The following is a 144179-nucleotide window of genomic DNA, read 5'->3' on the forward strand; positions in this document are numbered from 1 at the left end:
TGGAGATTAGTACTAAGAAAGGGTTACCTACTAATTGTGTGTATTTCTGTGTGTGTGTAATTTACTTTTAAAAATTATTTCCATCGTTCCTTTGCTTTGAATACATAGACAACGACAAATACATTCACAAATCTACATATTTTATTCCACAGGTGCTGATGGTCAAACACCAGGTTATACTCTATCAGTCCAGAGTTTAGTGTCAGTGACATCAGGTCTCTGTGTGGAAATTCCCTGCAAATTTACCTTTGACACTAGAACTTTATCTACAAATGTCACAGGGATTTGGCATAAAAAAATGACTCAAGACATCGTTGCAGCCTCTACAGATGCCTCTATAGTTTCTGAAAGAACAAAAGGTAGATTCAGATTGACTGGAAAACTACATGAAGGAGACTGCTCATTCTCTATCAGTAACGTACAAAAAGGAGATCAAGGGAAATATGAATTCCGATTTGAAGATGGAGGCCATAAATATTCCTATCGGTGGAACATGCTTTATGTGATTGTGACAAGTAAGTAAGAGAAAACCAGTGTATATTGCAGGTGGGATGTACAGTGTGTAACGTGGTGTCCTGTGCCCCCTTTCTGGGATACTTATCAGAGTAACACACACACCATAGTCCCCTTCTTTTTGGGGAACCTGTGCCACACTCTAGCTCTGAATGAACAGGAGGTCCACACTCACTTGCAATGAATTAATTTATTGTCAGCCACCAGTGATGCAGGAAAATTTTCAAAACCATATTCTCCTCACACACTCTCACTTAGGGTTTCCAGACCACTAGGCCCCAGCCTCCTGCCCACTTCCCTGTTCCTACAAACCTCCAGGGACGCTGCTCCTAGTTACAGACTTTCTGCAGAGAAGTCAACCTTGCAGTTGAGACAAGCAAGGCCCTATCACCCCTAGTCCCTTCTCCATTATTTCCCTAACTGGATGAGTCCCGCCAGGACACTGGTCTCTCACTTCCTCCTCGTTGGAGGCTCAGCTGCTTCTCTCTCTCTACTCAAACACTACCCATCTCCACTTGCAGTGAGCGCCAACCAAATTGACCCTGTTACTATCTTACCTACTCACTCCTACCATTTCCTTCTATGGTCACCTACCTCAGACACCCTGACATCATGTACTGTCCCTTTCCTTATCAGTCAAAGAGGAATTAGCGCTCTGTGCGTCCCCTTATATAGCTTCTCCTGAGACATCCCTTTCCCAACAGTGCCACCTGGTAGCTGAACCAGACATAACCTTAATTACAATAAAAAACATATTCCCACTCCTTAGAAGTGTTTCTAATATGGACAATATGTCATTATACTGATGTCAGATGGAAAGATTTTTCTAATAAATATATATAAATATATCCCCAATTACTTTACCTTCCCCTCATAGATTATGTCCAAGGGGACCTTAAGTCTAAGAAGGGAGTAATGTCATGGGTCAAAATATGACACCTAGTGATCCCATGTTTGGCTGCCAAGTGTCACTGTGTTATAATATATAATGCTGTTGTCAGGAGAAAGAAAGAGGCTGCTCTGATGTTCTTCCAGTCTGACCACCAAGTAGTCAAGGAAGTTGTCAGGAGAAAGAAAGAGGCTGCTCTGATGTTCTCACATCTTTCCTAAACAGAAAAACATCAGAGCAGCCTCTTTCTTTCTCCTGACAACTTCCTTGACTACTTGGTGGTCAGACTGGAAGAACATCAGAGCAGCCTCTTTCTTTCTCCTGACAACTTCCTTGACTACTTGGTGGTCAGACTGGTGGGAAAATGACCAGCAGGTGGCGCTGTTGCAACAAAATTCATTCATATTAACAGTACATGTATCCCTTAATATCTTGCAATAAAAAGAAAATAAATAATGAATGTAAATTACAAAAGTGCTTAGAATAGCTCCCTCATCCATTTTACATTCACATATTTTAAAGGTTTACTTATCCTTTAAGGTCTCATCCGGAGCACATTATTGGGGTAAAGCAATCAGTTAGAGTAACAGGGCCACTCAATTTACTGTAGCCTTGCATATTACGAAGTGTTTTTGAAAAGCACAATATAAAACACAATAGTTTGTTTCACTGGCAGCTATTATCTCAGAGTGGGTCACTTTTCATAGGATCCTCCATGGTCATTGCTGATTGAATGCTAAAGGTTCTGGTTTGATACCCAAGCTAAAAAATTCCTGGTTTGATTTTTTTCTTGGCTAAGAAATATCAGCATGTTTAGTACATTAAAGTTTAGTTTCACAAAATATCCTTCCAAACACAAACTATTGTAATCATCAAAAGTTTCTTTACGACTGTTAATAAGCTGATGTCTGCCATTGTTTTTCAATAGTCAGAACCTAATGAAGAAAAGAGACATAATACCACCTTAGTAGCATTTTTCAGCTGACATGAAAGGATCATAGGGCTCATTCATAAACACTGGGCAAATTTGCACCTGGGCAGTAACGCTTGGAAACCAATCAAATATTTGCTTTTATTGTTTGACCTGCAGCTGAGCAAAGTTGGCAAGTGTTTACACAAAAGCCCAACTTGTTGCTATTTAGTTGTTATAGAGTAAAGGAGAATGGAGGCTACTGAAGCAGTTTATTGCCAATAGATTAGCCACAGTAGTGCAATCTATAACACTATATTTATTCTGTAGAATAAATATTACTACAGCACTAGAAGATCTCTCTATTTGTTTAGGATAGCATCTGCCTTATTAGCTTGGTGTGACATCACTTCCTGGCTGAGTCTCTTCCTGCTCACTCATAGCTCTGAGCTCAGATTACAGCAGGGAGGGGAGGAGGGAGGGGGAAAAGGAGTGGAAGAGGGAGAGAGGAGAAAACTGAGCATGCTCAAGCCCAAGCCCTGGAGGTTTAAGTAGAAAACAGGAAGTCTGATACAGAAGCCCATGAGTACACAATAGAAGGAAAGAAATCTGATGTATCTTTTGACAGAGGACTCAGAGCAGCATTAATTTGAAGGTTTACTGGTATATTTATATAGAACTTTCTGATGGAGCTTACTTGATTTTAAGCTTTCCTTCTCTTTCAACGGGGAACACTACCTGAACAATTACTTTCACGCATTGGAGTAACTATAGAGGAAGCAGACTCCATGGTTACTGGGGGGCCTGGGGTCTTCTCCCTCAATAGCTGTAAGGAATTCCTCCTCCCCAGCCGCTGTTTTACTTACCCAATGTGAGCAGCTGTGGAGCTGGGGACACCAGTTGGCAGGTGGGTTGAGGGAGAGCCGGGTAGGTACGTGCCACGTACGTGTGCCTTTGCCACTGCTTTAATCTAAGGGTGATCGATTATACCTTTAAAATGGGATGGCCATAAAATATTGTAAAAACATTCTAAATGTACATTATGCAAGTTAGAAAGTTATGATGTCCAAGAAGAAACAAAATTAATTAAATGACATCTTTCATTTATAGCAGAAACCAACGCTCTTTTCCCTAATTAAATGTATGGCCAGTGCCCTGTGCACTTCAACATCTTCTCATCTGTTTCTCCCAATTTTGTTTCAGATCTACGAGGACCTACTATATCCCCTGTAGGGAAGCTGATCGCTGGGAAGCAAATAACACTGACTTGTCAGTCCCTTCCAGCATCTCAAGGGTGCAAGGGAAACATCACATGGGAAGGAACCATAAACATACAGACTACTTCTAATTCTGAGATAATGGATAGGTCTGGTAAAGTCACCTCCAATTCAGTAATTAGATTTACTCCATCCCAGAGAGATCACAAGAGCTCACTAACATGTACAGTGACTTACAGTGGGGTCTCCACTTACAGCAGCATCAGCCTGAATGTTGAGTGTAAGTTTTCTCTCTTCCTCACTGACATCAAATATCTTATGCACATTGGTTTTATTTCCCCCTGAATTTCCTCATTCACAGGATTTTTACTTTTTGTGTTTCCATGGTTGCTCTGCATTGCCAAAAACATGTTATTAAAGTCACACATTACAATGTAAGTCTGATACTTGGGCCGGCTGGTTCTTATAAGGAAATACAGACTGCACTGATTTCTTTGATTCTGGGGAATCAGGTATCTAATGTATCAGCCCGTCTGAAAAAAAAACATTTATATCTATTCACTTTTTTTTTTCTACATACCCCAACTAAATGAGTTTATTTCAAAAAGGGGGAGGCAGTATATTTTCCTTAAAACAATATTAAATGCATCCAAGTAAAATGAATTTGCTACCCCAATTAACAACAATTTATTTTATGTATGGACACTTAAGGGGTTATTTATCAATGGTCGAATTTCGAATTTATGTTAGTTTTTTTTTACTCTAAAAAAATTTGCTCACAACTCGAATGGGAGGTTATTTATGAAAAAACTTGAACATCTAATATTTGATAAAATGCGAACGACCGAAAATTCTCATCAAATTCTAAACAAGTTTTCCTCCGTCTAAAAAACCCGAATGTCAGGAAGGCTATAAACATATTCAATTGGGTCAAGGGACCTCTGCCATTGACTTGTACATGAACTCAGCAGGTTTTAGGTGGCGAATATTCAAATTAGAACTGTTTCAAGGGTCGAGTGTGTGATAAAGCTCACATTCGAATTTACATTCAAATTAGTGCTTTTAAATGAAAATTTGTGAGTTTTGACACAAAAAATTGGAATTTTTCATTCAAACCTTAAAGGGATATTGTCATGTGAATTTTTTTTTTTTATCAAAATGAATCAGTTACTAGTGCTGCTCCAGCAGAATTCTGAACTGAAATCCATTTCTCAAAAGAGCAAACAGATTTACTTATATTCAATTTTGAAATCTGACATGAGGATAGACATATTGTCAATTTCCCAGCTGCCCCCGGTCATGTGACTTGTGCCTGCACTTTAGGAGAGAAATGCTTTCTGGCAGGCTGCTGTTTTTCCTTCTCAATGTAACTGAATGTGTCTCAGTGGGACCTGGATTTTACTATTGAGTGCTGTTCTTAGATCTACCAGGCAGCTGTTATCTTGTGTTAGGGAGCTGCTATCTGGTTACCTTCCCATTGTTCTTTTGTTTGGCTGCTGGCGGGGGGGAGGGAGGGGGTGATATCACTCCAACTTGCAGTACAGCAGTAAAGAGTGATTGAAGTTTATCAGAGCACAAGTCACGACTTGGGGCAGCTGGGAAATTGACAATATGTCTAGCCCCATGTCAAATTTCAAAATTGAATATAAAAAAATCTGTTTGCTCTTTTGAGAAATGGATTTCAGTGCAGAATTCTGCTGGAGCAGCACTATTAACTGATTCATTTTGAAAAAAATGTTTTTTCCCATGACAGTATCCCTTTAATATATCTGCCCCTTGATGGTTCTCTGTCATCTCTTTGATAAAGATCTGAGAGAGGGTGGATACACTGGTCAGTATCCTGTATTGGTGATTTATAATAAACATCAGTCTCAGATAATAAAATGGTGATGAGAGAATCTGTGACGTTTTGCTTTGCCAAAAAACTAGCCAAACGGCAAAAAGTTACAGTACCTGTTGGATTATTTTTTTCTTGCTGAAACCTGGTGAAAAATTTCACTCACCCACTAAATTGTTAAATTCTTTGGAGTAAGCTAAAATTATCTTAAAATTAAACTTTAATATGATCTCGACTGCAAGACAATTGCCTATGGGTCTCTCTCTAGCCGTGTTTTTTGTAGAATGTAGAATGTGCATAACAATTATGCAATTGGGACCTGTGTTCCAGAGTTAGTACAAATATTAATATAAATTATTTTTAGTGGTTATCTGTCCTTGACTGAACCTTTTCTATTACAGCATATCTGTAAGAAGTGCCAAATGCATAAACCAAAGGATAAAATACTGTAGGTTATTTTTTAAGTCAACCTGGAATTCCATTGCCTATTTAAACACAGCAGAGAGAGCAGCCTTCATTCTTCCCTATGGTCATGGTACTCCTCAGTGACTTCTAATATCCTTATCATTTACAGTAGGGGGTACATTATCCCTTATAATACATGAGTGATACTCAGAGTTCCCTGTATAACTCAGCCTGCAGCCTTGTGCCTTTATATGGTCACAGAACAACCCCTCAGTGACTTCTAATATCCTTATCATTTACAGTAGGGGGTACATTATCCCTTATAATACATGAGTGATACTCAGAGTTCCCTGTAGAACTCAGCCTGCAGCCTTGTGTCTTTATATGGTCACAGAACAACCCCTCAGTGACTTCTAATATCCTTATCATTTACAGTAGGGGGTACATTATCCCTTATAATACATGAGTGATACTCAGAGTTCCCTGTATAACTCAGCCTGCAGCCTTGTGCCTTTATATGGTCACAGAACAACCCCTCAGTGACTTCTAATATCCTTATCATTTACAGTAGGGGGTACATTATCCCTTATAATACATGAGTGATACTCAGAGTTCCCTATATAACTCAGCCTGCAGCCTTGTGCCTTTATATGGTCACAGAACAACCCCTCAGTGACTTCTAATATCCTTATCATTTACAGTAGGGGGTACATTATCCCTTATAATACTTGACTGATACTCAGAGTTCTTATAACTCAGCCTGCAGCCTTGTGCCTTTATATGGTCACAGAACAACCCTTCAGTGACTTCTAATATCCTTATCATTTACAGCAGGGGGTACATTATCCCTTATAATACATGAGTGATACTCAGAGTTCCCTGTATAACTCAGCCTGCAGCCTTGTGCCTTTATATGGTCACAGAACCCCTCAGTGACTTCTAATATCCTTATCATTTACAGTAGGGGGTACATTATCCCTTATAATACATGAGTGATACTCAGAGTTCCCTGTATAACTCAGCCTGCAGCCTTGTGCCTTTATATGGTCACAGAACAACCCCTCAGTGACTTCTAATATCCTTATCATTTACAGTAGGGGGTACATTATCCCTTATAATACATGAGTGATACTCAGAGTTCCCTGTAGAACTCAGCCTGCAGCCTTGTGTCTTTATATGGTCACAGAACAACCCCTCAGTGACTTCTAATATCCTTATCATTTACAGTAGGGGGTACATTATCCCTTATAATACATGAGTGATACTCAGAGTTCCCTGTATAACTCAGCCTGCAGCCTTGTGCCTTTATATGGTCACAGAACAACCCCTCAGTGACTTCTAATATCCTTATCATTTACAGTAGGGGGTACATTATCCCTTATAATACATGAGTGATACTCAGAGTTCCCTATATAACTCAGCCTGCAGCCTTGTGCCTTTATATGGTCACAGAACAACCCCTCAGTGACTTCTAATATCCTTATCATTTACAGTAGGGGGTACATTATCCCTTATAATACTTGACTGATACTCAGAGTTCTTATAACTCAGCCTGCAGCCTTGTGCCTTTATATGGTCACAGAACAACCCTTCAGTGACTTCTAATATCCTTATCATTTACAGCAGGGGGTACATTATCCCTTATAATACATGAGTGATACTCAGAGTTCCCTGTATAACTCAGCCTGCAGCCTTGTGCCTTTATATGGTCACAGAACCCCTCAGTGACTTCTAATATCCTTATCATTTACAGTAGGGGGTACATTATCCCTTATAATACATGAGTGATACTCAGAGTTCCCTGTATAACGCAGCCTGCAGCCTTGTGCCTTTATATGGTCACAGAACAACCCCTCAGTGACTTCTAATATCCTTATCATTTACAGTAGGGGGTACATTATCCCTTATAATACATGAGTGATACTCAGAGTTCCCTGTATAACGCAGCCTGCAGCCTTGTGCCTTTATATGGTCACAGAACAACCCCTCAGTGACTTCTAATATCCTTATCATTTACAGTAGGGGGTACATTATCCCTTATAATACATGAGTGATACTCAGAGTTCCCTGTATAACTCAGCCTGCAGCCTTGTGCCTTTATATGGTCACAGAACACTTTGTGACCTTGCCATAAATCCGGGTCTGGATGGGAGACCGGGGTGGGAACTGAAAATCAGGTAACTCAGATTGACAGGTCTGCACCCTTATTGTACATAGATGGGTATATTTATTAAAGTTCGAATGCCAAAAACTCAAAAAAATCGAGTTTCTTTTACTATTAAATCCGAATTTTTAGTGGAAAAAAAAACTTCAAATTTTTCGTGATTTATTATACCCCGAGGATGGAAAAAGTCAGAATCTGATAATCCGGCATCTCAGACCTGCCAAGGTTATATATAAAATATATATAAGTCAATGGGTGAAGTCCCGACGATATCCTCATCTACGCTGGGTTTTGTGCATAAATCTAATGATTTTGTGGGTTTTGGGAAAAAATTATACGATTCAAATTGCTGGAAGATTTTAATGATTTTTTTTTAGGGAAAATGCATTGATAAATAAGGGGAAATAACCTGTGCGGATTTGGTCGGAGTATATTTCAGAAAATAATGAGATAGGTATTTTCAGATTTGGATAAATAAACCCCAAAGTGCCAATGAAAGCCAAGGAGTTTGTTTTGTCATGTTACATGGGAATATATCAATACGATGTTGAGATATAAAAGAAAATAAACTGTCCATTTATTCTCTGTCATTCTAATTTCAGATGCACCAAGAAGTCCATCTATTTTGAACTGCACATCAGCAGGTAATAATCAACTATTGATAATAATTTCTAACATGTTTCATTCAGTTCATCCTTACATTTCGGTTCTTTGAGTTAATAGAAATTTTAAAACTTATGTTAAATTTTTTTTTTTTTTATTCTAAACATTTTTTTAAATGTCTACTAAAACCTTCAAAGAGACTGAGAATTACATAGTAGTATATCTGAGACAATGCTAATAAGTAAAAACCAATAAGTATGCCAGTACCTGTTATCCAGGGACCTGTTATTCAGAATGTTCCAGCCTGGGGTTTTCCAAGTATTCCATACTTTAAATCTACTAAAAAAATAATTTAAACATTACGGGGCAGATTTATCAAGGGTCAAAGTGAATTCGAGGGAATTTTCTAAGTTAAAAAATTCGAAATTCGAAGTAATTTTTGGATACTTCGACCATCGAATAGACTACTACGACTTTGACCTTTGATTCAAAGTGAAATCGTTCGACTATTCGACCATTCGATAATCGAAGTACTGTCTCTTTAAAAAAACTTCGACTTCAATACTTCGCCAACTTAAACCTGCCGAAGTGCTATGTTAGCCTATGGGGCATATTTCTAAGTTTTTTGTATTCGAAGGGAAATCGTACGATAAAATCGTTAGAATCGTACGACTCAAAGAATGATCGGAGTACGATCGTACGATTGTACTACGATCGGAATACGATCGCACGATGCAAAAAGTCCTACGAATCCGACTTCGAATTTCGTAGTATATAATTCAACGGTCGAATTTCGAAGTATTTTCCACTTCGAAATTGGACCCTTGATAAATCTGCCCCTGCATGTATTGTTTTGCCTCCAATTTGGATTAATTGGGGGAAAAGTAATAACATTTGCAAAGAGAACACATTTGTGTACAAATAAGAATAAAAATTCCCGTTGCAATATAAGATTCTTCATTAGGCTTTTACTAAAGTTTTTTTACATACACAGCACGCTATCACAAACTATAAAATTCTCAATCCTACTGTTGCGTGAGGGGTGTTCGTAAAGGCAAACCTGTTCACTTTGTGAACATTTATTTGCATAGGAAACTATTTTTGCACTAGCGAATTAAGAAATTAAATTCCCTCAATTATATCTTAGTTGGGAAACAAGAACATGTACGTAATGTATGTGTATCAATTTACATATAAATTCAACTTATAAACAAACCTACAGACCCTATCTCGTACGTAATCCGGGACTACCAGTACTCAGGACCTGGGGTTTTCAGGAAAATGGATTTCCGCAATTTGGATCTTCATACCTTTAAAGGAGAAGGAAAGGTTAAAATTAAGTAAACTTTATCAGAAAGATCTATATAAATACACCAGTAACCCCTCAAAGTAATGCTGCTCTGAGTCCTCTGTCAAAAGAAACACCACATTTCTTTCCTTCTATTGTGTACTTATGGGCTTCTGTATCAGACTTCCGGTTTTCAGCTTAAACCTCCAGGGCTAGGGCTTGAGCATGCTCAGTTTGCTGCTCCCCTCCCCTCCCTTCTCTGCTGTAATCTGAGCCCAGAGCTATGAGTGAGCAGGGAAAGACTCAGGCAAGAAGTGATGTCAACACCAAGCTAATATGGCAGCTACTATCATAAACAAACAGAGCTTCTAGAGCTGTTTACTCAGGTATGTTAAAGCATTCTGCACAATAAATATAGTGTTATAGTTTGTACTATTTTGGCTAATCTATGGCAATAATCTGCCATGATAACTTTCCTTCTCCTTTAACCTACTAAAAATCATTTAAACATTAAATAAACCCAATAGGCTGGTTTTGCTTCCAATAAGGTTTAATTATATCTTAGTTTAGATCAAATACAAGCTACTGTCTTATTATTCCATAAAAAAAATGAATATTTCTGGATAATGGGTTTCCAGATAACAGATCCTATCCCTGTGCAATGCTACTGGGGGAGAGAGAGCAGATTTATTAAGGGTCGAATTTCGAATGTTAAAAAAGTTTTGCTATTTGACCCTCGAATTGAAATCCCTCGACTTCGAATATCGAAGTTGAGGGATTTTTACTGTATTCGATCGATCGAATAGAAATCGTTGGATCGTTCGATTAAATAGTTCGATTTTATCGATTCAAACTATTTTTAGCGATCAATCAAAGGATTTTTATTCGAACAAAAAAAACGTAGAAAAGTGCTCTGGAAGGTCCCCATAGGCTAATATTGCACTTCGGTAGCTTTAATTTGGCGAAGTATGAAGTCAAAGTTTTTTTTAAAGAGACAGTACTTTGATTATCGAATGGTCAAATAGTCGAACGATTTTTACTTTGAATCGTTCCATTCAAAGTCGAATGGTGGAATATAGCCTATTCGATAGTCGAAGTACCCAAAAATTTACTTCAAAACTCGAACTTTTTGCAATTCAAACCATTCACTCGAGCTTAGTAAATCAGCCCCTAAATATTGATTTCAACTTTTGATAAGTAAATACAGTCCCCAGATAAGCAAGAGGGAGTTCGGGGAAAGACACAGTAGGTCCAGTATGTACAAAAGTTTAACTTGTCATTAACTGCAGCTGAAGAAATATAAGAAGGAGAAAGAATTAGGGAAATAATTGCACATTTGTAAATGAAATGCATCTCGTCTTCGATATTTTATTTCAAAAGGTTTGGTAATATTATAAGTCGAAATCTGGGGGTTAAAAATGGATATAGAAAGGAACTTTATTAAATGCAGAGCGTTGTGTGTCCTACAGTTGGTCTGACAAAAACGTAATTTTCATGTGCTTTTCTCTGTAGGTTGTCTGGTTGAAGTCATAGATGGAACCTCTCTGTCCCTGCTCTGCTCGGCTGAAAGTCACCCTCCTGCCAATCTGTCCTGGGCCAAAAAGAGTCACAACAACATTATTCCCCTAAATTCCTCAAGTGGGAGATTAGATGTTTCTCATGTAACAATTGATAATGGGGGAGATTACATGTGCCAGGCAACGAATACACATGGAAATTCAACAGCTTTAATCAGAGTTGTTATCATTTGTGAGTTACTCAACCATACTCCTAGGGGCAGATTTATCAAGGGTCGAATTTCGAAGTAAAAAATACTTCGAAATTCAACCATCGAATTAAAATACTTTGAATTCGAACTTTTTTCATTGAATTTGTGTATTCTGCGGTCGAAGTAAAATCGCTCGATCGATTTTAATGTACCATCGAACAATTTTTCTTTGACTTCAAAAAACGTAGAAAAATGGTGTAGAAGGTCCCCATAGGCTAACATAGCACTTTGGCAGGTTTAATTTAGCGAAGTATTGAAGTCGAAGTTTTTTTAAAGAGACCGTACTTCGATTATCGAATGGTCGGATATCCGAACTATTTTACTTTGAATCGAATTCGTAGTATCCTATTCGATGATCGAAGTATCCAAAAAATTACTTTGAATTTCGAATTTTTTTACTTAGAAAATTCCCTCGAATTCACTTCGACCCTTGATAAATCTGCCCCTTAGAGTTTCATTACTATTACATTTTTTGTTGAATGATAATTGCTTCACCCAATAAAACATTGTACATATTACCACCTATGCTGTTCTCATTAGAACAACAAGTATATAAGGGCAGCTCTGTTCAAGTTTCATGGTTTGAAAACAAAAGAACATACAATTGAAAAGGGATTTATTCTATACAGTAAGAAAGATAAATAAAAACAAATAGTTGGGTAGTTATGAGCCAGACAGACAAAGAGAATAGCAAGCCAAGAGTTTAAGTGATTTACAACAGAAGATGCAGGTTATCATGACTTAAAGGGATACTGTCATGGGAAAAAAAAAATTTTTTCAAAATGAATCAGTTAATAGTGCTGCTCCAGCAGAATTCTGCACTGAAATCCATTTCTCAAAAGAGCAAACAGATTTTTTTATATTCAATTTTAAAATCTGACATGGGGCTAGACATATTGTCAATTTCCTAGCTGCCCCAAGTCATGTGACTTGTACTCTGATAAACTTCAATCACTCTTTACTGCTGTACTGCAAGTTGGAGTGATATCACCCCCTTCCTTCCCCCCCCCCCCAGCAGGTAACCAGATAACAGCTCCCTAACACAAGATAACAGCTGCCTGGTAGATCTAAGAACAGCACTCAATAGTAAAAACCCATGTTTCACTGAGGCACATTCAGTTACATTGAGAAGGAAAAACAGCAGCCTGCCAGAAAGCAAGTCACATGACCAGGGGCAGCTGGGAAATTGACAAAATGTCTAGCCCCATGTCAGATTTCAAAATTGAATATAAAAAAATCTGTTTGCTCTTTTGAGAAATGGATTTCAGTGCAGAATTCTGCTGGAGTAGCATTATTAACTGATGTGTTTTTAAAATGAATCAGCTGATTTTACCTTCTTCATAAAGGGAACAGAACATATGTGGTCATGAGGCTCCTGGGTAGATTCTAACCCCGATATTATTATTATTATTATTTATTATTAACATGTATTAATAAAGCGCCAACATATTGCGCAGCACTGGTAATATAAGGCATTATGTTTGCCCAGGAGCAGTTACCCATGGTAACCAATAAGAGACTTCAATTTAAACAGGATACTGGTAAACTCTACCTGCTGATTGGTTGCTATAGGTTATTGCCCCTGGCCTGGTGCAAACATTTGTGTTTTATTACTTAACCCCATAATATCCTTATCATAACAGGGAATACTATAAATAATTACTGCTCATGTCTGAATTAACTCCTTCTTCTAATGATGCACAGTATATTCATTTATTTATTTTTAGCTCTCAAACATCACACGATCAATCTTAATGGATTAATGTTTGGTGGAATTTTTATCTTACTCCTCGCTGCTGTTGCACTTTTAGCACTTTTGGCCGTGAAATACAAGAAAAACAAGTAAGTCTACCTTTTCAACCTTTGACAAAATAAATATGATTTTCTCCAGCTTTACTGAACATTGTATGTTGTGAAATAAAACTGAATGTAACGGAACCTCTTGCAGCTTGAATAAAATTTGAATCCTATTTTATTTTTCAAGAGATGTTGACCTTTAAAGAAGCAATACCCTAAGTTTGGTTATAGTATATGCTGAAAAGTCTGGAATAGGGAAACACAATTAAAGTGCTTTAAAGAAATGCTCTGCATTGGTAAAACTGGTGTGTTTTCTTCAGAAACTTTATTATAGTTCATATAAACAAACTGCTGTGTAGCCATGGGGGCAGCCATTCAAAGTTGAAAAAGGAGAAAAGGCACAGGATACACAGCAGATAAGCTCTGCAGTATACAATGGGATTCTTAAGAACTTATCGGTTATCTACTGTGTATCCTGTGCTTGAATGGCCGTCCCCATGGCTACACAGCAGCTTGTTTATATAAACTATAGTAGTACTTATCTGCTATCTACTGTGTATCCTGTGCTTGAATGGCTGCCCCATGACTACACAGCAGCTTGTTTATATAAACTATAGTAGTACTTACCTGTTATCTACTGTGTATCCTGTGCTTGAATGGCTGTCCCATGGCTACACAACAGCTTGTGTATATAAACTATAGTAGTACTTATCTGTTATCTACTGTGTATCCTGTGCTTGAATCGCTGCCCCCATGGCTACACAGCAGCTTGTTTATATAAACTATAGTAGTACTTATCTGTTATCTACTGTGTATCCTGTTCTTGAATGGCTGCCCCCATGGCTACACAGCAGTTTGTTTATATAAACTATAGTAGTACTTATCTGTTATCTACTGTGTATCCTGTGCTTGAATGGCTGCCCCATGGCTACACAGCAGCTTGTTTATATAAACTATAGTAGTACTTATCTGTTATCTACTGTGTATCCTGTGCTTGAATGGCTGCCCCCAGTGGCTACACAGCAGCTTGTTTATATAAACTATAGTAGTACTTATCTGTTATCTACTGTGTATCCTGTGCTTGAATGGCTGCCCCCAGTGGCTACACAGCAGCTTGTTTATATAAACTATAGTAGTACTTATCTGTTATCTACTGTGTATCCTGTGCTTGAATGGCTGCCCCCATGGCTACACAGCAGCTTGTTTATATAAACTATAGTAGTACTTATCTGTTATCTACTGTGTATCCTGTGCTTGAATGGCTGCCCCCATGGCTACACAGCAGCTTGTTTATATAAACTATAGTAGTACTTATCTGTTATCTACTGTGTATCCTGTGCTTGAATGGCTGCCCCCAGTGGCTACACAGCAGCTTGTTTATATAAACTATAGTAGAGTTTCTGAAGCAAACACACCAGTTTTACCAGTGCAGGTCAACACTACATTATATTGTCATTCCTTCAAAACACTTTTCTTTTACTGTTCCTGTAAGGTTTTAAAATATAATTTACATGTTTTTAATACTGAATAATTATAATAAATAATTTTTCTGCTCTTAATTTGTTTTGCCAGGAGAAGTCCTCCAGAGCCGGTTGAAGAAAGTAAAAGTTTATCACCAAATAATTATGAAGTGGTTTACTTTAACATAAACAGAAAAACATCTGATGTAAGAATATGTTATTGTTCTTATTATTTTTTTTATAATTAATTCTTTTTTTAATGAATTTTGTTACAACAGCACCACCTGCTGGTCAGTTTCCCACCAGTCTGACCACCAAGTAGTCAAGGAAGTTGTCAGGAGAAAGAAAGAGGCTGCTCTGATGTTCTTCTGCTTAGGAATAAAATTATAAACATTTGTCAAATCTTTCCTAAGCAGAAGAACATCAGCCTCTTTCTTACTCCTGACAACTTCCTTGACTACTTGCTGGTCAGACTGGTGGGAAACTGACCAGCAGGTGGCGCTGTTGTAACAAAATTCATTCATATTAACAGTACATGTATCCCTTAATATCTTGGAATAAAAACAAAATAAATAATGAATTCAAATGACAAAAGTGCTTAGAATAGCCCCTTCATCAATTTTACATTCACTTATTTAAAACGTTTACTTATCCTTTAACATGATCATGGTCTTAGGTCTAGTGAGCCAATTGGGCCCTGCGCCCCTGGGGGCCCCACATGAGGGGGCAGCATGGATAAGAATTGCCCTACCTCATAAAGCTGCCCAGCCCACCCCCAACTCTGATAAGCCCGTTCCACCTCAATCTCCACATGCCCAGCCCACCCTCAACCCCGATTGACTCTTTCTATCTCCTTCACGGTGTGCCCCTATTTAGTCTCTCTCTCCTGTGCCCCTATTTCCTCCCCCCCCCTCTCTCTCTCCTTTTCCTGTGTATACCTTAATATTTTACAGCAAAAAGTATACATTTCTCCAGATGCACACAACAGAAACTGTACACCATGGCACAACACTTCATCTAGGGGGCCCCGCCATATAGGTCCCAATTTGGCCCCCCATTTGATAAGACTGGCCCAGTTCAGGATTAGTTAAACCATACAATATAGATTTGGAGTGCTGAGAGCGTTGCACTTGTTTTGTGCTCACTTGGTAGTATTATCCGGAAACAGGATATACAGAAAGCACCCAATTATGGAATAACTATCTCCTATAAGCTCAATTTTATACAAATAATACAGATTTTTAAAAAAACAATTCAGTTTTCTCTTTAATAATAAAACAGTACCTTGTACTTGATCCCAACTAAGATATAATTAATCCTTATTGGAAGCAGAGCCAGCCTATTGGGTTTATTTAATGTTTACATTACTTCATAGTATAATTAAGATACGAAGATCCATATTACGGAAAGATCTATTATCCGGAAAACACCAGGTCCCGAGCATTCTGGATAAAAGGTCCCATACCTGTACAACAAAACAGCTTTCCTGGACAAATGTTTTATTTTCTTCATCCCACGTTATTTAATAGTTAATATATGATTTTACATTCCAGGATGAACCCTACATGGATGTCAGCTCTCCAAATGAATGTAAAATTCCTGATGAAGACCTGCAATATGTGACCCTTGATATCTCAAAGTTAAAACCAAAAAGGTCTCCAGAACCAGAAGACACTTTATATTCAGAAGTCAAAAGGAACTAAGATGAGGAATGGGTGGTATTAGAGAAGAGGCTCAACAGTAGCAACAATGATACTTCTGGGGTTTCATGTATAATAGCAATTGTTACTAGAATGGGCCACTGATCAGATCATTTACAGTCAGTGATAATTAGAAACACACTGATCATGGCTGAGATAGTTGAATGGAAAAAAACCTCTATAATAAACTATTACGCATAGGTAAAGGGATATTTCTTTGGAGCGCCACTAATATAGATATAAACTGTACCTCAGTATATTAATGCATATGCATTAAAAACATTTATATTTCTGCAAAAAAAAAAACTATTGCTCTCCCCCGTTCATCTTAATGTGGGGGTCCCTCAGGATTCTGTACTTGGTCCTCTCTTGTTCTCCTTGTACACTCTCTCTTTAGGAGACCTTATATCTTCCTTTGGTCTTAAATACCACCTGTAAGCAGACTGCTTAGTAGCTATCTTTTCCTGGGTGAACCAACGCCACTTCAAGCTCAACTTGGCCAAGACTGAGCTCATGGTCTTTCCACCCAAACTGAGCCCATCTCTTCCTTTCACCATTACTTTTGATGACATGACCATTAACCCGGTTAACTAAGCATGCTGCTTGGGGGTCTTCTTTGACCTGTCCCTCTCTAATTAAATTAATAATACTGCCAAAACTTGTCAAGACAAGATACTTCTGTTTCTTACACATACAACAGCCAAAAGACTAATCCATGCACTTTTCTTATTCCGTTTAGACTTTTGCAATGTCCTACTAACCAATCTTCCTGACTCTCATCTCTCTTCCCTCCAATCAATCTTAAACTCTGCTACCAGGATCCTTCTGCTCTCTCCTAAAAGGGAACCTGCTCAACCCCAACTAAAATACTTATCATGGATGCCTGTTAAGAAAAAGATAGAATATAAAACCCTTCTACTGACATTAAAAGTCTCACTCCTCTGCTCTTCACTACATTTCTTTTCTTGTCTCACTGTATGTTCCTGGTCATCTTCTCCTCTCAGAGCCACCGTCTCTTCACACCATCCACATCCACTGCAACCTCTCGTCTCAAACCCTTCTATCTTGCTGCTCCTTACCTCTGGAATTCCATCCCTAAATTCCTCTGTAAGGAATCCTCTATCAAGCTTTTCAAGAAAAAACTAAGATCCTACCTTTTGGGGCACTAGAACATTAGCCTAGTCCTGTGCCTACTGACTATGCCTTACCTTGTGCACTTTTTCATCTCCAATTTGTGCCTGTATGTTAGCCTCCCATCCACTTAGACTGTAAGCTCTACAGGGCAGGGACCTCCTTCCCACTCTGTCTCTTACCACATAGCACTTAATTTCTTTGTCCTGATATGGATTCTGTATATATTTAATTTGTGATTTGTCTTCCCTGTGTATATATATATATATATATATATATATATATATATATATATATATATATATATATATATATATATATATTATATATATATGTATACAGTATATATTGTACGTTTATGCATTGTACAGCAAAGCGGCTCCTTAACAGTCATTTACAAATAAAGTTATACATACATTTTCAGGCTGTTCAAAATCATTTTCAAGGTCTCGTTTTTGTGGAGTCATTCTAGGAGCACGTCTAAAGCTAGGATAGCAATTCGGTCCTGCCTCTTCTAAAGAATGGTGCCCAACTGCACCTACTGATGCTGGAAAACCCCATAGCTGCCACCAACCTGGAATTGGTCATGACTCCAAGGTTCTTACAGAACTAATAGATGTGCCGGATTTGTGTCCAGTAAATCAGATTGGAACACTGTTTTGTACTAGTGCTTTGGAAGTGAAATAATCCTCACTCAATTTGCATCATAAGCAAGCATAGTTCTCATTTATCTCCATATTAACTTAGTAAATTATTCTCATTAGTCTGTTAGCAATGTCAGTCCAATTATTCCCATGCACTTTTTATAGTATTTCATTATAGGGCAACACTAAAACCCAATATAAGATTATTGGATACAGTTGTAACATGCAAAGTCAAAAACCATATGTCTATATATTGTTGCATGAAAATCACAATCCATAAAAAGGAGATGGAACGTTTTTTACTACTCTTTCTTAAAGTGAATGCCTGTTATTTTAGGATTTCAGCACCAGGATTATTGGATTGAACTCTTCTGCATTTGGTGTTAAATATCCATGTGAAAGCAGAGTTGGACTTCGAACCCCCCACCCCCCTCCCCTGGGTCCCCGTCACATTGGCGAATACAGAGATACCTCAGGCTCCCATCCCGCCCCAGCCACGACCCCCCCACTCCTCCTACAGGAGGTCGGGAGGTGCAGCTAACAGAGGAGCTGGGCCGGCAGGGCCCACAAGAGCCGGGGGCCTACCGAGTTTTTTCCCGATGACCCGCTCAGTCCACCCTGTGTGAAAGTCTATGAGAGAATGCACATTTCACTTGCTTTAGATGATCATTTTCAATTGTGCTAAAAATCCAGTTGGCAATTAGTTCCAAAATATCTATAGCAAAATGTAGATACTGCCATGTATGGGGCACCTGTAGCATTACATCATCATTATGATGTCCTGATTTCAGGCCTTCAGTTGACATTTCACAACAGCGATCATTAATCGATAATTAAAAGATAATTTCCCATAAGCCTAACTTTAGTGCCATAAAAAAAGATTTGGGACAACCTAATGCTAAAGAATGAGCTGGTACAATGCAAAGTGCCTGTTTCTGAAGTAACAGTGTTATGTTACTGTGTAAGGATTGACAGACAGGAGCTGATGTGCTGTATAACTTTAAGTTTTAATATGGAAAAATGTGCACAAACCTCTGCAGAGAGATATAACAGGGCAGCAAAAAAACAAGTCCAGGTTCAGGCCAAAGGTCAAGGGCAGGCGGCAGACAAACGTATCAAGGACAGGCCAAAGTTCAGGACAGGCAGAGTACATGCAGAGTCAGAAAACAAGCCAAGGTCAATATCGGGAGATCAATATCAAAGGGAAGAAGAAGCAGACATAAACAGGACAGGGACAAGACAAGATTACCAGATCAGATTCAGGGACAGGAACAGGAACAAGAGCAGAAACAGAAACATGTATCACAAAACATGGCTTGGAGATGACAGGAAGGCCAATAATACAGCAATGGGGTGCCTAGGAATCAGGCTTAAATAGCCATCAAACATGCAATTGCCCTCAGCTGAAGTGTGTACTAGACTGACACAGAAGCAGCAAAACTAAAGGCATCCTATTAGAGCGAGGCTGCCACTAACTACCCTGCCTCCTGCGGCTCAAGCAGGAGGAGCAGTACCTGGATGCACAACCGGTCCCTGGTTCGAAACCAGGGAGTTCCTGACATAATGTTCAATGATGCAGCCAAACAGAGGGAAAAAATTCCCTTTCAACGTGAATTATTTTCTATTGTGCTTTGAGCTTGATAATCTTAGGAGGAGAGAAACTGAGTTAGTTACAGCCACAGAAATCCACCGAAATCATGAACAATAGGAATGGGCGAATCTGACCTGTTTAGTTTCACCCAAAATTTTTTGACGCGCGTCTATGGGCCTCATTTCCGTGGCGAAACAAGGCGAAAAAATTCGTCCATCCCCAATGAACAATTTATGTTCTTTGTTATTTCTTAAGCTAAATGGGCTAAATGGAGAGATTAAAGCTCCTCCGTGTTTGGTACTTTTCAGGCAAATAGATTATCAGTGCACAGATTGGCCATCTCAATAGTGGACTCCTGTCTATGTGTGCACTAGGCGCCTCATTATCTACCTTATAATACACAAAAGCCATAAATATCCTGTAAATTATATCCTTATAAACGGTGAGTTCTGATGTCATCAGTTATAAACGGTGAGTTCTGATGTCATTTTGGTCACATGACTCATTGAAACTTCTGTATTATAATAAATAAAGTACCCCCAGTTGTAAAATATGAGGATATTAGAAGTTACCTTGCAGTTCCATGACCTCTATAAAAACACTCGACCTTCGGCCTCGTGTTTTTATATGATCATGAAACTCCTAGATTACTTATAATATCCTTATATTTTACAAGAGGGGGTACTTTAGTCACTATATAAAGACCAAACGTAGAGTCACTTCAGTCTCCCTGTTTTTCTATTATCTCAAGAAATAACAAAACAAAACTCCATACATTTTTATGCATAGATTGGCACAAGCCCTCTCCTGTTGAATAAGAAGGTAGACTACCCCTTTAATGCAGCTGAGATGCTGAGAGTTACAAGTCGCCCTTCTTATGTAGCAAAGCCCAGGAACAGCCTTCTTACGACAATAAGACATAAAAAAAATCTCCGCATAACTACAGTGGCTACTGGCTAAAGACACTTAAAAACTTAATTCTCTGTTATTTCCTTGTGGCCCTGAGCACCTCAAGTGGGACACATTAAGAGCCAAGGACTTATTGTGCCTGAATAACACAAAGCAGTTTAAAATGCTTTTTATGAGTTAATATGAGAAGGAGAAGGAATCTGTAAGAGGCAATTGTGAAAAGAGGAAGCACACAGAAATAATTTCTATTCACATGGGTAAGAGGCACCCATTGTCTGCAAGTCTATGCATGTATTTCTTTGAAAAAACTTTTTGTGCATTGTTTTAATCACGAAAAATCGATGTTTTTTGTTATTTCTTAGGGTGAACGGAGATTAAATCTGCACCATGTTTGGTCATTGCAAAATAGTTAATTAGATTCCCTCTGCACAGATACTACCCCTGCATTATGGGCTCCTGCTTACAAAACAGTCACAGCAAAGGGTAATCTGGTAATTATCTACCGCAAAAACGATCAAACATGGAGTAGCTTCAATTCCCTAGTAGCTCCAGCAATAACAGAAAACACAGATTTTTGGGTGACTAAAACAAGATATAAAAAGTATGTTCAGCACAAGCCTCATTCATGGCACTCCTGTTGAATAAGAGGGGATACTGCCCATTTAAGACAACTTTCTGATATTGCAAGAGCACCCAGTTGCCTATTTTTTGTGACCACGTGAGAGCAGCAGGCGCCCCACTCCTTTCGTTCGTTTGTCAGCACATTGTACAGTCTGTGGGATTCAAGTTCCTCCTTTAATTCCGGTGCAGAGATCAGTTCAGATATGCAGAAACCATTTTTCTTAAGAACAATTTATAACCAAGAATCACAGTTTCAGAATTACTGGAACTGAAACTCAGGGCCTCCCCCTCTCGTCCTTTTTTTAACTATTAACCCCCCCCCCATGTAAGTGTGGGGAGGAACTTTAGTAGAGTTTAGTAAAGAAATCGAATGACAAAGCAGGTGCTGTACATTTCATTAAATGGATTTCCTTATCTTTACATGTTACTTTACTTAGTAGATATACTGTATATTGTATAGCCAACAGTATCTGGAAACAATACATGGTCAAGAGTTTTAAAGGGCATATAAAGTCTAAAATAGAATAAGGCTGGAAATGCTGTATTTTGTATACTAAACATAAACATGAACTTACTGCACCACAAGCCTAATCAAACAAATAATTTATGCTTCCAAAGTTGGCCACAGGGGGTCACCATCTTGTAACTGTGTTAAACATCTTTGCAAGACCAAGACTGTGCACATGCTCAGTGTGGTCTGGGCGCTTAGGGATCATCATAAACAAAGCTGTTTGAGTTCTGCATGGCAGGGAAGTAAGGGGGGGCTCCCCCTGCTGTTCATAAGTATGATTGTTTCCCTGCAGAGCAGTTAGGGACCGTCTGACAATTCCTATCCACAGCAGTAAATGAAGCGAGAATTTCACTGCATACAGTCAGGTTTCTAATAAAAACTGTACACATTTTTTAATTAAAGTATATTGGAGATAGGTTTATTTTTCATTAAAGAAAGTAAAAATAGGATTTTATTTTTTTGCCTTAAATGCCTTAAATGAGCTTTATTGGCAGGATCAAGTACATTTAGCATTGCCAAGGCAGGTAGAGGGGTGAAATGGGTGGGGTTAGGAGGGCAAGTTTATGGGAATAGGGGAAAGTCCGGTCTCTCTCAGTCTATGACTAGTGATGGTCGAATCTCTCCCGTTTTAAGGATGTTTTATTTGTTTAATTTCCCATTTAGTTTTGTTTTCATTTTTTCCATGCATGGCAGGATATTGTATTTTAGGTGGTTACGGAAACACTAAGCTCTTTAATAATCATCACTGCACTTTGTGCTTTTAAATATTTGATGGTTCTGGCCCCACAATTGCGAAGTTGCACGGCTACAAACGGCTATAAGCTCAGTAATGGACCGACATGGCCTGCAAATCAAGTATTTTAAGGGGTGCTTGAAATGCATTAGCACAACTAGTTAGTGGCCACCAAATCTTTTAGGCCAATTAATAGTGATGGGCGAATTTATTCGCCAGGCGCAAATTCGCAATGAATTTGCATGATTCACTGCCAGCGAATAAATTCGCGAAACGCCTGCGAAATTTTGCGACAAAAACGGGCATCAAAAAACGCAAATTCGCCCATCATTACCAATTAAAGCTCTGATAGGTAAATCTGTATTACAAATATGTGGTGAAGTTGCAGTCAGCCATAGCACCCTCATCTACTTTTATGTAGGATATTAAAGTGCACTTTTATTGTAGTATTTCTATTTATAAGATCTTTCAAGACAAACAGATCTCTTCCCAATATGGCCACCTAGGTGGCAGTTTAAACTGGTCTGACCAAATAGTCTACAAAATATATTCATGATCACACATTTTTAAACTTGTGGTTTAGCCCACTATTTGCCCTAGTGCTGTTACTAACCCACACATACCTGAAGTGATAAGTGTAACAAGTATGTCATTCAATTTAAACTTGCACTGGTGTATCATGTGCCAGTTGTAGTTGTCAATTTCCCTGTAATTCTTGGAAAAAATACTGCATTGTAGGTGAAAAACATGGTGGTTTTCATCCAGAATATGCACTTTTTTGTATGTTATTAAGTAAGGGTTCAGATTGTCTCCCATGGAAAGGTTGATTAAATAAATGTTTAAAATGCTCTATATTTAATTGGGGAACTAGATTGTAACAGGGGAGACCGTCTTTTCGTGCCACACTGTGTACCCTCAATGTATCACCGACCTGTAGGATGGGGAGAAGGTCATTCAGTAACGACACACTGCAGCATAATCAAACACTTCTTTCTTTATTCATCGGCGCATACATCGGCACAGCAGCTCAACAACAGGACTCTATCCCCCGGTGCTTCAGCTTTACCTCTCACTGGGACTGCACACTGTCAGGGGGGCTCACAGACACACCTCCTTGGTCCTGATCGGCTCTGGAAGCCAAACCTCTCCTCTTAGCCCCTGACTGGCGGGTTTCCCACTGGACATACTGTGCCCACTATCTCCTCGTAGGGGCCACAGCTGCCCATGCTCGTCCCTGGCCCATGCTAGTCCCTTGCACCCACTAGAGCATACTAGTTACCACCAGCTTCCTCACTAACTAAATTCAATAGCTCTTCCAGAAAATGACTCAACTGTCAGAGAGTCTATTGCTCTCTTTCCTTCCCATGATGCATCTCAATATTCCTAACTGCAACCTTCCTTTCCTTCACCCAATTGAGAATTTCCCTAGCAACAGTTACCCTCTAGTTTCCCCTAGTGGTTCACCTGGAAACACAATGGTGCTCTTGTTCCCTTTGGCGCTGCCTCCAAGACCATAACATGGTTGTGACATCAGAGCAAAGGCACGAAGATTCAAAATAAATACAGGTAGATGTCGAAGACCAGGGTTCGATGCCCGAGTATAGGTCTTTCTTGTAAAGTTCTAAGTTGTGTCTAAATTCATTGGTTCCTGACTCTCTCCTTGTTCCTGACTTCCATCCTTTGCCACATACCTTGACATTCTGCCTGGATACGACTACTAGCTTCTTTAATTCCTTTTGGTACTGCGAATTGGACTTCTCCGCTCCCTGCTTCCTACTTGGTCCAGACTTCACCAGATTATGGCACTGGGTGAGATTTTTTTAAAGAGTTTCTTTTTTTAACGAATGCACATCGTTGAGAGGGGGGGGGCAATGCCAGAAAGTTAGAGGGGGTTAGTTCTCCTTTAAAAGCAGTATAAAGTAGGATTTGTATGAAATCAGGCAGTTCTTCAAAAAAAAGGCATCACGGCCCACAGTTATACAATACAGTAAATCTCCAGAGAAATGCTATTATTTCTGTGAATTTGTTTTGTATAAAGGTAACTCAAGCCACCAGGAAACAGATTGAATCCCTTTTTTCTGAAAAAAAGATCCAGTAAATATAAAGGCAATTTGACACTCGGCCAATAGGGTCTAAACAACAATGATATTTCTATTTAACAGCCCAGCACATTCTACAAAAAAAAAACCCTAAATCTTCTGATTCGAGGTAGGACTCCTATTATGGATTGAAAGAATACGTAATAACTTCTGTTTTTTTTAAGCTTTGCAAATTAGTGTTGCCCAACTTACAGAGAAGCAGAAGAGAAGAGGAAGGCACAGTGAGCAGATATGGGGCTATGAGAAGAGATAAATATAAAGAAGGAAATGATGTGAATAGAGAAGAAGCTCTGAGCTGTAGGGAGACTATAAATGAAGCTACAACTACATGGAATAAAAGTAAGGTAAGGAGATGAACATCTAATATGGACCTTTGTACTGAGGAATCCTGCTTGTCAATTGGCCAACTGTCAGATCCAGGCTCTACTAAAATACTAACAGTCACCAGGCTAGAACAGACTGTAAAAATAACCCCTCTCTTACTTACATCTGACTCAATTAATTCTAATTATAGTGTTTTTATAGGTTTTTGAAACCACGACTATGAAATCACGTTCTCTAAAACCATGGAATTGATTAAAAGATCCGAAATTAAAAAGTACGAATGAAAAAAAAGCACCTCTCAGAATTTGAGTTTTGTTTTTGGACAATTACTAGCGTAAAAAAATCGGAAAACTTCTTAATTGATTAAGAATGATCCAATAGGATCAGCTTCCACTAACTTCTATAGGACCTATAAGAGAATTTACTTATGTGGTTTTTACACTTAATATATCTTGACTTTTTAGAGCTTTTCAGAAACATATAAAAAACACACGTTTTTAGAGATTTGTGGATAAAAAAATTAATATTGTTGGTAAATTTGCCCAATAGAGTTATATATGTGGCGATGTAAGTGAGCTCTAGCAGGGCATTTGCAAATATATATAAGCCCTGAGTAATATAGCTTGTTTATATCAACTATAATAGTACTTATCTGTTATCTACTGTGTATCCTGTGCTTGAATGGCTGCCCCCATGGCTACACAGCAGCTTGTTTATATAAACTATAGTAGTACTTATCTGTTATCTACTGTGTATCCTGTGCTTGAATGGCTGCCCCATAGCTACACAGAAACTTGTTTATATAAACTATAGTAGTACTTATCTGTTATCTACTGTGTATCCTGTGCTTGAATGGCTGCCCCCATGGCTACACAGCAGCTTGTTTATATAAACTATAGTAGTACTTATCTGTTATCTACTGTGTATCCTGTGCTTGAATGGCTGCCCCCATGGCTACACAGCAGCTTGTTTATATAAACTATAGTAGTACTTATCTGTTATCTACTGTGTATCCTGTGCTTGAATGGCTGCCCCATGGCTACACAGCAGCTTGTTTATATAAACTATAGTAGTACTTATCTGTTATCTACTGTGTATCCTGTGCTTGAATGGCTGCCCCCATGGCTACACAGCAGCTTGTTGATATAAACTATAGTAGTACTTATCTGTTATCTACTGTGTATCCTGTGCTTGAATGGCTGCCCCCATTGCTACACAGCAGTTTATTTATAAAAACTATAGTAGTGTTTCTGAAGCAAACACATCAGTTTTACTCACTATAACTTGGCCAGTTGGCCAATTTACAAGTTTAAGGCAGACTTGCACATAACCACAGGTGAGATGCTCCTGGTATATATATGTATATAGCATCAGCACACTCTATAAATATTAATACTTTATGCTGATGATGTTGCAATAAATGAATTAAAAAGGCTTTTATGTATGATATATTTTAGTCTCTGGTGGAGTGGAGGCTTATAGAACACACCTCTTGTAGCAACACAAATTTCATCTTTATAGATACACTATATAATATTATAATATACACTTATCTTCACACAGGTAGAAATAAGTTAAACCAGTATTGGGGAGTTGGCTCCAATCATGAGCACTGTTAGGGCTGAGCAATAAAATCTATTAGCAAAGAAAATCCATGCATATCAATAAATAGTTTATTTGTGATTCAATTAAATCAATAATAGCTTATCTGCGATAGAGTCCAATCAGAAGGACCCGTGCTCGACCCAGAACCGCTGACCCCTAATCCAACCCACCCAATCCATCCCCCTAACAGACCCTACACAGTTAAACTTCCCTTCTGACCATATTCTTTTTTTAGGGTTTATCTTTCTTCTATTTATGGCTGTCATTTGTTGTTATGTTGAAAACAATTAACCACTTCCTTTATTTCTCATTTCCGCTTGCCGTATATTCAATTTCACATATTTTATTGTTATTATTTGGGGAAAGCCCTTATAAATGTTTGCGACTGAACAGAAGTATTGTAAGTATCGCATAGAATATCAGTTCTGTTATATTAGGGAGGAACAAATGGCAGTAGAATTGCAGTTAATGCCAATCTTTGCCTCTTCTGCTACTCTTACTTTTACCTTCAGAATCGAGATCAATGATTTTTTTTTTTTACCAGCAAAACTTAAGATTCAATGGGGCAGATTCACTAAAGGGCGAATTGTCACCAGCGCTCGCTTTGCACACTTCGCACCACTTCACCAGGTGAAAATTCGTTATTTCTAAGCTAATTCACTAAAATGCGAAGTTGAGTCCTGGGTGCTGAACGCCGGTGACTTTTCACTAGCGTTACTTCGGCAGTGCGAGCATTTCAAAGCAAAATTTCGCTAACGATCGTGAAACGTCATTGTCCTTCTATGCTTGGGCCAATTTTATTAGGTCAAGTACATTAGGGTCGGACTGGCCCAGCGGGACACCGGGAAAAAACCTGGTGGGCCCTGACCCCTTCTGCCGATATTGTGATTATACAAAAAAATTTCCTCTTTCAGCCGGTTGCGCATGAGCACCAAGCGTTGCCTTCGGGTATGCTCCCTGAGCCTTGCCTAAATAAATGCGTGTGGAGCCTCACAGTAGGGGGGCGGGGCCGGAGGCGGGCCCTGGATGGCAGCCCCGGTGGGCCCCGAGCCCCCCAGTCCGACCCTGAGGTATGTCTTTATTAGAAATGTTGGTACAAATGCTTTAAGTGGCCACTAATTATTACACATGTCCAAGGGACCTGAATAAAGACAAAAGAGATGGTATAATGCCCTACACATGAGCCCAACCTAAAATGAATGTTCCATGGCCCTCAAATGTCTGGGGGAAAATGTTAACCCAAAAAAGTTTGCTAGGACTTTTGCAGGCAATCCTACTTTAAAAAAAGAAAAGTCGCCAGCGTTTTTTAATGCATTTCCGGCACACAGGATATGATGTAAGTGACATAAGATTGAGGAAGATGTGGCTTCATTTTAGCACTTCGTCTGGTCTGAGGTGGTGAAGTCAACTCTGGCGAAAGAGGTAACTGAATTTGCGCAGTAACGAACATTCGCCAGAGTGAAAAGGCACCTGATAGGGTGCGAATGAACGCTAGCGACCGTCCCCGTTCGCTAGCGTATTGGCGCCTTCACCTGTTAGTAAATTGGCAATGTCCCTGCAATGTCCCTGTTAGTAAATTGGCAATGTCCGTTAGCCACTTCACCCTTTAGTAAATCTGCCTCAATGAGTATCAATGAAAATCATGTAAATGACATATATAAGAAGGTGAATAATTTTATGCAAACGTTTTTTAACACCCTATAACTTTAACGGGGGTGTATGGATTAATTATTACTCACCAATTTTTATGCAGTCTTCAAAGATTACCTTAATTGATTTGCAGCAATTTTAATGAATTTAGTAAAGTTTACTTTTTAACAGTTAATCAGTTATTTACAATCTTCTATAATGAATGGATTTTAATGTGTGATATATAATAATGAATTAACTTTAATCTCACCTGGGTCAATTTAATCCTGGTTATTTAAATTAACTTCTTAATTTCATTTGAAGCACTAGCACTTTATAGCACAATATTAATTAATCCTGTTACATGATTTTTAATTGCTAATGAATTATTAGCACCTAGCACATAGCACTTTATTGGGTAACCCAGCAATGGCTGCCCAATAATTGAAGCAACACTGGGTTAGTAACTGTTAATAAACTCTGACACTGCTGCACTAATATTTGAATTTTCTTTAATTGGTGGTCAATTGAATAGAGAGGGGTTTTACTTCTTTTCATTTCTATAACATATTATTTTGGTAATCACACCTCTTTCGTTCGGAAAACGTATTGCTTTTTTAGGAAGGTACACTGAACAATTCTTTCTTTATATATAAGAAGGTGACCAATGAGGCAAGTCAGGCTTAATTAGCTTAGCAGAGGACATGAGTACAGAGTACACAGCACTGATGGAAGGGAGATAGCAGAGGAGGCCATCTTGAATGAAATGGTTGATATAGATGTAATGGGAAATGGCAGAGATGTATTGGGGTGCTCAGATAGCATTATACAGAGGATGGCAATGTTGATGAAACTGGAGAAAATATTATGTTGAACCAATCACAAAACCTTTCTTTTTTATACACTGTCAAACAAATAGCAAAGATAGGAGCGGAAGGAGGCACAACTCATATTAGGGCAGTTGGTAAGTAGAGAGCAGCAACCTCAGAGGCCCCCATTTGCTACCAAATGAACACTATGGGGTTTTAAATGCCCCCTCTTCTCAATCTAATCAAATTACCTTCTATGAGGAGATAAGCAGAAACCTAGACTCTGGGATGGCAGTGGATGTGACTTTGCTAAAGCACTTTAGTGTGAGAGAGTGCAATTGTGCTCTTTTGCTAGCATTCTGGACCCCCTCCAGTGGCATTATGGCCCCCTTGGACCCCATGTAGCAAAAAAAGTTGAGCCTGGGGGAGGGGGATGGGGAGGCAGCAGCAAGCCGCTTCTGGTGGCAGAGGGACCAGGATCGCCCCTGAGCCCAGTAATTAATGTCTGATGCCCTTATGCCCACTGGCATAATGAACAATACAGCAAACCCCACTGCATTGGGCCCCGGCACCCAATACGCTGCTGCTTGTGCCTGCTGATGTTCTATAATTTGTGTGTCTGAATGGCATGCAACTTAGGGACAGGACTAGGGAATACCTACACCCTGCTTATAACTCACATATATATACTGTATATCCGCAAGGAGGAGCACTCACATAGCATCGTGTCCAGGTAAATGTTTATGGAACATCCGAACAGAGTAATGCAGTGCTGGGAAGCTCCGCCAGTGCTGCATATGGCTGTTCTGCTGTGCAGTACTTTGATCTCAAGTTGTGCAATACAAATAGAAATAAACATACATTGGGATGGTCAGTCAGTTTTGTGAGTCCAAGCACAAGAGCTGCACAAGCTAAAGCCAAAGTGCTCCAATTTTTCACATTTTGCACCTGTACAGGTATGATAAATGAGGCCTTGTATTGGCTAATCTAATAGCCAAATTATGGAGGACAACTGTAGTCCTGTGTGAATTTGCACCTCCATAAATTGTATCAAACATACTTAACCATCTCTTTCCATCAATATGTTTTTGATCTTATCTCTTCTAGGTAAAGAAGCCATTATATAACCACAGGCCAATCTATACTGGTTATATATGAGGATGGGGGTCAGAAGATATTGGTCTTACTGGGAATACCTTATTATTCTACTGTCCCTTTTGTCATTGCAATGGAAGGGTGAGTATAGTTGACTTTTTATCAATAACAATTTTCACTGAGGAGTAAAAGGAGTAATAGCAACCCCAACCTTGTCAGTCTCCCCTCATAATTTAAGTCTTCCCTCCCTCTAACCAGTTTAGTTGCACTTAGTCTCTGCACTCTCTCCAGCTCATTTATATCCCTCTTAAGGACTGGAGTCCAAAACTGCCCCCATACTCCAGATGAGGCCTCACCAGGGACCTATAAAGAGACAGAATTATGTTTTCATCCCTTGAGTTAATGCCCTTTTTTATACAAGACTAGTGATGGGTGAATTTATTCGCCAGGCGCGAATTTGCGCGATTCGCCGCCAGCGAATAAATTCGCAAAACGCCCGCGAAAATTCGCGGCAAAAATTCGCCGGCGTCAAAAAAAAGATTTTTCTAAAAAATGGACGTCGCCGTCAAAAACGGGCACCGGCGTCAAAAAACGGGCACCGGAGTCAAAAACGGGCGCCGGCGACTATTCATAGGCGCCGGCGACAGTTTTTGTGCTTGACCCGAGTATAAGCCGAGGTAGACTTTTTCAGCACATTTGGAGTGCTGAAAAACTCTGCTTATACTCGAGTATATACGGTATGTTCCAGGCCAATATTCCTTAATTGAACCATTTGGCTGCCGTTGCAGAGTTCAGGTCCCTGCTCACCTCCTCGTAAAAGGCACTTGAATTAGTCTGGCAAGATCTATTACGCATAAAATCAGACTTATATGGGCTATATTTATCAGAGTGAAGTGAAAGATTGCCACAGTCTGCTAGAGTGAAATTCCGTCAGTCCTCTAGATTGAAAATCCGCCACTCTCCATTCATTTCTATGGGATTTTGAAAGGCATATTTATCAAAGGATGAACTTTCACTCACCCATTGATACATACTCTTTTAAAAATCCCATGGAAATGAATGGAGAGTGGCGGAATCTCACTCTATTTCTAACGTCACTCTTTGATGAATATACCCCAATGTATTATGATCTGCAATGAAGTCCAGTATCTTACCCCTGTAATACCTCTTCGAAAAGCTTTCCTACCACTGATGTCAGACTAACCGGCCTATAATTATCAGGCTGAGCATGTGATCCATTTTTGAATAGCGGCACCACATTAGCAATTCGCCAGTCTCTTGGCACCATGCCAGAACTCAATGAATCTTGAAAAATTAAGCAAAGAGGTGAATTGTTTTGTGGTGAAAGGCTCCAAGAACACAAATATTAAAAGTGATCAAGCCAACCTCTTACACATAAACATCTTGCTTTTGCATGCCCTAGAACTAGAACGTTATGCTTTCCGCAACAAGGAAACGTTTAACTTCATGCAGCCCTGTCATTTTCTTGTAGTCTGTACTAGTGATGGGCGAATTTGTGCCGTTTCGCTTCGCCGAAAAATTCGCGAATTTCGCGCGAAATTCGTGAAACGGCGAAAAATTCGCGAAACGGCGCCGGCGTCTCGTTTTTGACGCTAGCGCCCGTTTTCTACGCCGGCGCCCTTTTTTTGACGCCGGCACCCGTTTTTTGCGCCGGCGTCCATTTTTTCGAAAAAAAAATTTTGACGCCGGCGAATTTTTGCGGGAGTTTCGCGAATTTATTCTCTGGCGGCGAATCGCGCAAATTCGCCGCAAATTCGCGCCTGGCGAATAAATTCGCCCATCACTAGTCTGTACTCACGGTGGTGCAGGTAAGCACTGAATGTAGGGCGAATTCAGTCGGAATCTTGGTTAATGTGACAATCTTGCTAGTTTGTTCTCTGACAAAATGTCATGTATAATAAACAAAGCACATATGTATCAAATATAATATCATGTTATCTCTCTCACAGGCAGGAATTGTCAGGAACAGACTGAGGCTCTACCAGGGTTTAAAATCGAGGCACCAGCAGAGGTGACAGTGCAGAGGGGACTCTGTGTGCTCATCCCCTGTAACTTTACTGTTCATCGCAATTATACCTTAACCAAAGATGCCATTGGAATCTGGTATAAAGGATATAAAGGACATTCCAGTGACGCAGTTGCAGCTTCTACCGACTCCACTCGGTTCCCTGATACAACAAACGGCCGCTTTATATTCACTGGTAATGTGAGTGCAGGAGACTGTTCCTTCTCTATCAGTGATGCACAATCAGGAGATGCAGCAAAGTATCGGTTCAGACTTGAGGATAGATCTCCATTAAAATTTAATTTTCTTCATATCCAACCATCTGTATCTGTGACAGGTGAGTGAACATAAAAACAAAATGATTACAATTGCAGGCTGCCATTTTCTTCACAAAGAACCAAACAGATCTGGGACAGAGTAAAGTACAGGGTGTTAAGCGGCAGCAGTGATACAAATATCTGCCAGAAAAAACAACCGTGTCTATTGTTTTCTTTTTAGATGTTCCCCATGTCTGCAAGGCTTAGGCTGAGGCGGAAGGATTTTTGCGGTAGAGAAAGATTCCACCCCTAAATGAACTAATTGTAGTGATGGGCGAATTTATTCGCCAGCCATGGATTTTGCCTTTCACGGGCCGCAAATGTTTTTGCAGAACTGCTGCAAAAATTCACCACCAAAAAAACGGCAGCGCATAAAAATTATTTAGACGCCCGTTGACTTTAATGCATTTGGACAAAATAGTCATTGACGGGACAGATTTGCCCATCACTAATGATGCACCATTTTACTCGGCTGAAAAATTTGCTAAATGGCCAAATATGGTCAAAACTTTATTGTAAATACCTACATAATTCTACATTTTACCCACTGATAAATACAATTCTAAAAATCCCATAGGAATGAATAGAAAGTGTATGAGTTTTTGATACATCTCATATTTTAATATATCTGCCCCTAAAAGTTAATGGGTATTTTTTTTTGTGCCAAATGCATTGGAGGCAATGGTGTATTTCTTTGCGTTTTTTTTCCCTGGTGAAACAAAATGCACAGCAAAATCCTAGGACGCATTCACAAATATTCTAGCACTAGTACAATGTGAATTTCACAACTAGTGATGGGCGAATAAATTCTCCTGGCACGAATGTGCGGCGAATTTCCTTGTTTCTCCGCTGGCGAATAAATCTGTGAACCTTCCGTGAAAATTTGTCGGCTAAAATTCACCGGCGTCAATTTCTGATTTTCACGATTTTTTCGGAATGCTTGATTTTTCCGTGAAAAGGTTCGGGAAAACGCTCTAATTGCTCGACTTTTTTGTGAAAACGTTCAAATTGCTCAATTTTTTCCGTGAAAATGTTCGATCTTCACAAATTTTTCGTGAACTTTCCAATTTCACGATTTTTCGCCCATCACTATTCACAGCAATTCTGTATCAGGTGAAAATATGTGCACCAATAATTTGTAACTAAAACAAGAATTTACTTCTAAAGGCTCATTTGCTAACACCGTGCAATGTGCAAAATTTTTACCAACAATGCAACATATTCACAAAATTCCAGCTCACTTATTCACAGCAGTTCCATATGATGCACCAATATAAATACAATAGGGCAAATTCACTAAAGGGTGATTTTTCACCTGCGAAGGCTCCACCACACTTTGCACCACTTGACATAAATTCACTATCAGTACACTAATTTACTAAAAGTTGCTTCTCAGCAGCCAAACGATGGTGAAGTTTCCCCAGCGTTAATTCGTCAGAGCAATCATTTCATAGCAAAATTTTTACCTAGTGAAACTTCATTAGTACGCTTACGCTTTGGTCAATTTGAATAGGGCAGGCACATATAGATCATATATACGTCTTTATTAGAGATGTTGGTGCAAATACTTGAAGTGGCCACTTATTATTACACATGTCCAAGGAAGCAAAATAAAGACAAAAGAGATCCTCTACATAAGCCCACCCTAAAACAAATATGGCATGACCTTCAAATTGGTTGAAAAAATTGTTAACACAAAAATCTATAGTTAGAACTTTTAAAGGCAATCCCTCTGTAAAATATGAAAAAACACCAGCTTTTTTTAGAACTTTTATGACTTTTCGCATACAGGATATGATGTCACTGACATAAGATAGAGAAGGGTGTAGCTTCATCTTATCAGTTCACCAGGTCTAAGCTGGCGATGGAAACTCTGACGAAAGAGGTAACGTTCTGTAATGTTCTGTCCTCTACACCTCTTAGTAAACTGACAATGTACCTGTGGATGGGATTTCTAGCGAATTGACACAACCCTCCAAAGGGACCCTGGAATTAGTAGTTGGTCCAGTCTGGTAGTGATTGCTTCAGTGCATGCACATGCCCATAATTCATCAGATCAGTCTAACTTAAAGTCAGCAGGTATGGGTGTAGGTAGCTTTTTAACTATTAATGTACTCTCAGTTTTGCATTTATTGCATTCAATGCCCTTTCATAAAATGAGCCTCCTTGTCTCATCTTGTAGACCTGAAAGAACCTGAAATTTCTCCCACCAAGGATCTGATTGCTGGTGAAGAAGTGACTGTGACTTGCACGGCTCCTACAAACCCTCCTACAAACTGCCCTGGACTCTATCCAAACTTCACATGGGAGGGAAGTGTAAATACAAAAAATACACAGAATAATACATTGAGGAACCAAGATGGGACCATCAGCTACCGGTCAAATATCACTTTCACTCCATCACCGAGACACCATAATTCCTCCTTAACCTGCACAGTGACTTATAAACATGTATCTGCTAAGAAAAGCATCACCTTGAATGTTGAATGTGAGTCTTCCTTTTATTTTTTACTATTAATGAGTGCTTGTACAGTCAATAAATGACCAGCCAATGCTATTAGGCATTTTTTAATACATGCATTTAAAAAGAAAAGAGGAATGCTTTAACTTTAAATACAATAAAATACTAGTCTACTCGTTAATCAACTCTGACTTAGACTATTCCAACCTTCTCATCACTAGCCAACACTCACCCACTTTTCCTGTCTAAAACCTATTTACAGTACATAGCTATTTTTGCTATACCTCTCTGCAAACCCTGCACTGGCTGCCTATATATTCTTGCATCACATTTAAACCCCTTACCCTCACCTACAAAGCTCTCAATAACTCAACCTTATATTTCAAGCCTCATCTCCAGGTACTCTCCAAATAGACCACTTCACTCTACTAATCATATAATAATCTCTATAATGCTTTATTTACCAATAGGTCTTTGCAACTGACACAAGGTCACCCATTCTGATTAGAAGAAATGAGGTTCTGGCAAACTATTTGGAAGGGGTTTGTTACAGTGAGAGCTGTGAAGATGCGGAATTGTCTCCCTTAATCAGTGGTACAGGCTGATGCATTAGATAGCTTTAAGGGGTTTGATGGCTTTTTAGCAAAGGAGGGAATACAGGGTTATGGAAGTGTAACCCCATCTTGGCCACTTTCTTAGCATATACAGGTCCTGATTTCCATTTACTAAGTGAAATGGTACTGGGAATTACTTCTCATGGCAGTGCCTCCACCTAATGGGATCTGGGAATACACCTGCAGATGGCTCCATTAGGAAGAAAAAATTAAAGGGATACTGTCATGGGAATTTTTTTTTTTTCAAAATGAATCAGTTAATAGTGCTGCTCCAGCAGAATTCTGCACTGAAATCCATTTCTCAAAAGAGCAAACAGATTTTCTTATTTTCAATTTTGAAATCTGACAAACAGGGGATTTCCCACCATGAGGTACTTTTAGGATCATATGGGAAATTAACCTAATGGATCCCTACAGAAGATAGTTCATAGTACAAGTTGATCCAGGAACTGGTCCAATTGACATTGTAAGGAAGGAATGTTTCCTCTCTGAGGCAAATAGGAAAGGCTTCAAATGTTTTTTTTTGCCTTCTTCTGGATCAGCTAGCAGGCAGGTTTAAATAGAGTTAATCTATACTAACTATAGAGTTTAGTATCACAATAGCCTTTGATATTATGTCTGTCCAAGAAATCATCCAAGTCCCTCTTATAGTCATTAACTGAATCAGCATCACAACATCACCCGGCAGTGCATTCCCCAACCTCACTGTCCTCACTGTAAAGAACCACCAATCTTTACTTCACCAACTGATGCACTGGGACCACCTCTTTCTCCAATGGCATCAAACTTCTACTCCCTGCACAATCATGGGGCATGAGACTCTGTAATTTCCCAACATTTACAGTCATTAAAGCCTCCACCCTACACACTGGGTGCCTGGATAATGACGTTCAATGAACAACTCCAGCTTTTACTCTTCTATTGCCTTATATTCATAAATCTTAGTTTGGAGCTAATAAAATGTTACAGGCTGTAAATTAACTATAATTTCTTCAAAGTATGTTTCTATTTCTTTCCCGAGGGTGTTTTTCTAATTAAACCAGGCTCCTTGTCAGTGTTAGCTTCATCTGCGACTAAACTCTGCTTAACTGCAGGCTGGACTGTGTATAAACCTTTAAGCCTATCACACACATTACATTTCTCTGCTGGTGTAAATACATTCTACATGTATGAAGTTTTAATATCTCTAATCTATTTGTGTTGCAGATACACCTATTCTGAATATCACTCTTCCAGGTAATATTGCATGCACAGATGCTATTGCATATTAATGCCGTTATTAAGGGTTTTTTTCCCCATTTTTTAATAAAAACAAACTTGAATATTTCAGGTTGATTGAAAAAAAATGGTGCGTCTTTTACAAATTGCTACATTACAAACTCAAATTTATCAAGTCTGAGTTTTGAGCAAAAACCAGCTTCAAAGACCTGAAAATGGCAAAAAAACATCATCAAATGGTTAAAGGGAACTCTGACTTTTACATGACTTTAATTCGTTTTAGATTATTTTCAGATTTGGACTTTTAGCGGCATTAGGGGATAATAAACCTTGACAAATTCAAGGCTTTTTCCTCTAAAAATTTGAGAGTTTTAGAATTTTTAGAGAAAAAAAAATGACTTTTAATAAGTAACCCCCTTTAGGTTAGTCAAGGAGCACAGACCTTTGGCAACGATTGAGGAAAATAAGGCTTTACATTATAACTAGTGATCTCTTGAGCAGACTAATTCTGATTGGCTTCTTTAGAGCCAGATGTTATGTTACACATCCAGTCACTCCAGCCTTTATACATTACATTTTTGGCTAACTAACTATATTAGAAACATGTTTTATTTTGCACAGCCTATCTATTCACCCAGTTATTATTTTCACACTGAACTGTTCCTGTTAAGATCATACCCTGCTTCATAAGGATCATAATCTTGGACATGTCCAATAACTGGGGTTTTTCTGGGGCTTTCCTGGACAAACAATCCAGTTAGGAGGTGCCCAATAATCAGGAAATTTCCTAAGAAAGGGTAAGATCCACCGATTTGGCAAGGTCAACGAAGGATCTCTGCCTAATGTGGCCACCCACACACTGACCTGCAGCAACAAGTTGGACAGGATTTTCAACCCTGCGTAATAGATATCTGGTATTCCTAATGGTGTCATAATAAATCTGATAAGCTGCTAATGAGGCAACGTTGGCAGGTACTGTAGGTCTTATCCAGTGACATATAATCACTGCTGGACCCAAAGCAGCAGTTAGGGTGGGGGTTGGCAAGGTGACATATCAGGGTGAGGCTTGGAGTCATTTCATTTTATTGTTGTCTTTGCTATGTACTTAAATTAACCTGATCCTGGAGATGGAAACAGAGGGGGATACATACGATGACGAAGTTCAAGACAAAGTGGAAGAGGTGCAGAGAATGGAGTATATGTCAGCAATACATGACAACAAAATGCCCATGTACGATAAAGTATGGACGAACTGGGTGTACCACTTTCCTAATATTCTCACAGTGGCATAAAAGAATCCATGATCTGGAGCTTTATCCTTAACAAGTAGCTCTACAAAGAGGGAGAATAGAAAGCTGAACACTAGCGGGCACATTTACATAGGGCTGAATAACGAGGGTTAATTAACCCTCGATATTCGACCTTCAAAGTAAAATCCTTCGAATATCGAAGTCAAAGGATTTACCACATTTCCTACGATCGAACGATCGAAGGAAAAATCCTTCGAATAGAACGATTCGAAGGATTTTAATCCATCAATCGAACGATTTTCCTTCAATCAGAAAATTGTTAGGAGGCCTATGGGGTTTTAGGTGGCGAATTAGGGAGTCGAAGTTTTTTTTTAAAGAGACAGTACTTCGACTATCGAATGGTCGAATAGTCGAACGATTTTCAGTTCGAATCATTCGATTCAAAGTCGTAGTCGAAGGTCGAAGTAGCCAATTCGATGGTCGAAGTAGCCAAAAAAAATCATTCGAAATTCAACGTTTTTTTATTCAATTCCTTCACTCGAGCTAAGTAAATGTGTTCCTAGATTATATGACATGGCTAAGACCCCAAAATGTACAAGCCCTTATTAAAGGAGAAGGAAAGCTACGGAGACATTTTATTGCCAATAGATTAGCTGCAATAGTGCAAGCTAGAATGCTAAATTTATTCTGTAGAATGTTTTACCATACCTGAGTAAAAAGCTCTAGAAGCTCTCTGTTTGTTTAGGATAGGAACTGCGGTATTAATGTGGTGTGACATCACTTCCTGCCTGAGTCTCTCCCTGCTCTGGGCTCAGATTACAGTAGAGAAGGGAGGGGGGAGAAAGAGGATCAAACTGAGCATGCTCTTGCCCAGGGCAATGAGGTTTATGCTGAAAACAGGAAGTCTGATACAGAAGCCCATGAGTACACAATGGAAAGAAATGCAGTGTTTCTTTTGACAGCAGCATTACTTTGGGGGTTACTGGTATATTTATATGGACCTTTCTGATAAGGCTTACTTAGTTTTTACCTTTCCTTCTCCTTTAAGTTAAGCTGATAAAACATACTTGGTGGTGTCGCTTTGTGTTCCCATTCCATGAAGCAAAGTGTTGTATCAATGCACTCTATGTAGCTCTGCGATATTTTATTGCATTTGGATAACCTGTTCCACATTTTTTCTTTCTCTATATTTGTTTTACTTTTTATTTTTATTTATTTTTTCTTTTTCATTTTCCCTTCTGTGATGATTGTTATTTGTGACAAAATCAACAAAATAAAAAAAAATGAGCCTGATCAAATGCTTCTTCCCAAAGAGTTACAACTCAATTCTCTTCTCATACGGGGGGACTGTTAGAGCCTGACTTGCTATTCACATCAATTATTTAGCCCTTTATTAATATCTTATTTCTAAGCCAAACTACAGCCATTTTTAAGTTATATTTTCCAGTATCTGGAGTCATTATGCCCCACCATAAGTTTATTTTATACACAGTCTGTTTCTTGCCTGACTTGCCCGTATACTGTACAGACGTTGTTGGAAGCAGTCCACAGATGTGACTGGCCTTATGGACTAGTGTTTTTTTAATGTTTGTGTTTTTCTTTAATGAAGAGTTTAATTCATTGCTGTACAATCACAGGTGGAACAGGTGAGAGCAGCAGTGTGATCATTAAAGAAGGGGATTCCCAGGAAATCTACTGTAAAGTGGACAGTAACCCAACAGCCAACATTATCTGGACTAGAGGAAAGAGCCCTGTTGAGAATATCCAGAAGCAGAATGGAAAGAATGTGACTCTGTCACTAAGGAATGTTACAGAGAATGACAGTGATACATATACATGTACTGCACAGAACCAACGGGGGAACAACAGTCGCTCTATCAGTGTCTCTGTGGAATGTAAGTTACACTTATCTGAGTTAAGCTCTAAGTTTAGCTCATATTTACTATTTCATGAAAGAATAAAAAGAACACTCTGTGAAGAACATAAATATAATTGTACGTGTCATGTAAAGAAAAAAAGAGTTTATGTACAGCAATGCCAAACTGTGCCGTAGGGTTATCCATTCAATCACAGTATAACTTGGAGCAGAACTTGTTACCTGCTGGTTGCTGTGTGTATCTAAAGACTCATGCTTTAATGTCAGCGCAGAATGTAAGGACAAGGACAAGGACTAAATGGCGGATGAATTGCACCTCTTACTGCTCATTCGCTTCCAACTTGCGGCAGGGGCAGCGCTGATCTCTGCATCTTGTGAAGTGATGCGCTCAATGTTTTTGGTGCAAAGCAGCCCTGTCCTTACTGGGACACATTTTATGGAAGAGAACATGCCTGCGTGAATCCCCCTCTCCCTGTTTTCATGGGGGGTAGCCACAACTCAACCAATGTGACCCATCACGCATTTCTTTTGCTTTTGGATTACACACTAGCTTTGTTTATATTCTGTACTCACATATGTGCTAAGGATAGTGTCACACAGGGTGTTTCTCCTCCAACGTAAATATGCTGGCGGAGAAAATGCCAATCCACTGCCTTGCGCCCCATATTAAGTATGTGCTCACAGGCATGGCATCCAACTGTCATTGCACACACAGGGCAAAGTGAGTCAAAGGGGGGTCCTCGTGGATTTAAAAATTTAAATTTTGGCTCTTAAAGTTACCAGGAGCGGCATTATGCCATTCCTGGTAACCCGTAGGGTAGTTATTGTGTGGTTCTCAGGTGTCTGTAGCTCCAGGGTTCCTCCCACATCAACAAGCACTTGATTCAGAACAGGATAAAAGCAATACACCAAGGACAGATACACTGACGTTCAAGCAAGTTAACAAGTTAATGAATGGGGATTTAAGTGCAACTGCCTGAAGGGAAATTAGCAGCACTGCAACTGTCAGACACAACAACCCTTAATGAGTTTTTTATGGTCTGCACTTGGAGCCATAGGAATGCATTTCTGATTGGTCTGATTTAAATGCCAACTGTATCATTCATGGGTTTTTCATGTATTTGTAACTGTGATACAGCTTGAGCTTTGATGTGACATCTACTGTGCATACAATTCTAGTTTGAAATCTTTTAAAATCTACTTTTTTTTTTATTTAGATGCTCCCCGACAGTCAACGATCTGTGTAGATAAACTGAAAGGTAATAGTACAATTTTCCCTCAGTTTAATAAAGAGCAGCTCTGTGATGCAATAAATGGTTAATTAAACACCACATATCACCCCAACGGATACTTCTCTTCTCCCCATGGCTACACAGCAGTTTGTTTATATAAACTATAGTAGTACTTATCTGTTATCTACTGTGTATCCTATGCTTGAATGGCTGCCCCCATGGCTACACAGCAGCTTGTTTATATAAACTATAGTAGTACTTATCTGTTATCTACTGTGTATCCTGTGCTTGAATGGCTGCCCCCATGGCTACACAGCAGCTTGTTTATATAAACTATAGTAGTATTTATCTGTTATCTACTGTGTATCCTGTGCTTGAATGGCTGCCCCCATGGCTACACAGCAGCTTGTTTATATAAACTATAGTAGTACTTATCTGTTATCTGTACTGTGTATCCTGTGCTTGAATGGCTGCCCCCATGGCTACACAGCAGCTTGTTTATATAAACTATAGTAGTACTTATCTGTTATCTACTGTGTATCCTGTGCTTGAATGGCTGCCCCCATGGCTGCACAGCAGCTTGTTTATATAAACTATAGTAGTACTTATCTGTTATCTACTGTGTATCCTGTGCTTGAATGGCTGCCCCCATGGCTACACAGCAGCTTGTTTATATAAACTATAGTAGTACTTATCTGTTATCTACTGTGTATCCTGTGCTTGAATGGCTGCCCCCATGGCTACAGAGCAGCTTGTTTATATAAACTATAGTAGTACTTATCTGTTATCTACTGTGTATCCTGTGCTTGAATGGCTGCCCCCATGGCTACACAGCAGCTTGTTTATATCAACTATAGTAGTACTTATCTGTAATCTACTGTGTATCCTGTGCTTGAATGGCTGCCCCCATGGCTACACAGCAGCTTGTTTATATAAACTATAGTAGTACTTATCTGTTATCTACTGTGTATCCTGTGCTTGAATGGCTGCCCCCATGGCTGCACAGCAGCTTGTTTATATAAACTATAGTAGTACTTATCTGTTATCTACTGTGTATCCTGTGCTTGAATGGCTGCCCCCATGGCTACACAGCAGCTTGTTTATATAAACTATAGTAGTACTTATCTGTTATCTACTGTGTATCCTGTGCTTGAATGGTTGCCCCCATGGCTACACAGCAGCTTGTTTATATAAACTATAGTAGTACTTATCTGTTATCTACTGTGTATCCTGTGCTTGAATGGCTGCCCCATGGCTACACAGCAGCTTGTTTATATAAACTGTAGTAGTACTTATCTGTTATCTACTATGTATCCTGTGCTTGAATGGCTGCCCCCATGGCTACACAGCAGCTTGTTTATATAAACTATAGTAGTACTTATCTGTTATCTACTGTGTATCCTGTGCTTGAATGGCTGCCCCCATGGCTACACAGCAGCTTGTTTATATAAACTATAGTAGTACTTATCTGTTATCTACTGTGTATCCTGTGCTTGAATGGCTGCCCCCATGGTTACACAGCAGCTTCTTTATATAAACTATAGTAGTACTTATCTGTTATCTACTGTGTATCCTGTGCTTGAATGGCTGCCCCATGGCTACACAGCAGCTTGTTTATATAAACTGTAGTAGTACTTATCTGTTATCTACTGTGTATCCTGTGCTTGAATGGCTGCCCCCATGGCTACACAGCAGCTTGTTTATATAAACTATAGTAGTACTTATCTGTTATCTACTGTGTATCCTGTGCTTGAATGGCTGCCCCCATGGCTACACAGCAGCTTGTTTATATAAACTATAGTAGTACTTATCTGTTATCTACTGTGTATCCTGTGCTTGAATGGCTGCCCCCATGGCTACACAGCAGCTTGTTTATATAAACTATAGTAGTACTTATCTGTTATCTACTGTGTATCCTGTGCTTGAATGGCTGCCCCCATGGCTACACAGCAGCTTGTTTATATAAACTATAGTAGTACTTATCTGTTATCTACTGTGTATCCTGTGCTTGAATGGCTGCCCCCATGGCTACACAGCAGCTTGTTTATATAAACTATAGTAGTACTTATCTGTTATCTACTGTGTATCCTGTGCTTGAATGGCTGCCCCCATGGCTACACAGTAGAGTTTCTGAACCAACACACCAGTTTTACCAGTGCAGCACAACAGTACATTATTTATTCATTACTTTCAACAACTCTTTAATTTTTTGATGTTATTGTTCCTTTAAGTAAAGTGCAAAGTACAGTTTTTTTTACCCATATCACAACATTAATTCACAGAATTCCAGCTAAATTGTGGGTACCTACAAAGCACATGAAAAGGTTCATTTACTGTATGTCCGAGTTGGTTAATGATGTACAAGCTGCATTCACATTTGGTGTAAGTTTAGGGGCAAACAGAGTCATTTCCAGCTTTGTGTGTTGAAAGTAACTATAGTCAATGTTGTATTTGAATCAGTTGCCTGTGTGTGTGAATTACACTCAAAAGGGGCCCCTAGTATTAAATGGGAGTAGTGATGGGCGAATTTGGGGCATTTAGGTTTGCCAAAAAATTCTCCAATTTCCAGGGAAATTCGCAAAATGGCGAAAAATTCACGAAACCGAGTTTTTTTGCACACCGATGTCCTTTTTTGGACGGCGGCTACCATTTTTTGCTGCGGTTTCACAAATTTATTCACCGGCGGTGAATCATGGGAATTCGCCGCAAATTTGCGCCTGGCGAATAAATTCGCCCATCACTATATGGGAGTGCTTTTACCCAGGGATCCTGAATTTGCACTAGAGAATTTTTGGATTCAGTACAAACCTATCATTTATAATATATTTTCTCTTTATACAGGTATATAGATATATCATATTTCATTTTTTTTCTTTCTAGGTTGCCTTACTTCAGTAAATGTTCTAGAAGGATCTACACTGTCCTTAAACTGCAGCGCTAAAAGTAAACCTCCGGCCAATTTTTCCTGGATTCAGAGTGATCCGCTCAAAAAGCTTTCTGAAAATACAACTCTGAATGTTACTGTTACAGATGATATTGAATATACATGCCAAGCGGGAAATAAACATGGACTTTCCAATAGTTCCATCACTATTATTGTCACGTGTGAGTATGAACAAGGACTTTTGCCCATAGACGCAAAGATTTTTCTTTGGTGAACGACCGATCTTAGTGAAATCCAACCAATCTGTCAAATTATCGTGAAGTTAGTGGGAATCGAATTATTGTACATCGCTTGAAGTTATCTTTTTAGTTGATGGACATTTAAATGATCGTTTCAAGATAAGCTTGGTCTTACGATAACGAAAAGATCTTTTAAAAATCTTTACATCTCTGGCCACATTAAGGGGCCGATTCGCTAAGGGTCCAATATCGAGGGTTAATTAACCCTCGATATTCGACTAGGAATTAAAATCCTTCGACTTCGAATATTGAAGTCGAAGGATTTAGCGCATATAGTTCGATTGAACGATCGAAGGATAATTCCTTCGATCGAACGATTAAATCCTTCGAATCGTTCGATTCGAAGGATTTGAATCCAACGATCGAAGGATTATCCTTCGATCAAAAAAAGTTAGCCAAGCCTATGGGGACCTTCCCCATAGGCTAACATTGACTTCGGTAGCTTTTAGATGGCGAAGTAGTTGGTCGAAGTTTTTTTTAAAGAGACAGTACTTCGACTATCGAATGGTCGAATAGTCGAACGATTTTTAGTTCGAATCCTTCGATTCAAAGTCGTAGTCGTAGTTGAAGGTCGAAGTAGCCCATTCGATGGTCGAAGTAGCCCAAAAAAACTTCGAAATTCAAAGTTTTTTAACTTCGAATGCTTCACTCGAAGTTAGTGAATCAGCCCCCTAATTCTGAATTTGCTCTCTAAATGGGGTAGGTTGGTAGGAGAGCCATAAGGGGACCTGTAAAGTAGTAATACTAATAATCAGAGGGCTAGATCTTATGGCTGGTGCTATAGGAGTATGAGGTAAAGGAGGCGGGTTTAGTGATGGGCAAATTTGTCCCATTTCACCACAAAATTCTCAAATTTCCAGTGAAATTCACGTAACGAGCGAAAAATTTGCAAAACGCGTATTTTGACGCCGGCGTTAATTTGCGGTAGGCAAAATGGATGCCGATGACAAATCCAATGCCGGTGACATTTAAGCGCCCGTCGATTGACTCCAGCGTCAGAAATATCACCAGCATCAAATTATTTACTGCAATTTAGCAGATTTATTCGCCGGTGGAGAAAATTGCAATTTTCACAAATTTTGAATTCGTGCCTGGCGAATAATTTCGCCCATCACTAGGGGGGTTACTTAGTGAGCTCACATCTCAACTTGGTTGCGCAAACACTGCTTAGATCTTCTTTAATGTATATATTGTGCAACTCAGGGGCAATTCTGGCCTAAGCCACCCTGAGGCTCCTGCTGCAATGCCGACCCCTCTTCCCACTGCTCTTACATATGTCACATCAGAGGGGTCAACAGGAGCAGCAACACTTTATTCTGAACAAGATAACAGCAAGACGCTGAGCACATATATATATCTATATATATATATATATATATATATATATATATATATATATATATATATATATATATATATATATATAGATATATATATATATATAGATATATATATACAGAAGTTCAAATAGAGCAAGTTAACCTAAGTATCTTTAATGAATTTGCACATAACTGTCTACATGGAGATTTGTAGACCTGCGACTGTACTTCAGCCCCAAGTGACCCCTATTTAGTTTCTTGGTCGTCGCTTATAACCACTGACCGGCACTTCTGATTGGTCAGCCTTGAATGCCAGTTGTCTCTTTCACATGCACAGAATACGGAATTCCATTAATTGGAAAAGCAGTAGGAACAATTATAACAGGGAATATTTTGATCACAGTGGAATATATTAGTCTATGTTATTTCTATACCTCTTTTGCTTCCTTTTATTCTTTTATAACCCTTGCAATCCCTGTACATCATTTTATTCACTCTCAGATAATGACCAGAATCAAAAGTAATTCTAAACACAGGTATGAGATCTGTTTTCCAGAAACCCGTTATCCAGAAAGCTCCCATAGACTCTATTTTATCTAAATAATCCAAACTTTTAAAAATGATTCCCTTTTTCTGTGTAATAATAAAACAGTAGTTTGTACTTGATCCCAACTAAGATCTAATTAATCCTTATTGGAAGCAAAACCAGCCTATTGGGTTTATTTAATGTTTACATGATTCTCTAGTAGACTTAAGGCATGAAGATCCAAATTACGGAAAAATCCATTATCCGGAAAGCCTCAGGTCCGAGCATAACAAACCCCATCCATACCTGTATATATATTCTCCTAATATTTACTTTCTTTGTTTTCTATTTAGATGCTCCCCGACAGCCAATGATCTGTGTAGATAACCCGGAAGGTAATAAATAGTAAAAAGGATTTATTTTTCCCCCTCACTATAATAAAGGGGGCAGACAAATGGGAATATTTACTAAAGGGCAAATTTTCGCTTTGGAAAACTTCGGCACAACTTTGCCAGACATTAATTCCCAAGTTTCGTCTTGGCAGATAAACGCTGGACAAGTTTCGCCTGCAAAAATTCATCAGCGTGCACATTTCTGAACTCATTTTCTCTAGGGTTACTTTCCACCTAGCAAAATTTTGTTAACACAAAGCTTTTTCTTTATCAGCCTATGGGGATAGTCCCCATAGGCTTTCCTACCAATTTGGGATCGAAGGAAAATCGTTCGATCGCTGGATTAAAATCCTTCGAATCGCTTGATTCGAAGGATTTAATCGTTCAATCGAACGATTTTTCCTTTGATCGTTCGATCATACTAAATGCGGTAAATCCTTCGACTTCGATATTCGAAGTCGAAGGATTTTACTTCGACGGTCGAATATCGAGGGTTAATTAGTAAATTACTATTATTAATAGTAAATGTGCCCCTATGTTACCTTTGAACATGCCCTCCCTTAATTAATAACAAGGTTACCGATATAGGAAAACATTTGTGTTGATCTTTCATTCAACCATAGTTCGAAGAATATCAAGAAAATAACCACAAATAGTCCATTGATTGATCTATAAATCGGGCTTTTAAATGTATCTAGGACTCAAGGGTCAGATGATTATCACTCAGAAACTTGGCATTAAGCATTTTCAAATAGTTATTGCCTGAACCATGAGAACCGTCAGTCAGTAATAACAGGTGCAAAGTGCCATGAAACCCAAGTGCTGAAAGGAGAACTTAACCCTAAAAATAAAAAATGTCCTATTTTATATAGTGAACTTATTGCACGAGGCTAAAGTTTGAGCTTGTCAATAGCAGCAATGATCCAGGACTTCAAACTTGTCACAGGGGGTCACCATCTTGGAAAGTGTCTGTGACACTCACATGCTCAGTGGGCTCTGATTGGCTGTTGAGAAGCTAAGCTTAGGGCTCGTCACTAATTATCCAGCAGAAAATGAGCTTCCCTGGCTGTAATATAAGCTGATGCTACAGGTTTGCTGATTATTAAATTCTGATGCTAATTGCACTGGTTTCTGTGCAGCCATGTAGTAATTATCTGTATTAATTACTAATCAGCCTTATATTGTGACATTTCTATTCTATGTGTACTGTATATTGTGAGTGGGTCCCTAAGCTCAGTAAATAGGGATGCACCGAATCCACTATTTTGGATTTGGCCGAACCCCCGAATCCTTCATGAAAGATTCGGCCGAATACCGAACTGAATCCGAACCCTAATTTGCATTTGCAAATTAGGGGTGGGAAGGAGAAAAATGTTTTACTTCCTTGTTTTCTAACAGAAAGTCATGTGATTTCCCTCCCACCCCTAATTTGCATATGCAAATTGGGGTTCGGATTTGGTTCGGCCTGGCAGAAGGATTCGGCCGAATCTGAATCCTGTTGAAAAAAGGCTCAATCCTGGCCGAATCCCGAACCGAATCCTGGGTTCGGTGCATCCCTATCAGTAGGTGACAGCAGCACAGAGCATGTGCAGTGAATCAGCAGAAAAGAAGATGGGGAGCTACTGGGGCATCTTTGGAGACACAGATCTTTACTGCTAAAGGGACGTGGTTGCCTTGGGCTTGTACCGAAGCACAAAACATAATGTACAACATTTCTACCTACTTCTTTAGTTAGGCTTTAGTTCTCCTTTAAGAGACTTTGATTTGCTTTCCTGCCATATAACTAACTTTTTTTATCATTTTGGGACAAACTCTGAGGTATTCAGCTGCAAATATGGGTATCAATCAAGATGAGAAAATCCAAATTCACATAACGTTCACTTAAAAGAGCTTATTAAGTAACGGACAAAGTGCTACAATTGAGAAATTTACATTTTTACTGTATATACCTAAAATTCTTTTAAATTGAGTAATTTGAAAGTGTTGAAGGCAGCTGGAGTCTATGATGTATTACATTTAAGTCAGTTGCACATGTGTATAACACTCAAAAGGGAGCCCCAATATTAACACCTATATGCAAAGAAAATATATTATAAATTATAGGTTTATACCCATGTGCACTAGATAATTTCTGGATTCAGTACAAACCTATAATTTATAATATATTTTCTTGTTATATTTTTTCCATGTTTTTTCTTTCTAGGTTGCCTTACCTCAGTAAATGTTCCAGAAGGATCTACACTGTCCTTAAACTGCAGCGCTAAAAGTAAACCTCCGGCCAATTTTTCCTGGATTCAGAGTGATCCGCTCAAAAAGCTTTCTGAAAATACAACTCTGAATGTTACTGTTACAGATGATATTGAATATACATGCCAAGCTGAAAATAAACATGGACTTTCCAATAGTTCCATCACTATTATTGTCACACGTGAGTATGAACAAGGAATTGTGTTATGTGTATAGACATAAATATATATATATATATATGCGCTGTGTAGTTTAGAAAGTCATCATTTCCTCTATAAATCTCTCAGGCAAAGAGGTAGGATGGTAGGAGAGCATAAGGGGACCTTGAGAAGTAGTAATAGCTATTAGAGGGCTAGATCTTATGACTGGGGTTCTAGGAGCACAAGGTAGTGGGGTTTAGTGATGCCCCAATTTTTAGGGGCCGATTCACTAAATTCGAGTGAAGGATTCGAAGGAAAAAAACTTCGAATTTCGAAGTATTTTTTTGGCTACTTCGACCATCGAATGGGCTACTTCGACCTTCGACTACGACTTCGAATCGAAGGATTCGAAGTAAAAATCGTTCGACTATTCGACCATTCGATAGTCGAAGTACTGTCTCTTTAAAAAAAACTTCGACCCCCTAGTTCGGCAGCTAAAAGCTACCGAAGTCAATGTTAGCCTATGGGGAAGGTCCGCATAGGCTTGCCTACGTTTTTTTGATCGAAGGATATTCCTTCGATCGATGGATTTGAATCCTTCGAATCGTTCGATTTGAAGGATTTAATCGTTCGAGCGAAGGATTATTCCTTCGATCGTACGATCGCAGAATTTGCGCTAAATCCTTCGACTTCGATATTCGAAGTCGAAGGATTTCAATTCCTAGTCGAATATCGAGGGTTAATTAACCCTCGATATTCGACCCATAGTGAATCAGCCCCTTAGTCTACAACTCAGCCTGGTTGAGCAAACACTGCTTAAATCAATGATCCCCAACCAGTAGCTCATGAGCACCATGTTGCTTTCCAACCCCTTGGATGTTGCCCTTAATGGACATAAAGCAGGAGCTTATTTTTGATATCCAGGCAAGTTCTGGTTGTATAAAAACAGGTACACTGCCAAACAGAGCCTCAATATAGGTTAAAAGTCCACATAAGGGCTACCAAATGGCCAATCACAACTTATTTGGAACCCCAAGAACATTTTTCATGCTAGTGTTGCTCCCCAACTTCTTTTACTGCTGAATGTTGCTCACAGGTTGGGGATCCCTGGCTTAGATCTTCTTTAATGTATATACTGTGCCACATGAAATGTCCTTGTTTTCTAAGAAAACTATTAGCAACCAATCAATCAACCAATCAAGAACCTCAGGGGCCCATACGATCATTAAATGTATTGAAATGCTTATCTCTTTCAACTGGGCTATAACCTTAAGCACATTATATATAGACAACTATGTTATCCAGAATGCTCGGGACCTGGAGTTTTCCGGATAATGGATCTTTCCGTAACTTGGATCTTCACACCTTAAGTCGACTAGAAAATCATTTAAACATTAACTAAACCCAGTAGTCTGGTTTTGCCTATAATAAGGGTTGATTATATCTTAGTTGGGATCAAGTACAAGCTACTCTTTTATTATTACACAGAAAAAGGAAATAGTTTTTAAAGATTTGGATTATTTGGGTAAAATGGAGTCTATGGGAGACGGCCTTTCTGTAATTCGGATGATGGGTTTTTAGATAAAAAAAAAAAAAAATCTGGTGTCAAATGAATAATGTTAGGTGCTGTTCAGTCCAATGCTGTGGCTATATCCAGCCATTAGGTACAGGGTTCCCTCTTGTGACCACAGTGTTTCCTAACTTGTGAATTATTAACTATGGTTCAGAAAAAGTTCCCTTTATTGTATAAACTGTGGCTCCTGAAATTTCCCTGTTCCTCTTAAACAATTATCAGTTTGTTCAAGAACCACACCCACTTTCAAAATTTCCAAATTTGCTTCTTCATTAATTCATTCCTGTAAGTGCTTTTTAACCTGAGATCTTCCTAGAACTGGGAGCTTTAATGTATCCCCCTCACCCCAAAAAATGATGTTCCCCTTATTTGGTTTGCTGTGTAGAGTTTATTCTTATGAGTTGTGTGAACTTATTTTCATATGTTCATTAATATGTAATTAACCCATTTCTTTTTCAGGTGCACAAAAGCCTCCGACTAATTTCCTCATTGCCGGACTGTGTATTTTATTTCTCATGCTTGTGGTAATGACAGCGCTGTTTGTATTCAGATGGATGAGAAAGTGAGTCTTCAGTTATTTATTTATAATACTATTTGTTTCAGGATCAGTGCTTTGAACCAGATGGATGAGACATAGCAGGACTACAGAAATCAAAATGGATTAGGCAGAAACAAGTCAAGACGGCAACTTATTAAAAAAATATTATTTTTGTTGTTTTTTTTAAAAAAAAAAAGCACCCGAAAACTTGAAAAATTTATTTATTAAATATTTTGAAATTTGATCATGAAAAAATATGAATTTTTTTTTTTTATCTTCTGCAGCGGTTACATTGCCTGAATATTTAAATGTTTTTTCTGCCCTGCCCACTTTTGGTGATGTTTGCATAAACAACACTTTGGGCCTTATTTATCAAAATATGATTTTTTTTCTGATTATTTTAATTAAAACAGTCCAATCAAACTATAATCCACGATTTTACCTTATTTATTGATAAAAAAACATCATTTAATCGGATTGGAGACAAACAAGTAAAAATTTAGCAAAAATCCGAATCATACGATTTTTTCCGATTTTTTTCCGTCTTTTCTCTGAAAAGCCGGAATTTTTTCGGATTTTTGGCGAAAAGTCAGAAATAGTCAGATTTTTGGCTTATTCCAGCGTAGACCACAGAAACTTCCAAATAGGATAGGGGCCTTTCCCATTGACTTATATACAACCTCTGCAGGTCTGAGATGATGGATTTTCAGATTCAGGCTTTTTCCATCCTCGGGGTATAAGAAATCTCTAAAAATTCAAGCTTTTTTATTTCACCAAAAATTCTGATTTTTAGTAAAAAAAACTCACATTTTTCGAGATTATAATAATAATATAATAAATTATATATAAATTGCTTAAATTTTGCTAATACAACGCCCATTAACTATTAATGCAGTAGCTTTTATTCAAGTTTTTTGCATTTACTATAATTCTGATTTTATAGTAAAAAACTCACATTTTTCCAGATTATAATAATAATATAATAAATTATATATAAATTGCTTAAATTTTGCTAATACAACTCCCATTAACTATTAATGCAGTAGCTTTTATTCAAGTTTTTTTGCATTTAACAAATAATCAAAATTCAAGTTTCAAACCTCAGAACTTGTTAAACTGGGTTTCCTAGGGTCCACCCGAGAATCTGATAATGAGGGTCCTATTTCACAACAATAAGATGTAGGCAATGCTAAATATAATCGGAGTCATGTCGATTTGTGGTAAAAATAAGAAAAGAACTGGAATTGTCTTTGGCTGTGGCCACTGAGAGAAGCTTCTGTACCCTGGCAAGTCAACTGTCAATTCAATGTATTGGTTGAAGATACAACAATCTGAAAAAAATATAAAATAAATGTCTTAATCCACCTCCATTCTGAGGAGTGACACGTGACGTCATTGTGGTTGATGCAAAATTCAAATATTTAAAGTTCCTATAGTTCCTGGATGCGCTTCTCTTGTCTAATTCGTGTTCCTGACTTTTCCATTCTGTACTGACCTCAGCCTGTATTTGACTATTCTTTAGATTTCAATTTTGTACCATGTTGTTGTTTGGTTTGACCTTGGCCTGCGAAATCGACTTTGCTTCCGTTATCTGATTTAGTACCAAATTGCCCGTCTGGTATTGACCCTGCATGTTGCACGCCTCACTGTCTGCTCCCCCGTCCTTTCCGCATAAGTCCGGTTCTCTAGCCTGCTCAGAACTCTCCTTGGTCCTTTCACTTTAAATCTTGGTTGTAACTTAATAACAAATGGCTCCTCCCAAAGCCAAAGGTGGCTGCTATAGGCAGAAGAGTGAGCCATGACCGGGTCCTTGGAGTTAGTTACGAGTTTGGGATAATTTACGTTACAGTGGCCCTGTCAGGCAATTGCTTAGTAATGTCTACGTGATCTGATTCAGACAATGCCTTCCCAAGTTGGAGTGAAGAATTTGCCTGTAAAGACTAAGGAATTATCACGTACCGCTTTAAAATTAACTTGTCAAAGGCACCATGGGGCAAATTCACAAAGATTCGTAGTTGCGCCAGCGTCCGATTCCCTGCACTTCGCCAGGCAAATTTTCGCCAGCGCTACGCAAATTCACTAAAATCCGAAGTTGCGCTCAGGGGAAGCGAAAGGTTGCGAAGTTGCACTAGTGTTAATTCGCCAGGCAAAGCAAAGTTACGCTAGCGATGCTTAATTTGCATACGGCGCCAAATTGAATTTGCAATGGAAGTATACGTAGCAGCACTACACAAGCCTGGGAAACCTTCAAAACATCAAATAAAATTTTTATTTTGCCCTACACATGTGCCCACTGTATAGTTAAGGTGCCATGAGTTAGGAAATGTAGGGGGGAAGGAGGGGAGCCCCCCAAAAAATTTCGATCTTTTTCAGCCTATCACCCATAAAAAAAAGAAAAAACGCCAGCGTTTTTTGGGACTTTGAAAAAATTTCAACTTTTTTTGAAGCAATCCCTATCTACTCTATTGCACTTCGCCTGGTCTGAGGTGGCGAAGGAAGTCTGGCGTAAAAGGTAGCGTTCAGAAAAATGCGCACGTCAGTGAATTCGCCAGGCGTAAGGGTGCGAAGTAACACTAGCGAATTTACGCCAGTGTCTGTTAGTGAATCAGCGAATTAACGAAAATGCACCACGCTTGCGAATTAACGCTAGCGTTAGGCGATTTGTCCTTTAGTGAATTTGCCCCCATGAGCAATGGGATTGTACCATTTACTATACCCTTTTTCACTAAAATACAGTAATGCTAATGGTTAGGTAAGCCAGGTTAGAAAATAAGCTGTGCTCCACCTGTATGAGATTTATCCTTAAAAATAATTTCAAATAGTTTGTGCCTAGTGATGGGCGAATTTATTCGCTAGGCGCGAATTCGCGGCGAATTTGTGCGAAAATTTGCCAGCGTCAAAATTATTGTTTTTTAAATAACGGATGTCCGTGTCAAAAACAGATGCCGGCATCAAAAACGGGCCGAAAAAATTAATGAAACGGCGCTGGCGTCTCTTTTTTGACGCCGGCGCCCGTTTTTTCGATGCCGGCGTCCGTTTTTGACACCGACGTCCGTTTTTTCAAAAAAATAATTTTGACGCCGGTGAGTTTTCCGCGCAAATTCGCCGCAAATTCGCACCTGGCGAATAAATTCGCCCATCACTAGGCACAAACTATTTGAAATTATTTTTAAGGATAAATCTCATACAGGTGGAGCACAGCTTATTTTCTAACCTGGCTTACCTAACCATTAGCATTACTGTATTTTCGTGAAAAAGGGTTGTGCTGGTTGGTGTGTCCCAGTAGTGAACCATTTATCATGTTATTTTCTGACTTTACATACAATTAATGGTTTTGGATTATTTCAGAAATATTCAGCTGATACTGAGTAATTTTAATGAAAGCGTTAAAAGTGTCTGTATGCAAGTTGGCAGGTCGTGTATATAAAACAAAATAACTACTGCTTGTTTCATCGTTATTATTAATTTACTAATGAATTTTTGTAATTTTTTTACAGAAAGAAGGACTTACCGGAGGACAGAATTAATAAAGAGATGCCTAAAAGTGACGTGGATGTCATTTACAATAATATCGGGAATATTCAAAGTATCAGCAATGTAAGTGACCATTTTAGGCTTATCTATTATATATTATTATTATATTATTATTATTATTATGATTGCGTATGTGAGTGTGTGCTCCTGGTTTTGTTGGTCAGCAAACAGCAGAGTTTATTGGACGAGGCAGAGTCAGTTGTCTGTCACCAAAATGCTCAGTCCATGTCTAAGAAAATTGAAAAGGTTCATCATTTAAACCCAGGGCTGTATTTAGGCCCACCCTATGCAGCAGACCTAAACACGCCCCCTACACCCCCACTACCTGCATGTGATGTCATGAGCATGACATCACATGCGTTCAAGCTGCGGAAGTGACGTCATGCACTGTGGGGTAGGCGATTTTAAGCATAAGGGGTTTGGGCTTAGTGATGGGCGAATTTGCGCCGTTTCGCTTCGCCGAAAGATTCGCGAATTTCGCGCGAAATTCGCGTAACGGCGAAAAATTCGCGAAACGCCCGTTTTTGACGCCGGCGCCCGTTTTTCGAAAAAATTTTTTGACGCCGGCGAATTTTTTTCCGCGAATTTTCGCGGGAGTTTCGCGAATTTATTCGCTGGCGGCGAATCGCGCAAATTCGCTGCGAATTCGCGCCTGGCGAATAAATTCGCCCATCACTATTTAAGTCTACTAGAAAATCATATAAACATTAAATAAACCCAATAGGCTGGTTTTGCCTCCAATAAGGATTAATTATATTTTAGTTGGGATCAAGTACAAGCGAATGTTTTATTATTACAGTTTTATTACTACAGGGAAAATGGAAATAACTTTTAAAAATTAGGATTATTTATATAAAACGGAGTCTATGGGGAAAATTCACCAAGATTCGTAGTTACGCCAGGCGTAACTTCGCCGCACTTCGCCACACTTTGCCAGGCGTAGTTTCGCCAGCGAATTCCCTAAAATCCGAAGTTGTGCTCAGGGGTAGCGTAAGGTTGCGAAGTTGCGCTAGCGTTAATTCGCTAAGCAAAGCGAAGTTACGCTAGCGAAGGTTAATTTGCATACGGCGCCAAATTCAAATTTCAATGGAGGAATACGTAAAATCACTACAAATGCCTGGGAAACCTTCAAAACATCAAATAAAATGTTTTTTTTGCCCTACACATGTGCCCACTGTATAGTTAAGGTGCCATGAGTTAGGAAATGTAGGGGGGAAGGAGGGGAGCCCCAAAAAAAATTTCAATCTTTTTCAGCCTATCACCCATAATATTGAACTATTTTTGAAGCAATCCCTATCTACTCTATTGCACTTCGCCTGGTCTGAGGTGGCGAAGGAAGTCTAGCGTAAAAGGTAGCGTTCAGTACAATGTGCGCGTTAGTGAATTTGCGTAGTTACGTCCGTTGCGCAAATTCGCCAGGCGTAAGGGTGCGAAGTAACACCAGCGAATTTACGCCAACGTTCGTTAGTGAATTTGCGAAGTAAAAAAAATGACCAACGCTAGCGAATTGACGCTAGCGTTAGGCGCTTCGGCGCATAGTGAATTTTCCCCCATGGGAGATGGCCGATCTTGTTCATCTTTATTTATATGGTAATAAAGCTCAGTACAAGCACTGTCAGTTATATCCCATATAGTCATAAGGAAATATGAATTGTTTTTCTGCAGGAATCCTACATGGACACAGAGAAAGCAAAACAGAAAAAGGATGATTCAGATTTGTATATGAACTATGAAAAAGAGGTACAATATGTCTCCCTTGATTTCGCAAAAATGAAACCGAAGGAAGCGCCTCAAACTGACAACATTGTATATTCTGAGGTCAAACGCAATTAACCCCCGAAGATATATCAACTAAAATAAAGAAGGACTTTTGTACTATAGAGACTTGTGAAGGAAATGTAGATTAAGTGCCGGGTACACTGACCTTAACTGACTATTGTATAATGGAGGCAAAGGTACCACTACATTCTTCCTGAACATGGCAGCATTTTATGCTTCTCACATAACTGGTTCCTGACTAAAGCTTGTACAGATAAGGTAGATACAGGTTTTCCACCAGACTGAATATTTAATGTATTGTCAGACACCCCACTGTGTTTGGGAACTCTGCAAAAAGTCTATATTTTTATTATTATTATTATTATTGCATATTCAAATGAATTCCATGGATTAACTTTAGATAAACGTTACATTATTGACTGTAAGGGCACAAAGGCGCAGTTTGGAGTCGCAAACCAAAGAGGAAGAAGTTTGTTCAACACAGTTCATGGTAACAATAGGTTTAGGCAGGAGAATGGTCAAAATCCAGGCAAAAGGGGTCAATCCAGGCTGAAGGTATCAATATCCAAATAACATGCCGAGGTCAAAACAGGAAATGCAACAATATAGCAGTAAGTCACACCCAGGAACTCAGTAACGAAGGACCTATAATTGGGCAAAGGCTGCAAGTTCTGGCGTATTAAAATAGGCCCACTTTGGCGCCAAACAGGTAAGATGATGTCATGACGCTGCGTCTTTACGTTGCGCATGTTTACACGCTAGCGTCCTGACGCTGCGTCCATTCTGACGTGCAGGCGTCAAGACATTTGACACATTGGCATCAGAACGTGCCATGAAGGAGCCTTTGGGCGCCGCCATCTTGGCTCATGGACCCGGAATCGCCATTTTGCCGCATAGAATGGTGAGTTCTACATGTTCGACATGTTCACTGGCATTGACTCTTTTTTCATTATATATTTGAACTTTTTCTCACCTCTAAAAACAACATGACACTGAGAAGCTACTTTTACCAGAATTTTAGTTAAACAATATGAGCAAATCACTGGAGATCCAATAGCTGATTTGGCCACCAGCCAAGAATTTTATGATAGAGATCTCATGTTACATGTGAATAAACTTTTACACATTGTAATTATTATTGTCTGTGTGTATTTAAAACAAGGGTTGAGAATAAATCTTGCCTAATAAAAGGATGTATATAAAATAAACTTTTCTTATATAATACAAAATAAGCACTAATAACACACTTTTTCCAAGATGGCACCTTCCCCTTATTTTCTCTGCTCAGAGCACCCACTGATATCTCAGGACATGGTGGAAATGCACAAAAGGGGTGGAGTTTCTGCTGGAATAAGAGCAGCCTAACAGAATGGTGGTCTTTGGTCTAACTGTAGATCACCAATCACCTGTATTATGAATGGCCACCTGTTTGATGAACATCAACAGAACTTACTGGGGTCTATATCTATAAACAGTTTCATGGGCAGATAAGTATCTTAATACTTTTGCTTATTTTTTTTTTTGCAACCCTGAACATAAGAAAAAAAGAGAATATGTTTTCATGCTTACTGTGATATTTGTTCCCTGGCAAACTCCATATAAGAACTACTCGTATAGACCTGTTCCCATCAGCAAGTCCTTTCTCAGAGCTTTAAGGGAACAGTTCAAAAAATAAAATTGACCAAAATAAATAAAATGTTTGGGTGATATAGATGACTCTGAATGCCCATGGGAATAAGTCCAGCTCCAGAAGTATTTCAGCAAAGGCTAAACCAAGCTCTAGAGGAACTTTCAGGTATTACAGATTGTAAGCTACGCAAGGCAGGAGCCACCTTCCTTCTATCTCCTAATATTTAATTATTTGTATCTATTATTATAATGACCACCTGTTCTATTAATTTATTATTATGCTATACAGTGCTGCATGCAAATTTGTCCTGGGAAATTGCAAAGAAATCGGTGAAAATGTTGCAAAAACTGATGTCAATGGTCATCAAAAAACAAATCCGTGCAACGATTTTTTGACATGCGTGACAATTTTTTTCACTTTGGGAGTGGATGGAAACCAGCTGAAGTCTAACAAGCCCATCTGGTCAGTCTGCAGTTCTACACTCTGCTACAGGTCTAGTTAAAAGAAAACCTTCATTAGCTGGTTCCTAAGTTGTACAGACAAATGAAAAATAAGAGTTCAGAATCTATGATTTTTCTCAGCTTTCATCAACCAATTGACCTACCACTGATATTAAGGTTCCATCCCCTCTTGCTGCATTTTTACTATTTACATAGGGGGTTATTTATCAAAGTCCATTTTATCTCAACATTTTCTTCTACAAACTCCGATCAAATCAGTTCAAGTTTTTTACGCTTATTTATTTTTAAATTTTCCCTAAAATTTGCTTTGCGTGAAAAAAAATCAGATTTTCATGATTTTTTTGGGGATTTGTCACATGAAAACTCAGATTTCTTATGCTTTTTGCCCAAAAACTCTGAAAACTTTGCGATATTGCACGAAACCCAGCGCACATCAAAAAATCATTTGGACTTCTCCCATTGATTTATATGCAACCTTGACAGGTCTGAGATGCCGGATTTTCTGAGTTGGACTTTTTCATCCCTGGGATTTAATAAATTTCCAAAAATTCTGAACCACAAATTTTTTCAGGATTTTTGCAATCGGAGTTTAGTAAATAACCCCAATAGTGTTGCTTATTTTTGAATAGGTTTGTAGTTTCTTAAATAAAGCACTTCTATAGCTTCTGAGCTATCATAGGTTTGCTCAAGTTTCCCCCCAAGATAATCTAGGTAATCTACGTGCACAGCTCCTAATCTCTTAGAGCAATCTCCATATTCTGGACTCCTTTAATGAGTAAATTAAGTTCCTTTTTAGCTGTGAGGTAGAGGTCCACCATTGCAGCTTTAAAGGTTGGTTTCCAGGCTCTGAAATACTCATCAGTCATCAAGCCTTGAGAGACTGGTGTTAATGAGCTTCCTAGGTGGCAAATATGTGGCAGTAAACTGGTTATGATGTTTCACTTTTTGGTGGATTAGTAAATTGTGGAAGTCTAGGGTTGTACAAGCCTTCTGCCATATAATGGTGAGATGAACCAGGAAAGAATGAAGCTGCATAAGCATTAAGCTGTGGTTTTGTGTCTAAGACCTTTGCTGGCTGTAGCTTAAACTGAGGCTTAATGCTTGAAGTCACAGAAACGATGGTAGGAGGCATTATTTAAAAGAGCAAAAATATTTTATTACATTTAATTTTGAAAATTGGCATTGGGGTTAAACATGTTCTTTGTTTTCCAGGTGCCCCCAGTCATGTGCTTTGATACTCCTCAGTTAATCTTTACTGCTGTACTGCAAGTTGGAGTGAAATCCCCTCCCTTCCACCTTTCCCTCCAGAACAATGGAACGATAACCAGATATCAGCTTCCTTACAGCTGCATTGCTGAAAAGGCTATTATACCCCCTAGTGGTCAATATGAGAACTGTACTCAATAGTAAAAATCTAAGTCCGGATAACCTGTCACACCTCCTACACTTACATTAAGAAAGTGATCAATAGCTTATCTGAATGCAGTTCCATTGTGAAGTGCTAGCTCTTTCTGAAAGCACATAATCAGGCACAATGACCTAAAATGGCTGCCTATACACTAATATTACAGCTTAAAATGTTTTTGTTCAAGAATACAATATTTTACATAGAATTTATTACTTGCACTCTACGCAGAATAATTTAGTAGCATAAACTACACCATAAAAATCATGACAGAATCCATTTAAAGGATTCCATTGGTAGTTCCAGAGGTGTTATTATTTCATTAGTCTTTTTAAAGGAGAGGCACCATGTGTTCTTTCTAGTTGACTTCCACATACTGAGGAAGTTCTGTGTCTGCTGGAGAGCCTGGGACTTTCCTGGGGCCCTGGGAACAGGGCCCCATCAATGTTAAAGTGTTAAAGTGCCATCATATAGGGGAAGTTATAATGCTCCTCACACATGGAAAGCAGGAACAGGAAAAGGAATATGGAAGGAACTTACAGAAAGGAATCCGACAAGTTCTAGTATAAGTCTCACTGTCTCATTGTCCCTAGGTGGCAAAACAAAATTTATGTAAAAGAAGAATATACGATATGCATATAGAAAAAAAATAAATGCTGGGACAGGACAGAGAAAGTGTGGAGATTTGCTGGAATTGGGAGGGTGAGAGCCTTGGTTGGATTCAGTTCCATGCCACAAAAAGCTTGTGAATGTAATTAAGGTAAGTGACATTACAGAGTAAGTCTTTAAAGCTCCCAGATGCTTCAGTATCAGAATGTAAGAGGGCAATGTGCTGTGGATTCTCAGCCTCTTCAATACCATCATGTAAGATGTATTACCCCTAATAACTGTTCTTATGGACACATTATGGAATTCTATATCCTCTGCATATTCATGTATCATATATCTGATGTATATGCTTTAATTAGGCCCCAAACAATTGGCGGTGCTGTAGCTTTAGGGCTTTTCAGTAACTATGAGATACTCATTTTCTGGTCTTGTAGTAGTGTCACCATAAAACTATGCCAGCATAAGTATTCCCTTTCTTCTAAGCACAATTCTGCCCCTATGGTTTCCACACTCAAGGTAGTGCACTCATGTTGGTAGAAGCTTAACATGGTTATTTAATATGTCAACATGCTTTGTGTAACATCTGATGAGTGTCTTTCTTTATGTTGGCTTGTTCCTGTTATGTAGTGAAGGTGTTGGGGACGGCATTACCCCCTTTTCCTAAGTATACACATGGTCAGGGTTGGACTGGAGCATGGTCAGCCCACCGGGTCCAACATTCCAGGCCCCCCTTGTGCATTCATGAACGATGGCTCGCCCCAGACGCCAATGTGCACAACGCATGCGCAAACGCCAGGACACACAGCGCGAAAGCCCCCAAAATCCAGTGAGCACCACAAATGTGCGAACGCCAGTATTCGTCAAGCATACGCGTCTTGCTGGACATTTTTATTTTGGAGATCAGCAGTTTAGGGTCTGGGCCGGTGGGGGCCGATGATGGCTAGGGTCCACCAGGTTTTTTCCCGGTGTCCCGCCAGCCCAGTCCGATGCTACACATGGTAGGCATACCTTGCTTAGGACTTTCCGAGGACTGAATCTCATAGAAAGAAGGGGAAGGAAGTTGTGACTTAAGGGTCAGGGCACACGCTCAGATTCGCAGAGATTAGTCGCCCAGGGAGAAATCTCCTCTTCTTCGGGGCAACTAATCTCCCCGAACTGCCTCCCGTTGGCTAGAATGAAAATTGCCGGTTGGATGGCATTCAGATCGCTTTGTTTTCTGAAATTTCCTGAAGTTGTGGAGTTTTTTCTCCACAGATATCAGAATCACTGCAAAGGTGAATTTCACCTACTTACTAATAGGTTGTGGATTAAATAATTGTAACTAGTTGGTAATTTAGGTGTTTATTGAAGCACTTGGCTCTTTAGGTATCATCACTGCATTTAGGGGCAGATTTATCAAGGGTCGAAATGAAAATTCGAAGCAAAAAAAAATCAAATTTCAAGCTATTTTTGTGTATTTCGACTAGGTAATGGTCCAAATTCGATTTGAATTTGAAAAAAAAACAAAATTCAAATGTCGAAATCATGTACTGTCTCTTTAAAACTTCAACTTCGACCATAGGCCATCTAAAACCTGCCGAATTGCTGTTTTAGCCTATGGGGGACCTCCTAGAACCTATTTGGAGTCAATTGGTGGACTTTGAAAAAATCAAAGGTTTTTTTTTTTTAATATTTCAAATCGAATTTGATCTTACTTTGATTCGAACAATCAAATAAAGCCTATTCATCTGGAAAAAAAACTTAGATTTTTTAATAGATTTTGATTGGTCTTTTTTTATTAGTATCTCGAAGTTCAATCACTGGCAGGATGACACTTAGATCGTTTCATTTTCCAAAGTCACCCGAAATTTCCTCGAGATCGCTCGGGTAGTCGCCCAGTCAATAATCGCCTCTTCTTTGGGCGGCTAATCTCCCCGAAAAGCCTTCCGCCAGATAGAATCTAAATCGAAGGCTTTTCAGGGAGATTAGTTGCCAGAAGAAGAGGCAATTATTGGCCAGGCGACTAAATCTTCCCGAATTTTTGCGTCTGTCTCTGCCCTGAAAGAGTTGAAAAGAATGCTTTCATATTTAGCTGGTGTCGTTAAAAAAATATGAATGATAAATTAAAATAGAATCTCTTTAAACAAAATATAAAGCAAGAAATGCATAAAATAAAATAATTCATTACAAAAAGGTATCACTGTCCACAATTATACAATTTAGTGAATTTTTTAAAAAAAATGCTATCACAGGTATGGGACCTGTTATCCAGAATGCTCGGGACCTGGTGCCTTCCGGATAACTGATCTTTCCTAATTTATATCTTCATACCTTAAGTCTATTAGAAAACCATATAAACATGAAATAAACCCAATAGGCTGGTTTTGCCTCCAATAAGGATTAATTATATCTTAGTTGGGATCAAGTACAGAGAAAAAGGAAATCATTTTTAAAATGTGAATTATTTGGATAAAATCAAGTCTGTGGGAGACGCCTTTCTGTAACGCTTTCTGGATAACGGGTTTCCGGATAACGGATCCCATACCTGTATTTCAGTATGTCATGTTGTTTAGTATAAAGGTATCTCAAGCCACCAGGAAACAGGTTGGATTTCTGTTTTTTTTTTCCTGCATCAAGAGCCAGTAAATATATAAAGGCAATTTGACACTATGCCAATATATTGTAAACAACAATGAAAGAGATTTGTCGTTGCTATTCAACAACATAACACATAATATACAATCCCTAAATCTTCTAAATCGGGACTGGACTCACTTTGTGGTTTGTGGAAGTAATTAGTTCTTTTTTTTTTTTTTTTTACATAAAACACAAAAAAGTGTTTCCCAACTACAGAAGAGGCAGAAGAGAAGAGGAGGACAGAGAAAGCAGCTCCGATACACAGACACACACATTAACATGAAAGAACTATGAGAAGCTCATGAGAAATTCAGAGGTTCTGAACTGTGGGGAGAGTGGAAATCAAGCTGGAAACCCCAGGGAATAAACAAGTAAGGAGATAGAAATCTAGTATGACTGTTTCTATTTCTGTTGCTATTTATACAGAGGAATCCTGTTATTTTATTCACCTAGGGGCATATTTATCAAATTTGAAAAACTTCGAAATTCGAATTCAAAAAGTCCAACCGAAATTAAGACAGATTTTTTTTGGCCGAATAGGTCAGTCTTCGATCGAATAGGTCCATATCCGCCCGAATTCAAATTGTACGAATCGAAGTAATAGCACATTCGATCAAATTCAAATCAGTTTTTCCCCAAAAAAACTTAGATTTTTCAAAGTCCACCAATTGACTCCAAATAGGCTCTAGGAGGTCCCCCATAGTCTAAAACAGCAATTCGGCAGGTTTTAGATGGTGAATGGTCAAAGTTGAATTCTTAAAGATATTATTATTATATTCGAATTTTCTAATTTTTTTCAAATTCCAATCGAATTTGGATTATTCCCTAGTCGAAGTACACAAAAATAGCTTGAAATTTGAATAGAGGATCCGTTATCCGGAAACCTGTTATCCAGAAAGCTCCGAATTACGGAAAGGCTGTCTCCCACAGACTTCATTTTATCCAAATAATTATATTTTTAATAATAATTTCCTTTTTCTATTTAATAATTAAAGAGTAGATTATAATTGAACCAAATGAAAATATAAGTAATCCTTATTGGAAGCAAAACCAGCCTATTGGGTTTATTTAATGTTTATATGATTTTCTAGTAGACTTAAGGTATGAAGTAGTGAGTGATGGGCGAAAGTTTCGCTTCACTATGAAATTCATGAATTTCCCGCGAAATGGGTAAAAAAATTGTGAAACGCATTAAAGGAATTGTTCAGTGTAAAAATAAAAACTGGGTAAATAGATGGGCTGTGCAAAATAAAAAATGTTCCTAATATAGTTAGTTAGTGTAACATAATAGCCAGAACACTACTTCCTGCTTTTCAGCTCTCTTGGTTTCCCTTGATTGGTTACCAGGCAGTAACCAATCAGTGACTTGAGGGGAGGCCACAAGGGCCATAATTGTTGCTTTTGAATCTGAGCTGAATGCTGAGGATCAATTACAAACTCACTGAACAGTTATGTCCCATGTGGCCCCCCTTATAGTCACTGACTAACTCAGAGTTAGAGAGCTGAAAAGCAGGAAGTAGTGTTCTGGCTATTATGTTACACATCCAGTCACTCCAGCCTTTATACATTACATTTTTGGCTAACTAACTATATTAGGAACATTTTTTATTTTGCACAGCCTATCTATTTACCCAGTTTTTATTTTTACACTGAACTGTTCCTTTAAAGTCAATGGGCATCTGTTAATCGTCACAGTGTCTATATTGTCGCTGGCATCTGAACCGTTGCCGGCGTCAAAAAATGTTGACAATTTTCGCTGCAAATTCACAAATTTATTCACCGGCGGCAATGCGGAAATTCGCTGCAAATTCACCCATCACTAGTATGAAGATCTAAATTATGGAAAGATCCTATCCAGCCATGCTCCTTCTGTCCGCCATCATCCAAATGTCCATGTTGTGATTTTAACTTCAATTTCAAATACAATTGTTTTTAAATCTACACCAGTCGTTCATAAACATTACATTCCCCAAATAGTTTTTATTCAAAGGCAATTCAGAGATTTACAAGTCTGATTAATGCATATATATATAGTTGGTCTGTACTGCAGCTCTTGTGTTCACTCATTCCAATCCATTGGTCAAAGTGGATATAGAGGAGAACTGCAGTTCAGTTTATACCCCCATAAGTTCTATTAAACATACTAACTTTTATTTGCATTCATGAGTTTTTTGGTTTTATCTTTTCTAGGTGAAGTAGCCCTTCTGGCAGTATATCAGGATGGGGGTCAGAAGATATTGGTTTTACTGGGAATATCATATTATTCTACTGTCTGTTTTGTCATTGCAGTGGAAGGGTGAGTATGGTTGACTTTTTATTAATGAAATTGAGGACACACAAGGAGTATCAACACTACAACAAAATAGGATTACAGTTGATATTCCCTGCATGGGGTGAGGGGTAACTCCTAAAAAATCCTGAAAGGCTGCTGGGTTTTTATACAATTGAACTGCATTTCAACTTAAATAATGTTTATATCACCTTCATGGTATCAGTTTAACCCTTTTGTCTCAAGCAGTTTCTTCTGTGAGATGTTATATATATCTATCTATATCTATCTATCTATCTATCTATCTATCTATCTATCTATCTATCTATATATATATCTATCTATCTATCTATATATATATCTATCTATTATCTATCTATCATCTATCTATCTATCTATCTATCTATCTATCTATCTATCTATCTATCTATCTATCTATCTATCTATCTATATATATACATGGTCCATAGATCCTCCGCACACCATTACGTTGCAATTACCCAGGTGCTACAAATAAACTGCTGTATTATTCATTCATCCAAGAAGTAGATGCACACTGGGATTTAATAAATATAAAATTTAAACTTTAATTGTCATCTTTAAAAATTGGCCAATGTTTCGGTCTCCACTTAAGACCTTTATCAAGACCAAATTCAGAATAAAAAGACAAGGATTTAAATAGTTAAAACATGTGACACTCACCCAATCGTGTGTAATTGCACCAATCATGTGACTGAAAAGAAAACCTGCACCAAAAAATGCATAGAGAAATCTTTAGAATAAGCAAACAAACACATCACATGGAAAAGAAACATTGATTAAAACCACATCCACTGAGATCGAAAAAGCTTAAACATTGTAACATCAAATACATAGAGACATTATGGCAAAAGAAGTAACCTATTAAGTTTGCTGAGAATAAATATTCACCGTTGATTTAAAAAGCACAGGAGGGAACAGTGTTCATTTAGACCTCCAGGGGCCAAAGTATTGAGTTTTTTTATCCAAAACACCTCCCTCTGTAAAAGAATTTTAGATCTATCACCCTCGCGTCTCAAAGGTGGAACATGGTCTATGGCTATGTACTTAAAAGTGGGGAGCCTATGTCCCATTTCCAGATAATGTGTAGTCTATATATATTTATATATATAGACTATAAGAACACCGGGAACCAGGGGTGATCCGCCAATGAGGCGAGCTGAGGCCCTCGCCTCAGGCGGCAGCGCCAGCTAGGTTTCCAGGGGCGCCAAAAATCAGCTCCTGGTGCCTTTAAGAAGCGAATTTTCAGCTTTTAAACTGTAAATTTGACTTTACTAGGTCGAGAGAGCGCAATTGCACTCTCCGCACTAGCGTTGCTGCCTCCCCACCTGGAAATGTAATCGGGCTTGGGGTGGCGGCATTATTGGAACCGCTTCAGGCAGCAATTACCACAGGATCGGCACTGCTTGGAACATGGACTAAATACTTGGCCTTTGTCCCAACTTAGGGGCAGATTCAGTAAAGGATGAAATGGCTAACACTAGTGACAATTTGCCAGCACAGGGACATCACCTATTCACTAATAAGCGCAGGCGTCTATTCGCTAACGAAAGAGATCGGCATTAGTGTTTGTTCGCACTCTATCAGCAGGCGACTTTTCACTCTGGTAAAAGGGTGTTACTCCGCAAATTCAGTAAAGATTTTACTGAACGTTACCTCTTTCGCCAGATTTGATTTTGCCACCTCAGACCAGGCGAAGTGCTAAAAAGCAGCTGGATCTTCCTCAATCTTCTGTCACATCATATCCTGTGTGCCGAAAATGCATTAAGATACAAAAACGTGGCGACTTTTCCTTTTTTTAAGCGTTATTGCCTTCAAAAGTCCTAACTTGAACTTTTTTTTTGGGGTAACCGGTTTTCTAAAGGACGAAATGGTCATGTCATATATCTATGACTTGGTGTGTGTAGCCAAAGTTCTGTAATATTTCCTGTTTTATCAGATATTCACATGTCAGCTTTTTCTCTTTGGGTCTGTTGCACCAATCATGTATTGTATCAGATTCCAGGTTCCAAACTTTATTCCTCCTGCTATGTATTATTTATATTATAGTTTTATTTCTGGCTTTAGAAAACAAAATGGAATGTTTATATCATACTTACTGGATTTTACTTTACCAGGCTACTGTAGGCAGTATTCCCACCTATGGGTTATCACACCTTGCTTTCTGAAAATGACCAGGACAGAGGTCTTAGAATTAAAATTTCTGGCGATGTAACAGTTTTGGCATCCTCGGCCCAAAGAATTCCTGTCAAAGCAGAGAGGGACGACATACAGTATGTAACTTTAAGGTTCTCATGCTTAGATTGATTGTCAAAGCCTTTCTGCAAGAACTTCAAGACACCAGTTACTGAAACCTATTACAAAAGTTCTTTTTCTTGATTTATCCAAGTCAGGAAAACTTTCCATACCCTCTCATAAGTCTTATTTTTGGAAGACCTTCTGGCAGCTTGATTTCAAACACTGCATCTTAAAACCCTCCTTTATTAACCTCTGCCTTTCAATCTCCCTGCCTTGAGGAAGACCATTTGAGGAGAGGTGTGATTTATCAGACCCATTATTAGTAGGTATCGACTTCATTGATCTTCTTCTAGGTGATCATTTATGAGCACTGAATACCATAGAGGGTACCAAAATCACCTTGGCTAATCCAGCAGAATTGTAAATGCATTGTCTTTGTCTTCCTCTCAGAATTAGAGGAACACATATAAGAGACCTGAGCTCCATCTCTAAGCTAAGACATTCATTCATAGCTCTTGAGGACAAGGAAGTCTCAAAAAGATTTTTACCACTTTTTAATTGTCTGGACTCACTGTCAAATCTATGTCTGGCCACCTACACTGTTGCATGGTATAAAGCATGGATTCCCAACCTTTATTACCCATGAGCAACATTCAGATGTAAAAAAAGTTGGGGAGCAACACAAGCACAAAAAAGTCTCTGGTGTGACAAATAAGGGCAGTGCTTGGCTATTTGCTAGCCCCTATGTGGACTGGCAGCCTACAGGAGACTCTGTTTGGCAGTACATTTAGTTTTTTTGCAACCAATAATTGCCTCCAAGCTTGGAATTTAGAAATAAGCATCTGCTTTGAGGCCACTGGGAACAACATCCAGGGGGTTGGAGAGCAACATGTTACTCGCCTGGCGAACTAATTCACCCATCACTACAGGTAATATTTTCACACCTGTCCGATCATTGAGCCAACTAATATGTATAGTACATGGATATCTGTCACAATCATGAGGCCACCCAATTTTATCTGTACATGTATAATGACTTTTAGATGTACAATTGAAGTGCTGCCAAAAGCTTTACTAGAAAAACCCATAGGTATTTTATTTCCTCCTTCCTCTAAATCAGGGATCCCCAACCTTTTGAACTTGTGAGTAACATTCAGTAGTAAAAGGAGTTGAGGAGCAACACTAGCATGAAAAATGTTCTTGGGGTGTGATTGGGTATTTGGTAGTGGTATGTGGATTGTCAACCTACATTGAGACTCTGTTTGGCAGTGCACCTGGTTTTCCTACAACCAAAACTAGCCTGGAATTTAAAAATAAGCTCCTGCTTTGAGGCCACTGGGAGCAACATCCAAGGGGGTTGGAGAGCAACATGTTGCTCACGAGCTACTGGTTGGGGATCACTGGTATAAAGGAATGTCTCCTGGCAGTGGCATATTGCACTCTTCTCTAATCCAGAACAAGCAGCCAGAGAGAGAGAGACAGGTAGGGATTGCTGTGCGACTTGCCCTTCTAAAGATTTTTTTTTTGTGGGGGGGGGGGGTCGCTGTTGTTACGCCACTATCTCCTAGTTCAAACTCCACTCATGCTTGCTGATCAAGTTGTGACTTAGAAAATATGCCACATTCTACTGTGTATTTTTTAAACACAAAATGCATTTTTATGTGATTGACGCACATTTCAATAAAATTAATGTTGAACTTTAAAAAAATAGATGCGCGTCCGTGTATTAAAATGCATATAAATGCAATACATATGTTGTGAGATGATCAAAAATAGCTGTACACTGTACAGTAGTCAAATGCCCGTGTGCAAGTGCCCAAAAGATCGGATCCGGTTGCACACGGCTGCTGTAAAGCTGCAGTATAGGGATGTAGCGAACTGCCGATTTGGTGTTCGCGAACGCCGTTTGCGAACACCGGCAAAAAATGCGAACGTTCGCGAACAGTTCGCGAACTTCGAACACCCGCTAAAATCGTTCGATTCGAACGATCGAAGGATTTTAATCGTTCGATCGAACGATTTTCATTCGAATCGAACGATCGAAGCATTCGATCGAATGCTTTTCATTCGATCGAATGCTTACAATCGTTCGATTTTTAGCGGTCGAAGGAATTTGAATGGTCGAATGGTCGAACGATTTGTATTCGAATCGAACGCGAACTCAAAATGCGAACGTCGCGCGACGTTCGCGAACATTCGGCGGATGCGAACGGTCGAAGTTCGCTACATCCCTACTGCAGTAACAGGGATTCACCCCATCAGATTCCTGCAGAGTAACATGCACATTGGGATCAAACAACACTGCATGGAATCATGGAAGGGATATTTGAATCTTAGTGAATGTGACAAGCTTGCTAGTTTGTTTTCTGACAAAATGTAATGCATAATAAACAAAGTACTTACGGTATAATGTTTTATATCTGTCACAGGCAGGAATTGTGAGGAACAGACAGAGGCTCTACCAGGGTATAAAATCGAGGCACCAGCAGAGGTGACAGTGCAGAAAGGACTCTGTGTGCTCATCCCCTGTAACTTTATTGTTGGTCCCGGTTATACCTTAACCAAAGATGCCATTGGAATCTGGTATAAAGGAAATAAAGGATATCCCAATGACCCAGTTGCAGCTTCTACTGACTCTCAGTTCCCTAATACAACAAACGGCCGCTTTATATTCACTGGTAATGTGAGTGCAGGAGACTGTTCCTTCTCTATCAGTGATGCACAACCAGGAGATGCTGCAACATATCGGTTCAGACTTGAGGGTCCTGTAAAATTTAATTATCTTCATATCCAGCCTTCTGTATCTTTGACAGGTGAGTGAACATAAAAACACAATTATTACAATTGCAAACTGCCATTTTCTACATAAAGAACCAAACAAATTTAGGACAGAAGTACAGGGAACAGGGAGAGCTGATTATGTCCATCTGTTAAGCTGACAGCAGTAAAACACAATCTCCCTGTGACTGATATTCTTTTAGATTTTAACCCATCTCTGCTTAAGGGCAATGACACACGGGGAGATTTGTTGCACATGTTAAAAATTCAATTGGTGCAAGTTTGTTGACTATTGACATTACTTGGGAGCCCAAGAATTACTGGTAGGTCCAGACTGCTAGTAATTCCAGGGTTCCCTTGTTTCAATGCATTCGCTTGTGCATATTTTATCAGACGCTGAAGGGACGCTTTGCTTCTCACCTAAAGTTTCAAAGGAGCCGCAATAGGTGTAAGCTCCTTCTTGAATATCACCAATGCCCTTTAAAATCAGTTTGATCTTGAATTTAGAATGCCTTTGTGTCTCATTCATCTTGTAGGCCTGAAAGAACCTGAAATATCTCCCACTGGGGATCTGATCGCTGGAAAAGAAGTGACTGTGACTTGCTTGGCTCCTACAAGCTGCCCTGGGCTCTCTCCAAACTTCACATGGGAGGGAAGTGTAAATACAGAAAATGCACAAAGGCATGAATTGCTGCACCAAGATGGGACCGTCACCTACTGGTCAAATATCACTTTCACTCCATCACCGAGACACCATAATTCCTCCTTAACCTGCACAGTGACTTATAAATATGGGTCTGCTAAGAAAAGTATCACCTTGAATGTTGAATGTGAGTTTTTCTATAATCATGTTTTATTATTAAGAAGTGGTTTTACTCACAGTCAGGGCTTCCATGTATTTTTAAAACAGGAATTTCAAGAAGAAAAAGAGATGGGGTGCTTTGCTTCATAGAATTATTAGATTTATGCATTTGGACACTATTATAACAATGTGACTAAGAATAGAGCAGAGTGTTGACTTTCTGTTTATGCCACAAGGCTACGACCCTTGTTATTTTTTTTTTAAAGATTTTATTATTGCATTTTAACATTTAAACAATGATAAAACAAAACAATTAAATGGTAAATGAATTAAAGGCACGCTTTTGCAAGTTTGGGGACGGGGGAGGTCAAGGGGCCATTGCTCATCTTTACTTCACCAAGTTCTGATGCATAATACAGTGGCCAACTCGGTGTATCTCTAGGTAATATTTTCACACCTGTCCGATCATTGAGCCAACTAATATCTATAGTACATGGATATCTGTCACAATCATGAGGCCACCCAATTTTATCTGTACATGTATAATGACTTTTAGATGTACAATTGAAGTGCTGCCAAAAGCTCTTCTAGAAAAACCCATAGGTATTTTATTTCCTCCTTCCTCTAAATCAGGGATCCCCAACCTTTTGAACTCGTGAGTAACATTCAGTAGTAAAAGGAGTTGAGGAGCAACACTAGCATGAAAAATGTTCTTGGGGTGCCAAATAAGGCCTGTGATTGGGTATTTGGTAGCCCCTATGTGGATTGTCAACCATACAACCAAAACTTGCCTCCAAGCCTGGAATTTAAAAAGAAGCACCTGCTTTGAAGCCACTTAGAGCAAGAGGTTGGAGAGCAACATGTTACTCACAAGCTACTGGTTGGAGATCACTGGTCTAAATGGTGCCATCCTTTGTATGAACTACAGTAACTGCATGGGAGATGTAATTTCTTTCAGACTTTTTTCATTTCAACTTGTTACTGAACTTAAAAACAACAAGTAAAACAATAAGAAATTCACTCAATGGGGAAATGCAATTAAAGTTTTAATAAAATGGAGACAACCACTTGTCTTGGTTTACATGCTAGATTGACCCTTCTCCTCCAACAAACATCCACTTCCTACACAAGAATTGGGGTGGCTAAACCCTTCTTATCTTCTTGCTGAAAGACTTCCCTGTGTGTCCACCTCTTATGGCTAAGTCACACATGTTTCTCTGCTGCTGTAAATACACTCTACATACATGAATACACTCTACATGAATGATACTTTAATATGTCTAAATTATTTGTGTTGCAGATCTACTCATCTTAATTATCACTGGTCCAGGTAATATTATATGCACAGATGCTGTTGTATATTAATGTTGCTTTTTGGGGGGCTGGGGGATATTATTTTATGTTAGACAGGAACACAGTAGTTGTGAAACTACTGAGGAAAATTCTTGCCAGCATCAGCTTCGTACAACTCAACCAGTTCGGCAAACACGTTGCTTCGGCAGTGCGAGCATTTCATAGTGAAGATGAGCTAGCGTTCGTTTGTGCCTAGCGAAACTTCGCTTGTGATCTTGAACATAGGTCAATTTGCAGGATATGATGTACGTGATGTAAGATTGAGGAAGATGTAGCTTCTTTTTAGCACTTCGCCTGGTCTGAAGTGGCGAAAACACTGACTAAAGAGGAACATTCAGTAAAATGAATTTGCAGAGTAACGACCTTTCGTAAGAGCGATAAGTCGTCTGGCGATAGAGTGTGAACAAATGCTAGCGACTGTCTCTTTAGCTAGCGAATTGGCGATGTGCCTACGGGTGGCAACGCTGGCAAATTGTCGCTAACGTTAGCTACTTCGTCCTTTAGTGAATCTGTCCCCATGACCCATGACTAGTGATCTCTTCAAAAAACTTATTCTGTTTGGCTTCTTTAGAGTCCAATCACAAACATACATTTTAACTTTACAAAAATGCCAATTGAGATGTTTACTCTGCTAGTAGTGTAACAACAATGCCCCCGGCCACCCACAAATAAAATAACAATATATCAATTTAATGGCCATGAAAACTCATGAAAGGGATTCAAATCGAGGAGAAAAAAACTTTTCTCCAAATCCAGTTGCAGTTTTACCAATAGACTTCAATAGAGTTTTCATGTGATAAACAGTGAGATAAGATCTTCTGAATTGAATTTCAGCTCAAAATGAATCTCGTCCATGAGTTTTCATGTGATAAATATTTTTCTCGCTCAATTTAATCTGGCCCTTTGTTGGATCCAGTCTACAGATGTTGTGTCTGGCCTTATTGACTCATTTTTTTTTTTTTTTTATATATATTTCTTTGTGTCTAATGAAGAGTTTAATTCATTGCTGTACAATCACAGGTGGGACAGGTGAGAGCAGCAGTGTGAGCATTAAAGAAGGAGACTCCCAAGAAATCTACTGTAAAGTGGACAGTAACCCAACAGCCAACATTATCTGGACTAGAGGAAAGAGCCCTGTTGAGAATATCCAGAAGCAGAATGGACAGAATGTGACTCTGTCACTAAGGAATGTTACAGAGAATGACAGTGATACATATACATGTACTGCACAGAACCAACGGGGGAACAACAGTCGCTCTATCAGTGTCTCTGTGGAATGTAAGTTACACTTATCTGATGCAAATCTAATGCTAATGTGCAGTAAGTCTAGCTCATATTTACAGTACAGGTATGGGACCTGTTATCCTCAATGCTCTGGACCTGGGGTTTTCCGAATAACAGATCTTTCCATGATTAGATCTTCCAACCTTACGTCTACTAGAAAATCATGTAAATATTAAATAAACCCAATGGACTGGTTTTGCCTCCAATAAGGATTAATATATATTATATATTAAGGGATACTGTCATGGGAAAAAAAAATTAAGTTAATAGTGCTGCTCCAGCAGAATTCTGCACTGAAATCCATTTCTCAAAAGAGCAAACAGATTTTTTTATATTCAATTTTGAAATCTGACATGGGGCTAGACATATTGTCAATTTCCCAGCTGCCCCAGGTCATGTGACTTGTGCTGTGATAAACTTCAATCACTCTTTACTGCTGTACTGCAAGTTGGAGTGATATCACCCCCCTCCCTCCCCCCCCCATTAGCCAAACAAAAGAAAAATGGGAAGGTAACCAGATAGCAGCTCCCTAACACAAGATAACAGCTGCCTGGTAGATCTAAGAACAACACTCAATAGTAAAAACCCATGTCCCACTGAGACACATTCAGTTACATTGAGAAGGAAAAACAGCAGCCCGCCAGAAAGCATTTCTCTCCTAAAGTGCAGGCACAAGTCACATGACCAGGGGCAGCTGGGAAATTGACAAAATGTCTAGCCCCATGTCAGATTTCAAAATTGAATATAAAAAAATCTGTTTGCTCTTTTGAGAAATGGATTTCAGTCAAGAATTCTGCTGGAGCAGCACTATTAACTGATGCATTTTGAAAAAAAAGTTTTTTCCCATGATAGTATCCCTTTAGTCCATGATTTATTAAACCCTGATGTTGTTAAATAAACAAGTACTTTGAATAAAAAAGTACTCCATCTCAGATCTGCCGAGTTCATATAGAAGACAATGGCAGATGTCCCATTTACAATTGGAAGGTATCATGACCTGCGCTGGGTTTTATACAATAATCCAAACATTTCATGGTCTTCAGGCGATAATCTAAAAAAATCAAATCTGAAAAAAAAACATGCGATTCGGATGGCAGATTTTGCTTTCCTGATTTGCTCTGAGTTTCCAAAAAAGTTGTGTTATTTGGGCGTCAAATACGAAAAAGTTGCAGTATTCAGTATGAAATCAAAATAGTTGCAGTGTTTGGAGTCTTTTTTCAAGTCTTTATCAAGTTTTTTCCCATTCAAGAATTTTTTGGGAAAATGTATGTATTGATAAATAGGGGGAGAAATCCATGCGGGTTTGGTCGGAGTAGTTTTCAGAAAATTGTGAGAACATTTCAGATTTTGATAAATAACCCCCCTAGAGTGAGCTCATGCCCCACTACTAACCACTTACTACTCCTAAAGAAAACAACCTACTAGCTTGTCTGGCCAGAACAATCTTCAGTCCTGCCTGCTTGAAATTCCTACAAGCTCCTATAAGCTCCTGCACCTCCTTATATAGGCTTCTGTTGGGGGAAATTCCCCTGAAAACCAAACTTAAAGGGATACTGTCATGGGAAAAAAATATTTTTTCCAAAATGAATCAGTTAATAGTGCTGCTCCAGCAGAAATTCTGCAATAAACTCTATTTCTCAAAAGAGCAAACAGATTTTTTTTTTATATTTAATTTTGAAATCTGACATGGGGCTAGACATATTGGGGTCCGTTTACTAAAGTGCGGTAAGTTTCCCCTGAGAATATTTTTCCAGCCAGAATATTCGCAGCGACTAAGTTTACTAAACAGCGATGCGCTCAGAAGTCATTGCGATCACTTGCGGTAACTACGTTAACAAACCAGCTTACGTTAGCGGTAATTTTAGCGAGTTGCGAATTTTCTGGCAGCAAATTACGTTTTTTGGCAATATTTATGCTATAAAATAGTCTTGTTTTATGGCGGTTATTATGGCAATTTTTACTGTGACATTTATGACCAGAAATGCATCTTCAAAACTTATAAACTTTATTAACTGATGATTATACCATCCAACAACATTACCAGAGTAACACCAATCAAACATGTCTGCATCATATAAACCCTTCTGCCAATAGAATCATAGGAACAAGAAATGATACCAGCCAATCTCTTTGCTTCATAGAAATGCACAGTTTAATGTAGCCAATCACAATGAAACCAAATGCAGAGGCTGACGAATCCTTGGACTGTGATACCCTCTGCCAATAATTCGCCTCTGATCTGAAACAGAAAGAAGCAGAAGCCAAAACATCCTGTCAGCAATAGCTACAGATCTCTCTTCTGTCAGCAAAGAATGATGGGTAAAAAAAAACAAGTATTATGGGATATTTCCTGCTCCTTGAGAATTTTCTGGCGAAAAAATACTTTTACGCCACTACATTGGTGGCGGTAAAATTTTGTGAATATTCTTGCGTAAATTTTGTCTTTTGCACATTTGACTGTTTAGTAAACCAGGCGTTAATGTGTATGTGGAGTTATTTTCAGCGAATGCGATAACTGGCGAAAACGTATTTTTGCGCAAGAAAATTCACAAATTTATATTTACCGCAGATTCATAAACTGGCGAAAACATATTTGGTGCGCATATTTTTACCGCGCTTTAGTAAACGGACCCCATTGTCAGTTTCCCAGCTGCCCCCAGTCATGTGATTTGTGCTCTGATAAACTTCAGTCATTCTTTACTGCTGTACTGCAGTCATATCACCCTCCCTTTCCACCAGCAGTCTAACAACAGAACAATGGGAAGGTAACCAGATAACAGCTCCCTAACACACCTCATTTCACTCCTTCTCTTTGAAAATCAGACATGACCAGCTTAAAGGGTGGGAAGTGCTGCCCTCTGCACCTTTCATTGGTTTAAAAATTGGGGCCATGTCCAGTGCTCAGTGTTGGTGGGTGCAAAGCAGTCCTGTCCTTACTGGCACACATAGGAGGTTATTTACTAAAGTCTATTTTTTTCTGGTCAGACTTTCAAAGGGAAAAACATTTTTTTCTGGTCAGACTTTTAAAGGGAAAACAAAGCCACACATTTTTCATATTTTATTAAACCCTGATGGTTTTAAAAGTCTGAATAAAAAAGTACTCCATCTCAGACCTGGGTTTTATTCAATAATCCAAAGTTTTCGTGGTCTCCAGGTCAAAAAATGGTACCATTTGGTTTTTCAACGATTTTATGGAGTCTTTTCCCGCACCAGATTTTTTCGGAACCATGTATTGATAAATAATCCCCATAGTGTTGAGAGAAAGGGTGCCTACACACCTCACACCCCCTGTATTTATGGTGGTGGCTAGTGATGGGCGTATTTATTCGCCAGTCGCAAATTTGCGCGATTCACGAAACGGGCGCGAAAATTCATTGGCGTCAAAAAAAATTGTCGCCGTTTCGCAAATTTGGCGGGAAATTCGTGTATTTTTCGGCGAAGTGAATCGTCGCCCATCACTAGTGTTGGCCACATTTCAACTAGCGTGGAAGACTGGGAAGACTTGGTTCTCTATAAATACCGGTTCAAAACCGCGGAGGATTGTGCCTCTTTTTGCACTTTGCTCCCTGGATTCCATGTCATTAATGACCCATCAAAAATGTTGCTTTTGTTTTCCTTTGGCCACTGAGTTAATAGTTTCAGGTCATACTACCTTTGCCTTTATTCTAAAGTGATTTATACACTAAGGATAGTGTCGCACTATTCACGCTGGCAGAGAAAAGTCTTATCCACTGCCTCACACCCTGTCTTTGTTCTCACATGTACAACATCGAATTGTCAGTGCAGGAGGCAGATTGTGGCACAAAAATATATACTTGCTTGTTTTTGCATCACAATCCGACTTGTGTAATGACTGGTAGATGCTGTGTCTGAGCATAAAGTGGGCCTGTGCTTTAATCGCCACATAATTAAGGGTAACGAGTTAAGGCACACTTATCTTCTTAATGGACAAAAGTGATGCCAGGAAGGCAAATAAAAGCCAATACTCAGTTGCCGCTCAGGTTATCGGAGACACAGATTGCCATGACTTCATTCATGAAAGGCAGCCAAAGTAAATAAAGAATCCAAAGCAGGTTTAATCTGCAATATCAATATAAAGACAATGCAATATCTGTGCCTTGGCAGTGTAACTCATGCTTTGGGAATTTAATATGATGGTGTTTGTTTCACATTGAATTACACTTCTGTGCAAGCAGGAAAGTCACTACAAAATGTTTTTCCCCAAAGCTATGCTATTTACAACTCTATTATACTGTTCCTTTCCTTTAATAAACAGTGCAAATTGTTTCCTGACACAAATGAATAATGTTTATTTACAACCAGGTAACAAGGTGCAAAGCACAAAAAACAGGATCAGAAAACATTTGCCTTGTGCTCAGTGCCCAGCAACGTATAAGCGAATTGGTCTCATGTTTCCAAAGAGTCTGATCCTACATGAATGGAGCTAGACCAATTTCTATGAAGAATTTAACTCATTCATTCCCATGAACTGCAAATGTGCATACACAGAATGGGGGTCTATTTATGAAACTGCAACTTTTTCAGATTTGGTTTTTTCGAGGCCAAAAATCCAAGAAAGTTGCAGGAAAAAAGTGACTTTTTATGAATTTATTATGTGATAAAGCTATAATTCCGAATATGAAAATGCTACAACTAAAACCTTTTAAATTCATTAAGAAGTAAATAGCTGATGTCCCTTTTACAACTGGAAGCAGGACTGGGCCAAGCCGATAAGGTGCCCACAACAACCCATCAGCCTCCTCCCCCCCCACACGTGCACGCACGCTCAAAAGCAAACTTGCCCGTACAGCTCAGGGGAGAGTGACAGAGGGGAGGGATAGAAAAGGAGGGGAGGGAGGGTAGAATGGTGGAGGTGAGGGAGAGGAGAGCGAACTAGGTGAGGGAGGGGAGAGAGATGGAGGGGATGGAAGGAAGAGAGACAGAGGGGAGCAAGGGGAGAGTGACGGAGGGGAGGGAGGGGAGAGTGACCGAGGGAGAGCAGGAGAGGGAAAGAAGGGGAGAGCAGTGGAGGGGAGGGTGGGGAGAGCAACAGAGGGTAGGGAAGGGAGAAAGACAGAGCGTATGGAGGGGAGAGAGACAGAGGGGATGGAGGGGAGAGACAGAGGGGATGGAGGGGAGGTGACAGAGCAGGGGGGGAGAGGGGGGGAGTTATAGGGGGTAGGGAGGGAAAGTAAGGGAGGTGAGAGAGAGGGAGGGAGGGAAGAGTGATGGAGGGGAGGGAATCGAGAGAGATAAAGGGGAGGGAGGGGAGAGAGATGGAGGTGAAGGAGGGAGGAGTTACAGAGGGCAAGGAACAAGGACTAGGGCTTGGCAGAAGACATTTGAACAGGTACCTGCCCAGCTCCCCCTATAGTTGTGCCCTTAACAGATGCCTCTTCTGCCTACCCCTAGTTCCTGCCCTGACTGGAAGATCTTTCTTTGATTCATGGTTTAAGAGGTTTTCAGATGTTTTTGATGCTGGCTTTTGTGCAACAATCCGAAAAAGCCATAGGTATTGTGCAACAACTGAAAACGTTTCTGCCACTTTTCCTGTTCCTACTTCAGATAAATTTTTAAAAATTTCATGACATCTGTGCTTTTAGAGAATGTGAGTTTAGTCGTAGTTTCAAAAACCTACAATTAAACCTTTAATAAATAGGCCTCCATGCATATAACCATTAATATCAGGATTACTGATAAACAGGGTCATTTTAGTGCAGTGAACAAATTGACATTTTAAATACAATTTTAATGTTTTTACCCACAATGCAGCATCCCCCTTTGAATTTCAGCATTATTAAGGTCACCAGTGGAAGCTGCACATTGTATCCAATGCTTCATTCAAATTAAGGAATTCTTAATTTATTTTGTATCACTATTAAAGTATATTTGCTATTGTATTACAATTCCAGCTAAATGATGAAAATTTGTGTCTACTGCCAAGTGAAGTTTTTTTAAAAAATCTATTTTTTGGTTTATATTTCAGATGCACCGCGGCAGACAATCATCTGTGTACAAAAGCTGGAAGGTAATAGCGCAATGTTTTCCTAGAAAAATAAAGACCAGCTTCATGGTGCACTAAACGCATAGTTTAAAGGCACCTCACATATACTTCTTTCCTTTAGAGCTAATACTGTTATGGGATAATGGATCCCATAACTGTAACTACAGGTATGGGATCCATTATCTAGAAACTCATCATCCAGAAAGCTCTGAATTACAGTATTGCCATCTCCCATAGACTCCATTTTAATCAAATAATTCAAATATTTTAAAATTATTTATTTTTTCTCTGTAATAATAAAACAGTAGCTTGTACTTGATCCCAACTAAGATTCAATTAATGCTTAAACTCCAGGTCCCAATCGTTCTGAATAACAGGTGGTTCCAAACCTGTAGAAACACCTCCTCCTCCTTTCCAATTTTTGATCTTTTCAGGTTGCCTTCCTGTAGGAAATGTTACTGTTCCAGATGGATCTTCACTGTCCTTACATTGTGAGGCTAAAAGTAACCCCCAAGCAACATTTTCCTGGAGTCAGAATGGTTCACTCAAAAAGATTTCTGGAAACGATGTGCTGAATGTCCAGGTTACAGCTAATATTGAATATACATGCCAAGCTGAAAATAAATATGGACTATCAAATAGTTCCATCATTATTATTGCCACACGTGAGTATAAACAAGAACTGTCACCTCATATTAAGCATGTGTATACATAAAAACACACACACACATATATATAAATGTAATCCTATTTTAACCCCTTCATGTATTATAGGATATACATCTTTAATAGCTTACAACACACAGGTCCTGAATCCCTTTGCTAAATGAAAGGGTACTGGGAATTTCTCTCTATGGCAGTGCCTCCACCTAGTGGGATTTGGTAATACACCTACATGTGGCCCCACTAGGAACAAATTATTAACCACACCAATTGCAATAAACAATGTAACTTTATATAAGGTAGTAAAATGTTAAAGTGCAATTGCATCTCAATAATACCCCTTCCCTGGGGGTACTGTGTGGCAGTCCCAATCCTGGTACAGTCTCTCCCAAGAAAAGATCCACACTCCACCCCTGGTGGACAAGAGAGTCACAGTACATTTTCCCCAAGAGCTCTTAAACTTTCCCCAGGTAGCGCTACCTGCCAAAATTCCTCTCCAGATGGACAGAGGTAGTTGCTCCCATGTAACAGGCACACAAACAATGCCTGTTCTTAAACAGGGGACACGCACTGGAGCCTTTATATATTCTCCCACAGGAAGGCTCACCAAGGCTCTCACAGAGCTAGTTCAGGCATCCACAGCATCTTGATCCTCAAGCAAGGCTACCAAGCTATCCTAGCTGAGCAGGTAACGCTTCTTTTAATCTCCAGGGAACAGCTCACAGCTAGGGTTGCCACCTTTACTGGAAAAAAATACAGGCTTTCCTATATAATTACCTTTTTTCCCTATTAATAACATTGGGATCAACCATCATTTTTACCGGCAAGGCCGGTAAAATACTGGCCATGTGGCAAACCTTCTCACAGCACAAAGTGTAAGCACTCACAGTTTCTCCATTGCCTCCAAGCTCTAAACCCTCCAGGGTTGAGATCACCAAGCTTGGTGTACCCCAAGCCCTCCAGAGCCTCTCAGACTCCTTAGGCCCCTTACATTTTTTCAGCAGTTCATTCACTTATGGCTGAAGTGAAACTGAAAGTAGCACTGAGCACATGGCAGATCAGCTTTTTATACTCTTAACAGTAACACCTTCTGGCCAAATCTGGAATCTGCCAGGGCTCACTGCACATGGGACAAAGGACTTACTCTCCCTCCCAGATCCAATTTAAGTCCAACACTTAGCTGGGCACAGCAGGGGATTTCATAAATAAATATACACCACTCAGTGAAAGAGGTAGGTTGCAGTTCTTTTAGTATACGTTGCAGTTCTGTGGCACCAGGAGACATAAAATGAATAAGGGGACCTGTGAAGTAGTAATATCTATTAGAGGGCTAGATATTTTGACTAGTGCCTAGGAGCACAGAAACTCAGTCTCGTTGTACAAACACTTCTTAGATCTTCTTCTGTGCCACAGAATAAACAATTAGCAGCCAGTTAGGAACCACAGGTCCCCATGTGATCAATAAGACATAATGAAACTTTTATTGTTGGTATTTTCTGAGGTTAGATGTTAAAAGTGGTAGCATGGTGCCACTCATGTTAGGTGAACCCTTGGTATATAAAAGGGAGGTGACAATTCAGCATTCTTTTCTGTAAAACTCCTAGTTAGTACGGAAGAATGTAGACCTGTGACATGAGGCTGTATAAAGGATTAATTATCAAAGGTTCTCTAGAAGCACACAGTAGCAGTAGCTTAATTCTTAGTGTATTAATTCTTCTTATTCTTGATAACATCATACACTATGCTGGAATTTGTAGCCCAGCAACAGCTCAGCAAAGCATAGCGAAAACTGTTTAGTATCCCTTTATTGTATAAACTTTAGCACCTGAAATGTATTTTTCCTCATTCATAAATGTAATTGATTTGTAACCTTGCATCTGCTTGGAACAGCTCCCAAAATGATGTCCGCCTTAAATCATCTGCTGTGTAGTGTTTAGGCAGATGTTTATTTTCATATGGTCATTAATCTGTAATAAAAACCCCTTTCTTTTTCAGCTGTACAAAAGCCTCAGACAAATTTCCTCATTGTTGGACTTTGTATTTTATTTCTTACACTTGTGGTGGTAATAGCGGTGTTTGTGTTCAGATGGATGAGAAAGTGAGTTTTCAGTTATTTATTCCTTTATCATATTAACTCTTCCAGGATTGGTGCTTTGAACTAGATGGATGAAAGGTCCTCTTAAGTCATTCTGTTGTGAAGAAACATAAAGTACATCCAAGAATCATATTGCAGCAGGACTACAGAAGTCAAAAAGGATTATCTAGAGGCAGAACAAAGTCATAGGGGAATATTTATTAAAGAGTAGGGATGGGCAAATTTTTTTGTCTTGTTTAGATGCAAAAATGACGCCCATAGACTTGTATAGCGTCCTGCGTCCAAAAAAAAGACGCATGTCAAATTTTTTTGACGCCCATATATTTTAATGGGCGTCTGTGACATTTTTGGTGAAACGAAATGGGTCAAATTCACCTATCCCTATTAAAGAGCGAAGTTAGAGATTACTTCTTCTAGAGTGAAATTCCGCCACTCTCCATTCATTTCTATGGGATTTGGACCTCCTAGGATCCACCAGAGAACCTGACATTGAGGGCCAAGTTATATCACAAGATTTAGATGTTGACAGTGCGACATGACAGTGAATCATGTAGACCTATGGCAAAATTGAACTCAATGCGTTTAGCGAATGTTCGCTGTTTTGTTAATTATTTGGTAATTATTTGTATAAAATGGAGTAATTTTAATTAACAGGTTAAAATGCCTGAACTAGAACTATCCAAATTAGTAGGTTATATACACCTCAACATTTTAGCTTCTGCTGGTCAAGGTTTTTTATATAGTAAATAAAGTACCCCCTCTTGTAAAATATAAGGATATTATAAGTTACCGAGGAGTTTCATGACCATATAAAAACACGAGACCGAAGGCCGAGTGTTTTTATACAGGTCATGGAACTCCAAGGTGCAGAGCCGGCCCACGCTGACCAGGCGCCCTAGGCAAGCCGGGCAGTCATGGCGTCGGCTTAGTGTGCGCATGCGCAAATTGGCGCTCGCGTGCACAAGCGTGAATTGGAGTTCGCGTGCATGCACAGAATCTCTAAAATGGTAGAAAAAGCACAGAGAGTCGGCAGAGGAGGGAACCGGACTTGGGGTAGGTAAGAGAGGAGGTACGTGCCTGGCGCCCCCCCCCAGCTTTGAACCCTAGTTACGTGCCCACTCTACCCCTAGTTCTGGCCCTGCCGAGGTGACTTCCAATATCCTTATATTTTCCAACAAGGGGTACTTTATTTATTAGAATGTGTGTGTATGGGATATGTTATCTGGAAACCAGTTATCCAGAAAGTTCCAAATTACGGAAAGACTCCCATAGACTCCATTTTATCCAAATAATAAAATTTTTTAAAATGATTTCCTTTTTCTGTGTAATAATAAAACAGTAGCTTGTACTTGTTCCCAACTAAGATATAATTAATCCTTATTGGAGGCAAAACCAGCCTGTGGTGTTTATATAAGGTTTTCATGATTTTCTAGTAGTTTCCAAATGAGAAAGATAATAGCCGGAGAGCACCTAATTCTTCAATTAAAATTTCATCTCTTTATTAGCAGAAATACCTGCACAACATGTTTCGGCTACATCGGCCTTCATCAGGGGCATAAAATACAGTGATACAAGAAGCTATTTAACCCCTCACCAACAACTACATACCCGCTCCACAGTCTGACCAGGTAGGTACATACATATTAGAAATAGTAGTACTGCCATCTTGTGGCCTACTAGTAATTAGCACCATCAAGGAGTTGCAATTATATTGTAACAAATAAAAACATATTGACACATTGTATACAAATATTTGTAATAATAACAAAGTATTCTTCTACCAGTATCATGTCATTCTCAGTATTATAAGTACGTTATAGAATGACATGATACTGGTAGGAGAATACTTTGTTATTATGATGGTGCTAATTACTAGTAAGCCACAAGATGGCAGTACAGGTATAGGATTCCTTATCCGGAAACCCGATATCCAGAATGCTCTGAATTACGGAATGTAGACTCTATTTTATCCAAATAATCCAAATTTTTAAAAATGATTTCCTTTTTCTCTGTAACAATAAAACAGTAGCTTGTACTTGATCCCAACTAAGATATAATTAATCCTTATTGGAACCAGCCTATTGGGTTTATTTAATGTTTAAATTAATTTCTAGTAGATTTAAGGCATGAAGACCCAAATTACAGAAAGATCCGTTATCCGGAAAAACCCCAGGTCCCGAGCATTCTGGATAACAGGTCAAATACCTGTACTACTATTTCTAATATGTATGTACCTACCTGGCCATACTGTGGAGCGGGTATGTAGTTGTTGGTGAGAGGTTAAATAGTTTGTTGTATCACTGTATTTTATGCACCTGATGAAGGCCGATGTAGCCGAAACATGTTGTGCAGGAATTTCTGCTAATAAAGAGATGACATTTTAATTGAAGAATTATGTGCTCTCCGACTATTATCTTTCTCATTTGGAAACAATTGTACTCCAGCACGGGGTTTGCAGCTCGTTGAGAAGCATACACATATACTGATGATTGCATAAAGGACTACTCTGTTTATGGTATGATTTTCTAGTAGACTTAAGGTATGAAGATCCAAATTATGGAAACATCCTTTATCCAGAAAGCCTCAGGTCCCGAGCATTCTGGGTAATATGTCCCATACCTGTATATTTAAATAAAATGTAACACTGGTCTGCTGTTTATTTCATACTTGATGTTATTACTAATTCACTAAAGCCTTTTTATAATTTTGTTACAGGAAAAAAGAATTACAGGAGGACAAAACTACGACAGAGATGCCTAAAAGTGATGGAGATATGGTTTACAATAATATAGAGATTATACAAAGCATCAGTAATGTAAGTGATAATATTGAGTCTCATCTATAATTATCATTGTACATGTGAGTGTCCTGGATTTGTAGTAATGTTCTGCAACAGATATTATCAGATAAGGTTTCTATCACCAAAAAGCTCAGTCCATGTCTAAAATTTTTGGAAAGGTTCACCATTAGCCACATATTTCTCCTACCGTATTCCCCTACTTTTGCACACATTGAGGGGCAGATTTATCAAGGGTCGAATTTCGAAGTGAAAAAAATCGATAGTCAAAGTTTTTTTTTTGTTTAAATTTAGCTGTTTTCGATCGAATTAAAATTGTTTGATCGATCGTAGAAATCGTTAGAATCGAACGATTTAATCGATTGATCGAACGATTTTCAAAAAAAAACTTTGACTTCTAAAAACGTAGCCAAATGTTGGCTATAGGTTCTAGGATGTCCCCATAGGCTAACATAGCAATTCGGCAGGTTTAAGGTGGTGAAGTTTCGAAGTCTACATTTTTTAAAGAGACAGTACTTCGATTTTTGAATGGTCGAATATTCAAAGTATTTTCAATTCGAATCAAAGTCGAATTTGGCCTATTCGATGGTTGAAGTACCTAAAAATTACTTCGAAATTGGAAGTTTTTTAATTCGAAAATTCACTTCGACCTTTGATAAATCTGCCACTGAGAGTCATTATATTTATACATATTTAAAATGTGTACAGGTATAGGATCCATTATCCGAAAACCAGTTATCCAGAAAGCTCCGAATTACGAAAAGGCCGTCTCCCATAGACTCCATTATAATCAAATAATCCAAATTTTTAAAAACCATTTCCTTTTTCTGTGTAATAATAAAACAGTAACTTGTACTTGATCCCAACTAAGATATAATTAATCCTTATTGGAGGCAAAACCAGCCTATTGGGTTTAATTAATGTTTAAACATTTTTTAGTAGACCTAAGGTATGAATGTGAAGAATTGCTGTAGAAAATCTGCAGTGACCAAAAAAATGATCGCCAGTTAAAATTGGCACACACATAAAAATTGTCGAGCGTCAAAATGATTTGGATGCCCATTGACTTTAATGCATTTGGACAAAAAAAGTTGCACGTATGAAAATGGCCAATGGTGCCAAAATTTCGCATTTCAAAAATATTTGGATGGCCATTAACCAATGCGTTTTGAAAATATTGCCGTTTGGCACATTTTTTTGGAGTTTGAAAAAATTTTTGGCGAAGCAAAATGGGACAGATTTGCCCATCACTAATGCCATTATAAAGCAGTTGTTGTCAAATGTTTTGGATAGTGATGGGCGAATATATTCGTCAGGTGCTAATTTGCAGCGAACTGCAGGGAAAATTCACCGGGGAAATATCCGCTGCGTCAAAAAAAAAATAGGAGAGTGTCAGAATAGTTGCACGCATAAAAATTGTCATGCGTCAAAACTATTTGGACGCCCATTGACTTTAATGCATTCAAACAAGATAGGCGCGTATAAAAATTGTCACAGGCATTGAAATTGATGCGCGTCAAAATAATTTTGATGCCCATTGACTTCAATGCGTTCTGCAATTTTTTCGTTGTTTCGCAAATTTCACGGGGAATTTAGCAAATTTTTTGGCGAAGCAAAAAGGGACAAATTCGCCCATCACTAGTTTTTGATTCAAGTCCCCCTTAATGTTGCATCTTTTTTTTAAGGCCCCCCTGAAAGTCCAATTTTTGTTGAGAGCACCCTTAGCTCATGAAATGGGTACAGATATCATAAACTATTCGTTTATCAGTCATTAAGCCATAGGATAGAATTATGATTTTTTTATTAATGACCTGGAGTGGGATTTGTAAGTACTGTCTCTATTTTTGCTTAGATCACTATTAGTGATGGGCAAATTTATTCGCCAGGCACAAATTCGCCGGCGTCTGCTTTTTGACACTGGCATCTTTTTTTTTTATGCCGGCACATTTTCGCTGGCCGCTTCGCAAATTTTTTGCCATTTTGCGGGAAAGTCACAAATTTTTCAGCGAAGCGAAATGCCCCAAATTCGCCCATCACTACCCACTATTGGTGTAAAACTATAAGTTCCATGCAAGATGCTGCCACTTTGTAGATGGATTTGACTTAATTGGAGGAGCAATCTAGAACATTAGGTTCAATGTTAATAAAGGTTATGCATTCGAATTAGCAAAGGAATTGGGGATTTAAAAATCCCCAATCATTCATTGGCCACTAAAAAAACAAAGTGATGCCTTCAATAAAAAGGGCATTAGCTGTAGGTTTGTAAACATAATTTTGCCTGTTTGAGAACCAGTGCCGTAGACAATCGAGTAAATAGAAGCAAAGGAAAGAGGAGCACTTGTAAGATATTTCCTCAGTATTTGATATTCACTGTACAATAGTTCTTGTTTATCATTATTTATCATGTAATAAAGCTCAGTACAAGCACTGTATGTTATATCCAATATAGTCATACCGAAATATGAATTGAATTTCTGCAGGACTTCTACATGGACACAGAGGAAACAAAACTGGATAAGGAGGATTCTGATTTGTATATGAACAATGAAACAGAGGTGCAATATGTCACCCTCGATTTCTCAAAAATAAAACCAAAGGAAGCTCCTCAAATGGAGAACATTATATATTCTGAGGTCAAACGCAAGTAACCCTGGACATACTGTATACTGATAAAATGCATGGATGAAGAAGAAAAGCTGAGTCTGAAACAGCTACGTAAATCATGAAAAATCTATGGTTTTGAGTTGCACAGGGCAATCGTCTAAAGAAATAACAAATATATATATATATGTTGTCATTAAAACAATCAACAAAAAGTGGGTTTGGCACAATCTTGCACTGAACAAAGGTATATTGTGCCATCAATGTAACCGAGGAGCTGACATTTGATATATTTGGTTATATACTGGTTGAGATATTTAGCAAGGAAAGCTGCCCAAAATACAGTTCCCTCTCAAAGACATATACGTAAGAAATGTGAACTGCGGTGGTTACTGGATAAACATATGAAAAACACTTAATTCTGGTATTTCCTTGTGGCACTGAGCACCTCAGGTGTGAAACTTTAACTTTAAGTCCTGAGGGCCAAGGACTGACCCAAATCAGTTTATAAGGCTATTTATGAATAAATATGAGAAGGAATATTTGTGTTTTTATTTCAGGCAGTTGTGAAAAAGCAAAGTTGTGATATTTAATGACATAAATGTTAATACTGAATGCATGAATAATAATCTCTTTTACGTGATTAAAACTATGCACGTGAGTGTTGGACCATACTTTTTTGTATAATGTTTTTATCATACAAATCTATAAATATTATTTCTTGAGCTTAAACATATGTAGTCCTTGTGCGTTAGATAATTAGAATAACAGAGCACAGATAATATATTGAACAATAATGTAGGAGCCCTGGAACTGCTTAGAAAGCTCATACTAAATGAAGAAGGAGACCGCTGGCAACTTCACAGGTGCCCTTTTAGGGTCCCAGAACTTTCAGTAGTGGAGCCAACACAGAACCTCAACCTCGAAGGCCAACAACAAGCTAAAAGTCAGGGCAGGCAGCAATCAGTGGAGTCAAGGCCAGTTAGAGGTCAAACCTGGGAATCAACAATAAGAAAGGCTTAGGGATGGAACTGTATACACAGAGATAGCTTGGGCAAGGATAGGGCACATGGAAGTGACATCACAACCCCACAACAAATGGATCCGGATCCGGTGATTGTTGCTCCAGTGTCCTGAGGCACCTAACGTCATTTAGCTGCATAATGGGCTTACACAACAGTTACAACAAAAGGTTAAGGAAGGGGGGCTGTATACTGGTAATCGAATTATTTGCCTGACAAAGACCAAGCATGGAGTAACCTCAGTTTCCCTTTTAGCCTTCCTTAGCTCAAACAATAGGTAACAAACATCTTCAGCAGAAGCCCTAATCACTGTTCTCAATTTACTTTCCTGTTTGATACAAGAAAACCCACATGAAAACCCTCATGAGAGCAGCAGTCACTCCTCTCCTTTTGTTTGTCTGTGAGCACATTATACAGTATACGGGAATCAAGTTCTTCCTTTAATTCCAGTACAGAGACCAGTTCATTTACTCAGAATACATTTTTCTAAAGAGTAATTTGTAACCAAGATGCAATACTAATTTCAGAATTTAGGATCTGAATATCAGACCACCGACCCCCTTGTTTTTCCATCTAATTAAACTCCCAGGATCTCTAGTATGTTTTTGCTTTTTACTAGAGAGATTAAATAATAAAGAAGGCAACTGCAGTATACATTTCATGTAATGGATCTCCATATAGTTTGTTTTTTTGCTTAGTGGATATACTCTGTATAGCCAAAAGAATATGGACACAATATATGGTCAAAAGTATCCAGTATCATGAGATTGTCTCAGTTGGAATGCTCACTGATGCCTTAGTTCTTTAATGGCTGCACCCAAGCATAGCATCTCCATGTACAACACCAAATAAAATCCAGTGTGGTTTAAACCTGGTGAGCATTTCAGCTGGTAAGTGCCCCAATAGGCACGAAACACATTAGGTTTTATGTCCTAATAAATCTTTCTACTTTTTAGACATTTGTTTCCTTATTATTGGAGGTCCTTACATTCCTTTTGGATACAGTGTTTTGAGCATTTCAGCTGCCCACATTTGTGCACATCATTTGTGTTTTCTCCAGGAAACTGTGAAAAAAGGGAAGTGGTGATATCTAATGACAGTTAAATGTTAGAGATAAAATACTGCATACACAAATAATCTCTGTTTACGTGAGTGAGAGACACAGCATCTGCAAATCTATGCATGTGTGTATTTAAATTTTATTTTTGCCTATTGATTTAGTTATAAAAATGTATAATTCTTATTGCATGAGCTGAACAGGGCATTTGAAGTTCCTTCATATTTGGTCCTAGTGACTTAGATAATTAGAATACCTCTCTACAGATATTTGTTATGGACACTATGTAGGAACCCTGGAAACCCCTGGAATACCATACTGCATAAAGCAGAAGACTCTGGCAACATCACTGATGCCCATTTGTGGCCCCCGAACAGGAGCATCTGAGCCAACAGGGAACCTGATCACAGAAAAGAGAATACAGAAATGTGGTATGGACAAGGGTCAAGATGTAATTGAAGGTCAGCGACAGGCTTTAAATCAGGGCAGGCAGCAATCAGCTATAGGTCAAACCAGGTATCAACAAACACAAAGGCTTAGAGATGGAACTGTACACAAAGAACCAATTTTGGCAAGGATAAGGCACAGGAACATGACATATATCATAACAGCACAAGAACTTCCACAGGGACAGGCAAGGAAGCCAAACATATACTGCCTGGGAAGGAGCTGGTAAGGAAAGAGCTGGATGTAGTCAGACAGGCAGGGTCAGGCTATGGCTTTAAGGGTATGACTATGAAGATTTTCATTCATCCAGGTCATGGTGTATCTAGTATAGGTCAATCTAAAAACAACTGGACTTGCTGAGTTATCAATGAAGACGTTTCACTACTCATCCGAGCAGCTTCTTCAGTTCAACTGACTGGTGTGGGAAGTTTTTGGCATATAAACTCTTCTACTAATCCATTTACAATGGCACATTTTGTAACTCTTCAAAGAGGGGACATCTGAAGAAATTCACAGAGGTGTAGATGTTGATCTGTGTAGTTGTGATAGGATTATGTTTATAGTATATTTAAGGGTATGACTTACATTTTTCTTATATGAGTGATGGGTGATATCCATGCAGTGAGCACCAAACATTTGTTTTTTTGGTGTTTTACCACCATTAATGTGGACCTGGTCTTAAAAGTTATTGAGATAACATGGGTGTGATTTAAGAGGGGAAGTGGTCAACACTGGCTTCCATTATCAGCCCTCCACCAAGTAGGCCAGAAAAATTGTTGTTGTGTTTCAATATTTCTATTGAACTTTTAAAATAAACATGCCAAATTACCAGTTTTCAGCCATAAAAGTATGAACAAATGTCCCAAATAGCAAATTTGCCCTCAGAAATTGAGGACAGAGTAAAAGAAAACTAAAAGAAAATTAAACAAATAAACCAAATAGTAAGGTTAACATTATAAACTATAATTAGCCAGAAATATAATTAAGCCCAGTGGATGAAAAAGAGATTGAAGAATTGAATTAAATTGAATTGAAGAACCGATGTCTCCTGAAGAAACTCTATCTTGGTTTAGATAAAATAAGAAACATCAAACAAATCTGTTTAAATCTGAAACATTTTAAAAATCTGGTCTTTATTTGTGGAGTCAATTTAATCAAAATAAGACGACCATGTCTTTTTAAACAGCAGTTAACTTTTTTGCTTCATTTGTCTTAGCTTTAATAGCTTCCTGCCAACTTAGTCGATTAAAATAAGAAATTATATCAATTACCGGAGCAATCTTTTTTGAACCAGTTATAAAATAAAGCCATTCCGAGGCAGCCATGAATAAAAACAATAGTTTGCTCATATGTTTTGTTGAAGAGTCTGACAGGGGGCTAGAAAATAACTCACCATATTTAATATGCAATAAAACAAAACTTGTTGACAGCTTGTTTTTAGCTTAATGTTTTAAAAAAAAAAACTTTCCACACCTTTCCAAAAGTCTATCTTAGTACAGGAACAGAAATAATGAAATAATTTTTTACACTTGGGATAGCAAGAACGAGTTTAAAAAAAGTTTGTTGAACCCTCCAACATTAGGTAGAGGGTAAAGAATGACCCAAAAGTTGCACCACCCCATTTATTACTCCATAAATCCCATGAACCAGGAAAGTAAAACTTAACCTTTATTGGTATGTACTAAAATAAACCAAGGGTGAAAAATCAAAAAGTAATTTAAAATTACAAAAAGGAGGAGCTCATATTTTGCTGGATTAGGTAGTCTGCCCCAAATGCTTGACAATTGATCGTATTCTAGCTTAGTAAGATCATATAAGAAGCATAACCATGGGGTTTACCTAAATACAGTTCCTAGAGTCATAGCAAAATGGCAATAGTGCTGGCACTCAATTCCCCAAAGGGTTAATCTGCTCGTGAGTGCTAAACGATAAGAGGTACAATTATAGATCGATTCAGGATAGGCCGTAAGTATCACTCGTATCAACCCACAGCTATTACCGAAAATACCCTAATGTGACAGGCAATCTTAAGATGCCTGTCACATTAGGGTATTTTCGGTAATAGCTGTGGGTTAATACGAGTGATACTTTCAGTTTCTGGATTCGTAAATAATTTACCTTGAACTGTCCATTCAATCAGATATCTAGTTAAAGCAGACAAATTAAAAGTTCTAAAATTAGGTACTTTTAATCCTTTTAAATTAACAGAAGCTTTCAACTTGAAGAGAGCAGTCTTGGACTTTTTGACCAGATAAAGTTTAGCAAAGCGGAATCAAGCTTTTTAACATCCGAGAATCTGCTAAGCAAAGGCAAATTAATTAATGGGTAAATAGGCTTAGTGAAAATCAGAGTTTTAAAAAGCATCACCTTTCCTTTAAATTTAACCGAAGGTGAGCCCATTTTGCACACATGGAAACTATTTTTTCAAATGCTGGTAAAATATTTAGCAAATATAGACTTTTTAAATCTGAAGGTATGGTTAAACCCAGATATTTGATCTGAGATATAGGATTATGAGGTTGTAATTTCTTTAAAAGGGAATTAGAAATAGACCCATACACAATCATTGTCTCACATTTTTCCACATTGATCTCATATCCAGAGAATGACTGAAAATTGTTGAGAAGGCCAGAAAGTGTATTGTTTGGATTCTTAATTATTAACAGTAAATCATCATCAAATTCTACTACTTGTAGCTGTTTCTTATTAATTGTAATCCACTGGAAAGTTCTTGAAGATTCAAGAAAACTGATTAGTGGTTCTAGGACCAAATTAAATAAAAAGGAGATAAGGGGCATCCTTGTCTAGTACCTTTAAATATTCTAAAGGTTAAAGATTGGGCTCCCCCTAAAATAACTTCAGTTCTGGGAGTAAATATATTGTATATTTTGATAAAACAGACCATTTATACCAAACTTTTCTAAACAAGTAAAGAGATGTTCCCAAATAATATTATCAAATACCAACATTCAGTAAGGTTCTGGGCATGACATTTGTGCATGCATGTTTGAAATGCTCCCCTTGCATGCATACACTAGGTAGGCATGCTTTGCTTATGTTCATTGGATCCTTTCTGATGCCTAACTATACCAAAAATATTGGGAGTACTTAAGAGATGCAAATTCCACTAAGAACAGGAACCAAAAATTATTTACTATATATGTTTATTTGTGACATTTACCATTTAGGTTTTTTATTTTATTCCATGTCAAATTAATGCCAAAGAGGAAGTTCACCTACTCATTAAAAGGCTGTAGAAAATTAGAGCATTGTAACCATTTGGAAATATTTTATTTTAGGTGGCCATTGATGCACTTAGCTCTTTAAAGATCATCACTACACAAAATGATATGATGGTGCTGGTTCAACAACACTGTAGTAAACACCAATCAGCTCAGTTAAAGACTTATATGGCATGGAACTCAAGATAATGTCACAGCATTAGTTTGGTGAAATATCAGTAACTACAGATAACAGAAGGTTCTTCACCATTATTGCTAATTTTACTGACTGGGGGCAGGTTGACAAAAGTGGAGGTGCAGTACCCAAGTACACAGAATAATGATGTTATCAATATAGAAAGCCTCATAAGGGGAGTACAATAGAATATTCCACAAACTATTACAGGAGGGCTTTGGAGTCTTTAAAGGACCAGTAACATCAAAAAATGAAATTGTTTTAAAGTAATAAAAATATAATGCAGTGTTTGCCCTGCGCTAGTAAAACTGGTGTGTTTAATTGAGAAATACTACTATTGTTTATATAAATAAAGGCTTAAGTTACACAGCACATAGGAGATAAGCTCTGTAGAACATAATGTTATCTGTTCTCCACTAATTATCCCGTGCCATATTGCATTTTTTTCAATTTCTGCCATTGCTACTCAGCAGCTTGTTTATATGAACTATAGGCAAACAGATCAGTTTTACCAGTGAAGGGCAACACTACATGATAATTGCATTACTATAAAACACTTAAATTTTTTGGTGTTACTGTTTATTTAATGGACAAAGGAAGATTCACAACTATTGCAAAAATGAAAACTTTATATAAGCTTCATCATACTGAAATAAGAAACTTTGTAAATACAATCAATTAAATATTCTGAAATAATTAAGTTCATCTTCACTATTCCTCTCTCAGCATCAGTTTTTTCTTCGTTCTGTCTTCATGCAGCAGTTGGGTGTCAGATATTCACTGACAGTTAGATCCAATATATCTTATAGGGGGCTTCCTTTCCTAGCAGATGATTAACAATTTTAAAAATATTTGTTGTAGACATTTAACAACCCAACAAACAAATAAAAAAACACACTAAATCTTCTGATCTGAGGCTGGACTCACATAGAAGCGTGGGAGACTTTATTGTTACTTCTGTTTTTTCTTCATCAAGAGAGGAAGAAGAGAAGCGGAAGGCACAGTGTGTAACCCCAACACAGACACAGACAATTGCATGACAGAGGGACATGAGATGAGATACACAAGAAGGAGACACAATTAATGAGAAATTCAGAGGTTTTGAACTGTGGGGAGAGTGAAAATCAAGCTGGAAACCCCAGGGAATAAACAAGTAAGGAGATGGAAATCTAATAAATCCTACGGAAGAATTGTGCTGTTTTATTCACTTTATTTATCTGATGCAGGATTTATTTTATGACAATGCAAGTGAGCTCTAGAAGGTGTATATGCCTAGTATATAAAAGTATATAGAAGTATATAGAAGTATATAAAAGTATATAGAAGTATATAGAAGTATATAGAAGTATATAAAGTATATAGAAGTATATAAAAGTATATAGAAGTATATAGAAGTATATAGAAGTATATAAAAGTATATAGAAGTATATAGAAGTAAATAGAAGTATATAAAAGTATATAGAAGTATATAGAATTACTATATTTATGTGCCATAACCTGTGGATTGTGTATCAATGTAATATAGTGTAAATATACACGAGCCTTGAGTAATGCATAGTGTACAGTATGTGTCTACTAGTGTATCTAGTGTACTGATAAAACACCCAATGTAAATGTAAAAACATTGAGTGAAGATCTAAAAATTACAGAAGACCCCTTATCTTGAAAACCCCAGGTTCTGAGCATATCTGTATCTTATGGTCAAGTACAAGGCAAAGTTTCATTATTATAGAGAAAAAAATGAAATCTTTTTGAAAAATCATTTGCTTAAAATGGAGTCTATGGGAGAGGTCGCTTTCTGGATAGCAGCTTTCCAATGATATGCTTTAAAATATAAAAAAGAGAATCATAGAAAGCATGGACTTTTTAGAAACATAAGGACAAGCTTACCGCTTTCCATAAGGGGTCCGGGTGCTCATGCTCCAAACCCTCAGCAATGGGGGAATCCGTACAAAAACCTAAAAAAGTGAAGCTGGCACCATTCCGTCACCCCAAACAAATATGATAAGTTAAGTAGAATCCAGGAGTCTCAAAATCTTAGTAAAGTAATACAAAAATCTTTATTTACATCTTGTATAAAAGATAATAGCCTGACGCGTTTCGTGCCACCACAGGGCGCTTAATCATAGGCTTAAAAATATACACTTGTGTTCCACACAGGTACAGTGATGAGATGAGTCTTCTGTACGAAGAGATTGAGCTCCAGCTATGAGCACTATTAGTAATGTATGGCTTACTGTTCCTGTTGACTCATTTTGCTTTTATTCTTATAAATTAATTGCTTATATTGTCCTCAGATTCAGGGTTGGACTGAACCAATGGGACATAAAGTGGGCTTTGAGGCTGGGGGGGGCCCTGAGGCTGCAGGGCCCCCCAGTCTGACGTCCCACTAGGTGTTCTCTCAAATCACAGAGGTTACTGACAGTCTCATCGGTACAGACAGGGTCAGGAGACTGACAGGTAAAGGGATTAGAGAACCATACCCAAGAAGTGTGCCGAGCACTGATGTTAGTGATATTGTGCAGGACAATGTGCTGAATTCTTATTAAGAAGAGAACAGAGAGATAGGGCTAGTGAGTCCCACTGAGAAGAGATTATGGGATCAGTATCTAGTGAATATATTTATGAAGTAGAGTCACAGTCACTGTCTGACTGATATAGAGGCAAATAACTATTCCTGGAAGTGTGCCTAGAGAGATAAGAGGAGTTATTTATCACTCTGGGTGCAAAGTATAAAAAACAGACACAATCTGACATGTTTTTCCTACTTGCCCTGTCCAGTTGGTAAATGTGACACCTTCTAAAACCACTAAAATAAACATGACATGACTAATGCATTTCATTAAGTCTGTTTAGCTGTAATTGTCATCACATGCTGCACCAGAATTTATTAATGACAAGTTTTGCTGCATCAGATTCTATGAGATTTGTAACCTCACTGTCAGTCTTTGATACTTTACAATAACAATTGCAGAGAAAAAGAAAATATTTTTTAAACATTTGAATTACTTGATTATAATAAAGTCTATGGGGCAAATTCACTAAGCGCCGAAGCGCCGAACGCTAGCGTTAATTCGCTAGCGTTTGGCATTTCGTTACTGTGCAAATTCACTAATGAACGATGGCGTAGTTTCGCTAGTGTTACTTCGCACCCTTACGCCAGGCGAATTTTCGCTAGCGATGTAACTACGCAAATTCACTAACTTGCGCAGTGTATTGAACGCTACCTTTTACGCTAGACTTCCTTCGCCACCTCAGACCTGGCGAAGCGCAATAGAGTAGATAGGGATTGTTTCAAAAAAAGTCAAAAATTTTTCTAAGTCCTGAAAAACGCTGGCGTGTTTTCTACATTATGGGTGATAGGCTGAAAAAGATCGAAAAAATTTTTGGGGCTCCCCTCCTTCCCCCCTACATCTCCTGACTCATGGCAACTTACCTAGACAGTGGGCACATGTGTAGGGCAAAATAAAAATTTTATTTGATGATTTGAAGGTTTTCTAGGCATTTGTAGTGCTGATACGTATTCCTCCATTGAAATTTGAATTTCACGCCGTATGCAAATTAGCCTTCGCTAGCGTAACTTCGCTTTACATAGCGAATCAACGCTAGCGCAACTTCGCAACCTTACGCTACCCCTGTGCGCAACTTCGGATTTTAGTGAATTTGCGGAGCGCTGGCGAAACTACGCCTGGCGAAGCGCGGCGAAGTTGCACCTGGCGCAACTTCGCATCTTAGTGAATTTGCCCCTATGTGAGATGTTCATTCCATTATTTGGAACTTTCTGGATAATGGGTTTCCAGATGACGGATCCCATACCTGTATACTGTATATATATATATACATGTAGCTGCAAATTGTATAACCTGTATACTGTATAAATAGCTGCAAACTGTATATAGATGGTCTGCAGATCTTTGTGCTCAGTTTTGTGACCCCAAACAAACGTATCCATCTGTTTGTATTAATAGGGTAGTTCATTGTAGCTTTACATGTGTTATAGGATGTCTGATTCATAACAGTTATTTAATTAGTTGCTTTAATTTGGTTATTCATACAAGGAACATTTTATTTCTTATAGTTTTTGAATTGTTTTGCCATCTTCTTCTGACTCTTCCCAGCTTTGAAATGTGGGTCACTGACCCCAGCAGCCAAAAACCATTGCTCTGTGAGTCTATAATGTTGTTGTTAGTTTTTATTACTTTTCTCTCTATTCGGCCCCTCTCCTATTCATTAGGGATGGGCGAATTTTACCTGTTTCACTTCAACAAAAATTTGCCGCTGGCGAAATGTTGCTGACGTCCATTAAAGTCTATGGACGTCAAAAAAATGTTGTCGTGCGGTGAAATTTTTTCAACGCGCGTCTTTTTATTTTGACGCACAAAGCCATACAAGTCTATGGGCGTAATTTTTTTGCCGAAACAAGGCGAAAAAATTCACCCATCCCTACTAATCATACCCCAGTCTCTTATTCAAACCACTTCCTGGTTGCTAGGGTAATTTGGACTCTAGCAACCAAATACCTGCTAAAAATCCAAACTGAAGCCAAAAAAACTAATTTGATGAAAAATGAAGACCAATTGCAAATAGTCTCAGAATATCAATCTCTACATCATACTAAAATAAATTTTAAGGTGAATAACCCATTTAATGTGTTTTTGGTCTTGTCTAGGCGAAGTAGAACTTCTATGACTGTCATAGATATAACTATCTACACTGACTGTATATCAGGATGGGGCTCAGAAGATCTTGGTTTTACGGGAAATATCAAATGATTCTTCTGTCTATTTTGACAATGCAGTGGAAGGGTGAGTATGGCTAAATTTGTATTAAATCAAAATAGTTTTCACTGATAGAGGTACAGACTAAATTTGCGAAACTGCGGAGAAAATTCGCAGATGGAAATATTTGCGCGTCAAAACATTTTTGGAGCGCCAGAATAGTCGTGTGCATAAAAATTGTTGTGCGTCAAAATTATTCGCCCATTGAGTTTAATGCATTTGGCCAAAATAGGCGCATGTCTTAACATTGTCGCAGGCGTCGAAATTGACACGCGTCAAAATCATTTTGACGCCCATTGACTTCAATGTGTTTTGCACGTTTTTCGCCATTTGGTGAATTCCGCGGGAAATCCAAAATCTGAATGTCTTAAAAAAAAAAAATCAGTGCAGCTCCCATTGACTTGTATGGCCCCTCAGCTGCTTTCACTTGCCGAGGTTTTGTGTTTTTTGCACTTAATAAACCTCCGATTTTTAGAGAAATAAAAAAAAAAAAGAATATGATTTGTGGGGGGAAAAAAAGAAATCCGAATCTTAGCCTATAGGCCCCCAAAGTAGCTATTTGTTTCTGACAAACTATAAAGTGTAATAAACAAAGCAAATATGTACAAAATATATTTATTTCATCCACAGGCAGGAATTGTGAGGAAAAGACCGAGGAACTACCAGGGTTTAAAATCGAGGCACCAGCAGAGGTGACAGTGCAGAGGGGACTCTGTGTGCTCATCCCCTGTAACTTTACTGTTCATCGCAATTATACCTTAACCAAAGATGCCATTGGAATCTGGTATAAAGGATATACAAATGGCCCAGTTGCAGCTTCTACCAACTCCTCTCAGTTCCCTAATACAACAAACGGCCGCTTTATATTCACTGGTAATGTGAGTGCAGGAGACTGTTCCTTCTCTATCAGTGATGCACAACCAGGAGATGCAGCAAAGTATCGGTTCAGACTTGAGGGTCCTGTAAAATTTAATTATCTTCATATCCAGCCTTCTGTATCTGTGACAGGTGAGTGAATAAAACAAACCAACTCATTACAGACAGGGCCTAAGCCACAATCCCACTCAGGGTCCCAGTGCCGTAAAGTTGGAGTGATATCTATTAAAGGGGAGGCTCACTTATAAGTTATCTTTTAATGTTATAGAATAACCAGTTCTTTGCAAGTTTTCAATGTGTTCTCATTTTTAATTTCTTACAGTTTTTTTTTTATATATAATTAACAGCCATTATTGTTCTGTGAATCTACAATTATATTGTTATTGTTACTTTTTATCATTTTTCTATTCAGGAAGCTTCTATATATGTTCCAGTCTCTTATTCAAACCGCTACCTTGTTGCTATTATAATTTGGACCCTAGCAACCCGATGGCTGCTTAAATTGCAAGCTACTGAACAAAAATGTTAAATAATTAAAAAAAACCTCAGATAAAAAAATGAAAACCATAAAATCCTCCTCTACATTGTACTAGGGGATTATTATTTAAAGTCAGATTTTTTCTGGGAAAAAACGAAATTTTTAATGGGAAAAAACTAAAATTTTCATAGAAAAAACCCTCACATTTTTCGAGATATATTAAACCTTGATGGTGTTAAAAGTCTGAATGTCCCGCATGTGCCGGAAGGGGGTTGGTGGATGACTGGCAGCAGGCTCAATGGGCTCAGAGAGGGGTTTGCGGCAAGGGCTGGGGGGCTGGAGGGGGGCCTCTGAAACAGCAGCGTCCGACCCCCAGTCCGACCCTGGTTCTCTTAGACTTTAGGGGTTAACCTCTGAATTTCTTCCTGCCGTATTCCTCTAGCTCCATGCACAGGTAATACAACTTAATGCAGCTACCTGGAATATTGGTTGCAGAACAACAAGATAACAACATCAGTGCTGTAAAAATCTGTTAGTAAACTTAATTTCCCACTGCCTTACTTCTAGTTGCCCTTCTCTCTTCACTTTCCACTAGATCCACTGTGCCGGACCAGTCCAACCCTGATATGATACTTTGTATACTGTAGACTGTAGTGATGGGCCAATTTATTTTCCAGGATCGAATTCGCTGTGAATTTGCGCGATTCGCCGACGGCAAATAAATTTGTGAAACGGCTGCAAAATTTCGCTGGCAAAAAACGGAGTGGAAAATTCGCTGGCGAAAAACGGACGCCGGCGTCAAAAATGGACGCTGGCGACAAAAACGAGACGCCGGCGCCGTTTCATGAATTTTTTGCCGTTTCGTGAATTTCGCGGGAAATTTCGGCACAAATTCGCCCATAACTAGTAGACTGTGCTGAATATACACTGTAACTGCGGCTCATTCACAAAGAGAAATGTGTGCTTTTGTTTGAATTAAATTTTGCTAACCTGGAAACTGTTTAGTGACCACTCCCGACAGTCGAAGAAAGGCTGCCAATTTAATAGTTAGCAAAAGTGAGTAATAAAAATCTAATTTTTAAAATGTAACCATTTACAGAATGGTTTATTCTTAGCAAATTTTCAGTTGAACTTTTTTATTTTTTATAGTTTCTGAATGATTCGCCTTCCTCTTCTGCATCTTCTGCAATTTTCTAATGAGGGTCACTGACCCCGAAAGCCAAAAAAAAGATTACTCTTTGCGGCTATTGTTACTTTTTATTGCTTATTTTTTTTATTCAGGCCTCTCCTATTAATGTTCCAGTCTGATATTCAGGCCGCTGCCTGATTACTTACAGTGCTACGCAATATGTTGGCGCTATATAAATACAGTAGATGTAAATAATAATAATTACTAGGGTAAATGGGACCCTGGCAATGGACAATCTCAACAGACTAACCCTGGCTCAGACCACACTTTTGTCAATTTTGAAAACCAGCAAGCGCTTGATTATTAATCAGGGTGCCATATTGTTTTATGAGTCCATGGAAAGAAAAAGAAGAAAAAGATAAATTTAAAAAAACTAAGGAAAAAGTGAAAGGTATAACGAGGCAGCAGCAGTGGAAGTGGATGGGTTTTAAGGAATTAGCTGTGAAAGGAATAACGAAGATGTACATAAGTAACATTCATAGTAAACTTCCACATGATGCACCAATATTAAATAAAACCATTAAAGGGGTTGTTACAGTGGCGAAACTAGAGTGTGCCGGGCCCCCCTGCAAAACAATCTTCGGAGGGGCCCAGCACATTCCAATCCCCATCCTCCCGCCCACTTCCTGCCTTGGTCCCATCATGCCTCCGCCCACTTCCCAACTTGACTCCACCTACTCCCCTGCTCTGTGCCCACTTGCTCTCCAATGCCCTGCCGCAGACAGAAGAAGGCAAATAATTAAAAACTATAAATAAATAATGAAGAATTGCCCATTCTATAACATACTAATAGTAAACTTAAAGATGAACCACCCCTTTAACATCTGATTGACTTGGCTATTGACACAAGTGGACACTGGAATTAGTGTTAGCTCCAGAATGGTGGTAAAGTCCCCTTGCTTTAAAGGAAAAGTTCAGTATACAAATAAAAACTGGGTAAATAAATAGGCTGTGCAAAATAAATAATGTCTCTAATAAAGTTAGTTAGGCAAAAATGTAATGTATAAAGGTTGGAGTGACTGAATGTGTAACATAACAGAACACTACTAGACATACAGTCACTCCAACCTTTATACATTACATTTATCTATCTATATTAGATACATTTTTTATTCTGCACAGCCTATTTATTCACCCAGTTATTATTTTTACACTGAACTGTTCCTTTAATGGTTGCACTTATGGATAATTCATCAAATCAGACTTGCCTAAAGTTGCAAAGGATCATGTATGTCTGAAAGAAGCTTTCTGAATAGTATCAACGTGCTTTCAATTTTGTATCATGTTGTGCACTTACAGTAGCCCTTGAATTCATAATGTCTCCTTGTCTCATTCATCTTGTAGGCCTGAAAGAACCTGAAATATCTCCCACTGGGGATCTGATCGCTGATAAAGAAGTGACTGTGACTTGCACGGCTCCTACAAACTGCCCTGGGCTCTCTCCAAACTTCACATGGGAGGGAAGTGTAAATACAGACAATATACAGAATAATACATCGAGGCACCAAAATGGGACCGTCACCTACCGGTCAAATATCACTTTCACTCCATCACCAGGACACCATAATTCCTCCTTAACCTGCACAGTGATTTATACAAATGAGTCTACTAACACCAACATCACTTTGAATGTTGAATGTGAGTCTTCTTCTATCATGTTTTTTTTAATTATACCCAACCAGTAGTTTTTCACATTTCATCATATGTATTTCTTTTAAAGAACAAATGAAGGTCCAACAATGAGATGCTTGTTACTGTTTGTTGTTTATTCTAATGAGCGGGTCTGTATCTGTTCCTGGATTATGTACCTAACGTTTCAGCAGTTTATTTACTACTCCAGATTCCCATAGAGTGTGTGATGTGCAAATAACAAACAGGAGGCTTTGTATGAAGCAACAGCACTTCTTGTTTCCAACTCCTTCTCCATGAAGCCAATGTCAGGGTACCTGTGTGGCGGGGTCGTCCGCCGCGCCATCCGCGGGGATGCCCGCCGCACCGTTCTCCTCTCTAGCCGCACCAGCATGTCTTCGCTGGCGCCGGCTTCTCTCTAGGGCGCGTGCGGCGCGCCTCCTGGGGATTTAAAGGCGCGCTGACGTCATACATCAGCGCGCAAAGGCGCGAAATTCAAATAGTATTTAAAGCCCAGGGTTGCTGCTTGTAATTGCCCGTGATAGGATTTGTTCCTGGTGCTTCTGAGCTTAAGCTATTTTTGTCTGAACCTGTGTGTGATTCCTGTTGTGACCCCTGCCTGGCTTTTGACTATTCTGACTTCTGGATCCTGACCTTTGCCTGATTACCAACTACCTCTTTTGATTAAATCTTTGATTGACAACCCGGTTTGACCCTTGCCTGCCTGACAATTCTTGATATCTGCCTGCCTCGACCCAGCCTGTCTGACGATTCTCTTGCCTGCTCCATTTGTACCGTGACCTTCGGCCCAAAAGACTCTGCTAACAGCCGTGCCCCTCTGCCAGCCAGAACATCTCGCCTTGTACCCCTCGTTAAGTCCAAGTGGCACCCAAGTAAGCTGAGGAGCTGAGGGCTCCTCCCAAAGCCCAACGGTGGTCACACTACTGGTGAAGCCGAGCCGAGACCAGGGTACTTGGCACCTGTTCTGGTATTGGGTGCCGGCGTGACAGCCATATAAGGAGTGTGGGTACATTTAAAGGGGTGTTTCACCTTTACGTTAACTTTTAGTATGTTATAGACCAGGGGGTCAGCAACCTTTACTATCAAAAGAGCCATTTTGCCCCCTGTTCCACTAAAGAAAAATAGTCTGGAGCCATAATACATAACACAGCTTACTCACTAAACTTTTAAAAGTTTTAACCTTTTTTTAATTTTAACTGTTTTAACAAGAGAATACAACAAACAGAAGTGCAGTGTGTATGTGCAGGCCTATTTTGAAATAAATGAAACACTGAATAGCCCTATTGAATGCTACTATTCTCATCTGTTTAATGTGACTTCTGTTTCTGAAGTTCCATGCTGATCTTCCCTCTCTTGTCTTGAGTGTGTGACCGCGGAGATGAATCATTTTGTTGCAGCTCGGTCATACCTGTCACTCCTGGGACGTCTATACAGCCCTCGTCCATGCTGGCAAATGCCCACCTGTTTAAAGAGGCTTATTCGATGTACCTTAATTAATCATTGCTGTATCAAAAATGACAAAGTGTTTATATAATCCTAATGTCTCAATTGTACCCTAACCTTTAGTTTGTAAACTCTAATCTCTAGGTCAGTGATCCCCAACCAGTAGCTCGTGAGCAACATGTTGCTCTCCAACCCCTTGGATGTTGCTCCCAGTGGCCTCAAAGCAGCTGATTATTTTTGAATTCCAGGCTTGGAGGCAAGTTTTGGTTGTGTAAAAACCAGGTGTACTGCCAAACAGAGCCTCAATGTAGGTTGACAGTCAACATAGGGGCTACCAAATGGCCAATCACAGCACTTATTTGGCACCCCAATAACATTTTTCATGCTGGTGTTGCTCCCCAACTCCTTTTACTTCTGCATGTTGCTCACGGGTTCAAAAGGTTGGGGATCCCTGCTCTAGGTCCTTCTAACCCTGTTGTACTCTGTAATCCTTGTTTGTTATCCACCATTAATTCCCTGTTTGCTATAACTGCAGTAAAGCACTGCGTATCTTGACAGCGCTATATAAATAAATGATGATGATGACCACGGTAAGCTAACCATTAACTTACTGCGGTCGCACACTCAAGAAGCCGCCAGTACGTGGGAGGGCTGTATAGACAATAGCCGCAAGACTGAGCCGTAGCAAACAGGATGAAGAGCCGCATGAGGCTCCGGAGCTGCGGGTTGCCTACCCCTGTTATAGACTGTTAAATTCTAAGCTCTAAAGCTGGCCATAGACGCAAAGATCCAATGTACGATCAGACTTTCCCATCTCCCGACCCGCCATTTAAAGGGAAAGAAAACCTAGTCGGCGCAAACCTCCCGTTTGTTGCCCATCCTCCCTCCTCCCCCCTGGCCTACCCGTCCCGCTGAGCAAATGCCCCTAACTTGTTACTTACCCTTCTGCGCAGGTCCAGTCCAGGGAGTTCACAGACGACATCTTCTTCCACGCGATCTTCTTCCTGCTGTGAACGGCGTTTTGGCGCATGCGCAGTAGGATCATTTCGCCGGTACGGATCTACTGCGCATGTGCCAAAAGTCACGCGCATGCGCAGTAGATCGTACCGGCGAAACGATCCTACTGCGCATGCGCCGTTCAAAGCAGGAAGAAGATCGCGTGGAAGAAGATGACGTCTGTGAACTCCCTGGACTGGACCTGCGCAGAAGGGTAAGTAACAAGTTAGGGGCATTTGCCCAGCGGGACGGGTAGGCCAGGGGGGAGGAGGGAGGGGGGCAACAAACGGGAGGGGGGGTGGGGGGTTTGCGCCGACTAGGTTTCCTTCCCCTTTAACCATTCAGCTCAAAGTCTTACCATTCCGATCAAATAAAGTAGTAATAAAACAGATCAGCAATGTTCTACCTCTGACAGCAATCGTACGATACTTATGTCTGACAACACTAGTGACAGTCTCCCTCTGAAAATCGTACGATCAGAAATACACGCAGAGATATTATCGACAGGCGACAGAAATTTTCTAACCTGTCCGATCGACCAAACGACTGATCTCCGCCGGACGAAAAATGTCGGGACTCCACACACGGTCCGAAAATCGTACGAATTTGTACGATCGGATTGTTGCGTCTATGGCCAGCTTAAGCAGCATTTCAATTGGTCTTCATTATTTGTTTATTTATTTTTTATTTGCCTTCATTTTTTTGTCTCTTTTCAGCTTTCAAATGAGGGTCACTGACCCCCATCTAAAAGCTAATGCTCTGTAAGGCTACACATGTGTTGCTTTTGGTAGTTTTTATTCCTCATCTTTCTATTCAGGGCCTCTCCTGTTTATATTCCAGTCTCCTATTTAAATCAATGCATGGTTGCTAGGGCCATATATTGTAATTTGGCTGCTCCTAAAAGAATACTTGTGTTTGGAATATTTTTTTAATTTAAATCTGACTCCAGTGTTACTGCCAGGGCCAGTCTATTGTTTAATAAAAGAGTCACTGTGTATCTATCCCTTATACTGAGGTCCTGACACTGATGATGATGGACAGTGCAAGTTCTGTATGCTACTGTGGGTCTCATTTAACAACACTGGGTTAATTTGCACCTGGGCCGTAACCTATGGATATTAATGTTTTGATTTAATTATTCTATATTCAGCTGCCTGTAAAAAGTAACCACTGATTCCTACTATAGATTACGTAGATTACGGCAATGGTGCAAATGTGTCCAGTGTTGAATAAACTATAATTCTCACCACGCCCTATGTTAGATATATGCAAAATGGCAGCTCCCAGTAGAGATTGACATAATGGAGATGCCAATATCACTTTAATAAATGAGACCTAGTATTTCTAGTCTGATCTTGCCCGTCCCATAGGACACAATGATAACTGTAGGCACAGCACCACGTTGAGATCATTAGAGTGCGGTATTTACAGGCAAGAACAGATGTGATGGGGTGGGGAGGTAGATTTAACAAAAAAATGGCAGTTAAGCAAAGTCTAAGAAATATCAATAATTAATTGCTGCTATACTTAAATGATATTTTTTATATCTAATGTGTTATTTGTGTTGCAGATCCACCCACTCTGATTATCTCTGTTCCAGGTAATATACGTAATACACACAGACCCTGTTGCACATTCATGCTGCTTTGTTAGAGGGGCTGGTAGGATATTATTTTATGTGAGTAGTGATGGGCGAATTTGCGCCGTTTCGCTTCACCGCAAAATTCGCAAAAAGGCAAAAAATTTGCGAAACGGCGCCGGCGTCTGGTTTTTGACGCCGGCAGCCGTTTTTCCAACGCCGGCGTCAAAATAAATTCGCCCATCACTATATATGAGCACTGACCTTTGTGCAATGATTGTGGGAAATGGGTTGGCCCTTTCACAACGTCACTGCTGATCTCTTTGGCAGACTCATTCGGATTGACTTCTTAAAGGATAAATAAAACTTTAAAATAAGTAAATGTTAAATTGACAAGGGTCCTATTCTAAGCACTTTTATCATTGACATGAATTAATTTTTTTATTCCAAGATATTAAGGGATACATGGACTGTTAATATAAATGAATTTTGTTACAACAGCGCCACCTGCTGGTCAGTTTCCCACCAGTCTGACCACCAAGTAGTCAAGGAAGTTGTCAGGAGAAAGAGGCTGCTCTGATGTTCTTCTGCTTAGGGAAAAAAATAGAAACCTTTTCTCAAATCTTTCCTAAGCAGAAGAACATCAGAGCAGCCTCTTTCTTTCTCCTGACAACTTCTGGTGGGGCTGTTGGAACAGAATTCTCTCCTCTTTACAGTACATGTATCGTATGGTTTCATGGAATAGAAAATAAATAACTGATGAATGTAAATTACAAAAGTGCTTAGGATAGCACTCTCATCATGTTACATTTACTTATTGTAAAGGTTTACTTATCCTTTAAGAGACAAATGACAAAAAATACATTCCTAATAGATTCAAAACTTATAATTGAGATGTTTAAGGAATTGTCCCAAACCACAAGGATGACACTCTATTATGCCTAGACATGCGCATTAATTGGGGCCCTCCTGACCCAGTCTGTGTGGTCAAATAGGCTATTCCTTTCATATTGGCTTCACAAGCCCATGGCCCAGGAAACTGATAGATCTTGGTCTTTTTATCAAGTCACATGCAATTGCTGCTGGATCCAAGGCAACAGGTAGGGCAGTGTCTGACAAAGTGACATAATAGGGTGAGGCTTGGGGGCAGTTTTACTAAGCGGCCAATTTTCGCCAGCGTCCGTTTCGCACCCATCGCAACACTTTGCCAGGCGCAAATGCGCTCAGATTACACCAATTCACTAATATGCAGAGTTTCGTCCTGGGTACCGAACTCTGGTGACTTTTCGCTAGCGTTACTTTGGCAGTGTGAGCATTTCATAGCGAAGATGCAATAGCATTCATTTGTGCCTAGTAGTGATGGGCACGAATTCGCGCGATTTGCCGCTGGTGAATAAATTCGCAAAACGGCCGCGAAAATTTGCTGACGTAAAAAAAACCCTAGATGCCGACATCAAAAACGAGACGCCGACGTCAAAAAAGAGACGCCGGCGCCGTTTTGCGAATTTTTCGCCATTTCGCACGAAATACGCACATTTTTCGGCGAAGCGAAACGGTGCAAATTCGCCCCTCACTAGTGCCTAGCAAAACTTCGCTATTGATCTTGCGCTTAGGTCAATTTGCATACGGCACGAAATTTAAAGTTGTATGGACGTCTTTATGTTAAATGTTGTTGCAAATACTTACAAATTCCACTTTTAAAAAAACATGTAGAGGGAAACTTAATAAAGACGAGAGAGTTAATATAATGCCCTTCACATGAGCCCACTGTAAAATGAATGTTCCATATGTCTGAAAAAAGTTTAGGTTAGGACTTTTGCAGCAAATCCCGCTTAAAAAAAGGAAAAGTGGCCAGTGTTTTTTGAACTTAGATGCATTTTCGGCTCACAGGATATGATGTAAGTGACAGAAGATTGAGGAAGATTTAACTGCTTTATAGCACTTTGCCTGGTCTGAGGTGGTGAAGTCAACTCTGGCGAAAGAGGTAACGTTCTGTAAAATCTGCATTTTAGTGAATTTGCGGAGTAACGTTTTTTCGCCAGAGTAAAAAGTCACCTGGCAATAGACTGCGAATGACCGCTACCAACAGTCTCTTTCGCTAGCGAATTGGCACCTGCGCCTGTTAGTAAATTGGCAATGTCTCTGCGGATGGCCATGCTAGTGAATTGTCGCTAGCGTTAGCCACTTCACATTTTAGTTAATCTGCCCCTACAGGTGAATTTGTTTTTTATTGTCTTTGTTATATGATATGCTAAAGTGAGACTAACCACAAAGAGAAGGGTAATTTTTACCAGTATATAATTTTGCCATCATTTATCATTTGCCCAACAGAACTTGAGCAGCCATTTGCAAACAATTATTTCAGCCTTTATAAGTGTTCTATTTATGAAATATTTTTTATTTTTTATAAGATTTTGTCTTTAATGGTGAGTTTAATACCTTGTAGGTGGGACAGGAGAGAGCAGCCGCCTAATCATGAGAGAAGGAGACTCTCAGGAAATCTACTGTAAAGTGGACAGTAACCCAACAGCCAACATTATCTGGACTAGAGGAAAGAGCCCTGTTGAGAATATCCAGCAGAATGGACAGAATGTGACTCTGTCACTAAGGAATGTTACAGAGAATGACAGTGATACATATACATGTACTGCACAGAACCAACGGGGGAACAACAGTCGCTCTATCAGTGTCTCTGTGGAATGTAAGTTACACTTATCTGATGCAAACTCCAATGCTTATAACATTTTAACTCATATTCACTTACAGTACTAACATAGTAAGTTAGGTTGAAAAAAAACCACACGTCCATCAAACACCATGGATAAAATAATTCTAATGAATGAAAAGAGACATAGATAGCAGTTATTTTAGCCTGTACATATATGTAATATAAATATATGTGAGTGAACACGTGAGTGTTTTTTGTGTATTAGAGAGTTGGGCTTTCAGTGCTCAAGTCCATGAAAAATTCTACCGAATATACTCGTGTATAAGCCGACCCGAGTATAAGCCGAGGTACCTAATTTTACCTACGAAAACTGGGAAAACTTATTGACTCTAGTATAAGCCTAGACACAACTATAGCCCTGTCTCCCAGTAGCGCACATTCTGCCAAAGCGACCCCCCAGCGATCACCGGGCTTCTTTGCAAAGTTTGATGGTGACAGAGAATTGCCAAACGGATTACTGTGTGCATTGTCCCACTGTCCCACTACCATGTGCAGAGAGTGCTGTGTGATATTGCCATCACTGTTAATCTTTCGTATAACCAACAGAGGGCGCTGTGTGATATTGCAGTCACTGTTATTCTTTCATACAACCAACAGATGGCGCTGTGTGATATTGCAGTCACTGTTAATCTTTCATATAACCAACAGAGGGCGCTGTGATATTGCAGTCACTGTTATTCTTTCATACAACCAACAGATGGCGCTGTGTGATATTGCAGTCACTGTTATTCTTCCATACAACCAACAGATGGCGCTGTGTGATATTGCAGTCACTGTTATTCTTTCATACAACCAACAGAGGGCGCACTGTTATTCTTTCATATAACCAACAGAGGGCATTGTGGGATATTGCAGTCTCTCCCCAAGTGTACTGTTGGTATAGGAATGATTAAAAGTGACTGCAATCTCAGCTACTTGGGTCGGGTACCGCTGACCCGAGTATAAGCCGAGGTAGACTTTTTCAGCACATTTTGGATGCTGAAAAACTCGGCTTATACACGGGTATATACGGTACTTATGATTTACTTTGCTTAATGTTGTCTTACCTGTAAACATGTGCACAAGAGGGAAAGGGACACCAAGGGGCCGATTCACTAAATTCGAGTGAAGGATTCGAAGTAAAAAAACTTCTAATTTCAAAGTTTTTTTGGGCTACTTCGACCATCGAATGGGCTACTTCGACCTTCGACTACGACTTCGAATCGAAGGATTCGTAGTAAAAATCGTTCGACTCTTCGACCATTCGATAGTCCAAGTACTGTCTCTTTAAAAAAAACTTCGACCCCCTAGTTCGGCATCTAAAAGCTACCGAAGTCAATGTTAGCCTATGAGGAAGGTCCCCATAGGCTTGGCTAACTTTTTTTGATCGAAGGATATTCCTTCAATCGTTGGATTTAAATCCTTCGAATCGTTCGATTCGAAGGATTTAATCGTTCGATCGAAGGAATAATCCTTCGATCGTTCGATCGTACTATCTGTGCTAAATCCTTCGGCTTCGATATTCGAAGTCGAAGGATTTTAGTTCCTAGTCGAATATCGAGGGTTAATTAACCCTCGATATTCGACCCTTAGTGAATCAGCCCCCAAATGTTTTCTGCTGCATATAAGGGGGTTAGGCTAGATGGAGAGTCTCTTTCAACTCTGAACATCTAAATGGACATTTGAGAAGTCTATAGTTCTCCAAAATTCATTTCTAGTCTACAGGCGTCAAAAATTTTTTGTCGCAAGACAATTTTTTTCACCCATTGGAGTCTATGGGCATTATTTTTGCGGTGAAACTCGGCAAACAATTTTGCGCATCACTACAGGAATGGGATCTGTTATCTGGAAACCAGTTTTCCAGAAAGCTCCGAATTAAGGAAAGGTTGGGTCCCATAGACTCCATTTAGCTAAATAATCCAGATTTTTGAAAAATTATTTCCTTTTTCTCTGTAATAATAAAACAGTCGCTTGTACTTGATCCCAACTAAGATATAATTAATCCTTATTGGAAGCAAAACCAGCTTATTGGGTTTATTTAATGTTTACGTGAGTTTCTAGTAGACTTAAGGTATGAAGATCCAAAATAGCAGGTCATAAAACTGTATACATAAAACTTTTTGTGTGTGACCTTGTACCACACCATCTTTGAATCTGCCAACAACTCATTCATGCATTTAAGGGCTTTGTAACCTGAAATCTTAAAGGAACATTGGGCTGTAAAGATTTCCCTTTCAAAATTATGCCCACCCTTTAATTCCTCTGATGTGAAAAGTTTATACAGACTGATGTTTATTTTCATATGATCATTAAGATGAAATCCTTTTCTTTTTCAGCTTTACAAAAGCCTCAGACAAATTTCCTCATTGTTGGACTTTGTATTTTATTTCTCACACTTGTGGTGGTAATAGCGGTGTTTGTGTTCAGAAGGATGAGAAAGTGAGTCTTCAGTTATTTATTCCTTTAACATACTAACTCTTCCAGGATTGGTGCTTTGAACTAGATGGATGAAAGGTCCTTAGTGATGGGCGAATTCATTCGCCAGACGCGAATTCGCGAAACACCCGTGAAAATTCGCCCCAAAAAAACAGACGCCAGCGTCAAAAAAACGGGCGCCAGAATAAAAAACGGGCGCCGGTGTCAAAAGCGAGACGCCAGCACCGTTTCGTGAATTTTTCGCCATTTCGCGAATTTCACGGGAAATTCGTGAATTTTCCGGTGAAGCGAAACAGCGCAAATTCGCCCATCACTAAAGGTCCTCTTTATTAATTCTTTTCTGTTGTGCAGAAACATAAAGTACATCCAAGAATCATATTGCAGCAGGACTACAGAAAGAGTGAAGTTAGAGATCACCACAGTCCTCTAGAGTGAAATTCCACCACTCTCCAATCATTTCTATGGGATTTTTAAAAGAGTATTTATCAATGGGTGAAAGTGAAAGTTCATCCTTTGATAAATACTCCTTTCAAAATCCAATAGAAATGAATGGAGATTGGCGAAATTCCACTCTAGAGGACTGTGGCAATCTTTTTTTTTAAATTAGCCAAATTTGTGGATGGGAGTTAAGTCGAGTTTGTTTCTGGTAATATATGAAAAAAAACATGTTTTAGTAGATAACTCCCAGACATAGTTTTTGCTTATTTTAAAAATAATATTCAATAGTCTTTTTTTAAAAAAAGTTTTACAGGTTAGAAAATGTATGTATGCAAATTGATAGAAGATGTATTTAAAATAAAAAATTAAATCTGCTCTACTGCTTATTTCATCATTAATGTTATAACTAATTCACTAATGCTTTTTGGTCATTTTTTATAGGAAGAAGGACCTACAGGAGGACAGGACTACTAAAGAGATGCCTAAAAGTGATAGTGATGGGATTTACAATGATATGGACAATATGAAAATCTATGTAAGTGGGTCTTATCTGTAGTATTATTCTCATTGTGTATGTGAGAGTGTGCTCCTGGATTTGTTATTCTAAATACAAAGATTATTAGATGAGATGAGTCAGTTGTCTGTAATAGATGGGATGCTAGTTAAACATTAAACAGAATGTCATGAGGGCATCCTTAAAGGGATCCTGTCATTGGAAAACATGTTTTTTTTCAAAATGCACCAGTTAATAGCACTACTCCAGCAGAATTCTGCACTGAAATCCATTTCTCAAAAGAGCAAACAGATTTTTTTATATTCAATTTTGAAATCTGACATGGGGCTAGACATTTTGTCAATTTCCCAGCTGCCCCCAGTCATGTGACTTGTGCCTGCACTTTAGGAGAGAAATGCTTTCTGGCCAGCTGTTGTTTTTCCTTCTCTGTGTAACTAAATGTGTCTCAGTGGGACATGGGTTTTTACTATTGAGTGTTGTTCTTAGATTTACCAGACAGCTGTTATCTTGTGTTAGGGAGCTGCTATCTGGTTACCTTCCCATTGTTCTTTTGTTTGGCTGCTGGGGAGGGAGAGGGAGGGGGTGATATCACTCCAACTTGCAGTACAGCAGTAAAGAGTGATTGAAGTTTATCAGAGCACAAATCACATGACTTGGGGCAGCTGGGAAACTGACAATATGTCTAGCTCCATGTCAGATTTCAAAATTGAATATAAAAAAATCTGTTTGCTCTTTTGAGAAATGGATTTCAGTGCAGAATTATGCTGGAGCAGCACTATTAACTGATTCATTTTGAAAAAAATGTTTTTTTCCATGACAGTATCCCTTTAACTGAGAAGGAAATGGGGATTTTTGTGGATAACAAACTGTGCAACTCTAGGTCAAGTCAGTTAATGGCCACAAAAGTGCTTTATTCCAAGATTCATTGACTCTTGTAATGAAATAATTTTGCCTCTTAACAGGTCTCTGGTAAGTCCTCATCTTGAGTATGTAGCTCAGTTGTGGACTCCAGAAGGATATAAATGAGCTGGAGAGAATGCTGAGCTGTGTAATTAAACTGGTTAAAGGGATAGAAGATTTAAATGAGGACAGACTGGCAAGGTTGCCATTGCTTGCTCTGGAAAGGCAGATAGCAGAGCATCTACTAAAGAAACGAATAACAAACCAGAGGCCTTCCCTTTAAACATGGGGAATTGAACATTTATTTGAAGCAGGAGAATTGATTCTTTACAGTGAGGGTAGAGAGGTATAATATCCATGGCTATAAGGATCTTGAGATCTACAGTTAGTACATATGTTTATATAGTTTACACAAGATGAGCTGCCCCTGCCACTGCTTTAAGACCCCCAAGGTAGCAGATACAGTACAATAGTTGCAAATGTATAATTACTTGTACATTATTTCCCCAGCATTTTAATATATGAATACAATAATACAATAATTATTGTTCATCTTCAATTATTTTGCAATAAAGCACAGTAGAAGCACTGTATGTTATATCCAATACAGTCATACCGAAATATGAATTGATTTTCTGCAGGACTTACACATTGACATAGAGGAAGCAAAACTGGATAAAGATTATTCTGATCTGCATATAAACAATGAAACAGAGGTGCAATATTCCTCCCTTGATTTCTCAAACATAAAACCAAAGGAAGATCCTCAAACAGAGATCATATATTCTGAGGTCAAACGCAAGTAACCCTGGGCATATACTGAAAACAATGCATGAATGTAAATAAAGGACTGTTCTGCTATAGAGACTTGTTAAGACAATGTCTAATTCTCAGGGACTTTTTTTCTATGACTACTAAGTGCCTGATACACTGGTCCTTTCTGACTATTACATAACAGAGGCCACAGAAGCACGGCATTCTTCCTGAATATGGCTGCACTTTCTTCTTTTCACATAAACTGGTTCTAGACTGTAAGCTTGCACAAGTAAAACACATGCAAATGTTCTCAATGTATTGTTGGACACCCCGGTGTATTGGGGAGCTACGCAAAAACCTATTATTTTGGCATATTCAAAGTAAACTTTTGAAGGGCACTACATTGCAAGGTGTTCATAGTAACATCAAAAGCAATAAAAATATGGACACTTAATGCATTACACAAGATTACACGTATTTAAAAGTAAAAAAGTCTTTAGTCAAAGCTACATTAAAACATCTCCATGCACTACGCGTTTCATGCCCTAAGGCAGTGATCCCCAACCAATAGCTCGTGAGCAACATGTTGCTCTCCAACCCCTTGGATGTTGCTATCAGTGGCCTTAAAGGAGAAGGAAATTCCCTGGGCGCGAAAACCCTCCCCTCTCCCCTGTGTTGCCCCCCCTCCCTCTTCCCCCCTGGCCTACCTGTCCCACCAGGCAAATGCCCCTAACTTGTTACTCACCCCTCTGCGCAGGTCCTGTCCACGGAGCTCACAGGCACCATCTTCTCCCAAGCGGTCATCTTCCTGCTTTGATCTGCGTTTTTGGCGCATGCGCAGTAGGAGCATTTACTGGTACGGATCTACTGCGTATGCACCAAAAGTCACAAAGTTTTCCGATTTCCCTTCATGACATTCGGCACATGCGCAGTAGATCCGTACCGGTAAATGCTCCTACTGCGCATGCTCCAGAAGATGCCGATTAATCCAGGAAGAAGACCACTTGGGAGAAGATGGCGCCTGTGAGCTCCGTGGACAGGACCTGCGCAGAGGGGTGAGTAACAAGTTAGGGGCATTTGCCCAGGGGGACAGGTAGGCCAGGGGGGAGGAGGGAGGACAGCAACACAGAGGAGGGGGGAGGGATTTTTGCACCCAGGGGGTTTCCTTCTCCTTTAAGGCAGGTGCTTATTTTTGAATTCCAGGCTTGGAGACAAGTTTTGGTTGCATAAAAATCAGGTGCACTGCCAAACAGAGCCTCAATGTAGGTTGGCAATCAACATAGGGGTTACTAAATGGTCAATCACAGCACTTATTTGGCAGCCCAAGAACATTTTTCATGCTTGTGTTGCTCCCAAACTCCTTTTACTTCTGAATGTTGCTCACAGGTTCTAAAGGTTGGGGATCCATGCCCTAAGGGCTCATAATCATGGGCCCATGATCAGCCCATAATCATCTCATGATTAAGTGCCCTTAGGGCATGAAACGCATAGGGCATGGAAATGTTTTAATGTAGGTTTGAATTCAGATTTTTTTACTTTTAACTATGAAACCTTTGTGAAATCTATCGAGTGCCCATACTTTTATTGCTTTCAGTAAAGGCTGCTCCTCCTGGACTTTTTCTACTGGGTGGGTGTTTTTGGTGCCCCTTTATGCTTTCTACAACTCTTCACCAAAACATCAACACATTTCCCCCTTAATATTGTACATTTTATAATCTTTAAAGAAAATAGCATATAGGTATGGGATCATTTATCTGGTAACCTATTATCCAAAAAACCCGAATTACGGGCTCAAATAAATTTCATTTTATCTAAATAATCCAAAAAACTATTTCCATTTTCGGTGTAATAATAATAGTTTTTTAAAACTTCGGATAATGGAAAAGATCCATTATCCGAAATAGCCCTGGTGTTCTTTTATATTTTGCCACATAATAAATATGGTTTAATAAAATGATCATTAAAGAAACATTGTTTGTTTTGACCTGCTTTAATTGAATTTTATATATTTCCTGATCTTACAAGAATTGGCGATTTAAGGACATATGGTGTGCCCATGATGGCACTTACTTTTCCATATTGCCTCTCTAGTTTATAACTAGTGATGGGCGAATTTATTCGCCAGGTGCGAATTCGCGGTGAATTTGCGCGTTTTGCCGCCAGCGAATAAATTCGCGAAACGCCCACGAAAATTCGCGGCAAAAATTCGCCAGCTTAAAAAAAAATTTTGCCGAAAAAACGGACACCGGCGTTGAAAAAAACGGGCGCCGGCGTCAAAAATGGGCGCCGGCGTCAAAAACGAGACGCCGGCGCCGTTTCACGAATTTCGCTAATTTTTCGGCGAAACTGCGCAAATTTGCCCATCACTATTTATAACAAATAACTCAAAGTGCTCACTGATATTTAAGGCCATGGTGGCAATTTATAGTACAGTTATGTAGAGTTGTAGAATTGTAGACTTGTGCTTTCTTCAGTTTAATTGCACTTCACTAGTCAGTCTATCTCCAATTTGTGAATCTTTTGATGAACATAAGTATAACTTGCTAGTATGGTATAGTTTTTATTACTAAATTAGACTATGCACATTGTAAGTAATTCTACCATTTAAAATTTTATTTTTTAACCAATAAATATGTTTTTATTGTTGTAATATTGGTGTGTAGGCAGCAATCTCAAGGTAATTTTGCCTGGTCACGTGCTTTCAGAATAATCCAGCACTTCACAATTTAACCTCTTTGAGATTGTTTTCTTTTTTTGTTTCTCCTACTCAGTGTAACTAAAGGAGCCATGACTTGGTTAGCAGGACTTGGATTTTTACCACTGAGTGTTATTCTCATATCTACCACTAGGTAGAGAATGGATCCAATTGTTCTTCTGAAGGGCTGCTAGAGGGAAAATGGTGGGGTATAATAACATTCCAGCTTGCAAAGCAACACAAAAGTGTTATTAAAGTTTATCAAAGCACAAGTCACATGACTGGGGGACACCTGGGAAACTAACAATATGTCTAGCCTTGTGTCAGATTTCAATATTAAATGTAAACAAATATCTTTGCTCTTTTTAAAAACAGATTTCAAAGCAATATTTAACTGGAGCAGCTCTATTAACTGATGCATTTGGTAAAAAAAAAGTTTTCCCATGACAGAATCCCTTTAACTCACAGAGAGTCCGGTGAACTGACAATACCCTTGAAAACGAGCTATTTCCACACACTTACTGCTGTGGAAGACTGATTGTAGAAACCCTCCATCACTGCCATGGGCCCAACTGTCAAAACTGGTGAGACATGTGTTTACATACATTTACATACAAATAATATGCATTTTACTAAATAAAACTTATTTTTGCTTCTTTTTGCACACACAATCACAGATGTGTACACACCTGCGTACACAAACATACACTTACCATTTTCCCCCTATTTATCTTGTAGAATGACTCAAGTATATTGACCACTTATCATGCTGTTGGATAGATGAGTAGGTGCATCTCGTGTCATTTTACCTGGTCATGTGCTTTCAGAAAGAGCCAGCACTTTAGGATGGAACTGCTTTCTGGCAGGCTGTTGTTTCTCCTACTCAATGTAACTGAATGTGTCTCAGTGGGACCTGGATTTTACTATTGAGTGTTGTTCTTAGATCTACCAGGCAGCTGTTATCTTGTATTAGAGAGCTAACAGTTTATCAGAGCACAAGTCACATAACTGGGGGCAGCTGGGAAACTCACAATATGTCTAGCCCCATGTCAGATTTCAAAATTGAATATAAAAAAATCTGTTTGCTCTTTTGAGAAATGGATTTCAGTGCAGAATTCTGCTGGAGCAGCTCTATTAAATGATGCATAAAAAACAAATTCCCATGACAGTATGCCGTTAACAAATAGTTATTACATTATTGTACACCACATACAGACATGAGATGACAGTTACAAGGGAAATGTGTGAGAAGATAATAAGCAAAAAAGGAAGTATTGTGATGTAAAAGAGAACTTCCCACAGAATTGAAGAATATTCACATTTACAAAACATAGTAACCATGGCTATAAGAAAATAAAATACAGACAAGCACGTTTACAAATGTTACAATACGATGGTCAGTCAAGGGAGAAGCTTTTTAGTAGTTACTGTTATACAAGGTTCCTGCACAGTCTCTTCTAATGTTGGCCAGGTGTCTTCCCCCGATGACCCGACTAACACACAAAGTTCACATGAATTTTACAAAGCAGTTCATACTAATTCCCCTAGTGGGAATGAAGCCTGTTTAGTAGGGATGGGCGAATTTGACCCATTTAGTTTCGCCAGAAATTTGCCGCAGTCGAAATGACGCAGACGCCCATTAAAGTTTATGGGCGTCAAAAATTTTTTGTCGGGCTGCGAAGTCTATGGGCGTCATTTCCTCTGCGAAACAAGGCGAAAAAATTTGCCCATCCCTACTGTTTAGGGCTGAGATGAGGTTAGGCAGGGCCCCCTCCCTTCCCCCAGGTGTGTCATAGTACCTGGCTGCCCCCAGCCCCCCAGGCTAGAACAATAGAGTGTCTGCCCAGTTGTGGGGGCAAAGTTTTGCAGATGGTAGTTTGGTAGTTTTGCAGACAGACTGACTGTTGTTTTTTGTTTGGCAGAGGGAAGATATGTATGGGGAAACTAACTGCGGGCTGAGTTTTTGGTTTTAGGAACAAGGAGGAGAGTTAAGAGCACGGGGAAAAGAAGGAGCTGTGGGACAACATGCAAGTCAGCAGGAGTCAGCATCAACCCAGTGCAGTGTGAAGGGCCGAATCTGCCAGCGAGCGGTACATTGGCAGTGCAGGAGGGACCACTGGGTGAGTCAAAATCTTTTGTAGTGATTCTGATTCAGATATTTCAGATAGCAGACGGAGGAAACATTTTAGCGCTAATTAAAAAATACTTTAAATGAGAAATAAAGCTTAACTAAAAAAGCAGGTAGAATTTTGTGCATTATGTTTTGGGCTTTTGTACCAGCCCAGGGCAACCACAGCCCTTTAGCAGTAAAGATCTGTGTCTCCAAAGATGCCCCAGTAGCTCCCCATCTTCTTTTCTGCTGATTCACTGCACATGCTCTGTGCTGCTGTCACTTACTGAGCTTAGGGACCCACTCACAATATACAGAACACATAGAATAGAAATGTCACAGTATAAGGCTGATTAGTAATTAATACACATAATTACTACATGGCAGCACAGAAACCAGTGCAATTAGCATCAGAATTGAATAATCAGCAAACCTGTAGCATCAGCTTATATTACAGCCAGGGAAGCTCATTTTCTGCTGGATAATTAGTGACGAGCCCTAAGCTTAGCTTCTCAACAGCCAATCAGAGCCCACTGAGCATGTGAGTGTCACAGACACTTTCCAAGATGGTGACCCCCTGTGACAAGTTTGAAGTCCTGGATCATTGCTGCTATTGACAAGCTCAAACTTTAGCCTCGTGCAATAAGTTCACTATATAAAATATGGCATTTTAGTCATATTAATTTTTAGGATTTATTTCTCCTTTAAATGCCACCCTAGCTGGTCTTCAGGCAGAATCAACCAGTCAAGGCTTTGGGTTCTCCAAGGGTAAAACCATCAGCTTGTTGACTAAGCTATTGTATTTATTCAGAAAGGATCTTCCATCTTCTTAACAGGGAGGCATGTTAATGGTGCTTTTATGCTGGCCACTCAGTTAAAAATTAAATGTTATATAATTAGTTATTGGAAAAATCTGTTTTCCATGATTCCTATGACGTGTACAAAGGATAGATATCCTCTCTGTCCCAACTTCAAATTGGTCTGGAGATAATGACAAGGTTAAGCCATGGTTCATCTGATGAATTCAGCCATATTTTGATAGATGATTGGTTCTTGTGATTCAGGATTGACTGTGTCATAAATAGGCATCATTGGTCCTTCTGTTATTGGCTCATTCTGTCGCAGAAAAATAAAAAGAGTTCAAGTTGAGAGTACGTTATTTTCTGTGATCAGGTCAAAATCTAAAATGTTTTTTGATTTCCGTATCTATGAATCCTAAAATATAATAAATATAATTGTTGTATGTTTTAACTGAAGAAAAGGATGACCAAAAAGATGTCCATTGACTTAAATGGGTGAAAATTTTTTTTTTCTGTCCATAGACTTCAATGCATTTGGTACATTTTTCAACAATTTCACAACTTTTTGCCAAGCGAGTTTAAGGGGTAGATTTATCAAAGGTCGAATTTCGAAGTGAAATATACTTCGCAATTCGACCATCGAATGGCTATACTTCAACTTCGAATATCGAAGTCGAAGTTTTTTTTACCGAATATGACCGTTTTGCAGTCAAAGTAAAATCGTTCGATCGAACGATTTCCTCGATTGATCGAATGATTTTTTCTTCGTCCCCATAGGCTAACATAGCACATTGGCAGGTTTAATTTGGCGAACTATTGAAGTCTAAGTTTTTTTAAAGAGACCGTACTTCGTTTATCGAATGGTCGAATAGTCCAACGATTATCGAAGTCGTAGTATGCTATTCGATGGTCGAAGTATCCAAAAAATTACTTTGAATTTTGAATTTTTTACTTCAAAAATTCCCTCGAATTCACTTCGACCCTTGATAAAACTGCCCCTAAGAGTCACCACATTTAAGGCACATTTGTGTAATCGTATCCCTTTAAAAAGAAAATGCTTCCTGCTCTACCTCAGACCTTGTGAAATGCATTATTACCCATGGTAGGCTGTAGGACTTGCTTTATTAAATTAAATTTACACTTTTTAATTAAGCTATCTTAGATATTCTCAGTTTAACAAAACATATATAATGATGAGTATATTTTTTCGCCAACCATGGAAATTCCGCTTTTCGTCATCTGTGAATTTTCTCACGAAACTGCAGCAAAAATTTGCAGCAGAAAATTCACTGCGACAAAAAAGTTGGGAAACAAAAAAAAAAAAAAAGCCCATTGACTATAATACATTTGGACAAAAAAGTCACCTTAAGAAAAAAACACCAAAAAAACTGTCATGTGGGAAATCGTTTTTGACGCCCATTGAGTTCAATTTGTTTTGAAAATTTCTTTGCTGTTTCACAAATTTTTCAGTGAAGGGAAATGGGAAAAATTCACTCATCACTAATTGTATAGCAATTAAGAATAACATTGATTTCGGAAAAGAACATAAATGGCTGAATTTCCTCAGCCCCAAACAGTGGGCTGGTAAAAGAATGGTTCCTAGTCATAATTAGTGATGAGTGAATTTTTTTCACAATCACATCGTGAGACAAAAATGTTTGACGCCCGTAGACTTCAATTAATTTTTTCGAATTTTTGCAGTTTCACAAATTTTTGGCAAGGCAAAACTGGTCAGATTCGCCCATCACTATTCACAATCCATTACTATCAAAAGATATAGGATGCTGTTTGCTTTCAGGTCAATTTGTTAACTCAAAATGTATGTATTGTATTCTCTGTTGACAAAATACAAATTTAGTGATCACAAAATAATTTTTGTAAATACAAAATTAAAATAAAATTGCCAAAGCTATTTTTTCAATGTCAAAATGAATTCTGTGACAAAATGAATTATGCTACAAATAATTATGTATTAATATATTTTTAGCAAACAAATGTTTGTTTTTGTTACCACAAGAATATTTTTTTATTTATGGGCTAAATATTCAGGTCACAAAGTAAATTAGGCAATGTTTTAACATTTACACAATTGCTTTAGGCATAACTCCCACTGGCGAATATTATGACACTGGAATTCTAAGAGAAAAGCTCTGCATTGTGGGTGAAAATAATATAGCGATTGAATCTGAAATTGCACTTTGCACACTGATTTTCTGGTGGTAAATTACCCCTATTGTGGTCGCATGAAATATAGTTATATATGAATATAAAATCACATTGTAGACACAAAATTTGTCATCACAGAATACAGTCATTAGCAGACAATTTTTTTGTGGCCAAAAAATGTTTTGTATGCATAGAATTCTTTGATATTTTTTTATGCGCTTTTTTTTTGTCGCACAACGCCATACAAGTCTATGGGCGTCAATTCCACTGCGAAACAAGGCGAACAAAATCGCCCATCCCTATATATTATGTTAACATGACATAATTAGATGATGGCAGTTTGTATTTATGAAATCAAGAATGATTGTGTGATAATAAAATACAATTTGCTAGCACAAAATGAACAGTTTTTACAGAAAATATAGTTACAGTTACAAAAGTACAAAAATTGTTAACACAAAAAGATATTTGCGTTCACTATGACTTTGTGCTGACATTTTATTATCGTGAAAAGTATTTGAACTTAAAGGGGACCTGTCATCCAGAAATAAAAAGCTGTATAACAAAAGTCCTTTTCAAATTAAAAATGAAACCCAAATAATTTTTTTATTAAAACACTCATAACTGTAATGAACTCGTTTAAAAGTCTCAGCTGTCAATCATATGTCGCTTGCCCCTCCTCTATGATTTAGGCATAGAGGCGGGGCAGGCAATTACTTTCACTTTCCATTCTGTACTCCAAGATTTCACTGCACTCCCCACATTCCCCCTCCCTCCTCACCATCTAATTGTGTAGCCAGTACTTGGGCAGGGGTATCAGAGTGAAGCAAAGCCTACCTTAATAACAGTGTCCACAAAATGGCAGCTGCCTGCTTGATTTGATTGTGAAGTCCAAGACTAAAATAAACAAGATTTAAATCATTTATATAGTGTAAGTGAAATTTATTTTGCTTGGCTGACATCATAAAAAAAGGGTTTGGAATTATTTCTTGGGGTGACAGTTCCCCTTTAACACATTTGCACAAACTATTAAACTGGTTGTATACGGGATATCATGTGCCACAAAATGCATTTTGCAATCCAAATACCCAGATTGAATTGCTCAAGTGCAGCAGGAGTGCAAATTCTTATGCTACTAAGGAAATGGATTTTAGATGCCATATGATTAAAGACCAGTGATGGGGGAATTTGGGGCAAGAAATTGACAAAACGCGAATTTTGACACGGTGACAATTCGACAGCATCATCGAAACCATCGCTGGCGTCAGAACTGTCGCCAGCATCAAGATTTTTTTTGACACCAACGAATTTTCACAGCAAAGTTGTGCCTGCCAAATAAATTCACCTATCACTAGTGATGGGCGAATTTGCGCCGTTTCGCCGAAAAATTCGCGAAATTCGCGAAACGGTGAAAAATTCGCGAAACGGCGCCGGCGTCTCGTTTTTGATGCCGGCGCCCATTTTTTCGACGCCGGAGCCTGTTTTTGGCGCCGGCGCCCGTTTTTTGGCGCCGGCGTCCGTTTTTTCTAAAAAAAAATTTTGACGCCGGCGAATTTTTTGCCGCGAATTTTCGCTGGCGTTTTGCGAATTTATTCACTGGTGGCGAAACGCGCAAATTCGCCGCAAATTCGCGCCTGGCGAATAAATTCGCCCATCACTACCCATCACTATTAAATACCATAGAGTTTGTACAATACCTGAGGAAGGCCAGGCCTGTAGGCAGTATTTGTGTATAACACCTCTCGCTCGATGATCCTCTGTGGGATATCTGTATACAACTCCTCAGGTTTGCTGCTGTGCAGTGGAAAATCTCTATAGAATTCTTCCTGATCCCTGTTCTTCTGGGTCATATCAATATACGGCTCTTCTTCCTTACTCCTGTTCAATGGATAATCTTTATAGAACCTTTCCAAAAGGCTGCAGTCTTGTTCCACATCAGTACGGAAGATTTCTGGTTTTCTTATGGTCTGTACACAATCTGGATCAAATCCCTTTGATTTTGCTCTGTCCTGTGGATAATCTTTAAAGAATTGTGGCTTGCTGCTGCTCTCTGGATCTGTAACACACTTTGATTCTTGAACCTTACACACAGGTTTTAGATCTTTGTCTGAGATTCCTTTGTTGACTCTAAATGAGACGTGAGAATCATTTGCAAACTGGTGTATTAGATCCCCATTATACAACACATTTCTCCCTCTCATTAAAAATGACAGAAATTCTAAATTCTCCTAAATTCATTTATTCCTATATTTGGGGGCAGAGGTTCACTGAATGGGGCCCTGCAAAGCATTAGAAAGAGGGCCTGTAAGAAAACATTAATATACTGTATATTCACCTCTCAATTATACCAGCAGCTCTGTAATGCATATAATAGTGGTGAAGCTAGTAACCCCTATGATTGAATTGTGTGGGATATGATGTATACAATAGTCTCTGGGAAGGCAATGCGACTGTGGGATAGCAGGTACTGTATAGTAGTGAGAGATGGTGCCTATAGTAACAGTGGATAATAGTCTCTGGGAAGGGAGTGTGACTGTGGGATAGCAGGTATAGTAGGGAGAGATGGTGCCTATAGTAACAGTGGATAATAGTCTCTGGGAAGGGAGTGCGACTGTGGGATAGCAGGTATAGTAGGGAGAGATGGTGTCTATAGTAACAGTGGATAATAGTCTCTGGGAAGGGAGTGTGACTGTGGGATAGCAGGTATAGTAGGGAGAGATGGTGCCTATAGTAACAGTGGATAATAGTCTCTGGGAAGGGAGTGTGACTGTGGGATAGCAGGTATAGTAGGGAGAGATGGTGCCTATAGTAACAGTGGATAATAGTCTCTGGGAAGGGAGTGTGACTGTGGGATAGCAGGTATAGTAGGGAGAGATGGTGTCTATAGTAACAGTGGATAATAGTCTCTGGGAAGGGAGTGTGACTGTGTGATAGCAGGTATAGTAGGGAGAGATGGTGCCTATAGTAACAGTGGATAATAGACTCTGGGAAGGGAGTGTGACTGTGGGATAGCAGGTATAGTAGGGAGAGATGGTGCCTATAGTAACAGTGGATAATAGTCTCTGGGAAGGGAGTGTGACTGTGGGATAGCAGGATAGTAGGGAGAGATGGTGTCTATAGTAACAGTGGGATAATAGTCTCTGGGAAGGGAGTGTGACTGTGGGATAGCAGGTATAGTAGGGAGAGTTGGAGCCTATAGTAACGGTGGGATAATAGTCTCTTGGAAGGGAATGTGACTGTGGGATAGCAGGTATAGTAGGGAGAGATGGTGCCTATAGTAACAGTGGATAATAGTCTCTGGGAAGAGAGTGTGACTGTGGGATAGCAGGTATAGTAGGGAGAGATGGTGCCTATAGTAACAGTGGGATAATAGTCTCTGGGAAGAGAGTGTGACTGTGGGGATAGCAGGTATAGTAGGGAGAGATGGTGCCTATAGTAACAGTGGGATAATAGTCTCTGGGAAGAGAGTGTGACTGTGGGATAGCAGGTATAGTAGGGAGAGATGGTGCCTATAGTAACAGTGGATAATAGTCTCTGGGAAGAGAGTGTGACTGTGGGATAGCAGGTATAGTAGGGAGAGATGGTGCCTATAGTAACAGTGGGATAATAGTCTCTGGGAAGAGAGTGTGACTGTGGGATAGCAGGTATAGTAGGGAGAGATGGTGTCTATAGTAACAGTGGATAATAGTCTCTGGGAAGGGAGTGTGACTGTGGGATAGCAGGTATAGTAGGGAGAGATGGTGCCTATAGTAACAGTGGATAATAGTCTCTGGGAAGAGAGTGTGACTGTGGGATAGCAGGTATAGTAAGGAGAGATGGTGTCTATAGTAACAGTGGATAATAGTCTCTGGGAAGGGAGTGTGACTGTGGGATAGCAGGTATAGTGGGGAGAGATGGTGTCTATAGTAACAATGGATAATAGTCTCTGGGAAGGGAGTGTGACTGTGGGATAGCAGGTATAGTAGGGAGAGATGGTGTCTATAGTAACAATGGATAATAGTCTCTGGGAAGGGAGTGTGACTGTGGGATAGCAGGTATACACAGCTACTGAGGCAGTTTATTGCCAATAGATTAGCCACACTAGTGCAAGCTATAACACTATATTTATTATGTAGAATGCTTTACCATACCTGATTAAACAGCTCTAGAAACTCTCTCTGTTTGATTAGGAGCTGCCATATTAGCTTGGTGTGACATTACTTCCTGCCTGAGTCTCTCCCTGCTCACTCATAGCTCTGGGATCAGATTACAGCAGGGATGGGGAGGAGGGAGGAAGGAGAAGGAAAGGGGAGAGGGAGAGAGGAGCAAACTGAGCATGCTCAAGCCCTAGCCCTGGAGTTTTAAGCTGAAACTAAGGAAGTCTGATACAGAAGCCCATGAGTACACAAAAGAAGGAAAGAAATATGGTGTTTCTTTTGACAGAGGACTCAGAGCAGCATTAATTTGAGGGCTTACCGATGTATTTATATAGAAAAAGCTTACTTAATTTTAACCTTTCCTTCTCCTTTAAAGAAATCACTGCTTCAGTCTTTCAGTCTTTCTGTACTAGACATCTGCCCCCACACACATCAGTGTGATTATTACTCACCTGCAATACCTCGATGCAATCACTGTCCCAGTAATCACTAATCCAAAGACTGTGATACCAATAAATCCAGCCATCATGTACTTGTATAAATCTGTAAAAATACAGTTAAGGGATGATTTATCAAAATCCGAAAATATCTCATTCTTTTTTGAAATGTACTCCTACTAAATACACATGGGTTATTTCCCCTTATTAATCAATACATATTCCCGAAAATTTCCAGTGAGGGAAAAAACTCGAAAAAATCGTAAAAAAATCAGAATCATATGAATCTTTTTGGATTTTTCTCCCCAAAAGTCAGACTTTTTTTGGATTTTTGCTCGAAAACCACAAAATCTTCAGATTATTGCATGAAACCCAGCTAGATCAGGATATCTTCAGGGCTTCTCCGTTGACAACCTCATCAGGTCTGAAAGGCCAGAATTCCGGATTCTGACTTTTTCCATCTTCGGGGTATAATAAATCACTAAAAATTCGGGTTAAATAGTAAAAAAAACTCAGGTTTTTGGCAATTGAACTTTAATAAATAACCACCCAAGTGTTGAGATACAATTTACATTTTGCTTATGATTGTGTCATTTTGTAACTATTGTGGGCTCACTAACCATGACTGCTATTCTTTGTTATGAACTGCTTCACACACACACCAAGGGGGTTACTTATCAAAATCCGAAAATTTCTCAACATTTTCTGAAAACCACTCTGACCAAATCTGCACAGACTTCCCCCCCATGTATCAATAAATTCTTCCAAAAAGTTCTTGTGCAGGGAAAAAACTCAAAAAAATCCGAATTGTACTAATTTTTCGGATTTGATACCTGAAAACCATGAAATCTTCAGATTATTGAACGAAACCCAGCGCAGATAAGGATATCAATGGGACGTCTACCATTGACTTCTACATGAACTCGGCAGGTCTGAGTACATTTTTATTTAGACATTTTTATTCAGACTTTAAGGGGCACATTTACTAAGGGTCAAATATCGAGGGTTAATAAACCCTCAAATTCGACCCTGGAGGTAAAATCCTACGAATTCGAATATCGAATTCATAGGATTTACCGCAAATCCTACAATCGATTGATCGAAGGAAAAATTCCTTCGATCAAAAAAAACCTTTAAAAAGTAATGGGGAAGGTCCCCATAGGTTAACATTGTACCTCAGTAGGTTTAAATTACCGAAGTATGTAGTCAAAGTTTTTTTAAAGAGACAGTACTTCGACTATCGAATGGTCGAATAGTCGAACGATTTTTAGTTTGAATCGTTCGAATCGAAGTCGTAGTCGAAGGTCGTAGTAGCCTATTCAAAAAAATACTTCGAAATTCGAAGTTTTTTTACTTCGAATCCTTCACTCATGCTTAGTAAATGTGCCCCCACACATCATCAGAGTTTAATGAATCTCGAAAAATTCCAGGTTTTTTTTTTATGAAAAAAATTACGTTTTTCCCCTTTAAAAATCTGACCAGAAAAAATCGGACTTTAATAAATAACCCCCTAAATGCCAACATCTAAAATATACTACATTATAGAGGACAGAGAGTGGAAGGTCACAAAATAAATATCAGTGGCATGCTAATATAGGTTCAGACTAATATAGGGGAAACCAGGTATTTGGGTTATTTATTTTTCTTATGAAAAGGGAGTGACTTATACTTAAAGACCTTATTGTGTGCAATGATCACAATGATCACTTTCCAACATTGTGTGATGCTCTGTAAAAGTCTAATGTATGTCATAAACAGGTAAAGCATGAGAATTCGTACCTGAGTGTTCCTTACTCATTGGATGCAGATGGATCTCTGCATTGCCCTCTTCATTTGCAGAAAAGCAAAAAATGTTGCTTAATATGGGGGCTGCCACTTTGAATGTGCTCTCTGTCACATGATCACTAGAGGTGGTGTGGACAACAAACCCCCCTCTTGACTGGTTTATTCTACTGTCTGACAGCCGCCATTCAATAGAAGCAGGTGGGTTGGATTGGGCCCTGCAACAGCACTCCATATTGTCCAGGTTCATTATGCATTTGGACTCTGGGTCAATTTCTGGTTTGTCTAAAAGAGAACACAGGAACAGAAGAACATGTAAGGTTTCAGGTGATAGATGTTCCTTGGCAGCAGGATAAAGTAGTCTAGTAAGTACTTATCATTGACAACTCATTGTTACCCATGGTCTTTCATTTAGCAGATCTTTACCATCCAAACCCATGCATTGTACAGCTGTATCCATCTGATAGGAAGAGATGTTTTGTGCAAGTCCTAAAGAAGGCACATTACCAGCCCACACAGAGAGTCAGACCTCGGGTAATAAAATAATGGCAAAATCAAACAATAGCCAGCAAATTTACTTACACAACACATTGAGGTGTCGTACCAGAGATATCTGCATGCCTTCAGAGTTTCTTGCTGAGCAGTAGAATGAGGTTAAGTTCCTCTTAATACTCCAGATATGAAGAGTGCTACTTTTCTCTGGTAGAATCAGTGCAGAGCCACTTTGCGTCTTCCCATACCAGGCATAATGGTCTACTCTGGGATAACTCTGGCTATAGCATGTCAGGGAGAGGTTTTGCCCTTCTCTTATAGGACCATCGTTGACAATCACAGTTGTGTTTTCTGGAGGATCTAGCCAAGGAATTCAACAGCTATCAGCCATATCATGATTGTATTGATGCAAATGTTTATTGCATTACTCATGCTTTATATACTGTATTCATACATTATTAGTAATTAATGAAATAGGCCAGAACACATATGGGTCCCTGCATAGTCAAAGCCGCTGATGACATGGTCACCACCAAATTACATTATTAAAACCTTCCCACTTCTTATTATAAATTCCCCACACTTACACATTATCTTTAGTTGAGCTTCTACAGTCTTAGACTTGTGTCCTCCTTTTAAACTTGTCATGCAGGTTATATACTGTCCTTGGTATTTGCGGTTGGCAGTGAATGTAATGGTGGAAACGATTTGCCACATGCCCTCTTTCAGAGCCAACTGAACATTCTGGATGTTCCCAAAATTAATATTCCATTTCCAAGATGGAGGCCGAAGGGGGCAAGTATGGTTTATCCGGCAGGTAAATGTGACATCGTCCCCCGCTCTGATGGTGGAACTTGACTTCTCCAAATAAGGTATGAGTGGTTCGTCTGAAATTGAGATATTTCTAACGTTAATTGGAAGTGTGTCTTATAATTCATCAAAGTTACTTTTGTTCATCCAGATGTATATTATATATACAGGATTCAACAATTTACCCTTTTATACATGCTAGTGGAGACAAATTTGTAATTTAGGCTAATAAAACATGATACAAAAGTTTATAATGAGGTCCTCAAAACTGGGGGATGAGGGGGCCAAGCCTGAAGGCCAATTTGGATAAGACGAGCAGATTTGGAATTAGGAGAAAGCAGAAGAGTCATCTCCTTAAGACATTTTTTGGGAAAAGATAGTGGTGGCTGGGAGTTATTCTATGCATATTTTTTTATCCTCCTAAATTTCAAAAAATAGCAGCAGCTTGGAAATCATTTCTTCTGTATGGCATGCAATTGCAATGCACATGCTGTCAATGCTCAATATCTAATTTTTCATGAAAATAAGTTCTTCATCCATAAAAACTAGCCTTTGAGCTGTTAAACATAATTTATTGATGTATCACTCAAAAAAAAAAAGATGTTAAAGGTTTTTTGTAAATTAGGGGAAACAAGCGGGAAGAATTATCAAAATAAATATAAATCGGAAATGTCGTAGAATAAAACAAGTCTATCTGCAGGGACTGGTGCCTATCCTTGTGGCTTCTCTTTGGGTAAAGGCTGTTTACATCACTGTAAGAAAAATATGAAATCTCAAGGCATTGAAATTGAAATTAAGGGAGGAGTTTAGCAGAAGAGGGACAAATTTTACACCAGCCAATGAAATCAAATAATGAATTAGCATAACTTTGGGAAATGGTAATGACAATTAAAGGAGAAGTAAAGCTACTAAAGCAGTTTATTGCCAATAGATTAGCCACAATAGAAAAACTATAACACTATATTTATTCTGAAGAATGCTTTATCATACCTGAGTTAACATCTATAGAAGCTCTCTGTTTGTTTATGATAGCTGATGTCATATTAGCTTGGTATGATATAACTTCCTGCCTGTCTCCCCCTACCCACTCATAGCTCTGGGCTCAGATTACAGCAGGGAGTGGAGGGGAAGAGGGAGAAAGGAGCAAACTGAGCATGCTCAAGGCCAAGCCCTGGAGGTTTAAGCTGAAAACAGGAAGTCTGATACAGAAGCCCATGAGTACACAATAGAAGGAAAGAAATGTGCTGTTTCTTTTGACAGAGGACTCTGAGCACAATTACTTTGAGGGTTTACTGGTGTATTTATATAGATCTTTCTGATAAAGCATACTTAATTTTAGCCTTTCCTTCTCCTTTAAGGCAAAACTTTCCAAGGCAATAGTGAATGGTGTGAAACAAATGCTAAAATGGTGCATTATTTTTAATAAACATTAATTTTGACTTCACACCTTCTATAATGGATTGTTTACTTTGATCCCATATGCAAGGCTGCCCTGTCCTTACCTACTGCCATAAGCAGCGCCGGGCCAGGCTGGCCAGACACCCTAGGCAACCAGGTCAGTCACCCCACCTCTCATATGCTGATGTGCCCATACACATAAATAGGCACGCTAGCAAGAGCGTGGATGGGCGCATGCATGCAAATAGGCATGTGTACAGTCCTTCTCAGCCGGGAACAGCTGGCATGGGAGTGGAGAGGGGGGACCGGATTAGGTATAGGAGGCAGAGAAGGTATGCCTGGTGCCCCCCTCAGCTTTTTGCCTTAGGCATGTGCCCTCTCTGCCTACCCCTAGTTCTGGCCCTAGCCATAGGTAGGGCAATAAATACTGGGCTCTGCAGTAACCTGCACCCACCAGCACTCCCTAATTTGTCCATCTGAATGACATACAACCTAGGGAATGGGTAGTGTTTAGGGGTGAAGATTCCTACATGCTCCCCCGCCACTTGCCATTCATGAATACAGTACTACCATATGCAGACAGTGCTTTGTTCATGGGGTTCATTTCTTACACACTATTTCCTGTATGGGGGATTCAATTTAATTAGAATGGGCTGTGTTGTCCTAACCCAACAAGCATGGCGGTTCTTATTTTTACATTAAGGCAATGCTATATTACTTTTTGGGGGACATTTACTACCTGTAGGACAGGGAACTATGTGCAAAAAACAGGGGCAAGCTGCAGTCTTTAATCTTCCCCTCTTGCCCCCTAACCTGTGCATCATTTAGAGACACAGGTTAAGGAGCACTGGTGGGTTCAGACCCCAGCAGAGAGTGCCCCATAATGCTCTTGTGTCTTGGATATGTTTCAAGACTACCGTGATAGACATGTTGGCCATTAATTATACCCTCAGCACTAATACTCTTTCCAGATACCACTTGCACTGCCTCCTGGCCTAGCTCTATATTTGAAACAAGGATGGGATATCAAGACATAGTTGCACCCAGTGTGTAATAGACCCCTCAAGGAGATTCCTTGGTTTTGCTTGAAGGTCTTTCCTACATACAGTAAACTAAGAAAATGAGTAGAAATCAGTCCTTTACAGGTAACGTGCTTCTTTCCTTTTTATTTCTTACCTTTTACTTGCAAGTTAAATGCTGAAGCATATGTGTAGTTCTTGTAACCTTCAATCTCTACCTTTAACTTATAGGATGCCGTGTCCTCCTTTGTTAAATCTTTTATCCCTATTGAGCACTCTTTCAGATCCAGATTTCCAATCAATGAGGTTCTTTTATTATAGCGGAGGTTGGTCATGTGAAAGATTATTTTCTCCCTTGGTACTCTGTCCTCTTTGACTTGCAGCCAAGTTAATTTAATGTCTGCCAAAGGATTGGGGAGTCTCGGATGAGAGAATTTACAAGGGATTTCCACACAAGCCCCAATAACTGTTGAGAGATTTCTTGGGATGGTAATTTTCCAGTCTGTACTTTCGGAAATGGTAAATGCACCTATATGAGTAGAATTGATGAAATACAGAAAATGCAATAACATAATCAAATACTGTACCAGTTGTAGGAACTCATAGTAACTTGGCAACAGATAACATGTACCACGGTTGGACTGGGCCATTGAGACACCGGGAAAAAACCCAACGGGCCCTGCCGACCCCGACCCAATCCCAGCTTTTCCATCGCCATCAATCCCCCCGGCCTGGGGTAGCCTTCCCAGTGGGCCTTAAACACCCCAGTTTAACCCTGGTATTTGGTAGTTTGAAGGCAAATAATTTTGATTGTTATGAAACTTTTGTTTGTAGACTAAGAACAACATTACAGTCACAGTTGTGTTTATTTTAAGGTTACTGGGAGAGTATACTACTTCAGCTACCCACCATGGACAGAACAGTTGTCCATATCAATTTTCTAATGCTTTAAGGCAGTGATCCCCAACCAGTGGCTCAAGAGAAACATGTTGCTCACCAAAACTTGGATGTTGCTCTCAGTGGCCTCAAACAGGTGCTATTTTTTTAATTTCAGTCTTGGAGGCAAGTTTTAGCTGAATAAAAACTAGATGTACTGCCAAACAGAGTCTCCTGTAGGTTACCAGGTTGCATAGGGACTACCAAACAGCCAATCACAGCACTTATTTGGCACCCCAGGAACATTTTGCATGTTTGTATTGCCCCCAACTATTTTTACATTTCAATGTGGCTCACAGGTAAAAAAAAAAAAGGCTGGGGATCCCTGCTTTAAGGGCTTGTTTGGTGGGATAGGAATAATTTGAATAGACTGTACACAAAATTCTTAGTACAATAGAGCACTTTGTTTCAAAACAGCGGTGGAAAAACCCCCAGGTATTACTTATAGCAGTAAAAAAAAATAGTACTGCAAGTCCACACTTACTAGATATTGATTATTCACGAGGTATATGAAGGGACCCACAGGGATCATCTGAGAACACCCCAACCAGTCCACATTATATTACACCACTGGACGATGGATCCAGCAAGTTCAATTAGGGACACAAGAGGTAAATATTTTAAAGTGTTAATCGAAACTCATCCCTAATTGAACCATCCTGTTTATATGCCTTATTTCTCTGAAATGCCTAGGCTTTCTTGCTTGCCAAAAATCGTACATGTCTATGACAGATATTTATCTTTTTTATTTCATTATATCCTCTGCATTTTCATAATTTGCTCTTTGTTCTGGGACTGACATGAAGATCTCAACACAGTCCTCAAACTGTCATGTTCTGACTCTATAACTCATCTCTTTACTGATTCCCTCTAATACATGATTTCCATGAATAATACATAGCAGCAGCTCTTATGTTTATTGCTACAGTTAGTTAATATCACAGTGTCATGGGTACATTGGATGTTAATCTAGAAACTAACTTGGGAAAGCCCATTTATAAAGGATCGAACTTCGAATTCATGTGAATTATTTTTTATTCAAAAATACTCACAATTCGACTGGGAGGTTATTTAAGAAAAAATTTGAATGTCTAATATTTGATTGAATTCCGACCCTAAAATTCAAATTGTATTCATACAAATCACGTTTTTCTCCTGAAAAAACTTGAATGTCAGGAAGGCTAGTAACATCTCCAAATGGCTCAACGGACACAAGGCTAAGTTACAAACACAATGCAGTGTGAAAAATGACTGTGTTTGCTGCAGTTGTATCCATGCTTTAAAACAAAAGCATACACGCATTTGTGAGACTTGAGTGAAAGTTGTGGTCAACATTTTCAAAGTGGGGATTGTGTCTTTTCTGCCATGCGCCATTAATACTTTATAAGAATGTTATTTCCTTGGACGAGGAAGTCTGTTTGTGTCTGCTGACGCAACCCGCCGATTTACTGCTATGTACAGGGTAACGGTAGCACCAGTAAAATGTAGCGAAGGAGACAGGATAGATGTATTGACTCTTTGCGCAGCTTTGCCGACGTAGTCAACATGCACACAACCTTGTGGCCTTAAACCATGATTGCACTTGCATTTCTAAATGAGTCTTAGGGAATAAAGCAATCGGATTGTTCATTAAATATTTTAGGAGCCATTTACTTTGCCCCTCTAAGGGCAAATATGCACCCCTTTGTGCCTATTTTTAAAAAAACAACCTGTTTTTACCCTAAAATGGAACCTAATTTCTTCTCATCTCAGTGGGTGCCCCCCTATCTGAGCACAAACCTGTATTGTATATATATATATATATATATATATATATATATATATATATATATATATATATATATATATATATATATATATATATATATATATATATATATATATATATATATATATATATATATATATATATATATATAGGTCTAGATGGGGGCTTTAACAGCACCTAGTCATGGAGACCACAATCGTGGCCTCGACTCCCATTGTGAACCCTTCCCACTAAGGCCGGGATTAATGGGCCTCAAAGGCCTGGGCCTAGGGCAGCAAGATTATAGGGGCATGCTAGCGCAAAGGGGGAAAAAGCACAAGGAGCAGTGGCAGGACCCTCTGGCCGAGGCACATCTAAATCAGAACTCAGGGCCTGTTTCCACCTGATCCACAGTATAATACTAGTGCCACCTAGGGAGGTAGGACTCATGAGGACCGGCCCACATATTTTTCTCTTGTGCTCTGTTGGTGGGTAAATGAGAAGAAGAATGACCCTTTCCTCTTGTGAATCTATACCCCAGCTGACTGCCATTGTTTGTTAGAGCCAACAAATTATACACAATTCCCATTAAGAGAATAAGTGGCTGCTTATTTTGCTTCAAATCTGACTAGGGTTGCCACCCAGCCAGTAAAATACCTGCCAAGGCTGAGGCCGGTATTACAATCTGCCCAGAATCTCAAAAAAAACATTCTCTCTTTCTCTTTCCCAATCCTCCATGAGGTCTGACATCATAACTCCATTCTGTTTCATCATCACCCCTCCCCCATGATATCACAGATTGTCCCCTTTGTTGACACCCCCTGCTGGCCGGTAAATCATTTCGCAAATGGCTTAGCCACAGCACCATCACTGGACACTTGAGTTCTCTTATATAATATAATTGCTGAAAATCTAACAATTTCTACTAAAGGAGTTTTCATTTTATTTCATGTTTTTTTCTCCAAATTACTTTTTTTGGGGTTTTGACATTTGACGCATGGTAGCTCACCAATAATAGCACTACATTGGCTAAAATAATGAATGTTACAGTTCATCACTGCTTTTTAATGAAGATATTAGAAATGGAAGATCCACTGTGACAGACTAGATATTAATACAGAAATATATGTTTTACCTTGTAGGAAGAGAAATACATTCATAACGTTGAGGGCCATGATATGTAGATGACACCTAGACACGAAAGGAAGAATGGTGCGTTTAATAGCAATGTTCCAGTTCTTTTTGATATTTGTACAGGACTCTTATGCCTGCTTATTATTTTAGATACTCCAGCAAAGCTAAAAGATGGCATTAAGAGGAAAGATGAGAGAACATTTAATTTTAATGTGTCTGAAACCTATAACTAAGAAAATATATAAAAAAAATATGTATATACAGTATGTAGCCTACCCAAGGGTATGACTTGATATAGTAGTGATGTGATTGTGGAGACACCCAAAACATTCCAAGTAAATACCAACACAAGCCGAAAGTGAACCAGATTTATTATACAAGTATGGGATCCATTATTCAGAAACCCGTAATCCAGAAAGCTCTGAATTATGGAAAGGAGGTCTCCTGTAGACTCCATTATAATCAAACAATCCTGATTTTTAAAATGTATTTCCTTTTTCTCTGTAATAATAAAACAGTAGCTTGTATTTGATCCCAACTAGTGATGGGCGGATTTGTCCTGTTTCGCCGAAAAATTAGCGAATTTCCTATGAAATTGACGTGGTGGATTTTAACTTCACGGATTTATTCGCCAATTCATGACTGACGAATTTATTTGCCCATCACTAATCCCAACTATAATCCTTATTGGAAGCAAAACCAGCCTATTGGGTTTATTTAATCTTTAAATGATTTTAAGGAATGAAGATCCAAATTATTGAAAGATTAATTATCCAGACAACCTCAGGTCCCGAGCATTCTGGATAACAGGTCCCATACCTGTACAGGAACTGGGCTCAAATGAATTGGTAAATAAATGCAGAAATAAAGATGGTCAAAAATAACATGCAATGCAATACAATTTAAATCAGTTAAATCCACACTAGTATTTAATTACAGCAATAAAGATACCTAAGCATTTGCCATGTAATGTATGGGTATTTGGGAGCTCCCCTAAGGTCCTAAAAGATGACAATGTTGGGGGCCCTTAAAGAAAAGTTTACTCCCAGGATCACTGAGCTTTGTATATTAGATTTAAATGTGTCCTTGAAGCTGTACTCCACTTTGTATTGGTCAACAATAATAATCCCACAGTGGCTTGGTGCGATGAGTGTCTCCTGTAGCAAATGGCACAGTATGTTGCTTCTGCAGAGTCTGTCTGTCAATCACAGTGTTGCTGTTGCACAAATATTCTATGGGTTACCTGTATCTCAGTACTGCTGCACACTTACTACTGCCACTCCTATGTTCGAGCTCAGAACTTCTCTCTTTAGCTCAACCCATACTGACTTATACTCCTAAAGTGTACTGGTATGGGAGCTACATCTGCCACTGTCTAATGCCTCATTCACAGGACCCTGTACCCCATCTTAACTGAACCCATGCCCAGGCTCAAAGCAGACATTCACCATCTTTCTAAGGTGGAAGTCAAAGAGGAAGTGCCACTCCTTTCCCAGCACTATACCAAAGTGAGGCAGGAAGTGGTCACCCTACCTGCTAGCCAATAGCAAATGTAGGGGATCAGACAAATCCTTCCCCTGTTTTTCTCTCTGTGACATCATCCAGCCCTGTTATAGGCTGGAGATCCATCCGATTGGCGAGGCACCCCAGTGCACCCTTGGGAAAGAGGGAGTGCCTGACTTTGGAGCCAAATGTACAGGGTTTCCAACAGAGCTTATAAAGGGACCCCTGCTGCAGCAGCTAGAGAGAATCAGATCTGTGGAGTTTCCAGGAAGAAGGAGAAGGAAAGGCTGTATTTTGCTCTGCTGGAGAAAGTATTTGAGCATCAGGGAGAGAGACAGTTTCTATCTCCTGCCAATGGATACTTTGAACACTGTGTGTTTCCCCAGGGTGAGGACAGGTCTTGCTCGTGGACCTGCCACATGGGAGCGGTTACTACTTTCAAAGAGAAAGGTACCTTGGGGCAGGTAGCGCTACCTGGGGACATAAGAGCTCTTGGGGAAGGGACATTGAACTGACCAGATTTATTCTACATTTATCCACCTGGTGTGGAGTGTGGGACTGTGGCATTGAGAGACTGTGCCATGGGGTTGATAGTCCACACTTTATATTTTGTGATTTATATTTACTGTTGCTAAATACAGTTTTTCATAAAGTTTATATTTGTTTCATTTCAAACTGTGGGTGTTTTATTTTTCCTAGTGGAAATCCCCGAGGTGTGCTCCTCAGTGTTCCCAAGGTGGAGGCACTGCGCTGTAAATCCCAGTACTTTTCATATGCAAAAGGGACTCAGGACCCTGGATTGCCAAGGGTTAATTGCTATTTAAAGAGACAGTAACCAAATTAGGGTTATACATACATATGCAATTGCACTTACACAGATACATTCTCTTCCGCCCAGCAACTAAGGGAACTTAACCTGTAGGGATTTAAAGCCATAGGGACTATTAACCCTATGGGTCCCTACAGCTTGTTTCCAAATAAACATGCAGGGCTACATGTATAAAACAATACTTTATGATACATAAACTATTTAATTAGACAAAAGCAAATGATAACAATTAAAAAGAAAAGCTATTGAGGCCCCAAGTTTATTATGCTACTTCCATAAACTATGGGAATGGCAGGAGCTACTCTGGTTCCTTACATTTTTCTTTTAACCCAAATGTCAAAGTGATAACATTTATTTTTTCAAAGGCTCATTATTCTCACGAGTTACAGTTTTACTTGCCAAGTCAAACATAGTATCTGCTCACCCAACTCAGTTTACAGTCCACCCATGGCCAACATCTCCCACACAATGGAAAACTCTTTAGTCTATATAGAAGGTGACGCCTTATATAGCCATTAAACAAAGCTTGTAGTTCAGCTAGTCTTGCATCAGAATACCATAAAAATAGTATATATTAATCTTGCTCTCCGGAGCTTGAAGTCATAATTAACAAAGACGTCTTTTTGTATATTGTAAAGATAAATATAAGGACTACGCATTTGCGTTCCATTTGTTCGCAGCGCATTTCCTAGCTTGCACGCTTCTGTTACAGGGGCGGATGTGATGTCATACGCCACTTTTCATGCGAATGGAGATTATGGAGGGTATTTTAAAGGTATTTAAACCTGTTTAATTTGCACATTCTTTCTGCCTTTTTATCCTTTTTTGCAATAACTTATGGATTTTGCCCCTGATGAGGACCACTTTTGTGGTCGAAACGCGTAGGGCCATTACTGGGCCATATCTGAACATGTAAGTGTAATTTTTGTAATGTAATAAAATTTACCTTTTTAAATTTGAGGGTGCAGTCCTTATATTTATATTTACATTGATCCTTAGGAGACTCTATTTGGGTGGTCTCCATGGGACGAGCACCTCACAATTGAATGTAAATTGGGTGTGCTCCTTCCAAAAATCAAATTTGTCTTTTTGTATATTGTCCTGAGCCCCAGTCAGGACAAAAGGAGCTACACTAGTTTTATTATGTTGTGTCCACTAGTGATGGGCGAATTCGCAGAGAATATATGCGATTCGCCACAGCCGGAAAAATTCGCGAAACGCCCGAAAATTCGGCGACGTCCAAAAAATTTCGGAGAAAACCGGACGCCGGCGTCCAAAAATCGTCCGCCAGCGTCAAAAACGGATGCCAGTGTCAAAAACAAGACGCCAGCGCTGTTTCGCTAAATTTTCGTCGTTCGCTGTTTCACGCAAATTCGTCCATCACTAGTGTCCACTGGTTATTCTGCATTTCTTGTTTCTAGAGTTAGCTACATATTAACTCCCAATGGCAAGACCAGACAGGGTATGCCAGGGCTAAACTGATACCAAAAAATTGCAAAAACTAATACACAGAACAGCACAGGCTGATTTACTTTTTTATGGAAAAAAAGATGGTTTGTAGTTCTCTGTCTTTCAGATGACTATAATGAGGCTGTGCCAAAAGAAAAGTTATTATATATAATGTATTAATGATATTAATCATCTTTGGTCTGTTGCAGCCCAATCAAATGGCTGTTGGCCAAAATTGGTTAGAAGAGTTAATGCAATTAATCATTGATAAACTTATTAAAGTATCGCTGACATTTCCCTAATGACTCTAGTAACCAATCCTTCACTTGTGCTTAATACAGAACTTGCCACAGCGTTGCTTGTTATTAGTGACGGACAAATTTGTCCCGTTTCGCTTCATTGAAAAACGGCAAATAATTTGCAAAACCGGCATTTTGACGCCTGTGTCAATTTTGATGCCCGTGTCAATTTGCGTCAATTTTGACTCTGGCGTTAAAGTCAATGGGCCTCCAAATAGAGCTGACGCACAACGGTTTTTACGCAAGAGACGCTGGCGAATTTTCGCAGGAGTTCGCAACTTTATTCGCCAGCAGCAAAATGCGGAAATTCACCACGACTTGAGCCTGTCGAATTTATTCGCCCATTACTACTAATTCATCTACATTTTCCTACCTCTCCAATGTCCTGGTCTGACTCCCTTTTTGTTTCCTAATTGGTGTCCAATGTCCAACTGCTATAGGAGCTGTGTGTGACTCTGAGAGGCTGAAATCAATGCAAACATCGGCACTATCACAATCTTGTGACACCTACACCCAAAAATAGCCGAATTAAGAGGAAGTTGCAATTTTGCTGCACTATGGAACTGCTTTCTGGCAGGCTGTTGTTTCTCCTACTCAATGTAACTGAATGTGTCACAGTGGGACCTGGATTTTACTATTGAGTGTTGTTCTCATATCTACCAGGCAGCTGTTATCTGGTTACCTTCCCATTGTTCTGCTGATGGGCTGCTGAGGGGTGAGGGGAAAGGGAGGAGGGGTGATATTGCTTGCAGTGCAACAGTAAAGAGTGACTTAAGTTTATTAGAGAACAAGTCACATGATTGGGAGTACCTGGAAAACTGACAATATGTCTAGCCCCGTGTCAGATTTCAAAATGAAATGTAGAAAAAAATCAGTTTGCTCTTTTGAAAAACAGATTTCAGTGCAGAAGTCTGCTGGAGCAGCACTATTAACTGATACGTTTTGGAAAAAAAAAACATGTTTTCCCATGGCCGTATCCCTTTAATCAATGACTAGAGGTTGAGGATAAATAAATGGGAGTCTGAATATAAGTAATAACTAACCCTTTAACCACTGGGGTTTAAACCTAGATTTATAATCTCTTTAAGTTAGATGTGCAAAAAGGAAGTCACCAACCGTCAGTCACTTTATAACGGATAAGCACAGTATCTTTGGTGAAAGCCACAGGAAAAGTGTTTTTTCCTGTAACCACTGCGCTATCATTTGCGGTTTTAGGTCTCACAGGAAGTGCTATTAAAATTAACAGAGGGGTTAGTACATAATGAAACTGCAAAGAGGAACTTTTTCTCTATTCAAAGCTAATTAATTGTGCACATTTATTTATTTACTAATGTGTTTGCTTATACTGTATATACGGGATCTCATTATCCAGAAAGCTCAAAATTACGAAAGGCTGTCTCCCATAGACTCCATTATAATAAAATAATCCAAATTTTTTTTAAATAATTTCCTTTTTTTTTGTAAAAATAAAACATTTGCTTGTACTTGATCCCAACTAAGATATAATTAATCCTTATTGGAAGCAAAATCAGCCTATTGGGTTTATTTATTGTTTACACAATTCTCTAGTAGCCTTAAGGTATGAAGATCCACATTATGGAAAGATCCCTTATCCAGAAAACTCCAGGTCCAAATAATTCTGGATAACAAGTCCCATACCTGTATAGTGTTTATGAGCTCTTTCTATTTTGGTGTTGGCTCATAAATTGAGATTTTTATATTTTTTGTTGAAGTTGAAGGCAGTCACATCGTGTTTAATACACTCTTTTAAAACTAGTGGTTTTTCTGTTCTTTTTATGATTTTAAGTCACTAATTTAAATTCCGTAAAGTTCTGCAAGGCGTGTCCGCACTATAGATGTCTTTCAAGATAATTAATTAAAGGCATTGTTTTAAATTTACTTTTAGTATGATGTACAGAGTGATATTTGAGACAATTTGCAATTTTTTTTTCATTTTTTATTTGTGTTTTTTGAGATATTTTGCTTTTTATTCAGCAGCTCTCCAGTTTGCAATATCAGCTAAGTGGTTGCTAGGGTCCTAATGACCTTAGCAACCATGCATAGATTTGCATAAGAGACTGGAATACAAATATGAGTAATAAAAAGTAGAAATAACAATGCATTTGTAACTTTACCAAGCATGTTTTTAGATCGGGTCAGTGACCTCCATTTGAAATCTGGAGAGAGTCAGAAGAAGAAGGCAAATAATTAAAAAAAAAAAAAACTTTAAAAAAGAAAAAATAAAGGCTGATTGAAAAGTTTCTTAGAATTAGCCATTCTATAAGATACTAAAAGTTTTACAGAGCATGTTTTTAGATGGGGTCAGTGACCTCCATTTGAAATCCGGAAAGAGTCAGAAGAAGAAGGCAGATAATTAAAAAAAAAAAACTTTAAAAAAGAAAAAATGAGGGCTGATTGAAAATTTTCTTAGAATTAGCCATTCTATAAGATACTAAAAGTAATGATGGTTGGATTTATTCACCAGGAGGGAATTTGCGGCGAATTCCCTCGATTCGCCGCCAGCAAATACATTTGCGAAACCGCCTTGAAAATTCACCGGCGGCAAAAACGAGACGTCAGCGCAGTTTTGCAAATTTTTCGCTGTTTCTCGAATTTCGCGGGAAAGTCACGAATTTATCGGCGAAGCAAAACGCCCCAAAATCACCCATCACTAACTAAAAGTTAACGGAAAGGTGAAGCACCCCTTAAACAATTTGGAGTACCCTTTAGTGTGGGGACTAGCATGGGTACAATACGTCTAAAGGGATTTCTATATTTTAAATGAATAAACTTGAAACAGGGAACTGTATAGTATGGTTGCCTCTGTATACAGCGTAACGCCAGCAGAAAATGTGCCTTGAATCAATGAGCCCCATCTGGTCAGATCCTTCATGTCAAAATGAAATGTTTTATTGAAAAAAGGGAGTTTCTTTAGCTGATGCTTTTAGAATTGCCAAAGAGAACCAAGGCTTCCCCATTGTCCTTACAATAACCTTTTCTTCTGCCTCCACTGCTGATGGCCATATCCTTACAGATATCATTTACTGTCCTGCTAGGAAAATGACTATTCCCTACAGATTTTTAGAACAAAATCTTATCTCCCTGCCCAGGTTTTACTTACCTTTATCAGCCGCAGATCTGCTGTGCTAGAAGCATACGTGGGCTAAAGCTTATCTCACACCTTTCCCTGCACTGTTTTATATAAACATTTTCCAGGAAACAGAGATGAAAGTGCGTAGGTTATAGAGCAAACGTACTCCATACGCTCTGTCTGGCTGCTACGATTGTATATCAGTATAACGCAAACCTCCGATAAGTATATGCATTAACAAACTTGGGCAATAAAATTATTGATAATATATATGCCCATACATATAACTTGACTTGGACAAGATAGAATGATGGATCTACCAAGCAGGATATAGTGAATAAAGTACCCCCTCTTGTAAAATATAAGGATATTATTAGTTACCGAGGAGTTTCATGACCATATAAAAACACGAGGCCAAAGGCCGAGTGTTTTTATACAGGTCATGGAACTCCGAGGTAACTTCTAATATCCTCATATTTTACAACTGGGGGTACTTTATTTATTATAATACACAAAATTTAGTGAGTCATGTGACAGAAATG

General features: G+C 39.0%; 5 protein-coding genes across 6 annotated transcripts in view; 4 read left to right on the forward strand and 1 right to left on the reverse strand.

Annotated features, from left to right (window-relative positions):
- The window catches only part of LOC108705550 (sialic acid-binding Ig-like lectin 12), a 20624-nt gene extending 3017 nt beyond the window's left edge, over window positions 1-17607 (forward strand). The window contains exons 3-9 of the mRNA XM_041571690.1: window positions 153-515; window positions 3516-3809; window positions 8538-8579; window positions 11339-11575; window positions 13322-13436; window positions 14964-15057; window positions 16405-17607. Of these exons, the coding sequence (XP_041427624.1) occupies window positions 153-515; window positions 3516-3809; window positions 8538-8579; window positions 11339-11575; window positions 13322-13436; window positions 14964-15057; window positions 16405-16554 (1295 nt within the window). The 3' untranslated portion in view covers window positions 16555-17607. The remainder of the gene's footprint in view (window positions 1-152; window positions 516-3515; window positions 3810-8537; window positions 8580-11338; window positions 11576-13321; window positions 13437-14963; window positions 15058-16404) is intronic.
- Window positions 17608-24983: 7376 nt separating this feature from the next.
- LOC121396595 (sialic acid-binding Ig-like lectin 16) lies at window positions 24984-57612 on the forward strand. Its single transcript, XM_041571691.1, has 13 exons — window positions 24984-25134; window positions 30265-30393; window positions 32223-32615; window positions 34778-35083; window positions 36877-36906; window positions 39776-40033; window positions 41232-41273; window positions 44127-44351; window positions 46628-46669; window positions 48870-49094; window positions 51086-51188; window positions 54662-54761; window positions 56364-57612. The coding sequence occupies exons 2-13, from the start codon at window positions 30312-30314 to the stop codon at window positions 56529-56531; spliced, it is 1974 nt and encodes a 657-aa protein (XP_041427625.1). The 5' UTR covers window positions 24984-25134; window positions 30265-30311; the 3' UTR covers window positions 56532-57612.
- A 7782-nt stretch (window positions 57613-65394) lies between these two features.
- On the forward strand, window positions 65395-88785 carry LOC108705731 (sialic acid-binding Ig-like lectin 16). Its single transcript, XM_041571692.1, has 10 exons — window positions 65395-65494; window positions 70174-70557; window positions 71059-71352; window positions 72625-72654; window positions 73698-73955; window positions 79948-79989; window positions 80400-80630; window positions 82624-82726; window positions 85439-85538; window positions 88001-88785. Exons 1-10 carry the CDS (start codon window positions 65419-65421, stop codon window positions 88166-88168), a joined length of 1686 nt encoding a protein of 561 aa, XP_041427626.1. The 5' UTR covers window positions 65395-65418; the 3' UTR covers window positions 88169-88785.
- A 6297-nt stretch (window positions 88786-95082) lies between these two features.
- LOC494843 (uncharacterized) lies at window positions 95083-117454 on the forward strand. 2 transcript variants are annotated; one of them, NM_001094669.1, is given in 10 exon segments: window positions 95117-95217; window positions 98734-98869; window positions 99473-99850; window positions 102736-103023; window positions 107045-107074; window positions 109500-109754; window positions 112097-112199; window positions 113076-113169; window positions 114690-115430; window positions 115940-117454. In NM_001094669.1, coding segments are annotated over 8 exon segments (1389 nt in total). In that variant the 5' UTR covers window positions 95117-95217; window positions 98734-98793; the 3' UTR covers window positions 114855-115430; window positions 115940-117454.
- Window positions 117455-120249: 2795 nt separating this feature from the next.
- LOC121396596 (B-cell receptor CD22-like) lies at window positions 120250-136642 on the reverse strand. The gene is made up of 9 exons (XM_041571693.1): window positions 136468-136642; window positions 132807-133178; window positions 130010-130309; window positions 129513-129782; window positions 128928-129215; window positions 127164-127254; window positions 124273-124702; window positions 123413-123472; window positions 120250-120725 (listed from the first exon to the last, which is right to left on the reverse strand). Exons 1-9 carry the CDS (start codon window positions 136505-136507, stop codon window positions 120621-120623), a joined length of 1956 nt encoding a protein of 651 aa, XP_041427627.1. The 5' UTR covers window positions 136508-136642; the 3' UTR covers window positions 120250-120620.
- Window positions 136643-144179: the final 7537 nt, after the last annotated feature.

This window comes from Xenopus laevis, chromosome 7S (genome assembly GCF_017654675.1).
Source record: "Xenopus laevis strain J_2021 chromosome 7S, Xenopus_laevis_v10.1, whole genome shotgun sequence".
NCBI classification, from domain to species: Eukaryota; Metazoa; Chordata; class Amphibia; order Anura; family Pipidae; genus Xenopus; species Xenopus laevis.

Bases quoted from the DNA above. Each gene is read 5' to 3' on its own strand.
- LOC121396595 (XM_041571691.1), top strand. From the start codon at position 30,312: ATGAGGATGGGGGTCAGAAGATATTGGTCTTACTGGGAATACCTTATT. The intron at 41,274-44,126 runs GTAATAGTACAA...TTTTCTTTCTAG, and splicing joins CTGTGTAGATAAACTGAAAG to GTTGCCTTACTTCAGTAAAT. The intron at 51,189-54,661 runs GTGAGTCTTCAG...ATTTTTTTACAG, and splicing joins GTATTCAGATGGATGAGAAA to AAAGAAGGACTTACCGGAGG.
- LOC108705731 (XM_041571692.1), top strand. From the start codon at position 65,419: ATGGGGGTCAGAAGATATTGGTTTTACTGGGAATATCATATTATTCTA. The intron at 65,495-70,173 runs GTGAGTATGGTT...TATCTGTCACAG, and splicing joins TTTGTCATTGCAGTGGAAGG to GCAGGAATTGTGAGGAACAG. The intron at 70,558-71,058 runs GTGAGTGAACAT...TTCATCTTGTAG, and splicing joins GCCTTCTGTATCTTTGACAG to GCCTGAAAGAACCTGAAATA.
- LOC494843 (XM_041570540.1), top strand. From the start codon at position 98,794: ATGGGGCTCAGAAGATCTTGGTTTTACGGGAAATATCAAATGATTCTT. The intron at 103,024-107,044 runs GTGAGTCTTCTT...TTTGTGTTGCAG, and splicing joins CATCACTTTGAATGTTGAAT to ATCCACCCACTCTGATTATC. The intron at 113,170-114,689 runs GTAAGTGGGTCT...GATTTTCTGCAG, and splicing joins TGGACAATATGAAAATCTAT to GACTTACACATTGACATAGA.
- LOC121396596 (XM_041571693.1), bottom strand. From the start codon at position 136,507: ATGGCCCTCAACGTTATGAATGTATTTCTCTTCCTACAAG. The intron at 124,703-127,163 runs GTGAGTAATAAT...CGTCTCATTTAG, and splicing joins ATTGCATCGAGGTATTGCAG to AGTCAACAAAGGAATCTCAG. The intron at 123,473-124,272 runs GTATTGTACAAA...TGTTTATTTTAG, and splicing joins ACAGGCCTGGCCTTCCTCAG to TCTTGGACTTCACAATCAAA.